Here is a 118,837-nt window from a genome sequence, read left to right on the forward strand (position 1 = left end):
TTCGACGATTTGATAATAACAGAAGAAAGAAAAAATGAAACTATTGTAATAATTTGTTTCTAATACTTTATCATGCGATTATAGGACTAGCTCCAAATAATGCCATGCATACTTAGATCATGAGAAAAAACTTTCCTTGGCATCCATTATCCTTTGTTTCTTCTGTTGTAAAATTTTCCTTTGATTTTAACAACTAAATAAAGATAATATGTACGATATATCATTTCCAATTATCATGCGGGGTCATGCATGTATTTCTTGTATAATGGGGGTAACCTCTTACGTAGAGACAGTAAATCAATAAAGTTTGAAGTTCCAACTTCTATACATCCTCGCCTTCCCTCACTTCTCTTCCTAGCCCCAAAGCCTATGGGTCCAATTCTTGTGACTACGTTGATGATGACCTAAAAAAATCACATCAGATCATGATCATCAATTCTGATGTAACTAGTTTTTCATCTCTCTCTTCTTCAAAGACAGAATGACTATTCTACCTTGCTTAGAAACTTCTCTCTTTCCATTGATTGCATTAAATTCTGAACTTTTATCATATGGATAATTTACCATCAACGCATAAGCCACCTAAAGTGAAAGCCATTGCAGATGACCGTTATGGTAGTGTGGCGATATGTTATGTGCTTAATAGAGCCTACACTGGTGTATGAACATTAAATTGAACTAGTCTAGTATATGATAGGTTAAATGACTTGATTCAACTCGTTCTATAAATTTTTGAGCTTTTAACACATTGAACAAGTAACTAACAAAAGAAAGAAGACTAAGTACAAATTCATAGATGTTTCCTTCATAATGATCGGTGAAGGAGTTTCAAATATAAGCTGTTAAATTTATTTACAACTTTATCTTGAAGAGGAGATTAAATATTAAATTGAGGAGGAGAAATGCCTTTTTTAAACGAATATTCCATAGGACAATTTCCAATGAGTTTGGAGTTTGATTTGTCTTAATTAACTTTTGACCAATGAGAGAGAAACATTGACTTGAAACATATTTTATTTTGAAATTGATTTATCAAGTGCAATTCTAGAGCATATACCATATAAAAGGCCTTCAACTCATTAGATTCCTAAAAAAATAATATTCTTATGGCACATTAAACTTGGAGGATCTATGTCCGTGCATAGATGTTTGTTTAGAACCAAATCACTTCTTATTAAACAGAAAAATACGAGTGTAAATGCTACTTCTTAAATAGAAGGGTTTGGTTTGGTCATGCAGCCAACCACTTGGCATGATAATAAATTGTTTAATTTAAAAAAATAAATAAAATAAAAGTAATATTAACTTATAAAATTAAGTTAGAAAAAGTGGTTCATTGCATAACATTAGCTCCCAAGTTGAAATGTCAATATAATGAGTTTAGATCTTTTATACGTCAGAGTACAATTTGTCTTCTCTTCATATTTTTTCACATCTTTAGAAGGGATCCATCTTTAGTTTACATTACTAGTACGTAAAAATGGACCTCCTTCATAAATATACGGTGGAGAAGTGTGAGAAGAGTATAGTTCTCAACCCTGTATAGCATGGATAGAAGATCTAGATTCCCATGCATGGTATTGAATTTATTGCATTTATGGTAATCATCAAATAAACTAAAAACTAGATGATTTATAGTTCTCTCATATATAATGTAATTTATTTAGAATATGAAAAAAAAAATTGTGTTTGAAAATAACAAAATTTCTATTGTTATAATAAATAAATATATTTTATCATTAAATAAGTTCAATTTGCAAATAACCTTAGAAAAAGAGAGAAAAAAATCTTATTTACTTTTCTGGGGATTTAGGGGGGTCATTGATAGTTGTGAAAGGTGTTTGTTTTAGTTTATTTAATAAAAAATTAAATGTTTTTTATGCCATTATAATCTATGTTTTTTTGGACTACAAGTCAATTCAATGCACATCTGTAGAAAATATGCAAGCAAAATGAAGGCCTCCCTTCATCAACTCTTAATAAATGTCGATCTACAATTCAATGCATATTCTTAATTTTTTTGATAAAGAAATACTATATAATTAGGAAAGATAGTTACATAATTTAGTTAGATATAGTGCATTCCAATCATTCTTAAGTTCTTTCGACGATCTATGTACTAAGGAAGTGAAACATAATTGGAGAGTGGGATTCTTAAAACCGTTGATATCTATATAGTTAATACAAGAAGCTAAGTTTGCCAAAAAGGGGACATGGGCAATCGGCCATTGTGTGTTCTTCGGATTTTGAAGTAGTTCAAATATTTCTTGTAAATTGCATCACATGCTAGTAAGCTTGACCAGAGAACTACTAGCATGATCTATTCCTATATGAAGTCCAACTATTGCAGCCTCCACAATATCTTCATTCCCCAAGCGTCCTGTGCTGATATAAAGGAATTGAGCCTTCCCAAAATAGACCCACACTCTATCTTGCAGAATTTAGTTGTGGGTTATGAACCCCTGCACATAATAAAATGGGTGAGTGAAACAAATTAGTGCAATGCATATTTTTGCAAAAACAAGTGGGTCTTTTCTGAACATCCATTGTATCATTTTGGGTTGTAGAAGACTTAATGGTCCTTAGAGTGGGGTAGAGGGTACCACTCCAAAGGGAGATGTAGTGCAAAACTTTTTTGGCATTAGGTGTATGTTTATTGAAAACCTTTTAATCTCGCTTTTGGCACACATAATAACATGTAATTATAAATACAAAAATCAATCATTGTTTGGAAGTTTTATCAGGGGTAGAGAGTGATAGGAAAGAGATGCATAAGTGTAGAATGGACCATTGTGTAAGTCCATCCGTTCGCAAACCTAATGGCCCTACATCCCATTTTCTTTTGGTCCAGTCACATGAAATAAAAGTATGCCAAAGTGATTCTACACCATTTACACACAAATCACATTCAACAGATGATATTGTTCATTGTGCAAGTATGGTTTTGACTGGAAGTCCTTCATTCAAGAGTCACCAAAAGAATGTTTTAAATTTAGGGTGTAAGGGCAACTTCCAGAAGAATTTCTACCATGGGTTTGGGGTGGTATCTCGCACATGAATTCTTATTTTTAACAACCCTTGTCATGCCAGCTTGATCGAGAACCTTCCATTGCTAGAAATAAGAAACTGTTAGGACTCAGAGGAAAGGTGTAAAGATGTAAAAAAAAATTAGGAAAGATAAATTATGAGTATGAAGATATTCCTTTAGCAGGTTGCTGTTTGAGGTTGCTACTTGTGTCACAGTGGCATTTCTCTTCCAGACTTCATAATTATGAGGTTCCTGAATTCGATTGTCTGTTGGACACTATTATGTTGTATTCATGGATCAAACCAGAAAGATGTTTCCCTTTTGCTGCCTACTTTCCTTGCCATCGTTTTTCCTAGTAAGGGGAGGATGATGCGAATAATATTTCATGTCCATGGCCTCTTTTTCAATTGAAACCTCAGGTCGAAAGGGGTAGCATTGGGAAAGTATCCATTCTGTTGGGCACTATTGTGTTGTATCCATGGATCGAACTAGAAAGATGTTTCCCTTCCATTGCCTACTTTCCTTGCCACCGTTTTTCCTAGTAAGGGAAGGATGATGTAAATGCTATTTCACGTCCATAACCCCTTTTTTAATTGAACCCTCATGTCAAAAGGGGTAGTATTTGGAAAGTATCTTGCTTGGAGCGTTTAGACCCACAATGCTTCAGGTTTTGTGAGCATTCTCATTCTCTATTTCAAGAGAAGTGCTAAATTGACATCTTCCATTTTTTTGAAGCCTAGACCTCCATGTTCTTTAGCGAGGCAACACTGATTCCATGGAATCAAAGTAAATTATTTCCGCTTCTCAAGGTTCTCGAGCCAGAATTTTTCACAAAGGGAATACATTTTCCTACATAAGGTGATTGGTAGCAGATGATAAAGAGATTGTGACTGGAGAACTAACTGTATTAATAATCCCATGCCAGCATATGACAAATTGGTCGCTTTCCAAGATGTCATCTTCTTCCTCATTTTGTTAAGTATGAATTGCACAGTTTTCATTTTCGCTCTTCCATGAAAAAGATTCGTTGCTAGATAGACCTCATCTTTTTTCATTTCCTTGATGCCGAGCGCATATACAATTGTTTGTTTGTCTTGCTGTGAAACATTTCTACTGAAGAAAGCTTCACTTTTGTCAAATTAATTTCATGTCCCGTAATATCAAAAAATAAATCTAAAATTGTGTTTATTGTCAGTGTATCCTCTTTTTCTGGCACGACGAACATAAAAGTGTCATCAACAAAGAAAAGATGAAAGATTTTAGGGACCCTTCTTGCTAGCTTAATACCTTTAAAGAGATTAAGGGCCCTATATTCATTCAACAATCTTGACAAAATTTCCATTATCATTAGGAAAAAGTAATGTATGAGAAGGCATCTCTAGTGTAGATCTCGAAGAACCAAGGGTAAGGGCTGCCATTGAGCATATTATGCTTTCTCCAAAAGTGTTGTTGATAGGGGTCCCAAACAAAGTTTATTTATGAATGCATGCTAGTTGGCTTTGATGCTTCCATATATACTTTGTGCTACTTGCTGAAACTCTTGCCAAAAATAAACAATTAATTTTTAAAATATGGTACGTTTGAATTTATCCACTTCATCACCTACTCTTCCAGAGTAGAATATTGCCCAAAACAACCAAGCCTCCATTATTTTTAAGAATAGGGTTATGACCTAAGTTTTGGTCTTGACCTTCATTTATTTCCTTTCTTGATCATTTTTATTTTTCTAATTTGTTTCCTTTGTTGGAGCTCAACCTTCAAAAACATCCCAAAGTGTCGCAAGGCCTAAGCCCAGGCTTCAATGTAGGTATTCTAGGGAACCCCCTCCTTGGGTTTGGGGTTATGATGTTAAGAGTGGTTGAGGGAGAAGAACAGAGACTTCAAGGGTCTCATGCAAAGCCTGAGAAGTGTGTCATGGCTGGGTATGAGTCATTGTCCATTGCCACCTACTATGAGCTTCTAGAACAGATCATATGAGCCAAAGGCAGAGGTACTAGTAAGGTTTGAAATGTCGCCGACACAAGGGATGCTAGTGGCTGTTGACACCATCGAAACCCCTAAAATGTCGGCAACATTTTGCCAACATCTAAATGGGGCAAGAGTATGAGTGTGAAATCCCCTAGAATCCTAACCCATTAACCCATTGGTTTTAGGGCTCCAAACCCAGAGCTTAAATAGATGACAACTATGGACCATTCGAATTGAGCTTGGAGATTTGAAAAATGAAGCTATGGAATTTGATGACCACGAAGAAGACTCGGCCATTCTAATGGAGTTTAGGAGAAGAGAGAAAGTCAATCCAAAAGGCATAAAAAGGAGATTTTGGCATGCCAGAAAAATTGATGCAAGAGAACTCAAATGTCAAGGTAAACTATACCATTGATTAGGCCTTGAAGTGAGCTTTCTACCCTCTAAAGCCCATCAAAATTGGCCTTCGCATGAAGAAGATAGAAGGTTGGCAGATTGGGGCCGATTGCACGGCTAAATCGACCACCTCCTACCTAGATTTGGGGCAGTTTCGAGATTTTGGGTTTAAAACTTATTTTATGTTTCTCCTACCTCATAAATCCATTGTTTACACTAGAATGGGACTAAGAGCTTGGGAGTGGTGAAGACCTTGAAGTTTGGTGGGATTCTAGCATGTGGAGAAGTGTCGAAGCATGATTCATCGTGGTAAACACATGTAGAGGTAAGACACTCATGAAACCCTCTTTTCCAACAACTTTTGAATGTATTTATGGAGATTGAATGCAATATTGTGGTGGTTGTTGATGTTGGGTAGTAATGAATACTGAATCTTGTTTCCATTTATGTCTCCTAGACACTTTGAATGTTGGTTCATGCAACCCTTTGCATTTGTGACCGATTGGACCTCTCTGAGATGCTCACAAGTAACTCTCTTAGAGCCAAATTGAGTCTTTTTGTTTGGGGACTTGTTGGGATGATTGAAGGGTGTTTTTTGGACAATACTAGTGTCCACTTGAAGTGCCAAAACCCCCCTTGAGTGCGTTGATTTTGAGAAGGGTTCGAAATCGACCAAACTTGGTCGCAGTCCTAGGGTGGGCAGTCAACCAAGGGCAGTTGACTAGCCATGGGAGGCCTTAGACTTGTAAACGGATTAGATTCAGCTCGGATACACCAATATCTGAATCCGAATTTGATTAGCAAAACCGCTATCCAAATTCGAATCCGAATCCGGCAGAAATTTAGATAAGGCATCCGAATTGGAATTCGGAACTTTATAGGATATCCGATAATAATCCAATCCAATAAACTATCCGATTATTGATTGGTAATTGTCATTTTTTTTATTTTCTATTTTTGATGTACAATTTCCAGTTACCGATTATCGGGATCCGAATCCGATTATCAACCATTTTTTGTGAAAAATGTTTAATACTTTACCCTAACTGGATAATTTTTTTATTTTTGACTATCCAATTACCGGTTTTCGAATTCGAATACCGGTTTCCAAATCCGATTATCATCCATTTTCAAAGAAAAAAATGTTGAATACTTTACTTTATCCGGATATTATCCAATCCGATAAGCAATTATTTGAATCCGAATATGGTTGCTTAACGGACGGATATGGATATTTTTCGATAAGAAAATTTTCGGATACGAACACCCTTAAACGAATATGAATGCAAATTCGGAGGCGGATTTCGGCTATCCATTTACAAGTCTAGGAGGCCTATCCAACCACCCCTTGGTCTGCGTGTGTGTTTTGGCCCCTTTAATTGTTGGTTGATCCCCGATTGATATCCATTTTGATCTTCATGTTTCCAGGGTTATTTTGGGTCATTTGCACTCTCATTTTGTGGATCTCTTTGGAAATTAGAGATCAATCTTGTCTTTTTAACAGGTAAGGAAATACATTGTCATATCTTGTATTTTATTTGCTTCTAAATTCTCATTTATATTGATATTGTATACTTATTATGAATTGCGTGAGACTTTGCGCGAATGGAAGGTAATGTGATGTTTATGTTTATTTACTATTCAAATTAGTTGAATGATGATTTTGAAAATGATGTATTTGGATTGGATGCCAGGACAATGTCCACTTTTACTTATATACCGACTAGAGTTGTGAGTTTGCCCATTATCCTGATAACTTTACATTCACTTAAACCTACTAGGTGCATTATTGATAAGTGTCTAGATGTGTTGGATAGGGAACCCTTGAGTACTACTACCCTTTCGGAAAGGGTATTGAAGATGAGTGACTCGTGATGGCAGTGGATGAGTCTTGTGAACATCAAGCAGGCCTACTTTCATCATATGATGGTAGAATATATTGCATATATTAGGGTTGGACTCATGGGGCATCCAAAAAACAACTTTAGTGTTGTGAGGAGACATGAGAGGCATCCACCTCAACCTATGTGGATGACCATGGGTTTAAGGAATAGGGTCCAATAGACGCCTCCAGTTGAGGATATCATTACTAAGTGGAGAAGGATATAGACCAAAAGGGCACTAGCATAAGGGAATGTATTTCGACCATACGTAGTACAATACTTTATGACCTTGCATTGGCCTAGGGTAATTCATAACACACTTGTTCTCAAACCAATAGTGATGTAAAAGAGTGGTGACCTAATCCCGAGCCAAGGTTTAATGTGATTTGACCCAACCACCACGGAGAACCCAAGAGACGTCTCATGTTAAAGGAGAGTAACGAGACCACCCTGAGGAGACTAGTGTGTATCTTAATGTATGTCTACCATTGAGACTTCATAGTTAGAGTAAGGAGCATACTTGCATACTCATTCATTTATTCATCATTATAAATATATACATCAATTGATTATTGATGTGTATGGACAGATGATATATGGTCATGTTGAACTCATTTCTTATATATATATATATATATATATATATATATATATATATATATATATATATATATATATATATATATATATATATATATATATATATATATATATATATATATATATATATGCTTTTTAAATCTTATAACAGGTTATGAGGACTCCATTCAAGTGGAGAGTTTGTCGCTGCCAACTATGAGGGGATCGACTAGCAAGGAGGCGGGGACACATGAAAACTTGTGCCCATGCTCGGATTGCTCCTATGGAGTCGAGTACTATTGAGGCCATAGAGATCAATTATGAGATTGTAGTGGCCCTTGTGACCATATGTTATGAACTGATAGATGGTGGCGCTACTTAATCTTTTGAGCATCTTCAAGAACATAGACTTCCGATGTTGAACAATGATTTTTCTTAGAATCTGATACTTGATTAGACTAACTTTGGATTTAAACTTAAGGATGATTGTAATAAAATTTTAAATACATGATTTGATACATCATTTTCCTTTCTTGCCCTTAGATTTTGCTATGTTGTCTTTTTGCTATGGATTGACATTGAACCCAACCCAGATCCTGTAGTATTGTCAATCCCATGGGTATTCGGGTGAGTTCAGATCCGGTTGGGTGGGGTGTGACATTGAGACGAGAAGACAGTGTAGACTGCAAAGAGCAAGAGAGAGATTAGAGGGTGTGTGTGTGTGTGTGTATATATATATATATATATATATAATATATATATATATATATATATATATATATATATATATATATATAAATATATATATATATATATAGAGAGAGAGAGAGAGAGAGAGAGAGAGAGAGAGAGAGAGAGAGAAAAGAGATCGTAGAGTGCGGTCGTGGGTGGAGAAGAGTTGCAGTGATGAGGGCTTGAGGCACATAGAAGGAGAGAGGGTTCAAGAGTAAAAATCAAGGGCTCAGGTTTTGGATTTTAGGAGCGCAAGGAGAGAACCATAGAAAGCAAGAAAGAGGGATTTTCAAACAACGATCAAGTTTCGTTACCCTCTCTATCACCAACTCGTTTCGTGATTGCCCTAGATGAATGGAGGGAAGACAAGACGATTTACTTTGCTTAAAGTTGGAAGAGCTGAGGCTTGTATTCCATTGTTTTTCCTCTCTTCCAGCATCCAACAACACCAGCAGTGGCAAAACTCATACCGCCGGTAAAGAAATCTTTGATTTTCGTCGATATTTCACCGGTTTGACAAAAATAATCGATTTTCCAGCAACATCTTGTACCTTCCATTTTGGTTGTTGTTTTTGTATCAGAGTTGGACGACATGGCAATGTGTCGCCGACATAAAGTATTGTACCACTAATTGAAAGTTGATTTGTGGTCTCTTCTTTGAGGGTGAGTGTTAAAAATTAAATAATCACATGTTTTAGCAAGGTATGAAATGTCGCCGACATAAGGGGGTGTCAGTGGCTATCAACTCCACTGAAACCCCGAAATTTTAGCAACATTTGCTGGGGTTTCGATCAAGTTTCCTTTTTCTATAAATAATAATTGTATTAGAAGGAGATACAAATATTATCTTCTTATTTGATTTCCGGTTGTAAATTTATAGATTTTGTCAACGTTATTTTATAATTTCAATTACATCTTTGTTTCCAATTAATTTCAACAACATTTGCAGGGGTTTCAATCAAGTTTCCTCTTTTATAAATAGTAATTGTATTAGAAAGAGATACAAATATTACCTAATGATTTGATTTCTGATTATAAATTTATAATTTAGTCAACCCTAATAGTTTTATAATTTCAATTACATCTTTATTTCTAATTATAATGTCAATTAATATTATCGATTTCTAATTATGCATTTCAAATTTTCAATCAACCTTGCTTTATTTTATATGTTTCGGTCAAGAAAACCTTACTTTTCATTATAATTTCATATATAAATGACAAAAAATTGCTAAAAAAATTGTTCAACAAAAGAAAAATCATTGAAAAATTGGTCACGTCCATATATGGCATATATCATATCAAAAGAACATTTTGTATCGCCTCCTTCCAAACTCAGCATATTTGGCTGAAAAATTCTACATTGGTTTTCGGATGTGTTTTTATTTTATTTTTTATCCAAACCTTTCATAGTGTTGCAATTCTCAGATGGTGAAACATGGCTTTTTAGAACTTCAATGCAAGGATTGTGATTATATTGGCAGGAGAAGACCACTGTCATCGTTGAATCTTGAAAACATCACATATTAAAATCTGAAGATTATACAGGAGATAGCTTGCATACCAGCAAACAAAAAAAACTCTGATGGTCTCATGCAGCTCAACCACACAGATCAGTTGCCCAAGTTTTAATTCTTTACAGCATTTCTTCACGTGAAGCACTACACCCAACTGCCATAATTAACTCCTTTGAATTGACCGACCCATTTCTCATGGCTGCTTTGAAACCCTCTTCCACCCTCAAAGCATTTATGGGTAGTTCAAGTTTGGCATCTATCAAGGAGTCAAGGTACCAAAAAAGGACTCAACCAAAATCTGGTCAAACTGATCCTTCAAGGATGTAACTGTTTTCGCTTTGGCTTAAAAACAAAATCTTGGTCCGTGTTTGGTACTTTTATTCTTTCAATAGATTCTTGGTCTAAAGTGCATGATGAAACCTGGTTCTTCACTTCTTTCTTGCTTTCAGAATTTTACCAGATGCAACCAAAGCAAAACCAGGTTTTATGTCTCCCATCTGTCATGAGGTTATTTGAAAGACCAATGAAAGTGGGTTTTGGCTTTTAGCACATCGTTTGCATACTGGACTTATAGACAACCCAACTTCCCAGGAATGTGAAGATCTGAGTAATAAGCCCTGCAAAAGCTTCCACGAGAGACATCTTTTGTCAAGTTGCCAAAGCTGCAATACTTCAGGAGCAGTCATTTTTCTTTCACAAAAAATGTCTCCACAAGCATTGGACTGGTTCATGTTTCGTAGCAGTCAAAAATCAAGACGAGAAAATGAATTCCCTCGAAGCAGACCATCTTCCAATAACTTTGAATTTACTAAAATGTTTCTCTTGGTACATTTCATGCTCAACCAGAAAATGGTCTCGAGGAAAGGGAAAAAATTTACCATTTGTTATATACATTGTCAGGATATTGACTAAATCATTTTCTGTTGAAGTAAATCCATCCATCCATCTTTACAAGGGGCATTCAACTGAATAAAAAAATTATCAATTAAAGATCAAAGAGCATGTGGAAGATTCTTCACACCAGTCATCAGAGATTCCTCATGGCCACTTGTCGAGCTGTACAGACCAAGGGAAATGTTAATAAAATGATGATGATGATGATGATGATGATGATGATGATGATGATGATGATGCCAAGTATACACATTGTGTTAACCACTTTTTAACTCTTCTAACTAATAGTTACTCCAGGGTAGATTGTCAGCGTACACACTAATAGACCAGTCTCACATAAGAAGTTAAACCACATCAAGAATCAGCTCTAGCAAACAATACAAGCCATATGACTTTTAGCTCCTGTATTCTTAGATTTATTTTCATGGGCCCAACCAAAAAAACGGAAGAAAAGGAAAGAAAAAGAAACGAGAAACTTCAGCAAGCTGATTTTTGTGTATACAATTTATTTGAAAAGCATACACTGGTCAGGTTTGGGGCCAGAAGGTTCCTGTTACACTAAACTAAAACTAGGCATTCATAAACATGCCAAAACGGGAGTATCTAGAAAACCTTTCTGAACAATAAACAGAAGATGTTTGATGAATACCTGAGATGGCTCAAAGCAGACATCCTGTATAGACAGGTGAACACCAAAAGATGCAATCCGATAGAATAGAAGAATACGAAAGTTCGAGCATATCTGCCAATAATATAGATGGTCATTGATTTGTCAAGCTCCTCCCAGAAAATTAATCATGCTAGTGAACAAATAATAATACAACTAAAAAATGTGGAGTTAACGGCTTCATGCTGTTTATGCTTCCATGTTCCATGAAACCACTAGATGCAATTCATCAGTCACAGACATACACATCACAAATAGGATGCATGAGTTCAGACAGAAGCTTAAATTTCCTTTTAATGGAATATTAAAGTACTTTCAATCTTTCCACCTAATAAACAACTAAATTGGCAAAATGGCAAGTATTTCCTGCCCATGTAGAAGCATGAATCTTCCAATTATATTTTCTACCGGGGTTAATGCAGAAGCATGTTAAGCAAACTATATAATCCAACCATGGCATAATAAGGGATCCTATTGCAAGTAAAAGCTAACTGAAGTCAGGGTTGTTTAGGATCTTTAAAAATAAATAAATAAAAATAAAAATAAAAATAAAAAAACAATAATAAAGATAAAAAAAGACACCATTTTACTGTAAGTAACCAGCACATCCAGCCCAGCCATTTTACTTGTATAGTAAGCCAAAATTGCAAATTTTCCATGGGATCTTGCTAGATCATTGCTATTTTGGAAGCCCCTAAAACTTAGTCACAGGATCAGGATTATAAACCAAGCAAATGCTTTGAAATCCAACTATTAAAACATTTGCTAATTGTGTCCTACATATTTGAGGGATCTTTTGCCACTCTGTTATATTTTTGCAGAAAATTAAATTCTTCACTCTAGTAAACTTAGCTAACATCTGATGTATGTAAAACAGAATGGGGTTTCTGAAAGGTAGGGGCAAGTCAATGTTTCCAGAATAAATAAAGATCCCAACACAATGGCCGAAATGGGTTATATGACTACTAGAATACCAATCATCATGGCAGAATTAATTCAAGAATAGAAGCAAGAGACCAGCATCTGGTCAACCTGAGCACCCCATCTAAAGGGTCATATCACATAGTAGTAGCAGGTTCTGGCAGTACTTAGTTAAGTATCAAAATTATATTCTAGTAAAGGAATGTCTGGTCATATCAGAAAATCACTTTGAAAGCTAAGTTATTGAGTGCTAGGTCATCAAATTTTTTCTTGCGACACATCCAGTAGGTACATTTTGTTCTCTATGCAGCATTGTTACTACTTTTAATTCTAAGTTGTAGTTTCAAGATGGATCCTTGATAAATTATAAATATCAACATAAGCCCCACACTGAGAATCATTTTGAATACGAAAAAGTGTTGACGATTTTCACAATCTGTTCACGAAATTTGACACCAAAAGTTTCTAAACGCAATCCAAGATATGGTCCTCTCTTTCTCTCTTCTTGTTACTGTTTATTTTTCTTCTCATTTCTTTTATTTGTTATCCTTAAAATTATAAGGCCCGTTCTCAGTACATGATTATATGACAGCCCTGCATGTATTTTCCACAATGCAAACATGCAATCCCCCATACCATTGTCATCCCCCCACCCCTGGGGGCTAAAAAAAATAACACCTAACCTAATGCAATCCTAGATTATAGGAGATCAACTAGGATCTAGTTGTTCCTGGATAAAATCAGAAACAAACTGGAATTTGCAAAATTAGGGGTAATCTTTGGGTTTTGCAAAATTCAGAGATTGGGGATTCAGATTCTAGTAGAAATTAAGGCTGGTAGTTTGGATCAAGTGTAGCGAAAGGGGTTGCTTGACCCAAAATTTGGGCAAAACCGATGGTTGGTTTGTGAAATTTAAACTAGGACTTCCAACAAAAAGTGGTGAAGCAAAATTCTAGGGTTTCGACTGTCCAAACTGCTACCACATTTGAAAGTTTTTATTAGGTAGCTACGGGGATGGTACAGTCCAAAGAGGATAAAGATCCAATGGCTGAATAGGTGGGTAGAATCATCTCAAAAAACACCTTACTTGCATTCTTCTTTTAGAGTGGGATAGAGGAAGTGCGAAATTTAAATTTAACTCACTGTAGTCATAGTCCTTAGATCGAAGCAGCTCCAAATAAGCAATAACTTGAACTTGAACCATATTGGACAAGATGCGTCTTCCACTGTGTTGAAGAGTAGGCTTAATGGGACCTCCTGGGCTTCTCACTGACAAGGACTCAACTGATTCCATTATCTACAGTAACTTGGTCCTCCGACAAGAAGCACCAGCAAAAGCTTGGCCTTTAGAAACCAAAGAGCTAACCAGCCTAACTTGAAACTCTAGACAATGGATCTGATGCAACCAGGATTTGCAACCATAGGGCAGCCCATAATTTGGGCCCACATTGGCGGATTGGCCCCCAGAGCTTGCGGGACCAAGGGCTGGCAAAACCACTTGAGGGGTATTTTGGTCATTTGATAACCACTCGAAAGCAAGAGTGCCCTCATTAGATTCTCCATAATTTTGGGAGTCCATAACTACTTTTGGTTTTGCATTTGAGTTAGTGGATAGAGTCCTGATGTGATTAGGAGTCCCAGTTGGAATTCTAATCCCAACTGGATTTCTTGTTAGAATAGGTAGTTTTCTTATGCAAGTCTCTTATCTTTAGGGATTCTAACTATAATTCCTCTTTTAGTTATGTGAGAGAGTCTTAGTACAACAAGGAATTCCACTTCAAACTAAATTCCTTGTTGACTCCTAGTCTTCTATTTATTGAGTCCTGAGTATAATTCTCCTTCAATCTAAGACTATAAATGTAGCCACCCCCTTTGTAACAAATTAGTTTATGAATTATCGAATAAAGCTTGCTTTGAAGGAAGAGATTCCAAGGAGGAGCTAGTTTTTTCAGTTTCCTGCAAATTTCAGATCCCTTGTCTTCTCCAAAGCCTTTGGCAGCCGTAGGAAAGCCCAATTTTCTGCAATTGATCAACAGCCCCCCCCCCCCCTTCCATCTTTTCTTGAATTTTCAGACTATCCTAGGGACCCAAAATTGAAGATCCCATCTACGCCAATCCAACCAACCTGTCCCAAACTTTTGGAAACTCATCTCCCAAACCCTAGTAACATTACACCACAGTTTGAACCCACTCTGACCATCCGATTTTAAGATATAATTATTTTCTTGAATTTTCGTATTTCCCAAGACCCTACGGAAAGAACCTTAATATCTTTCAATTTAGCCACCCAAACCCCGCCAAACTTGGAGGTTCATAACCCAATGTCATTACGTACATTCCCTCCAAGTTTCACTTACACCTACAGACCCAAGCTTCCATCTCAAGGAATTTAACCCATGTCTCCTATAGGAAGGGTTATGTATTCTTGAGATCCTTCGAATATATTTGACCACAAAAGAGTAACCTAACCTTTCTCCCAAGGAAATCATCCCTTCACAACCCATATCACAAGGAACCCCATATCCCCTAATTTCCCAAAACCCTAGAAACCCTAGAAATTACAAAATCCTAAAATTCTTACACCCTAGATTGAAGAATAACTCCACAAATTCAAAATCTTTTAAAACAGAATTATTTTCTTCTAGTTCCTGCCCTAATTAAATCTTAATGGACAGCAGCTGTATATGCTCAATTATGATTTGTGGCTGAGTATTAGACTTCCAAAACTTGGATCTAGGGTTAGGGGATCTAGGATTAAGGTGGGACAGGGAGGGGAAGTTACGGTCTGGCCAGGCTGCATTGATTGAGATTTGACCTAGAACAGCAAGGAAAAATCCTAAATCATTGCTGGTTCTCTAAAAGAAGATCCTGAAGACTGGGCCCAGATCTGGGGTTACATAAATTGATATCAGAACTAGCATGAATCAGCAGTAGCTAGAGCATGGAAGAAGCAACAAGAGACTATTTTCAATCTCATCATTGTATAAAGAGGAATAAGGCAACAACATAGGCCTCCAGAGATCTATGAATTAAGAATATATGATGATGTCAATAATCTCCAAGTCTTCTATAAGTGCTTATATGATTTAGACACTTATTTTGATTGGCATGATCTATTGGGTATAGCATTAGCAAGATGAGGATATTTTATGATCAGTTGGCGGGTTATGCCTGTGAACAATGGAACAACACAAGAAGGCGTATGAGATACAAACAACAATGAAAATGGTCAGGTGGTCAGGCCACTAATGTAACACTATCAAAATCAGTTTCTAAGCTGCTATCAGCTCAAGATCCTTCTCTTTTAACTGTAACTCCTCTGCTCAATAAAAATCAGGATGATTCAAGGAGGATTGTTTAGCCCATACAAGCTGGCTGCATCTAGGAAGGCACCCACTGAACAGCTACAGACATAGATGAAGAACGCACCCCTAGAAGAAATTCAGTGAAATTGAGATGGCAAAGGTTTTCATATTCTGGACCTCCCGTCTCCAGTAAGTTTTATTGACACGAGTTCCAAGCCTGTAAAAAAGTTGGGCCCGAAAGGTCGACAGAGAATTCCTTTTCCCATATAAATGATTCTAGAAAAGAACTTCACACTTCACATACTGTAACATAATCCAAGTACAATACAAAGAAAAACTCAAAAGCAATTACCGTATCTTTAAAAGGAAACAACTAAAAATCAGATAGCAACAGAAAAAGTGGAGTTCTATAATATCCAAACCACGGGAAGAAACACTAATAGCTTACTTGTTACCCAGAAGAAAACGGCCACTGCTCAGTGTGATTTTGTCCCTGAACCCCAATTCCTTGTACCTTTGGTCCCTTTCCTATTTTAGATAAAGAAGTTCTATGAGCTCAAAATTTCCAAGGGAAACCAACTTTCAGTGACAAAGGTACACCAGAACTGAAAATGTCAGTTCAAGCTATTATACCAAAAAGAAAAGCAGTAAAATGTCAATAGATAATTCTTGGGTTTACAGTTCTATGATTTGACAACAAAGATTACTTTCCCTTTTCTTTAAGCCAATCAAATATGGCAATCCAGTCTTAGAAATATCAATTTGGTCAGATATTCTAAAGATCACAGAGAGAATCAGGGGAAATGCCCTTGCTATGGTTTTTGCTACCATGCATATGGATTGTAGTTCTTGTTCACTACCACCTATTTTTCCAACTGTTGGATGGTCCATTAGAATTTAGACATAAAGACTACTTACTGAAGTTGCTGATGATAAAGATTACTTACTGAAGTTCCTGATGATTAATGTATTCGAGTTGATACTGCTACCTGGATGAAGTTCTCTTAGTGTTTACATGCATCTGCCACACTCAAGATTGATGTTTTATCTTTCTTTTTTATTATTTTTTTTTAAGTCAGAAGGTAGTCTAGAGTGAACATGTTATTATTTTCAAATCCCTTTTAGTGGTTTCTAATTTACTGTCCTAGATTCCATGAAGGCATTTCCACTACTTAGAGGCCCCAGATGAGCAGTTCCTCGTTGTCTTGTTTGGTATCCCTCCCCCAGGGGACACCCTGCTCTCCTAGATAGAGATACCATGACACCTATAATGTTGTCACAAGTGAACAGAGAAGAAAAATTAATGCTGACCTTTTTCGAAAATGCTGCAAAAGGATTTATGTCATCTTCATATATCTTTCTGTACTTGGATTCAACATCTGAAGCAAAGCCACTTTCGATATCTAATTGCTGAAAATGACCACATAAAAAGAATGAAGTTAGACAGTTCAATTTGAAAAAAGGAGTTATTAAAAGATGCAACTTTGAAAGCTACCTTCTTTGATCCTCTAGATACAAGTTTTTCTTGGTTGTAGTCCTGGACATAGCGTATCTTCCCATAGAGTTTCACATTGTCAGCTTTTGTTTTTTCCAGTTCTTCTGTTAGCAGCCCTATCTTCTCCTTCAACTGCCTCACTTCCTAGTACATTTCATGTTCATTGAACTCGTGGATAACAATCATCTTTCCGAAATGAGAAATATGGAAAAGAAGCCATCAGGCACAGATTCCTGTTTATTTTTTAAGCAGAATACATACCTCTTCTGTCTCTCGCAAACGTGTTCGAAACCGATCTCTCTGATTGCAGATCACTCTAAGCATTGAACTCTGATCTTGGTCTGACAAAACGTGGTTTTTATCTGTATTCTGATCCCAGGGGACAGAGGGATAATGGCTGCTTAGTAAATAAGCTAAACGCCTAGGCATACAAGAAGCATCTACTATACCACCACAACGTTCAAATCGGGCATAGTTCAAAACTTCAAATGAGATTATGATACAAAGAGTTCACCAGAATGAGAATCGTCAATAACATTGGAATATCACAACTACAAAATTCCTGAACCAATGGTTCTAATGGGTTCTGAAGTAAGAAATGCCAACTTTGGGAGATAGGAAGACAAGAGAATATGAGAGCAAGAAGATAGGAGGGGGGGGGTGAGAAAACCTTGAACTGAATTTGTACAACTAGTAAGTTCTCAGCTACGGCTACACAAAATCAGGATACAATGATGTCAGTAAAGTGAAAGGAAGATGTGAGTGTAGTTTCAAGTCAAAAGGACTCAGTTTAACATGAGATAAGAGGGCATAGTAGAGAGAAGAAACATAGAATAATATGCTCTCAAGTATCAACTGGAGGATGCAATCATGAAACAAGGTTTTTTTGGGGGTAGAAATGGAAAGAATGGAGCTTGGATTTGAATTTTGAGATGACATTGGTTGGAAGATAATAGGGTGAAAATTAAGCAGGTCATAAAATTTGGAGAGATTTTCAATGTAAGATTGGAGACTCCCAAGATCCAAGTTTACCAACAGTTTATTGTGTTCCAGAGGGCCAACAGTTTGACAGAATTTAGGTTATAAAGTGATTTTCATACTGGAATCAGGTTACAATGGATTGTAATGAGTAGCTAAGAATTTCTGATGGAGCAACAGTCTTTCTGAGTCTCAGAAAATGCAGGAGAATAAGAACAACCAACACATAAACAAAGATTACCTATGGAACTTTAAAGTATTTTCAGCCCCAAACAATAAAGCATTGGCAATAAATTGGAATTTATCAACATGAAACTTTAATAAATAATTTTTTTTTTTAAAAAGGAACAAACGAACACAATGCATAGTTACAATCTGTTTATGATGTACAAACAGATGCAATGCAAACTCCGACAGCAAGATTTATATACTAGTCCAAAAACTGCACCAAATTGAGCTCCAGAAGGAAGTAGTCACAAACATAAGCAAAAGGGTTGTGAGAGGAAAAAGAAGTAGTACCTCAGATACTTCTGTTCCCCCAATCTCATGAAGTTCCCAGTCATCAAACAGAGTTGCTTTTCTATCTATGGAGCTGTAGCCCTTTATCAGAGGAAAAAGAAAGTTAGAAAACAAAGAAACTGGAATAAATTACTAAAACATGTTTGAATTACACATGTGACATATACTGAAAAAATGAAAAGGGGCTAAGCTTACAGGTTCAATTTACTAAACTTACAGAAACTTTGAAGAAAATTTCAGAAGTTATCGGTTCAAACCTTTGAAATATCGTCTTCAAGCTTTGCTATCAACTTTTGCTGCTCATTCACCTTTGCAGTTAGTTCTGCAACCTTAGCTTCTGTTGTTTCCAACAGAGATGCTTTCTCCGAAAGTTTCATCTGAATGTAGTATAAAAATGTGTAAAGCGAAAGCAATATAACAAGAAAAGAAATAACCATTGTCTACCCAATTCCTCAGATAGGGAAAAGATGGCATCGGACATATAATATTTCCATTTCTTCCACAAATATCTCTAATAGGCTCATTCTTAAATTTTAAGCAGATACGCATTATGCCGAAGGAAATTCAAGCACTTGGACATTTCGTACCTTCAACTGTGTGAGTTCATGTTCCACTTTCCGGTTCTTATCAAGAAGCAGAGTCTCCAACTTGCTCATTTCTTCTCCAGATGTAGCTAGTTCCCAATCTTCAGCCTCAATTGAATTATAGCCGACTGCCTGAAAACAGTAAGAGAAAAAGAAGATGGTTAAGGATGCATGTCCAAACTGTATGGAACCTAAAAGATATGCTGCAAGAAAATAATACATCAAAAATCACGAAAAAAGCACTGCACGTTCATGATTGTATGTTCATTCCTGACATCTCAAAATACACCAGGAGAGGATGAGCTCTGTAATTCCCAAGCCACAAGCACAATATTATAAGATTTCAAGGATTAACTGAAAAATGGACTAAACAAGGATTGAACAAAAGACTAGGTATTGATAGAACTGAAAAGCTTCTATGGATAGCTAAGAGTTGGACACAATCAATGTCCACCTCCCCACAAAAAAAAAAAATAAAATAAATAAAATTCAACCTTTTCTCAAAAGAAAATGGTATAAATGCACAAACTGGGGGCAGGACACTATTTATGGGGTACATATAACATAAAAATTCCATTAATAATATACCTCCATCCATGGGGTATGCATTTATCTGTGACCATTTATATTAATATCCAAATCTTACATATAATTTTCATTTGGACCCCCCCTCAAGTTTGATCTAAGTCATTTTTAGTCCAGCAAAAATAATATCTTCCATTTGCCTTCCCTATGGTATCCAAAAGAACCATTTAAGGATACATTGATTTTTTATGACCAAAATGCCCTTGTATATTAGAATTTATTTTTTTTCCTTTTTCAATCACACGATTGACTGCCAGATTTGTATAACATACATAAATTCCAATCCAACAATCTCAATCAAAAAAATATGTTATATACTTACATACATACAAGGTTTTCTTAGTTTTTAATTTCCAGAATCATGCCCTTGACTGAAACTAAATGGAAACCCTTGAATATATAAGAAAAAACCCCCGCTGCTCACATTTCATTTCCGGCAAGTGGGGCGGAGGAGATTATCCAGTCATCCAAAATGGTAAAGGTGGCGGAGATATTGCAGGTTGATTACGTGGTTTGAACTGCCACTGACGGTGGCAGCCACCGACATGGTCACCAGCGAACGGAAAGAAACAAACTTAGTTCTGTGAATTTAGTGGAGCCCCTTCAAGGATAATGACATCGGTTGATGAATTTTACTTACAGGTTAAGGCTACAGGTTCCATTCATTTTGTATTAATTGCTGTTAGCACTTATGAAAGAGAATAGCCTTGGGAATTTCCCCATCGTTTGCAAAGGTGAGGTGGGAAAAATAAACATGTGACCCACATGTAATGGGGTGGGAGAACAAGAAAGGAAAGGATTTTGTAGAGAAGTTTCAAATGTGGGTCTCATTTTGCTGTTTTTCACACTTTTCCACAAAATTCCACCTATTTAGTGAGACTTTGAAAAGGGATGAGGTGGGAATATTAGCATGCCACATCAACAGATAAGTCACACTTTGGAATTTCATGGAAAAGCTTAATTTTTCAAACTTTTTTCCGCCCCTTTTTTCCCACCCCACTTCAGATTCAGCAAACAAATGGTGCCCTAATGGTAGCAGATCTAAAATAGTGCATCATGTGCATGTCATTACAAAGAGGAAAAAATTTTCAGCTAAGTTTGAACGAATATTTACAGTCAGGGAAAAACAGAACCGCCAACCAGTGATGGCAATTAAACCAATATGAAGGAAGTAACTCATGAGTCCACCAACAAAGTGTTAGGGAGGAAAAGAATCACCTGCAGTATCTTGATTTTTTTGCGCAGATCATCCACTAATTTGGTTGTAGGTCTAATCTGAAGCTCCTTCTTTAACTCCTCAAGAGCAGTGTCCTGTAAATTATTAAATAAATTTACAAGCCCACAATATGTTAACAGCCATTGAAAAATTAGGAATCTAAAAGACAAAATAGGTCGATATGTTTTAATACTAATAAAATTTCCATAGTTGTTGAGGTGCCTGGGGGAACAAGGCACTGGAGTAGGCACTGAAGAGGGTTAAAATCGAACGCAACTCCAATCAGCCTAGGGCAACCAAGGCACTCAGGTCGAGTAAAACATCTTGACAACTTTTTCTATTTCCAAAATGAATTTGTAAATGAATGACATCCCTAAATAATAATGAAAACGTTCAAGATTTTGAGCCTAATGTGTATACTCCTATGCTCTATCCATCTTCTAAATACAAATGAAATACTTTTGTTTAAGGCCTATGTTTATACACACTAAGCAATTGTATCCATCAGAAATAATCTCTAGCATACAAATTAAATGTTACATATGAGTGACCTTTAGTGAACATGGCAAATTACCGTATAATAGTATAATATGAAAGTCTCCAACAAAAAAGAACGTCAGCAGATGACAATTGTGCTTTTTTTTCTTTGGCAATAGATGACAATTGTGCTTTTTTTTCTTTGGCAATAGATGACAATTGTGCTTTAAAAAGAAATTAATGAAGCCTGCATGTAATGTTACAAACCATACAACAATCCTTGTTGGAACACCAAAAAAGATATACCATCCCAACTCAGAAGTATTAGAGTTCTTGGAACTGTAGTTCAGAAACTTGAAGAAAAATCAGAATCTTGAACATCTCAAGATGAGATGACATAAGATGATATGAGAAACAAAAAATGCACAATTTCGAGTGCCTGGACTGAATTCTCAAATAGTCAAGAATCTCGGCCTCCTTAGCAGGAAGTGACATACTTATAGTATTGCATTTTTGGACTTGGGAGTTAACTAGAGTAGAATGGGGTCCACGGCATATGCAATATTCACTGTACTTTGGTTGGGTATCAATGTAATATACATTGTGAACATATCACTTTGACTGAATCTTGCAGTTTACAATAGAAATTTTAATTCTTTAATCATTTCTTCAGGAATTATGCATATTTATATATGTTTTGCATAATTCTGTCCCATAGATAGAACCCAAAGAGGGTATATAATAGGGCAATTTCAAGGTTTGATGTTTACTACTAACCAATGATGCAAAGCCAAAACACCCAATAATATATATTTTTTTTCTTTCAATTTGTATATTAAAATAAAATTATTAAAGATCAAACAAGCTTCCCTAGAAATTTTAGAGCCTACTATGCCATTTTCCACTGAACACCATTTCAAAACGGGCAAAAAATGGATGAACTCACCAATCATGGAACTCAACCTAGTTGATATGGCTGTTCAAGACAAATTGGAACTTTGCTCGAAAGATGAATAAAAAACCATCTTTTTAAGAGATGGAAGGTTCCCTAAATAGGTTTTTGAATGATACTAAAGAAGGAAGAACAACTATCGTAAAGAAAGAGAGTTCTCTGGACAGTGTACTGAATTTTCTATCTTCCTTTTCTTACATCAACTTTTTAGGGTCACTTTAGGCATCATCACACCAAGGAAACGCTTCACTAATTGGCATTTACCAGTACATGAGTTAGTCTTTGTCATGGAAAACCTTACATATTAGGCATTTAGCCCCCCCCCCAAAAAAAAAAAGGAAAAGTGCAAAACCGAATCAGTTTTTTATTAGATCGCTAAAATGCCATCAGATGTAGATGATTATACAAAGGGCAAACAGCATCATTTGCATTTAGCTACTTTCTATTCGTATTTCAAGCTAAATCATGCCCTTAAGATACTTGCCTGGTCCTCACAAGGGTGTACATATGGACTACCATATCACAAAAACTAGCATTATACTTTTCTAGACAAAAAGGAACCCTTTTTATTAGGTAAAAGAACTGTGGGCCATTGGTGGTGAGAGATCTAGGAGGACCATGCCAAGTTCTATCACCACATTTACCATAGAGTGGCCTGCAATTATTGTAAGTCAAGCTTTAGTCTAACCATTAGTGAGTTACAGTCAATGCCAATTGACCCGACAGGTAATTGGAAAATAGGTTTTGAAGTTGATACAAGAAACAAGGACTATTGGACTAATGAAACTTGAAGAGACTGTTGAGGATGGACCACTCAAGAGGTGGTCGAGTGATGCAGGTCTGGTATAGGGCTGCAAAGGTGGGGTGTTATGGTCAAGTGATGCAGGTCTGGTATAGGGCTGCAATGGTATAGGGCTCCTAATGGAAGGAGAATTAGGAGAATAGGGAGGGGAAGAAGGGGGAAGTAGAATAAGGAGAACAAAACCTTTCAATAACAAACAAAACTCTTCAACCCATTCAACCCAGAAACTGTATCCTAATACAATCTATTCAAATGCAAATCCTAATCAAAACCCAAACAATGTCTAATATTTCACATAGGAATACCAAAACAAATAGATGACAAACTAAAATTGTAATAAAATGAGTTGGACTTATTTTAAGTCCAGCTATTTGTTGGACCAAACCCCATGGAACTAGTTCTTTTGGGGTTGGACCGGAAGCGATTGAACCAGTCTGATACTGCATCAATTCTCCTCCTCTAAAAGGAACTTGACTGTGATGAGTTCAGATAAGGTCCAAGAATGCCCTCTAAGTCAACCCATCATAGAAGTTATGTACCAGCAATCTTCATAAGTTTGATAGACGGAAGATATTTTGCTGGGAGGAATTTCATCTCTAGTCCACCATGCTAGAAGGTATGTGTTCTAACTTCTAATAACCACATAATTGGTTTTCTTGTCATACAACCATGGGCGTCCTAGAAGAATGTGGCAGACTTTTAAAAGAAGATCATCACACTGCACTTGATTAATTAGTTCATCAATAGAACACAAAAGCAAACACCTTTCATGCAGTTTGAGGTTTATGTTGTTCACTCATGCAACCTTGTAAGGGTTTGGATGTGATTCCATCTTAATGGGAGACATAATAAAAGAGAACGCAAGGATAAAGAAGATAGGGGGAAGAAAGGGAAATCTGAGAAAAATCAGACTTGAAGAGGAGGAAGAAGGATAAGAACACTCATAAGAAGAGAATAGAAGAGGGGAGAGACAGAGAGAGGGAGAGAGAGGGAGAAGAAGGGAGGGGGCTGCAAATGCTCAAAGCTAAAGCTTCAACTCATTTCTCTATTCCATCCTCAATAAGCTGATTACAAGTGTTTAAATGATAAAAGAGACATTCTTCAATACGAAAACAACTATAGTAGGACTCTAGGTAATTTTAGACTAACAAAAGAATTGATCATACTAGGACTCTTAGGAATTTAAAACTAACTAAAACTAATCCTAGATAACCTACTTGAACTAAAAAACTGATTACATGATTATCCCAATAAATAACTAAGTAACAAAATCCTAAATTATCTCTAGAACTCCCACGAAAACAATTCCTATTTTATCTCCTTGCAACTTGGACTTAGAGCTCACCAAATTTGAATATATCTCCTCACAAGCTGGACTTAGGGCCCACGAAATATGAAAATTTATCTTCTAGGTTACTGTTCACGTTACTGTAGCATGAACAGTAACTTCTGGTTGTGCTGCATCAGTTTCTTCCTCTCTTAAAAAAAACAAACTCATCCTCGAGTTTCATTAAAAGATAATATGCCTTACTTGATTTGCATTCACAAAAGCAGGCTTTGATGGGTTTTGCAACATTGTTCTGAATCATTGAGAAAAGAAATTAGGGAAAAGGGAAAAAGGAGGAAGAGTAGAAAGATCTCAAGGAGGAGAAAGAAAAAAAAGCAAGGAAGAGAGACAAGAAGGTTGAAGAGTCTGCAAGATAGAGAAGTGATTTACCCAGGTTTGGCTCTGATACCAAGCAATGGGGGCAAAATAAAGGAGAAAGAAGGATAAAGAAGATAAGGGGAAATCTGAGAAGAATCAGACTTGAAGAAGGATAAGAACACTCATAAGAAAAAGAAGAGAAGAAGGCTGAGATAGAGAAAGAGGGAGACGAAGGGGAGCTGTAAATGCCCAAAGCTAAAGTTTCAATTCATTTCTGTATTCCATACTCATAAGCTGATTACAAGTGTTTAAATAATAAAAGAAACATTCTTCAATACGAAAACAACCATAGTAGGACTCTTGGTAATTTTAAACTAACAAAAGAATTGATCATACTAGAAGTCTTAGGAATTTAAAACTAACGAGAATAATCCTAGATAACCTACCTAAATTTTTTTTTTTAAATTATTACATGATTATCCCAACAAATAAATAACAAAATCCAAAATTTTCTAAAAATCCCACGAAAACAGTTCCTATTTTATCTCCTTGTAAGCTGGATATGGGGCCCACCAAATTTGAATTACTATCCTCACAAGCTGGACTTGGAGCTCACCAAATATGAGAAATTATCTCCCAGGTTACTGTTCACGTTACTGTAGCTTGAACAGAAACTTCTGGTTGTGCTGCATCAGGTCTTCAATCCCAACTTTCGAAACTCTTAAATCAATTCAACTCAGAAACTATATCCTAATACAATCTATTTAAAGGAAATAAAATGCAAATCCTAATCAAAATTCAAAACAAAGTCTAATAACTCAAGTTGGAATACTAAAACGAATAGAAGACTAGAACTAAAATTGGTATAAAATACTTATTTAGGTCTGACTTTTTGATGGACCAGGTCCCATGGGACCAATTCTTCTGAGGTTGGACTGGAAGCAATTGAACCAGTATGGTACTGCATCATTGAGGTACGCAATTGCCAAAGAGGAGGTGAAAATTTCTGACATCAATGCAGGGAGTATGGATGAAAGATAGCTGTAAGCCTGTAAACAACTGTCACAACATGGTTTTGTTGGCTGGCAATGACGACGACAGCCAAAGCTTGAACAGACTGATAGTGGTTGATGTCAGTATGAATGGAGAAAAGAGGACTCCAACAGCAGTAACTGAAAATCATACAGAAAAAAGAAAGAAAAAAAAAGTGAGGGGCATTTTTGTCCAAAGATGTCCATCGAGAGTCTCGATGGGTCCACTGTCCCTGTTTTAAGTTAAAAGAGATTAGGACTTTAGTTGTTTGACTCCTAATCTTTGTCAGAATCAGTTTCCTAATTGTATTCAAACTATTTTCATTATGTAAATAAAACACTCAGCCTTGAGGTCTTCACAATGAAAGTGAAGCCCCAGCTCAAATCGTGGTCTCAAGTGAAGCCTCAGCTCAAATCGTGGCCTCATTCTCATCCTTCTTCTCATCTTCTTACTCCTACTCCTCTCTCTCTGTAATTTACAGAAAGAAAGCAAAAAAATAAAGAGATAAATATAGACGAAGAAATCCATCGAGGTAAGAAGGCATCCACCTTGTATCACCATACATTCCTCACAGCCTAGAGTATCATGCAGAGTTTCTGATTCATTCAATGAGCAATAAGTGTCCCTACATACATTTTTCTTGTCAACCCCTCATACTAGGATAACGCTTGATCTGTTGATCATATCTCTCTCTGCTTTTCAACCTATTTGTCAAGTAGTCATCTTCTACTACAACTTGGCCACTCTTGGATCATCCAGTAATATGGACTAAAAATGAAATCCCAATTCCCACTTAAACTGATATTAAGAGTTAATCAAAATTCTGCTGATGGTAACAGAAAAAACTGTAATAAAGTTTAAACAAAACACAGTTCTCTGTGTTCCACAAGCCAGAAAAGAAACCAAAAGTGGTAGCAACCTATGCAAAAATGCATTGGAGAGCCCACTTTGAACAATTTATAGATTTTCTCTATATCAATTCATCTACATGAACCCACACTAAACATCAATCCAACTAAATGCAAGTACAGAAAAATCTGTAACACAGACAGGAGTTATAAATTGAAAAAAAAAGAACAAAACAAAAAAAAACATATGCCATGGGTAATGTAACCTAGAAATTATTGAGCACAGCAGATTATACTTTATACATGAAGTCAAAGATGTATTAATGCAAAAAGCAGGATGTGTTATGGAAGAACCTTAGATACAGGTTCCCTCTCTACAGAAAATAACAGAAAATAACAGAACAGAACAATAACTTTGTTGGATAAATGCAGCTATTACTGAAACAATGATTCGAGTACCTTATCATTCGTTTCCAAAAAAAGGGAGAAACAAGACAGAAGGCAGTTGTCCTTCATGCAATGGAATTTGTGCATGTGTGGACGACCAAAACCACTCAACTGACTTCATGACTGGCATCCAGTTGCCACAGCGCCAGCTGGAGAGGGCAACTAGTGTTTTTCTAGGGGAATTAGTGGGCCTTATTCAGAAGGATGCAGAAGCTCAGGTTTACTTTAGAATGCAAAGGATTCTGGGTTTTTCCTATGTCTGGGTAGGTGGGAATGAGTGCCCTCCTTTGATGGAATCTCCTTCCCCAGATTAGAGTCAAGGAGATAGCCTTTGCTATAGCACACCCCCCCCCCCATGCACTTATTTAATACAAAAATGGCCATTTATTAAAAAAAAAAAAGTTACCTTTTCATTGAGTAATGCATTCAAATTCTTGATCTCATTCATGTGTTGTTCTCGCTCATTCAATAAAGTGGTTTCCATACTGTGAAGTTCCATGTTCAGTTCAGAGACTAACTTCTCTTTTGCGCTCAATGAACTTTCAAGTACGCTATTTGAATCCAAATTATCACTGAAACAGAGAAATCTATAATTAAAAGTATGCCTCCCATGTAAACCATAGAGCTCAAGTTGACAGTAATGATGGACAAACAGTACTAACATAATACCTCCTAAATACCAATAGTGAGTCCAAATTTCTTGGGTCCTCCAAACAGCTATGGGGACTCTAAATGTGAAAGATCTCAAATTTTTTGAAAATGTCAATTTTCATGAATAAGGCAAAACGATCAATGAGACTACAAGTTTGGATTATGCAGATTCAACAGTTCGAATATGATACTACGTAAAACTGCATTTCCCAGGTCTAATACTTGAAGTACATACATTTTCTTAGTCTCAGTTTCTCCATTGGTTGGCTGTAGCTGGGAGCGCAAGAGACCCTGTAATATAATCACCCAAAAGTGCAGAGCTTCAGTCCCAAAAATTCACTTAATAGAGAAAAAATAACCACAAAGTAGGATTTGCAAACTAGAATTTTCATAGCAACAAACACGCTTGTCAATCATTAGGAAAAATAAATAAACGCAGGTGGGAAAAGCAAACTATGCATGCAACAGGTAATCACATGGTTGCTTACTGTATGGTTCTAATCAAGTTTCAGGATCTCGCTCTTGAGGGCAATCTCACATTTGAGAAAAAGCGAGATCTCACTCGAGATTTGGTATTTTCCCCGTTGCTCGAGTTGGCGAGATCTCGCTCAAGATCTGATATTTTCCCTAGGCCAACTCGAGTGAACTCGAGGACCCATCTCAAGGGATTAAGGGTCAAGTTGGGCTTAAAGTTGGTACTTAGCCTATTTTAGGCCTTTAAATACACTACTAGTCTTAGACTTGTGAGAAGACAAACCTAAGTATGAGCGATATGAACCCAATTCTAGGGTTAGGGTTTAAAGACTAATTCCCTAAAGTTAAAGATTGGCCCAAAATCTTCCAGAAAATATTCTAACAAATTTAAAGGAACCTATGGGTTGTTAGGATTTTAACAAAAGGGGTATGGATTGGGATAATTAGGAAAATAGGTAAAAGTAGCATTTTATCAATCTTCATGGGAAGTGACAGAATAATGAGGAATGGATAACCAAGATGAAGATCTAAACATGAGATATTTTGGAAAACGGAATAATTAGGGAATGATCAACAAAGGATGAATCTTGAGAAATGTTCCTTGGGTCTTCCCTTCTCTCTTCTTTTCTTTCTTTTCTTTTTCTTTTCTTTTCTTTTTCTTTCTTCTTTCTTTCTTTTTTCTTCTTTTCTTTTTCTACTTTTTCTTTTCTGTTCAGGTCTACCGCAAGTCAGAGAGCGGAGGAAAAGAGAATCGGAGAGAGCAGGGAGGTGGAAGGGGTTGCCACAAGGTCTGGGGAGGATGGGGGAAGGGCTGGGTAGGGTCGCAGGGGTTAGGGAAAGGGGATAGGGGAGCGCAGGGGCTGGGGAGGCTGCTTCTGTGTTGCAGCGGCAAGGGGGAGGGCCTGCTAGGGTCTCACTCTTTGATCAGTGATTCACTGGCCACTAGATCGATGAAGAATCTCTCCAAAATCCGCTTTTTGATCAGTGATTCACCAGCCACTACATCCAGGGATCCCACCTTATTCTCAAACCTGGTGGCTCAGTTGATTGGCATTCCTGTAGGCTCATCTTGCATACAAATTCTGGGGGTCCCAGGTCCTGCCTCCACCGAATAGGGGAGGGGTTAAGGGCGGTCGTAGGGATGAGAGAAAGGCGCTGGGATGTCTAAAGGGTTTTGGGGGAGGTCGCTGCCATGTCACGGCAGCAAGCGGCAGGGGAGGGAGAGGGGTCTTCCCAGGCTTGTGATGGGGTAGGGAGGTGAGGGCACATGGTGGGGATGCTGTACTTACTTGTTAAGGCTGTTGTGGTTGTCACCAGCTGCTGGAAATTGTGGAAGGCTGTAGAAAGATGCAAGAACTTGGAGAAGCTTGAAAAAAGGTGCTGAATATTGAAGAACTTACTAAAATCCGACATAGCCCCCTCAACAGGAACCACGGTCCTCCACTCAATAATTTCTCATTTAATAACAAGACTTCATTTTACAAAGAAAGAATAGGCTGATTGATAGCCTACCAAAAGACCCCAACTCTAAGTGGGACTTCTTTATAGATTAGGATCCCACCACAAGAATCTATCTCAACCAACCAAACAATATAAGATCTATGGGACACTAATAGACATGCTGAAATAAAATCTTAATTTAACTAAAAATATAATTAGCACATGCCAAATTCTATTTAATTAAAAACTCTAATTGGCACGTGCTGGACAAAGGACTCTTGCTCAACTACTAACTCAAATTAAGACTTCTTAACAAAATTGGACTCTAATTTTAGAACTGAATATGTGGAACTAAATTCCAACAAGTAAATAGGCTGAAAATACCCTCCATAAGGGTTTGGCCAGCTGGTTTGGGGGAACCTTGGGGCCCACTCTAGGATTTGACCCAGGGGGTCAATCCATGCTCACATAAATGAGTTCTAACTTGACCCTAAGTTTGAAACCGAAATGTTGCAGGAACGAAGGTGCAAGGTCATAAAACAAGAAATATAGAAGTACTAGAATATATAAATGAAAAGCAAGTGATAAGATACATCAGATAACATAAATGAAAAGCAAGTGATAAGATACATCAGATAACTTAAATACGAATAGAATTCCATCCATATGTGTACGATGGAACATCACATTCTCCACTCTCAAGAACACAATAATACAACCATCATAAGCTTATCATATAGAAGTGTTGGGTATAGGTCATGCTTCACATTCTACTGCCGACAGCCATAGGGGGTCCTGCCTCGGATTTCCTTTGTAGTTTTTTGTTGGGCCCATGAATAGATGTTTTGGTCTTGGTTGAAGAACCCCTTCAAATGGCCTTGTTTGATCTACCTTACTTGACGTAGATGCACAAAACCTTGCTTACAGGTCAAGATCCGATACCAATCAGGCAAAAAATGAGGTAGGGATGTTATCAGCGATTTGGGAGGTGAGAGAAGGCGAGATCTCAGGTCAGACCGAGATCTTGGGTCAAACCAAGATCTCAACTCGACCAAGATCTTGGTCTAGATTTTGCACTTCATGAGACTTGCCTTTGATCTCATCTCGAGACATCACAAAAGCAAGATCTCGCGATATCTTGAACCACGGGTCTTACTTTCAAGTTCCAAACTGCCTCATGAAGGAATTTTTGGAGAAATAAACTTATTTACAATTGTCGATGATTTGAGTAAATTATATAATTCAGATCTTCAATCCATAGTTCATGGCCACCGCAAATGTTTCCAGATCTGAGTTGATACACAGTAGCATCCCCGATGCTAAGTTGGCAAAGATGTAATGGGTTGGTTTGACCAGTACCTTCCCCACTGCCACCCTACTCGGTCCTGTCTTTGTTGACTAATGTATGAAATTACTAGATTAGGGTAGTTTACAGTTCCCAACATTACCGTGGACACATTAACCACACCTCACCTCCCTTCCCTTCATCGTATGGAACCCTAGCCAATAAAAACAGTGGGACCCAAGCATGCTTCATAAATCAGGGCAGGTAAGAGGTGAGCAATTGATGGAGGACCATAGTTGCCACAGCACCTAGGCGAACCAAGACCATTAATGGAGTTTAAAAGGAGGGGGGAAATGGGAGACAAGTTGATACCAGCAAACAATGCAAGGTAAATGTGCCCATGCTCCAATCTGCAGGAGCAATATATTTATGAGATGGACATTGTTAAAAAAAAAAGGAACCCTACAACTACTAAAATTCTGGGTAAATGAACCCACTAACTATAAGAACACTAAAAGAGGAGAAAAAATAGTAATCAAGAAAAAAAGTAACAATAATAGCCAATGACCAGAAGAAAGCCCGACCACAGTGAAGAAATAAGCAAACTCCACCAGGGACAATGATTCAAAATTTCAGCATTTTGGTTTTGAGACAAAATGCACGCAGACTACACAGAATGCACTGTTTCGGCTAAAACATCTCAGCAAATGACCAAGATGTCGTATAATTTTTAGTATCTTGTTGAAACATTACGTCCACATATATAAATGCAAGATTTAACCACTTTCATGGAAAATTTATGAAGCCGCAAGCTGTAGAATTTGCTAGAAGTCTGGGTTTTTGTCCAAATCCATCAACTGTTTGCTGGATAAAGGATTTGTGATCAACTTTGGAGCATCAACCTCAAGCATTCAGTGATTTTGGGTAGTTTCCAAAATTTAAAGTAATCTCTTTAAACTAATTTTTGCAAAAAATACGGGGAAATATTCGTTGGTGTCCTACTGTTTTGATATGTCACACCATAAGCCAAGCTACAACTTCATAGAGTCTATGAAAAATTCTATTTTAAAATTTATTTTTGATTTCCTTATTTAAAAATTACTTTCAGACAATGCTGGAGTTTGGAGGTTTGAACAATTAAGTGAATACTTGGGATTAGGGATGATTCAGCTCACAATTGTTAAAGAACAACTTGAACAGCAGTTGAATGGTTGAAGATGTCCTCGAACTGTTGCAGAAAAGAGTCCACCAACTAAAATACTGTTTCAAAAGATTAAGTAGGGTAGAATTCCATTTATTTTTTCCCTTTTTTTTTTTTTTTTTGGGGGGGGGGTTTTTTTTTTTTTTTTTTAAAATTTTTTTTTTTTTTTTTTTTTTTTTTTTCGGCTCAATTAATGATATTTATAGCCACAATGGTCCTCAGAGAAACTCAAAATAAACTAGGGTTAACTACAATTCAAAATCAGAACCCAATTAGGACTAAAATTCCCTACAGGACTCGAATAAAAGACTAAGAATCAAATAACATGTTGGATTCCATTAGGAGTCTAATAAGAGTTTGTATAGGAATTAAATTAGAGTTGCATCATGTAAACTCTATTCCTGTAATAGTCTACTTCCACATTATAAATAAAGGGCTTGAGATCATGGACAATAAGCCATCTACTACAACGTTATTTCAACAGGCACGAGCCTAAATCGATTGGGAAGCGACCTACCTCTTCTCTTCTGATCAAACCCATCGCCAATCTTCAGTCTAGGCAGTTCAGTACCATCTTGGCGCCAACCGAAACAGAAAAAAAAAAAAAAAAAGAAAGAAGAAGACGATCCGTCCGCCTCGATTCAATGAATAAGAACAGAAAACAGAGGAAAGAAGAAGAGAAGAAGAGAAGAAGAAACAGCAACTCCGCGCCGCAACAACGGCTCAGCTCCCGCAACCGCGATCTTCATCCGAAGCCTGCGATTCAAGCGGTAGTCATCCGAAACCTCAATTGGGGTCGCTATTAAGGTTCTTCGACGGGGCTGCTCCTAAGCCCGTGAAAGACCATAACGGATCGTATGGTTTGAATTTGATTTTAATTCAAGTTTTGAATTCAATTTTGAATTTAAGTTTGAATTCAAGTTTTGAGGGTTATTGGTAAATTTGCTTCGAGGGAATTCAAGTTTTGAATCAATTTTGAATTTAAGTTTTGAATTCAAGTTTTGAGTTATTTGGTAAATTTGCTACAGGGACATATGTAAATTTGTATAAGTTCGAGATTTATTTGCAAATTCCTTTCAAGGACATATTTGTCATTCCGAAAAAAAAAAAAAAAGAAGAAGAAGAAGAAGAAAGAAAGAAAGAAAAGAGGTAGATCGTTGGGGTTTGGCATTGCATCGCAACACGACTGAAAGGGTGAAGACCGAAGAACGAGATAATTGTCAACATGACAACAGATGATACACACCCCACGGATCCGAATATCCACCATTCTCTTCGGTAAGATTTGACGGCACAAATACTGATCGGCTCGATCCGCTCCGACATTGCCGGAAGAGGACTAGTTGGATACATTACGGGCACACTATCAAACCCACCCGCAGGTGTTCACAGATAAATGGATATCAAACGACCTCATTATGTCATTCCGAATTCCATGCATCCAAATATTGCCCGGGTACCTATACGAACCGCAGCCCAAACCGGAAGGCACCCGAAACATATGGACAGGGGGAATGATGCACAGGTTTACGAGCCACGAAAGAAGCCACGAGACACCCAAAAGGAACTAACCGTGGCCCACTATTAGAGGCGATCTCTTGGCAAGAGTTGGATCATAGGGGATTATCACCCCACTAATCCGGATGATGTGGCGACATATAAGAAGTACAATAAGATTCGAGTATATGACTTCGGGAGGTTGAACGAGAGTACGATCGATCGAGCGCAAGCTAAGTCGTCCCCACACTAGAACAGATGCCTGTCGGGTGAGGAAAGTCGCGATAGTCATGCCATACTCCATATGGAGAAATCAAAGCGCACAAACGATCCGGCCAAGGAGATTGTCAAGTGGAACACCCACAAACCAACAACCAAGGAAAATTGTTGGAAACCGCATGGGAAACCCGCGAGAGCAAAACAGCACAAAGACAGGGAAAACAAAAGGCAACGAGACGCCCACCACACCCCGCAGAGGAGCGCACCGCAACGATATGCGGCTTCAACAGCCCGACCACCGCCCCACACCCCTACCAACTCCTACCAGCTACTCCGGATCGGGAAGGAGATTGGTCGTGGTAAATGGACTATTTGCCCGAGCCGATTGGAGGATCTACTCGCTGACTACATCTCTAATCCGATCCATCGGTAATAGACCTCATTGGTGGCACCAAGGCCCACCCCCCAAATTTGTCACCCGGATTTGTTTTCCTAATACTTATCTTACCATTATAATCTTCTCTCAAGCCCCATGGAATCTCCGTTATTATCTCCCACGGAAGCACACGTGAGGGGGAGATGAAGATGTCTACAACAAAGCCTTCATGTAGACTCCATGCAGAATTGATCTTTGTTACCTTTGAAAGTGTCCCACCTCGCAACTTCCACTTGGAGATCTAACATTGCTATAGAGCTATCTTTTGGAGCACGAACTGATCGAACCCCGGAGAGCCCCTAACGACATCCCCCAGAGATCTAACCGCAAAAGACTGTCGCTTGACCCGAACGACTCATTACCGGAGATTGTCACTATCTGACAAATCCCCACCGGAGATTGCCCCTGGCAAACCCCAAAGGATCTAACATGCTACAAATCAAAACTCACGGCACCCAGCAGTTACCCCAAAAATAACCCTCAAATGTGCAGAAATTAGTCTCTCAACATGAAGATCTACCACGGGCGCTCCGGAGACAAAAGGCGGAAAGAGAGGACAAACAAAGGAAGCAAGCGGACGTAATCAAAGGAAGACAAATGCGAGTACCCGAAGATGTTATACTTTGGTCAAGAGACAGTGGATATCCAGCCCAACCGAGGGGGAGTGTGGATTCTATTAGGAGTCTAATAAGAGTTTGTATAGGAATTAAATTAGAGTTTGCATTCATGTAAACTTCTATTCCTTGTAATAGTCTACTTTCCACTTTATTATAAATAAAGGGCTTGAGATCATGGATCAATAAGCCATTCTACTACAATCGTTTATTTCAACATAACATTTTAAAAAATTTAGTACCAGTGTAGTGGAATCTCTACACCTGCACCACTGCTGGCGGTTTTACAGGCCAATTTACATCATTAGGTTCATATATGAAATTTGGAACCTTGAGTCCAGGAAATCACTAATTTTCATCCCCAACGACTCCTAGAAAGAACCCAATTACAACTTGGCATCTCTTACAAGTTATAAGTGATTAACTCCTTGCCGAAATAAAGGATCAACTAATCAATAAACTCCTAGTAAAATCCAGATCAACTGAACTTTCTAAAAAGAAGCCCATTTCGGACTGACATTACAGCAGTTAATCAACCAAGCATTTCCAAGTACAGAATCAAAAATCATAATTGGAAATTACTCTGATCAAGTTGTTCCAACTTTCAAGAGTTTTGTGCATAAAAGCAGCAAATCATTCCACTATAAAGAAAGCCAATTTATCCAGGATAGCTGAAATAGCCAGCAAATGGCAAATCAAATGGGACCAAATTTTGTGAATGAGTAGACACCAAGGTCCCCTGCCAACTAAAGTCACAGTCCAACCAGAGGTCACTAAATGCCAAAGTAAAGCTCTGGTATCTTGGAGTATTGAGTGGAAGGACATATATGGACAGCTAAATTACAAGGATGAATGTACAAATATGGGTGGGCAATTGATTGAATTTTAACTCTGTGTTTTGACTGGCTGATTTTTAAGGTCTAAAACTTACCGAAGAGTCATTGGTTTGCTAAAACCAACTGTTCACACAGTTTATAATAGATTGTGCTTATGAATCTTTGCCTACAAAAATATGATAAATCAGAACACCCATGCATTTATACATTAAAGCAACTATTTGAAATTAACGTTATGCCCTGCATACGATGAGTATCTTTCAGTTGCTAGTCAGAAGGACACAGCAGGATTACATAATGGAGAGCATTGACTTAAAATGCACCTTTTCCCTTTCAAGGCTAAGTAGACGTGTTTGAGCTCGTTCCACTTCATCCATTAGAAGATTCACTTCTGATTGCTTAGCTGCTCTTTCCTCCTCTGAAACAGTAGATGAAAAAGCGTAGTTTAGAACTTCTTACAGAAAGAGAATGGACAAAGAATGCTAGTCAATAACAGTGTTTCAAGAGGCAATGGGAAGAAAAAGGCAAAATGATAACGAGACTGAAAGCCAACATAATAATAACAAACTAAAAAAAAAAAAAACAGCAATATACCTGACTGAGCACGAAAATCAAACAATTGGCTCTGTGCAAGTTCATGTAATTTCTGCATGTTTGAAACACTATCTTTAGCTTGCCGTAACTGGTCCTGCAACAGCCGCTCCCTGCCTCCACATGATCACAGAACATTCTCACAATTAGAAGGCATCAAAGGAATTTTCTCATCCAAAAGAAACAGAAGCACAGTTGTCAAGGGGTCGTGTTGCCTATTGTTACATAACTGCATTATTGGTTTTGCCTTGTTTTGTCCCTCTTCCAATGCCTAGGGTCTCCTAGATGCCATGACAACTATGAGTTCCCTTCCTAACTTTAGATGACATCAAAGAAAAACATACCTTTCTTTTAGAACCTCGAGTGTTTTCTGGTTCTCTTCTGCAAAGCTCCGTTGCTTAATCTCCACAATTTCCTTTACTTTCTCTTCCATCTAAACTCGTATCTATAATCCATAGATAAGAAATGATAAATGAGTTTAAGGAGGCAAGTATATATACATTTCAAAACTGTATTGCAGATGATGCATACATAAAGAGAGTGGTGAGGGAGCTACAATCGCATGATATGTGAACTTCAAACCAAAACATTATAACAAATAAAGAACTACAACCTCCTGCCAAAAGCTCAAGTTAAATGTAAGGCAAGAACAGCCTAAATGATGCAGCACCATCCCAAGCCAAACAGGCCCCTCAATAGTCCAGATGGTTAAGATAAAAGCAGGCCAAACGAAACCCATTTCTAGCATTTGACTTGGGTCATATTCAGACTCCAACTTGACCCTATATACTGATTTAACTTAAGCCTGTACATCAAAACCCATGTCCTGCCTAACAATCATGCAGCAGGAATTAAAAAGATCTTTGACAGATTTGTCAGCCCATGTGGACAGGTCACATAGAAATGATGGGAGCTACCATGATGTTTTAAATTTCTCATTATGTAGTTTTTATTCCAAATTTCCAATCAGTTTCTAGTTCTTGTATTGCAACTTAATTATTAGCTATGCATAAAGTAGGAGTTTCTATTTCCATGCACTTTCTATTATCATTGTTTAGTTTCAATCGGAGAACTTGATACGCAGACAAGCTACTCCCACGGTCCCACCCCAGAATCTTCCTATTCTTTTGATTCCTAAGTTCATTACAAATTAAGCAGAAGGGCCACTAGATCCCACGATTTTTGTTGAGTTAAAATTCCATACTCTATGTTGGACTATGGTAATTCAGTCACAGCCTAGGTAGTGTAGCTATCAGGCCCGAAAATATCCTTTCTTCCTTCTTTCTGCGGTGCTATCTTCTTTTTCAATCAATCAAAGGTTAGACTCTGCTTTATATCCGTTCCTATGTGCGTCAGTTCGCTGTTTCTATTTTGGCTTGCAGTAATCTAACTTCCCTCAGTTTTTTGGAAGAGGACCTAATGTTCTTGCTGCCAGTTTCCTCTCGCATCAATTCAACAATCTGCTGGCAATTATACCCGAGTCCTGCGGCAGCAAGATAACTTGCTTGTAACCACAATTTATGCTAGCTTCTATACAACAACAACAACAACAACAACAACAACAACAAGTCAACAACAATAAGCCTTGTCCCAACTAAATGGGGTCAGCTACATGGATTCTTGCACTCCAATCAGTTCTGTTCGAGGCCATGCTAGATACAAGGCCTAAAGCTATACATATCATTTCTCACCACTTCTCCTAAGGTTATCTTAGGTCTACCCTTAGCTCTTCTAGTTCCTTCAATATGGATTATATCACTTCACCGTACAGGGGCATTTATAGGTCTCCGTTGAACGTGGCCGTGCCTCCTCAAACGATTTTCTCGAAGCTTATCACTTATGGGAGCAACTCCCAAACCAACTCTAATATGATCATTTCTTATCTTATCCATCCTAGTTTTGCCACTCATCCATCTTAGCCTCCTCATTTCTGCTACACTGGTTTATCTATATGATTCTTTTTAACAGCCCAACACTTTGCACCGTACATCATAGCTAGTTGAACAACTGTCCTACAAAATTTTCCTTTAAGCTTTAATGGAATACGCCGATTACATAAGACCCCGGACGCACCTCACCACTTCATCCACCCTATTTTAATTCTTTGGGAAACCTCATCCTCTAAATCACCTCTTTTACTTATGATTGAACCTAGGTACCTAGAACAATCACTCTGAGGAATCTCTTTATCGTCAAGTATCACCACCTCATCATCTGTCCGATCATGACTAAAGTTACAAACTAGATATTCTATCTTCGATCTACTAAGTTTAAAGCTTTTTTATTCCAAAGCTACTCTCCATGATTCTAATTTGGTATTAATCCCCACTTGGGTCTCATTAGTCAACACAATATCATCTGCAAAAAGCATACACCAGGGGACCTCATATTGAATGTCTTTGGTTAATTCATCCATTAATAGTGCAAATAGATATGGGCTTAAAGTTGACCCTTGATGTAGCCCAACTGTTATCGGGAATTCATTACTTTGTCCCCCCACTGTTCTAACACTAGTCACCGAACCATCATCCATATCCTTAACTATATCTACATATTTACTTGCAACACTTCTTTTCTCTAGTACTTGCCAAATTAACGCTCTAGGGAGTCTAGCTTCTATACTCTTTCTCAATTGTAAATTCATTTCTTTGGTTTCTAATCTAAATCCCATGGTTTCTATTTTGGCTTCACCTTCTACTCGATGGTTCAATAGTATTTTCAGAACTTTATTCATTGGTTTCTAATTTTGGATCAGTTTCCATTTTTGTTTTCTACTACTTTGAGTACTTTCTGCTTCTGGAAGTTCTCAATCAGGTTACTGTTTTGGGAAGTTTTATTTGATAATTGCAATTTACAGTTTCTATCTTGCCATTTTCAGTTCTGCTGCTTATCTCTCTGAAGTTACAACTATGAGTTTCTGTTTTCAGCCTCTTTCTTGTTTTGGTGAATCACTGATATCTTCCAACATGGCCATTGGCCTAGCATCAAACTTTGTGGAACCATTAATGGAAGTCTTATGTATCACTAAATAACCCCAAGTAGAAGCATAATCAAAGCCAAATATAGGTAACAGTTATTACTTTAATCAAAACCAAAAAATGAAACTCAGAACTATAAACAGTAGAATATTATGGTCTTTTAACTCCCAAGCCCCCACAATACATTAAAATAACCCCAACCCAATGAGAGAATCAGCAGCTATAAAGGTGCTACTGCAGGTGGGGAAAGAAGTCCAAAAACATGATAAAAACTACTCAGATCAGAATCAGCAGCTAAAATTCTTAGTGGGCTCTATATTCCAATCAAATTTGAGCCTTCAAAGGCTGAAGAACTTCCAAGAAACTTAGATCCAAACAGTGGGTGGCTGCTGAAGCATTGCAGTTTCACAGTAATGGAAAGTTCTGAAATTAATAACTAAAAGAGAAAGACAAACCCAGACAATTAATAACCATAAGAGAAAGATGAAGCCAGCTAATAGATCTATGCCCAATGAAGGATGAGTAGAGAAGACGGTGAACAGGGATTGATACCTCCAGTACTCACATGATTATGGAGTTGGCTGCAGAGAATCAGAGATATGAAGGTTCGGAGTTGCAATGATAAATAGTTGAACAAGTCAGTTGGGTGATCTGTATGTCTCTCTGAACCGAGATCAAATCCCCCAAAAGTTGGTCGAGTGAAGCTCCTTATGAGGTGATCTGACCACAAGATATCAGCAACAAATCCTCCTTGAATTGCAAGATACAAAAGCAAATCTGAGAATATTCCGAGATCTGAAACCACGGTGTGGCCTCTGACTTCGGCAACCAGCAACCGATATCAGCACTACGGGGAGTTTTATTGACGATACCATCAGCCAAACAAGGCTAGGTTAGGTACTGTTAATTGCAGCAGTTGACATCTGACAGAGGATCAGATCTCAATAGAGAAAATAAAGGGAGAAGGGGACAGAAAAGTGGAATTGAGTGGATGAAGCCTCTCATTCTCGCTAGACATCTCACTTACTCGAAAGGCCTGTCACCTCGCTGCATGTCACAGTTTTGCATTGGGCAAAGCAAAATAATGAATTAACTTCAGTTAAAACATTGGGGAGGCTCTAAGGTCTGCATATATCATGCTCATGGCTAGAGCCAAAAAGGAAAGTAACATAAAAATAGAAGTCTCTTGATAAAGAAGTAATTAAGACTTAATTACTTAAGTAATAGCAGCACGACTTGCTCGAAAACAATAAAAGAAAATGAAGGACTAAATAATAATTAGAGCACCTATCAAAAAAGCTGTTTTGCATGAGCATATCCATTTTCTTGCTCTGCTAATTTCTTAATTCGGAATAAAACAAAAAGTAACACCTGAAGAATGGTTAACATATGATTTGTATACTTTATTGAGGCCCCTTTTTTGGATGGTAAATCTTCTCAGAACATACTCTGTGAACCAAACCCATGTTTGAACTGAAATAGAGATAGTGGTGCAAATTCTTCCCTTTCTAAATCAGATAGACTAATATCTGAAAAGGCAATAAACTAGACGCAACTATAAAAATAGAAATAAAACCAGAAAGTAGTTAGTCTGAAAAGACCAGTGAGCACACAGCAATGCTTGCATGAACATAACCAAAATATCACATGAACAGTAACTCATGCTACTGTTCATGTGAACAGTAACTACACCTGGATTATATATACATATATTTTCCTTCTCTATGCTTCTAACTACATCAGCCATTACTTAGGTCCATTTAACCCATCAGCCAGGAGTCCAGGACAGGAACCTGGTCTGAATCCTTTTAACCTGTTTTGGATGGTGCTCTTTCAGAGGATCATTAAGAGGCCTGTTGTTCTAGAAGTTGGCACGCTATTGGCATCTTTGGGTACCTAGATACTTAGCTATTAATCACTCCATCAGACCTGAGTCTTTTGACCTAATGTTTCCTCCAATGTCAAACAACCTATTGGAGGGAATTACTAGTTCAATTTAGTTGGGAGTTTAGTCCCATCCCTATACTGCTAACTAGCCTATCCTTATATGCGTGGGAGTCCCTCTACCTAGCAGTTCAAACTTTTGGGATGAAAAATTTACGAGTTAGTTTATTTTTGTGTTATTAACTTATTATTATGCATCTTTAATATGAATCATATGTTCAAAAGACATACCATCTTGATGGCAGGCAGGTAGAATGAACCCAAGTTTCAGGCTAGACATCTCTCTCACAAGATCACAAGTACATCCAGATCAGATAAGTCAACCTCATTGGTCGGCTTCAAATACTGATCAGACACTGGTTGATGTTAAATTAACAAGCTCTCGAAAGACCATAATGACTCACTGGTCAAGCTTGAACCAATTAGAGAAATAATGAAACCTGGAAAATTAAATCAGATCTTCAAATCTCAACTGACTCAGTCTAAGTCAGTCAGTTTCCGTTGTCCCAGTTTAATTTAGTTTCTAAGTCCTAATTTGAGTAGGACTTCTTATGAAATGCAAATGCTATAAATAGCCCCCCATCGAATAGATTAGAGCAAATCTGAATGAATGAAAAGAAGCTTCCCTTCAAGCACTTTCTGTGTGTTTACTTTGGTTCTGTCAATCAGTTTGAAGATCCAAACTTTAGGAAGGTTCTAGGTGAATCAAGCCTAGACACCTACAATGGTTGAAGATCAGAGTTCAACTTCCATTCTCCATCTGAGTATTCAATCCTAACAAGGCTCCATCCAGGTATCTAGCAGCCTGCACTCCAGCCCTTCTCATATTTCCCTTTTTTTCTATTTTTCTTGAGGGTCATATATATGCTAATCTGACAGTTAGATCTATCCTACAATTTAGGTACATCATCCCCAAAATCCTAGTGACTTAAGATCCTAGTTTAACCCCATCCTGACCGTTGGATTTCAAAATAAAAATATTTTCTTGAATTTTTGTACCCCCTCAAACTCCTAAAAACAGGAACCCCCATATCTTCAAACTTAATCATCCAAGCTTGAGAGATCATATCCCTATATCATTAACTACATCCCTCCAAAATTCAACCCATTCCAATGACTTTTCATCCCACATCTTAAGAACCTGTCCATCCATCTATACAGCCCATTATTCTAAATTTCTCCAAAACTAACCCCCATCGTCCTTGATATTACTCCATTCCAATTAATCCAACCAAAGAGTTCAGAGGTCACTAACCAAAATTTCAAGAAACCCTTTATCAGTCCCATATGACTTGGTTCTCTTATAAAAGATCTTGGAAACAGTGGCCCTCAGTAAACTGGGGCTGCATCAATCGTGTAAGTTCATTTCACTCTTATTGATAACAATTATGTTCCAATTTATTGTCAGCCATTCAGAATCATTTAGGATACCCTAAATGATCCTTCTGTATGAAAAAAAACTTCTACTATTAAGAGATCCAAGAAAATATAACACCATCCAAGTATTGTGGAGAAGTGATCCTTGGAATAGCATCCTTCAACCAAATTCCTTGAAGACTTGAATAGAACCCCAAGCTCTTGACTTCAGTGATGAGTGAGTATTCAGAAGATCTCCAACACACAAAAAAAATTGTAGGAATGACAGAGGACCCTTCCTAGTAACAAGCCTCTATTATTACAGGAAAATTTCCAGTACAAACATGCATCCATATTCCTCATTTCTCCACAAACATCGTACTTTCGTCACCTTCAAACTGAATCTCAACTACACATGATAACAATATTTTTTTCAAGATCAGTTCAGCACATTAAACTGAGTATTCAGAAGATCTCCAACACAACAAAAATAGTAGGAATGACAGAGGACCCTCCTAGTAACAAGCCTCTATTATTACAGGAAAATTTCCAGTAACCAATATTTCCAAGCATGCCAATGGTTCAAACATGTGTCCATATTCCTCACTTCTCCACAAATCTTGTACTTTCAACACCTTCAAACTGAATCTCAACTACACATGATAACAATATTTTTTCAAGATCAGTTCAGCATATTAAACATCCTTCCAACTCACCAAATACTTCACAATTCATGCCCTATGTCCTACCCTACTTCTGCATTATGTTGTGTTCATGTAGAGTGCTCAATTCAATATTCACTAATTTTGGTCAAACACTTTCAGTTCTATTACAAGCTTAAGCCCGTTCAGTTGTCTCAAATATGTTGACCTCTGAAACATAACCAGCATCAATGCTAAAAGGTTCATAACAGCACATATACCACAAAAACAAGTCACAGCACAATCAACCATATTTAAATATCAAAGGCAACCTGTTGTTCTAACTGGCGGTTCCGCTCTTCAAGTCTTCTTATTGTTGCTTGTTGATTCTTTAAATGAGTAGCTTCAGTCCTGTACTCTTCAAGTTCAACTTTCATCTTTCGATTCTCAGATTCAAGTTCAGACAACTTCAAATCTTTCTCCTGTGTTGAGAACAAGAACAAACCAGTGGAAAGGAGAATAAGAAAATTGCAAGACAAAGTATGGGAAACAACAATTGGGAAAAGTTATGAACAGTTAAGTATGGAAATGAATTTCAAATCCTATTAATCATTTACATACAGGGAATAAAAGTCACTTTACCAAAATTATTGTGAAAAGAAGTATAAATATTTCCATATACCAGGCACTCGCTAATGAGATAATGCTATCTAGTAAGGCTAACCTGATAGTAAACTTAAAAAAATATTCTGATTACTTTACTTTTATTCAAAAAGAAAGTCCCATTACTTTACATGCAATGCACACTTTGAGTGGATGTGGTTACATTTCATGTTCGATCAATCACAACAGCCCAAACCACAATGTTTTGGTCATTTTTAACTGCAGACGATGATGAATATGCAATATGTTGAAAGATAAGGAGAGAAAGGCAGAACAAGCAAGCATACTAGCACAGTATTTAATCCTAGATTTATTCTTAAAAAATTAAAAGGTATCCTCTATCATCTCATGTACAACGACAGAACTACTACTGATAATTTCAATACTGTTAAGTATTAAAGAGAATTATGGCTTTCCTTTAAGTAACATTAGATTGCCTGAAAGCTGATATATCAAGCTGTCTCAGAATATAAACATGGCCACTTACAAAGTGAAGCTCCTAGGGTTTGCTGCCTAGCAGCACTTCTCTGTTAGTAGTATACTAATACTTAGTTCATTCAGCATGTTAATAATTTCAGTTAGGCAGTGGCATATACATAATTCTTCCCAACACTAAGTCAGGAGCAGAAATGTCATTTCAAGCCTTTTATTCAGTCTTTCATTTCATTATGCTAAGTCATGTAATAGCACATGATTTAGGCTGCATAACTCTCTTTAGAAGTAAAAGTGTTACGTCCTCAGAGGAGTTAGTTTTCAAGTCCTACGAGGAAGACAATGAAGGGAAGCAAAGTCAAAAACAAAGAAGAGAGGAAAGTGAGGGCATGAAAGGCAAGACAGAGGAGAGAGAGGTGAAGGAAGCTAGGTGTTAGGGCTACAGCATGAGTCCCAAAAGTATTTCCTGCTCTGACACCATATAGAATGAGAGAGTTGGGAAAATAATGTATTGTGCCTTATGAGACTACAGGCAAGAGAAATAAGGTAAAAACAACTAGACCCTAGAAGGAACTGAAAATATACCCAAAGAGCTCAAAAGCTCACATTACAACAGAACGCAATACTATCATTCTTCCTTTGATGTTAAATAAAGAGGAATTATGGATCAGAAGTCAGAACCTCAACCTATAATGAGAGTACAACTTATATGCAACAACCTGGTACTTACAGCAAGTGAAGCAAGAGTTGGATATGGATCTGGAGCCTCATAAAGCTTCTGGTAGATGCTAAGGAATGAATTCTCTCCAAATTTTGCTCTCTTTGTAAGATTATCCACTTCTTCCTGATAAGCCTTAAGCAAGGAATTGAAAGAACTCAACTTTTCTTCAGTTGAAACTTTCTTGAACTCTGTTGACAGGAAGCCCCTTTTTGTCAGAAGGCAAGCCCTTAAATGTGCATTAAATTGCAACTTAATTTATAGCTCCAAAGCAATAAATGCAAAGCTTTCAAAGACAAGATTAAATTATCAGTAACTGATATAAATTCCAACAACCAAAAGCTAGTCAGTTTGACACACTTGTCAATGATATAATCATGCCAATACATCAGACATTATTGAATGACTAAATAGAATTGCGTTAATCAGAAGGGCAAATTGTACATTTAATACCTCGAGTACTCTCTGCAAGTTTACGCCTGTTTTTCTGACTATTTTCCTGATTTTCAGCAATCCGAATCCCCTGCTCATCCAACAGACTTCTTTCCTTCTCCAAATCAAATTCTGCAGCAACAAATGGCCAACACTAAATAAGCAGGCAAACTGGATTTTCCTTTGATAAATTGAGATTTAACTTCTTTAACCTTTCTGCATACCAATAACTTCTATGCTTCAAGCAAGTTTGCAGTGCAATAAGGAATTTAAATAACAAAAATTGATGAAAAAGACATGACCAAATAGAGATATAAATCCTTTCACTTTTTTACCCAACAAATAATTCTAGGATTGTATCAAGTTTGCAGTGCAACAAGTAGTTTACAAGAAATATGCTCAACATGGTAGCACATAGAGGTTCTGTTCAAAAGCACCATAAACAAAGAAATATGAGGCTCTAGATGCCGACAATGTAATTTTGGTATACTTATCACTCTAATAAAAGAGGTCACCATCAAGTACCAACGTATAAAATTTTCCAGCAACTGTAATCCTATGTCAAACTAAACTTAAAGCAACTCATAAAATAAACCAGTAAACAAATTACAATGGCAACAAAAATAACCCACACCCGAAAAGATTTGCTAGCCTTCTTTTATTTCCTCCTGAATTCTCACTTTATTTCATGTCAGAGACATATGGAATACAGGGCGTTAAAATTGAGTGCGCTCTCCAAAATGAGATCTAGAGAAGGTAATGTACACCAAATTTACCCACTGTATTCCCCCAAGATCCAATCTACAGAAAACAAAATGGGATCTCATAGCTTGCATCGGTAATCCTCCATAAAATAGACTACAAATGAAAAAACACATGCTCATCAGTCAGAACTTCACCATTCACATTCTACAGTAACTTCTTGTCTTCTTCTATCTATCCCTTCAGTATACTGCTTGGGCATCATTGAACGCAATTGGCCTAGTTATTGAGCATGTAAGCGTTTTCCGCGGTTTAAATTCCAATGATAGATTCATTTCCATCTACCTTAGAGTTTAAGCAGCAGACACTGTTCTGATAAATCCATTCGTTGTATCAAAATTTAAATTAAAAAACTGCCTGTGACTTCTTCCCTCATGCGGATTACATAATAACATCATTTGAATCGCTACGTCCGCACCCAAATTTTTTCAATTAATACATCAGCTGATTTATATCAGATAAATTGAATATCACCATACATACAAGTGATTTAAGTGACACTACCAAATGGTAACAGCACCGGACTATAAGAAATCGGTACTATTTACAGCAAAACCGTGAAATGACATTACCTTTCCAAAAATTCGAAATGACAGAAATTGGGGAAGTCGAAGAAATCCCTTTCTCTTTCTCTATTCCTCCCTGAGAATCATCCATTGATGACTACGGATCTGCTACACTTTCCTAATCGGTGCCAATTCTCGTACTTATAAGTAAAGCTCAAGGTGAGATCCGCGATGATTGCTTCACAGATCTTTGAACCTGAGATAATCGCTTGGGTTTTCAGGTTTTTCAATCTTCCTGGATTGAAGCCTTCGGAATTTGGAAGAGGAAGTACGTTTTCGTTTCTCGGCTTCCGAGATGTATACACGCACGCTAAGGGAGGTTGTTGTGCCGGCTCCTTTGTATCGTCAGTCCAGACTCTCAAGAGTCCAGAGTCACGGATTGACCTGTTTCATCAAGGAATATCTGATCGGACAATCGTGACGGTTAATTTTGCATACTTGTCAATATTTTCAAAGGAATAGCAAATGTCAGAAGGTAGCACTGGGGAGTGGACCCGTAAAACAATGTAAAACAATCGGATTGCCAACGGTGGATTAGTTGAGCCATTAAAAGCTCATATTCCCATGGGGAGGTCTTGGGTTCACACCCATCCAGCTGCATTTCATTTCCAGTATTAAAAAAGCACCAGTACCGGAAACAAAGAAAAAAAAAGGATCGGATTTTGCTCGGATCCACTAGTATCCGAATCTAAATTTGGTGGAAATTTAAATAAGGTATCTAAATTCGAATCCATAACTTTAATGGATATCGGCTAATAATCCAATCGGATAAATTATCTGATTTTTCATTGGTGACTATCACTTTTTTTATTTTTTATTTTCAATTTCCTATTACCGATTATAGGTTTTCGAATCCGATTATCTACCTTTTTTAAGAGAAAGTAATGTTTAATACTTTACTCTAACTGGATAATTTTCGATTTCTGATTATCCTATTACCGATTACCAATTTCCAAATCCGATTATCATCCCTTTTCAGGGAAAAAAATGTTAAATACTTTTACTATATCTGGATAAATTTTTATCATGATATTATCTGACCTAATACGCAATTATCTGAATTCAAATCCAGTTGCTTATCGGATGTATACAATTTTTTTCAATAAGAAAATTTTTGGATATGGACACCCTTAAACCAATACAAATGCGAATTTAGAGACGGATTTCGATTATCCATTTACAAGTCTACGGCCGAGGGAGTTAAATGCTATAATTGCTTTTAATTTTTAAAGTTCTTTTTTTATTTCTCATCAAACCAGTCATAACAATTGGGGGACCCACACACCCAGTTGGAGGGGGAATGCATGGGGTTCACATCCTTCGTAATTCCCTATAATTTATGTTTAGAATTGTGCCATGTGGCATTGAATGATCCTATGGTTACCTAATTCAAATCAAATCTGAATTTTAGCTAAAGGAGGTATTGGGTTTGAACTTTTGTCACTCCCCACAAAAGGTTAGAAGAGGACATTTGTAATAAAAATAAGCTAAAATATAATATGCGTAATAGTTTTCAGTTCTAGGGATGTATATGTAATTTGCTATATAAAGATGTATTTGATAATGCTCTTGGAAAACATTTTTCCTACAACAAATATATCCAAAATACTTTGGTAAATATAAGTTGTACACCTTTCCTAAATATCTCAAATAATTTCATTCCTCTCCAAGGAGAAATAGAACTAGAACAAGACTTGAGTGACCGTCACCCTTTTCAACAATAGCATCTTCATTTGAATTGATTACGATATGGATCAAATATTATTGAACCCGTTCGCACTAGGTGTTAGATGTAGACGTGACCCCGAAGAGTTAACATATCTTGAGTTAACCCATCATTGGGATTTGTTCTTGGTTTACACCATTAGTTGCGTGAGGACGACTAACTCTACAATTATAGATTTAGACGTGACCCCAAAGAGTTCAGGATACGTAATTAAGTTATAAACGGTTACCGCTACTATGAGGAGTGGGCAATTATGTTAACCATGGAAATTACCATTGATGCATGGGAAGATCGTGCTTTATGAGGAAAAAGCTTCCACCCCCAAGAAAATGGGTAAAACCCTACAATTGGATGGCCACCAAAGAAGATCACGAACGAATCCAACAACTGAGAACAAGAGATAAAACCTATATAAACAAGTAGCATACACAACGAGAATGTATCTAAATCGTTTCCCTTACTCTCGTATTCAATTTTTGCTCTGCAACTCGCCAAAGCTTTATGATCAGTTCCATAACTGACTTAGCCTTCGGAGGTGGCCTCCTGACCCCAAGGTTAGGCCACGTCTAACATTGTTTTACAGGTGATTCCTCAAAGACCTAAAGGTAGAGCAAATTTTGGACGCATCAGATTAACAAGTAGATATTTTTCATGAAACTGATAAGGTATCAAACTTCTAAATTAGCAAATCGCTAGATGCTTGACTGAATGACTGATTTTAGACACAAGCCATAATGCTATTGAATCACATTTTTTTTTTGGGTGACAAAGCAATTCATTGAGAAGATTTGGTTTTTTTTTTGGTCAAAAATTCAACATTTCATTCATAAACTTGAAAGAAAATACAGACAAAAACTCCAAATAAAAGAAGAACAAAAACCAAAACTAAGGGATGGAACAAGCCCAATAAACCCTTAGAATACTGGTTGTGACAACCACAAAACCAGACAAACATACTAGATATGATATACATATCCACCACCACTGCCTGCGGAGACACACCACAAAGGCGAACACTGACGCAGACAAGAACACACCACAAGGGCTTACATACCACTCGCCTCAAGGGCGAAACACGCCACAAGGGCGGATACAGAACATGCCACAAGAGCATACACACCACACGCCACAAGGGCATACATACCACACGCCACAAGGGAGGATACACAACATGCCTCATAGGCGAAAACAGGATACACCACAAGGGCACCAACTCAGCTGTTGAAGCGAAAAGCGCCGGATCTTGTTTCTGAACTGTCACATCCAGCCAGCCGGTACCCTATCTGGCATACCCGGGATGTGATCCACAGCCCCGAAGATCCATAGTTCAAGGACCACATCATCCACATCGACAATAACACAATTATGAACAATCAATATTAAACTAACAATTGATAATAATAGAATTCGGAAATGAGATACCAAAGATAATCAAAGTGCTGAAGTAAATATCCTATCAGATAAATTAAGAAGGCAGTTGGCGGAATCCACTCCTTCAATCAAGCGGAAAGTGAGGTCAAAACTGGTAAATTACAAATCCCAAGTTATGAAAATAAATTTAAAGTTATTACAATTCCTCCAAGTTTAACTGTCACAAAAAAAGGGGGTGGGCAGCTACGCATAAGTGTTGCTTATATCTCAAGATATTACGCAAGTATACGTATTGCAATCAAGTAATAAATGATAAGTAAAGTATTGATCCCACGGAGAATTATATCCTTAACTTTCAATGTAAAAGTAAAATTGATTTAAATGAAATTAACAAGGTTAATTGGTGATTGACTAACTAAATAACCAAATGACAGGTAAAGAAAACTAAGGAACTAAAATGTAGATTAAGCAATGGAAGAAACTTAATGAGTGACGAGTGTGTTAGGAATCAAGTTTCCCTTCCCCTGAATTTTATAACACAAATACTAAAGCAATACTACAACCCCAAGATAAATCAAGAACTTGGAATGAATGGCAATATGGTATTTTCCAATACACATAAGCTAGCATCCTAAATCAACATCTGCATATTCCTATTAAGAATGCAATTTAAACCCAATCCAATCAATGGTAATGTGAGGTAATTGGGTATTCCTACCCAACCTACTAATTAACACAACCTAATTAAAGATTATGCTAACTCACACAATTCAACAAACACCTAGACTTCATTAATTTTTCAATTAATGAAATCATAACATTCATTCAAAAAAGATCATTCAAGAACTGAAATTAGTCAATATAACATGCTGAATTCATTAACAATAAAGTGGATTGCAATAAAACTAAAGAACACATGATTAGTTACATATCAAAATTCAGGTTTAGGTACTACTATCATCCCAACACAGCTAAGATTTAGCCCATAACAGAATTCAAATGCATAAAACCAAGTATAGTTGACATGAGACTAGAAAGTAAGAAGATAAGAGTTATAAAAACAAGAAGAAACTAAGGCTTCAATGCTTCCGCATGAGCTCCAGCTTTCTTCTCCAAGCAATCAAGCAACTCCAAGACTCCTTGCTTCCACAAGAGCTCCAACCAAATCAGCAACTCCAGAGCTCCTTGCTTCCACAAGAGCTCCCAAGATTCGCTTTCTACCTCCTTTCCTTGCCTTCGCCGAATGTGTGTGTCAATCTCCCCTTTTGCCTCTCTTCTCTTTCTTCCATTAATGTCTTCAATCATTAGGTTAGATTCTGGCCATAGGATTAGGACTTTCCTCCTGAGATCAAGGGCTGAAAACCATCATGTATTTACAAGAATTTTGTCCACTTAAGTTAGCCCTTTCTGGTCAATTCCATTTGAATTGGATCTAAGAATATCCGCTCCGTTGTTGTAGCAATGCAGCAACAACTCTACAACAAAGTTAGAGGACAGGTTCTTCTATTATGAATCTTCACCTACATTTTCAAGAGAAAGAGAAACAGTCAAATTCATCAATAAAAAGAAGGGAAATTCATGTAATGGTGATAATAATGAACTAAACAAAATGCAACATGTTAAGACTAAATAAGACAACACCTAATGAATACTATCACTAAAACAAAGACAAAATACTCCTAAATCAAGCCATCTCAAGTATAAAAGTTATCAATCTTAACTCTATTTCATAGAGTTATCAATAAGTGTCCTCCACAATAAATAAATTTTCTTCAAAAGTGAAGACCATAGAGATCCAACATGGTTGCTCCCAAACTATCCAAGGGCTAACCCTGATATGCCGAAGGATCTGCTTCAGTATCGTCACCGAAGTCTTCATTGTAGCTAGCCTCTGGATAGTATTATGAGGTATCCGGGTCCGCCTCAGGGAACATACCATCAGAGTAATCACCTGTAGAGTAGTCTAGCAAATATTGCAACAGAAAAGGAATGACTTCAAAAGAACTCAGTAAGGTAGTTATTCCACAACACATAAGCCACAAGATAATCATAAAATGATGCAGATGATGTGAGACATATGATGTAATATGATTCTAACTCTAAGTATGCTAGTCATCTAGGGTAGACATGCTTTAAGTCGTAGCACCATACTTCTTTAAGTAGTCTCAGTCACTCATCACCATGGGGGAATTGGGTCTTGCATCCCTTTCGGACAAATCCATGGTTGGGGTTTCGGTCACCACTCTCTCACATCACCATTTGGTCCAAGTATTGGCGCATGTCAAGGTAAAGCCTAGCCCAATGCAAGTCATCTACTTAATCATATCATGTCAGTTCCAGATACGTCCATTCCTCCCCTCTCGGGATCCTTCACACTAGAGTCACGGATATTACTCACCGGACTCATCAACCCTATTGGTCATCCACAAATAGTAGACGGGAAGCTCTCACGTCCCCCTCACGGATCATTTTCACCGGTCTTGAGTGCCCGTGAGCCCAAGTCTAGCCATTTGCAACCTTACCAATAAATGGCCCCTTTCGGGTAATCGCAATGCAATTTATGTCCTCTCACGGGGTGGTTACTGGTCTTGAGCGCCCACAAATCCACACTATTACCACGGGTTGTTCGGTCTCAATGCCCTTCCGATTCGAGTCTGATATGATAGGGACATCCTAGCCAAACGCCACTAGACAAGTCCTATGTATGTCATCCAATAACCGGGGAAAGCGTCGATGGACATCTTCGGAGAACATCCCATACTATTCCCTCCGATGTCCAAGGACAGAAGCACCAGTAGGGTACTCCTCAATCCCAAGTTATACTTAAGCAATCACATGCCCAAGTTCATCATATCAATTCACAAGATACAACATGTCACACCCCACCCGTCGGTCTCGGTTACCCGCCTGACAACCCGTGGATGCGATCCGTCACAAGATCCAAGGTTTTAGTCTATCAACAATATTTAAGACAAATATAGATAATCATATAACATTCACAATTCACCAGGTAATTATGAAATCAAAGCAAACAGCAGTAGTATATTAGAAATAAATACAACTACAGCAGCATATAACAATAGAGATTAAGACTAACAACTATCAGATTAACATGTTCAAGTATATGTAGATAGATAAGATAGACTGTCCTTACTTGCATATAACTGAAACGTCCGTAAAATGGAATCCAGTAACTATTAGTAGACTTTTATTTTAAACAGTAATCACCTAAACACAGGGTTATTAGAATATATAAGTCACATGAATCAATTTGAATCGGAACCGAAATCCAATTGGTCATCGTTTACCAGATTGCCGCTTGTGCCGGTCGCTTAGGTTAAGCGACCGCCACTAGTGACCGCCCCAAAAACAGTGAGTTTCAATCCGAAACTCAGGCTTTCGATTACTCGATTTCAATCCGATTTTCGAGTAATCTCATCCTAAGTCTTGGATTAAACACTCCCTAAGCCAAAAGGTTGAAAGAAAGTTAACCATCACCATCAATAGATTACCCATAACCCTCTCCTTGATTGGATTAACCATCTCACGGAAGTAGGGTTCCGTTTACGATTATTCCATCTCAAGTAGATTAAAAAAAAAGGGTAAAATATCCAAGGGTAATCACAGAGACGAGGGAAAAAGGGTAAAACCAATCTAACGGAGAAAAAAGAGTAAAGAACGAAGGGTTAGTTCAATACCTCACGTCAGATAGTCAGAGAAGGAAAGAATTGATCTTCCAAGTCACTGTCAGTACTCCAGAGACTCTTTCGGATCTTCCCCGCAGCCGTCTAAACTCCCAAATAAGCAACCACGAATAAAGTAATCGTTAATTAGACGGAGGTTGCCTTTTATAGAAGTCTGGGGGCAAAATAGGGCAAAATCCCCAAAAACAGACCGGGAGGTCGCTTGGGCCGGTCACTTGGGTTAAGCGACCACCACTAGTAACCGCCCCCATGTAATTTGCCATACAAGGGTGCTTTTACTAGGGGGTTGATACCCAAGGCCAACCTAACCCTAAATAAGAGATGGGGGAGATCTTACCTTCATTCCGGACATCTCTGAACAACACCTGACTTCCAGAATTCCCAACTCCAGCCAAGGCAGGCTCTTCAGATAAAGGATTCAGATCCATGGGTCCTGGGTATGGATCATGGGCTTCAATCCGGATACTCCACAAGTTCACCCGACTAGACCTTCGGGTTTTCGGACCTGGAATACGGATCTCGAGTTAGAAATACGGGGGGTATTACACAACATCATAGTAAACATTCGATTCATGACATTGACATAATTCATCATATATTGAAATTGATAAATATAATATTGAATTGAAACTAATGTAAACACAAAGCTACTGTTGAAAGACATATGTAACAAGTCTAACATGATGAGAAAATGAGACAGAGACTATGTTCATTAGGTTAGGAACACCAAGTCAAAATTTCACATCCTATGTAATTATGTCGATAACTATCCTTACCTTGAATTGGAGAAGAGGATGGTCCAAGATCACAAGTAAGTGGCCCAAATAGTCTTAAAACCCTAAACAAGCATATATGAAGGGTTAGAGAAGAAATCAGAACAATCGGAGATCGAATGAATCAAAACTAGGCAAAAGTTGTTGACAGCAATTCTGTTGGTCGATACATTGGGTCGATAGTATCGACCAACAAGCATCGACCAAAAGAATCTCGGACAGCAAGCTGGCTTTTTGGGTTTTGGCCCAAATTTGGTTTTCCGGATCTCGGATCGATACGAAACTTGGGGAACAGTCTAAGCACAATATAGAGACACTAATTATCAAGGAATTTACATAATCCAATGGTCCATTTAGAAACCCCCAAATTGGCATATCAAGGTCAAGAGTTGTTAATCATGGCATTGGCTATATCTTAATGCAAATTGGGGGAAAACATAGTGGATTAGGTAGGGAATCACTTGGGAGCAATATTGAAATCATATGCAAGGTATAGATTAGGTTAATCTTAGGCTTCATCTCAGTTTTGGTAAATAAAGCAAGTTGGTGAACAATAAATCATGGAAATGCATAGTTAATGATCATGAGGTAAATAAATCATAACAATATCGGAGAAAACATCAATGTATAAGGTATAGAAGACTCATGGCAAGGTGTTTGCAAGGTTGCAACGCCTTACGCCTTGGCCATGGTCCCAATAGTAAAATAAGAGAAAAGATGAGTGAGAAAGTGACTAGGAGAGAGAGTCATACCTTGAGAGTAGAGCAAGAGAGTGAAAGTGAGTGGTTGGCAATGATTAATGGGGAAGGTGCTTCACCATTACCAAGGAGGAGTTCTTGAGAGGCTTTTCCACGTTCTCAGATGTTGCAATCGTTGGAATAGGGCTCCAGTCTCGAGGAATAAATAAATAGAGAAGAATATTCCAGAGAATCTTTAAACCTGGGTTCAGCAACATTGTTGGTCGATACATTGGGTCGATAGTATCGACCAATAGTATCTACCAATTCATGTTTCTGCAGAATTTTTCAGAATAGTTCAGCAACTTTAGGTGTGGACTTGGAGGGATATACAAGGTCAAATTGCATGGGGTTTTCTCTTATAGTTCACTCAAGAGGTCTAGTTTCACGGAGTACCCTCGGATTGTGCACAGGAGTCCGTTTGATATCTCAATTGTCTCACTCTTCATCAGTGCGTAGATTCTAACTTAACACTGATAATGTGCTCAAGGAAGGAGCATCATCATCAATGTTCATAGACTGGAGTTCTGACCCCACATCATCAACTAGTAGGGCCCATAAGTCCCTTCTACCACCACTTCGGGTCTTCGGGTCTTCGGACCTACAAACACAACAATGTCCAGGTCTGGTCAAGGATACGGAACCGAGCTATGATCCCGCATACTACCCTTCGGGTGATGGCTATGATGAGAGTCAAGATTATTGTGCCGAGGAGGATTATGGTTCGTACCAGGGTTAGCCCCACCATGGTGAGGGAGCGGCCACGCTGGGTTCACTTCATCCACACTTACGAAGAAACATTCATTAGGATAGAAGAAACCTTTGTGTAGTGCCCCATTTCCCTGAATGACTGTTAAATAATTGGATATATATTGTCCTTAACTCTTATGGATTTACTCTTGACTCTGATTGTAATTAAGTTTAATTAACCACTTTTCCGCTATTATTGAAGGAGTGACTCCTGATCACTCTATTTTGAGATTATTTTTATGTGAAGTTGGTACTTGATAATTCCGCACTCTGATTGATTATCTTTTCTTATTCATTTGATCTAGTTATTGCTTACTTTAAACATTGATTATATTGTTCATGATTATGTTATCGTGTATGTGGGAGGCATGGTCGCTCGATTTGGATCTTCGGGTTGTGGATCACATCCCGGGTATGCCAGATGGGATACCGGCTGGGTAGATGTGACACCTATGATTGAGTTGGGCTAATGCCACATAAGCCAATATCCATGTGAATCCCAAAAATGAGAAGATTCTCGAAGAGTTGAGGAGCTGACCTGGTTGGGATTTCCATGTGTTAGAATGCTTGGCTAGGGTGGTAGGGTTGATGTGGACCTCACCTAGTTTGTGCTGCGAGCAAAACGATATGTATTAGGAGGCACCATCGTTGGTATCTCAGGTTGATGATAAAGAAAGAGAGAAAGAGATTATCTAACGTCGGTTTAGGAGGGTCAATAAGATCAATGTTTACTCAATACATGTGAATGTAGACGAATTGGTGTCTGGCTTGGATGGAGTAGATTTATTTCAATCAACATTGTTTTGCCCTATAAACACAACACCTCCAAAACTGGAGGACTGACATGGCCGCCCCTTGTGTGGAGCCAATCACCAAATTGCATAGTACACATCCGGGTAATTGCTTGAGTTGAGACACATTCATATCAGGGTATATCGTCTCTATCAATTTGATTATTGCAGAAACGTTGCCTAAAATCATGCCCAAGCATACCACAATAGAAACAAATTACTGGCATTTTATTGTACGAGAGTTCTACCCAAAGCAGGCTATTATCCAATCATAGAAGTCAGATTCCAAGTCGGAAAGGTGTTTGAGTGTTGTGAGTGATACAAATTGGTAGAGGCCGCCCCAAATCCTGAAGACATTGACGAAGGTTTACCATTTGGAAAGTTCCCAGTTGGTTTCCAATAATCTCTACAATTTCTAGCTTCTGGTGATTTGTTGGTAGATTGCTTGCCTGGACCCATATGTTGAAGCTTGTGAAAACGTAATCTCCGATCGGTATGTCTAGATTATGTGGTTTGATTACAATTAGATGGCTTTTGATTAACTAAGGATTGTCCTCTATTGCAAAAGCAATCTCTTATTGATCCTGAAGTTGAATAAGGAAGAGATGGATTCTGATCTCTCCACTTCGAGTTCCCGAGCCAAATTTCAAGCAATGGTGAGAGATAGTGCTACTATAGATGCAGAAACCTTTTTTGTGGTGATTACTTTCCCCACCACTATGGTGTCCCAGTTGAAACCTGTGGCCGACTTTTGAAGGTCTTCCAAGTTGGGAAACGATGCTAGTATTATCACATCTAGGGATCCGGATCCATATAGGGACCCACTGAAGAAGAGGCCATGGGGGTTGTATTCAAGACTCTGCTCTAAATAAACAAAGAAAGGGAAAGCACCAAAACAGAGGAATTGAATTAGACTATTCAGCGCAGAAGAATATTTTGACTATATGATAAAAATAAAAAGGACAAAGCATAAATGGTGAAAAAAGCCTTAAAAAAAACCCACTAGATGGAACACTGCTAAACAATAAATAAAGAGAAAGCGGAGAATGAGCTTGTAAATCTGGCACTATTAGAAGAAGAATAAATAGAAAATGGTCAAAAGGCAGGGAACATGAACTCCTAGTAGATGTTAATGGGTCTCAACCCCTCTCGTGAGGGAAAATACCTCATTGATAACTAGCATAAATGGACTTGTACTAAGAGATCCCAGAGGACCGATTGACAGTCATTTTTGTTAGGTTTTTTATTAAAATCTATATTATCTATATATTAAGTTTCAAAATTAATTTTTATATTTCTTTTATTTAATTGTTTTGTTTGTGTGTGGGACCCTTGAGGTAAGGGTGGTAATGAGGCACCATGAGTAAAGGAGGCCCTTCATGGTGATGAGGTGGGCTAACTTGAATGGTGGAATTACTCAAATTCTAACTCTTGACCTTGATTTCTCATTTCAACTTCATGACCATTCATGGCCATTACCATGAGTGGGGGTTAATGTCTTTGAATGGGTTAAATCATATTCACCAAAGAAGTGAATATGAGAGTTACTTCCCCAAGTAGTGGGGAGGTTAGGTCAAGGGGGTTTATTCACATTAGTGGAAGAGGGACAAGCCATTGATTCTCCATTAGTGGATAATTGATTCTCCCCTTGTGAGGAGGTGTGGTTTGGGCCTATATAAACCCAACCCTTCCTTGCATATTGTGTGCTATTGTGACACTCCTCACTCACATTATTTGTTTTACAAAGGTCATTTCTTTCTTGAGTTGTCTAAGTGTTGTGCTCTAGCTTTTGGCTCCTTGAAGGGACTAGAAGAACTACCTCATCTTCTAGTTGGAGGTTGCTTTATCTTGGAGGTGGTGGTGCGAATAACCCTTGGTAGGAAGGTGCATCAATTACCTTAAAGACAACACTCAAGGTGTGACTCAACCTCATCGATCGGTGGTTCGTTCGGTTGCAACTACAAGCTCTTCGGTTTTGCTAAAGATCTTCATCTCTCAATTGTATTGCAATTTCATATTTCTATGTTTGAAGAATTTGTAATACAATTACCCCAACAATTTTACTTGATGAATAATCGTAACAAACATTCAGATGAAAGTATGGTAAAGCTCGCAAAAGGGCCGATAGAAAACCCTAGCAGCACAACACAAGGTAAATATTTGTTGGAATATAATTTACTCATGTGAAGATAGGACAATTTTGACACACTTGGCATTTATGGGCAAAATCATCCTGAGAGTGTGTAGAACATATCCTGTCCCAATGACATTCAAGACAAGAAGAAGACAACAAACCAAGGGAATTTACTCAAGATGCCTTCTCACAAGAGGACATACTCCACAAGCATAAAGGTGAAGAAAATACAAGATGCCAAGACCCTACACTTAGCCTAGGAGACATGGCATCTTTTAATTGCATAAAATGCACTTTCACATTTTTGCATTTGAACACATGGGATATAAGTAGCATTAGGTCAAACCTTATGACAATTGTGCATTTCGTAAAAAGTATTTGAATTGCCCTAAGTGACTGTGACAATGACAATGCAAGTCAATTGTCTGGCAAAATATCCTAATAGATCATTAGTGTCAAAAGTTTAATGGTTGAGACCATCATCTCTATGCATTTGGATTTAGTGCTATGCAATAACTGAGTTGCGAATGGTGAACATCAAAACTTGTAGTCGAGTTTCGATCTCAATCACCCATTTTGCTTGTATTTTTTTATTTTTTCTTCTTTTACTTCTTGAACTACACCGATTGTAACAAACAAAAATGCAAAAAGGGTGGATCTCGACCACAACTTTGAAACCCGACAATGGATAGCTCAGTGCTATGCATTAATTATGCAGCATTGAAGCACAACCCCATATGTATAGAACAACTATCAAGCTTTATAAGTCAAACACAATCTAATGATCGCTCTACAAATTGACCATTGAGGTTGCGTTTGTTTGCAAAGTTGGGGTGAGAAAAAAGGAGTGGAAAAAATAAACATGTTGGTCCATATGTAATGGGTTGAGGGAGAAGGAAATGAAGTGAAGGGATTTTGTGGAAAAATATTAAATGTAGGTCTACTTTGTTATTTTTCATATTTTTTTTCACAAAATCCCACCTATTTTGTGAGGTTTTAAAAATGAATGGGGTGGGAAAGTTAGTATGCCACCTCAACTGACAAGCTCTGCCAACTTTTCCACTTTAGTGAACCAAACAAGCAACACTTTGAAATTTCATGGAAAAGTTTGTTTTTTCAAATTTTTTTTCCACCCTACCTTTATTCCAATAAACAAATGGTGCTAGAGTGATTGTCAAACCAACTAAGCTTTCAATGGTTAGTTGATAAGGTTGACAAAAAAACAAGACCATTTTTTATATCCATAGGGATTCAAATCAATCCCACATTTTGGCTATAAATAGAGTTGTTAGTGACACTTTTAATCACAATTGTCAAGACACTAATTAGCCTCTCGTTACTACTTGTGTTTCTCAAATCTTGTCTCCCTAGAAATCCAAAGTCCCATTGAGCTCAATTGCTCCTTTGAAGAGCTTGGGGTGAATAATTTAAGTCGTCCATCCTCAAGCATCATCAAAATGCAGATTTGGAATGATAAATCACATCTAGAATCACAAATTGTCAAGCATGCTTCAAACGAGGGGTGCAAGTGTGGGTCTTACTTGTGTGATGTATTTTAAATGGTGATATTCGAGGTGCCAACCATTGGATGCATGCCACATTGATTCTATTAAATCTCAACCGCTCAAAACATGATTCGATGCATTTTAAAAAAAAACTAGTTCTGTTTCACTTAAGTTAGTTAAATGTGCACATGGTTTTTTTGAAAGATTATAATTCAATGAACTCCACGTGACCTGCAAACGGTGGACACCATAGCCACCTCCACTTCAAAAACACCACCCAAGCACAATCCTCCAAGGGTGGCTCTTAATATCTTGAACACATTCTAGCCTTAGGGTCAAAGAATGACTATTTTACTTTGAGCCAACTTGTCCTACTACCTTATGGGTTATTTTTGTAAATATAGGACAATATTATCAAAATATTTGGTAAAAAAATAATTTAAAAACAAAGATTATATTTTTAGAAAAAAATCTAAGGACACCTCAAGATGATTGGCCAAAAATCATAAAAGCATAGAATGTTGTCGAATTGACAATAATTCCTCAAAATCTTTGTTTGTTATTATTAAAAATATGTTGTCATGGTCAAGTGAGGATCTAGGTTAGGGTAGGTCCACCGCTGCCAAAAAAAATTGGGTTCATGGATCAGAACCACCCGGCGGCCGGCACCCGAAACCTTGTGGATGCCAAAATTTTATTTTGCGGCAAACAGGCCAGGCCCGGGATTTTCTTGGATCCAAACGCTCCCCTTCTGTGTGTAAACTCTTGAAGTAAAACCTTGGCCTCTGAAGAAAAACCTCAGAAAGTACAACATATAGAGTTGAATTTGATTGATTTTCCAACTAGGGATGGGTTTGGGGTTGAAGTTTAGGCCAGAGAAAATCATGTCAAGAAAAAAGTTGAAGAAGGTATCTCGTTTCAATAATTGTTTATTGTTTTTTTAGCCAAAATATATTGTCATAAATCAGATGGGTCTAGGTTCCGTTAGGTCTAACGGTTGCCAAAGCTAACTGATGGCTCATGGATACAGATAAGTCAGGGTCGGAACCTGGGCTGATGCCACAGGACCTTTATTGTATTTTGCGGTAAGCAGCAAAAAGGACCTTAACAGGCCAGGCCCGGGATTTTCTTGAATCCAAACGCTCCCCTTCTGTGTGCAAACTCTTGAAGTAAAACCTTGGCCTCTGAAGAAAAACCTCAGAAAGTACAACATATAGAGTTGAATTTGATTGATTTTCTCCATTATCGATGGGATTAGTTGAAGAAGCCAGAGAAAATCATGTCAAGAAGAAAGTTGAAGAAGGTATCTCGTTTCCTAAAATGCTATCTGGTTGACATTATTATTGTTGAATGTGCAAATTTGTAGCTTAGATCGATCAGTCAACTTATATTAATTTTAAGGTTTTAAAAGCTAACTGATGGCTCTTGATATAGAAAAGTCAGGGTCGGAACCTGGGTTGATGCTCATTTCATTTGGGTTTTCTACAATTTCCCTTGTAATGTAGCGGAAATGGCAATTACATCGAGTCCGCAGTGGAATTCTGAAATTGTAAATATTTCGTTTTTTTCTTTAAAACGTTATTGGATTCAGAGAACAAGTTCTGAATCGAAATTCTGGGGAAACACTGAAACAAGGAAGATACAACAGAAACTAGTCAAAGTACAATTTCAATCGGACTGGAAAAAGCTTTTTAACTAAAGCATTACATTGTGTGTGAGATTACATGATCGTCCCTTCAAAATTATCATAACTCACCCATTTTAAGTATGCTTTTTTCGTACGGATTCAGTTGTATTGATTCTGTCCTGCCATTCAACTGCAACTTCCCGAGTTATGAAAATATTTAGTTCTGAATTAAACTAGCATGTGGTTGGCAAAAATTTCAGCTTTACGTAGCAAAATGAAGCAGAAGGCACTTAAAGAATGTGACTATTACACAAAAAAGTATGCTGAATGCTCTTCAGGAAGAACGCTATCTGTTGTTTGGACTTGTCGCAAACAGGCAAAAGAGTTGAATGATTGCCTGCATCAGTAGTAAGTTTAATTGCTGGCACGCCATTTATTGTTTTCGTTTGAATGAACCTCCCTTTCACTTTATTCCTCTACATTCCCATTTGATTAAATCACATTTATGAACAAATTATGGATATAACAGAGCACAAGTTGTTGATAGTGTAATTACTCACCAACAATGAATTTTAACTTCTCGCTGAAAAACTTTCCCATTATGATCTATTGAATCGTTTGACATTCCTAGTGATTCACGGGTACTTACTTGAGAGCAGTTAGAAGTGGAAGCATCTAAGATTCATGGGCTACTACTGATTTCAGCATATGTGTAGTGATGTTATATTGACAATTTCTGACATTCCTCCAATTCTTTTTTAGCTCTGTGGGAGCCTTATCCAAAGTTCACTGACATAAGGCACTGAGTAAACTTTCTTATTAGATAAAGCATATTTCCTCTCTAATCCTATTATTTATCATTTTCATCCCCACTTAGGTTCAATTCTGGTTGCATTTTTTGGGGAAAATGGTCAGAGGAATCAGAGGAATTTCCAATGAGAATGTGTACTGGGTATGTTAAAATGGTGATCCCTAAGGAAGGTATTAGATGCCAGCACAACAGGGAAAATTGTAGGGCAAGCAATGAGGTCAAAATGGGAGAAATTTAATATCATTCAGTCAAGACTTTGGATCAGCCATCAGGTGAAGTCAACATTAAGGTGTGTCTAGGAGGACAACTTCCAAATATTTCTGCTTCCATCCAATGGTAAGATATAACTATATATATTGGAAGGAAACCAGAATAGAAACTATGGTGCTAGATTTAGAAACAAACTATTTCTTCACAACCACACAAAAGAATATCAAACCTTGGTCAAATTCCTCTCCCAACATCTAGAACACAAAACTAAAAATCAGCATGGTATGGTGGTCAGATTCCTCAGTACATCAATTCGTTGAAACATAAACTATATGCAGCAACAACAACAACAATAACAAGCCTTGTCCCAACTAAATGGGGTCGGCTAAATGGATTCTTGCTTTCCAATCAGCTCTGTTTGAGGCCATGCTTGATACAAGGCCTATGCTATGGATATCTGGATTTTTATTTGCAGCAGCAGCTGCAGGCGGCTGCTGAAGCTGCTGACGGTCAAGATTTTGCCAGGTAAACAAAATTGAATTAGATAGTTGTGAGAGAACCTATGGAGATACATATGTAAATATAAAATTTAGGTTTTACATTGAAAGGTTTAAAATTTTCAAATTTACAAAATGAAGTCCCTAACTCTACTGGACTTAGATTCCCCAATTTCCAAACCCTAGGTGCTCCTCCACTCCACCTTCCCCCTCCTCCTTCGGCCATCATCGTCGTTCCACTACCACCACCACCGCAGCCATTTGTGGGTTTTTAGTTCTTGCTTAGGAACTATAAGAAAAAGAGAACGGAAGAAATTGGTTTGTAGTTAAGATTACAGATTATTTGGAAAGAACGGAAGGGACGCACGGAAAACCCAAACACGACCAACACCCCCCAGCGGAGCAACAAACCCCAGCCCACGCAACAAAAGACCGAAAACGCAAGCGGGAACAAACAGCAGGGCAGAGCCACAAAAGGAGGCATAAACCCGACGCACACGCAGAGGACAACACCCAACCGCCAGGAACACGGAACAGCAAGCAAGGGCTACGATATCACAAAACACAAGGGGCAAAAGCGGAAACCACCAACAAGAAGAGCCAAAACAGAATGCTATTGTTTTACCACAGAAGTGGGAGCCACAAAGTGCACGGAACAAAATGCATTGTTTTATCATCATAACGGGGAGTCTCTACAAAGTTTGGGAGTTGAAAGCATAGTTCATGGGGAGCTATTTGAACTTCTATTTTAGGAGTAGGAGTACAAAGCTGAATTTTGTTCCTTTCGAGGACAATTACTGTCTAGTTGTATTAGATTCATTGAAGCTATAAATAAAAGGGCCGGATTTAGACTCTTTAGTTAGAATCATAGGCCTTTTCTACTGGTTCTTCATCTCTCTTATCTTCTTCTTCTTCTTCTCTCTTTTCTCTGTTCAAGTTCAACTGCTATTTTGATTATTTAAAGCTTGTTTTCTAACATGGACATTTCTAACTCGATTACTGATTCAGTTTCCAAAGTAGGGAAGAATTAACCGAGGAGTTGAGAATCCCAAGTTCTAAAAATTAGGGGTTTCAAAGAATCTAAATGGGACGGGTGATGAGGGTAGAGACGGAGCACTAGCCCAGATGCAAGAGATATTGGGTGAGAGGAAATGGAAAGGTTGAAAATCTCAAGGATTTCTGGGAGGATTGTACTTTCCACTTCGAGGATTGCATCCAGTCCCTCTATTCCACTATAAATTTGAATTTGTCTATACTTGCGTTGGCAAACAGGAACTAGTGACTGGAGAATTTAATTTGAAATATTATTTAGGGTTTGTTTAACAGTTTATGCTATTATACGGTTTGTTTTTAACTTGTTTTCAGATTTTGATTTGTAATTATAGTAGAGTTATTAGGCTTATGAGTGGAAACATAAAGTTTTGTGTTAGAAGAACATGGTAGCAAAGATGTAGAAAAGGATAATTAAGTTCCGTATTGTGTTGGAAAGGCTAAGGACTCAACAACAATAGAAGGAACCGTCAGGAAAAAAGGTTTGCCATCACTAGGAGTTGTAGGAGGAGAAGGAGAAGCGGCTGTTGATTTCTCTGCATTGGGGATTTGATTTCATTGCCACCAAACAAGCACAACAGAGCAATTTCTCCTTTTTTATGTTGCCGTTGAACATTTCACATTCATAGTAAGCCGTTGAAGTCTGTAATCTTATCTAGAAAACAATTTCTTACAATCTCCACAATATTGGTGCAAGTGGTGGTGGAACGGCAATCATGATCGGAGGAGGGGAGGTGAAGCGGAAGAGCACCTAGGGTTTGAAAATTGGGGAATCTAAGTTCGCTAGAGTTAGGGGCTTCATTTTGTAAATTTTGAAAATTTTAAACCTTTCAATGTAAAACCTAAATTTTATATTTGCATATATATCCCCATATGTTCTCTCACGATTGTCCAATTCAATTTTGTTTACCTGGCAAAATCTTGACACGCTGCTGTTGCAAATAAAATCCTGGATATCCTTTCTCACCACTTCTCTTAAGGTTATCTTAGGTCTACCCTAGCTCTTCTAGTTCCTTCAATCTGTATTATATCACTTCTCTGTAGAGGGGCATTTACAGGCCTTGGTTGAACATCGCCGTGCCCCCTCAAATGACTTTCTAGTAGCTTATCACTTATTGGAGTTACTCCTATATCAACTCTAGTATGATCATTCCATTTCTTATCCTTCCTAGTTTTGCCACTCATCCATCTTAGCATCCTCATTTTTGCTATATTGAGTTTATCTATATAATTCTTTTTAACAACCCAACACTCTGCATCGTATTTCATAGCTGGCCGAACGATGGTCCTATAGAATTTTCTTTTAAGCTTTAAAGGAATACGTCAATCACACAAGACCCCGGACGCACCTCTCTATTCATCGACCCTATTTTAATTCTTTGGGAAACATCATTCTCTATATCACCTTTTTTATTTATGATTGTGCTAAGATACCTAAAACTATCACTCTGAGGAATCTCCGTAGCATCAAGTTTCACTACCTCATTGTCTGCCCTATCATAACCCAAGTTACAAGCTAGATATTCTGTTTTTGTTCTACTTAGTTTAAAGCCTTTTGATTCCAAAGCTGCTCTCCATGATTCTAACTTCGTATTAATCCCTACTTAAGTCTCATCTATCAACTGAACATTATCAGCAAAAAGCATACACCAAGGAACTTCCTCTTGAATGTCTTTGGTTAATTCATCCATTATAAGTGCAAATAACTATGAGCTTAAAGCTGATCCTTGATGTAGCCCAATTGTAATTGGAAATTCATTCCTTTGTTCCTCCACTGTTCTTACACTTGTTAGTGAACCATTTACTTTTAACACTTCTTTCTCAATTACTTGCCAAATTAATGCTCTAGGATTCTATCATACGCTTTTTCTAGGTCAATAAATGCCATATGAGATCTTTCCTAGCTCCTCTATTTCTTTCCATAAGTCTCCTAATTAGGTAAATAGCTCCGTTGTAGATCTTCCCAGCATAATCCCAAATGGTTCTTTGTAATTGTGGTTAAGTGTCTCAAATGGGTTTTAAAACATAAACTATTGTTAGAAATCAGCCACTTAGACCCAAATTAGATACAAAGTTGATGAAGAACCAAAGGAAGAAGGTGAAGAAGAAGAGAAGACACTCGAACCAGCAAGGAGAAAGGCACCCTACAATTCTGAAACAGTGTATCCAGAATCGTAGGCTTTATCTTATTTATAACAATCAGTTTACAGCCTTGGGGGACAAGAATTCTACCCTTTAAAACTAGAAACAAATCTATAAGAAAAGACTGAATCAAACTAACAAGAGAATTTGTCCAAAAAAGAAAGATACAGAGAATAGAAAGTAAGTTGAAAATAGTAAGTAAACTGAAAAGGAAACTTCAGAACCTCAAAGCCTTTCACACCAAGTAATCATCCTTCAAGCCTTACACACTAAGCAACCCTCCAAACCAGACTTGCACAGTTGTCAACACTCCCCCTCAAGCTTGAGCATACAAAGTAAAGGCCCCGGCTTGGATAATAGAAGGAACATATACTAAAGCTCCATCATCTCAAACACAAGTAGCATAGTAGATGCCGATAAACATTGAGAGAACTTCACCCAGTAGATTACCGACATCAAAATTTTCCCCTCATAATTCTTCATGTTGAATGAACCATTCAAGAATGAGAACAATCGGCGATATCGAAGGCGAACAAAATCCATAAGTATGGTAGCATCAAAGGCACTATTTAGATAATGGCAGTAGTAAGGAGGAGTCTCCACACTAATAGATAAAAATTGTAGCTCCAGGATCCACACATAACCTCTTGCAAGAAGGCAAAGTAGAAAGCAAAGGTATGGGCAAGTAACATGCAATATTGGTTATTGTGGACTAAGCAGGTAGGTAAAGGTAGTATAGGTTGCAATAGATCAAGTAGGTATGTAAAATGTATTGTTGTAGAATATCATTTTTGGAGGACAAAGATCTTCACTAATAATATTTTTCAACTTCTAAGTAGATATAGAAAGAGTCTCCAATCCCTCCCTCATGTGTAGCATTACACGTGGACAAATATGATGAGAACCAATTGTCAACATCTCAAAGTCGGTACTGAGGAACTGTGTTACATGATGAAACCAAGTACAAGAACTTCCAATCATTACAATAGAAAATTCTGAATCATTAGCATCAACCCAAATGGGGCAGCAACAAAAGTAGTATTCATAAGAATAGTAAACCATGTATCACAAGGGAAGCACCAACCAATGTTAAGGTTGTGAATGCATCTGATGAAGAGCTGATGACTGGCAGTATGTCCCAGACATAAAAAAATATAGCAAATTAACTAAGAGAAAATTACTGAACTAGCAACACCAATGTTGTAGCAGCAGTAAGACAAGTTCCTACTTATCAAATGATGTAGGACGACAAGTAATCTATGCCCCAGTAGCACTCTATAGTTCACAAGAAGATCCAAGTAATGACAATCACAAAGCAACCCCCTTTATTTACCAGAAGAATAGAGATTGAGGTCGATTTTGGTAAATAGGGCTCCAGAACTAATGATCCTTATAATATTCCATCTACCAGAACAATATCCCAATTGAGGTTGATTCTGGTAAATAGAGTAGCTGTGTTATTCCAAAAAAAATTCCAAACGATTTTAGTACTCTAAACCAGTGATAGAAGGAATAGGAAGGCAATATGGTATCAACAGAATTTCTGTTCAGGGCAGAAAAATTCAACCAAACAGGGGCAACAATGGTATAACTTGCAACAGAATTCAATACCAGCATCAACAAAATTTTCAGAAATTTTCAAAGTAGGAAAATTCTATAAAACAGGGGAACCATTTGTATATCTTGCAGCAGAATCAATTATGGCATCGACAATATTTTTCAACACATAAAACCAATTGAAGAGCGGGAGCTGTTGAAGAAATCACATGAAACAAATTTCGTCCAGGCAATAGATGTAGTCTAGAGAAGCAAAAAAGAGTTGATTGGAAGCAAAATAGATGTTTAGGCCGACGAAGAGCTATAGCAGGTTAACAGGTCCTCCCGTGAAAAAACTTCACTAATTTCTGGATTCTGTAGTAGTGGTAATAGTAGGTACATAGATCACTTCAGGAATTGTGAAGAAAGATCTAATATATCATTAATGCAGCAAGGGTTGGCTGCACACTTGTAGGAAGAACAAAAAATACAGAATATTGAGAGAAGAAGCTGTCCCTAGGTTGATTAAACTTGCTCTGATACCACATTAGAAATCAGCCACTTTGACCCAAATCGGATACAAGGTTGATGAAGAACCAAAGGAAGAAGGTGAAGAAGAAGAGAAGATACTCGAACCAGCAAGTAGAATGGCACCCTGCAATTCTGGAACAGTGTATCCAGAATTGCAGGCTCTATGTTATTTATAGCAATCAGTTACAGCCTTGGGGGACAAGAATTCTGCCCTTTAAAAATAGAAACAAATCTATAAGAAAAGACTAAATCAAACTAACAAGAAAATCTGTCCAAAAAGGAAAGAAACAAAAAATAAAAAGTAAGTTGAAAATAGTAAGTAAACTGAAAAGGAAACTTCAGAACCTCAATGCCTTGCACACCAAGCAATTGTCCTTCAAGCCTTAAACATTGAGCAACCCTTCAAACCAGACTTGCACAATTGTCAACACTTCCCCTTAAGATGGAGCATACAGAGCAAAGGCTCTAGCTTGGAGAATAACAGGACCATATACTAAAGCTCCATCATTTTGAACACAAGTAACAATAGTAGACACCGATAAACAGTGAGAGAACTTCACCCAAGAGATAACCAACATCAATTTTTTTTTAAAGTTATTTTTTTAACCTTTAATTCTTCATATTGAATAAAGTACCCAAGAATGAGAACAATTGGCGATATTGAAGACGAACAAAATCCGTAAGTATAACAACATCAAAGGCACCTAGGTAGTCAAAGCGACAAAGTGACCAAGGCGCTTCCGAGGTGCCATGGCAACAAAGCCCCAATAAAGCTACCGACTAAGCGGTCAAAGTGTTTGTGTTAATTTTTTGATATTTGATCCAAAGATCAAAAGTTACATAAAATTCCTAGCATTTTAAGTATGAAACATTTTGCAAACTTAATGAAAAAGTTCATTCATGTAATCAGTATATAAAATTGAAAATGAATGTAGTCATTAACTTCAAACATAACCACATGAAAGTCACAAATCAAACTTCAAAGCTTAACAACCAAAATATCAAAACAACTAAACAATCCTACTTGGCTTCTTTCCCCACATATCAAAAGTTCCAATTTCCTAATATTCAAATAGTCAAATACATGTCATAACATAAAAAATCAAAGGTCATCATCAAATGATATTGGTGGCAATCCTGCTTCCTCCTGCTGTTGTCTTAGAGTAGTAGATGTTCTAACTGCATTAACTTCAAAGTCCTCTGGAACATCCATATCATCACACACATCTTCAACATCCATCTCTATATTGCCTTCTCCATTTGATGAATCCCTAACAGTAGCATCAACATCAGCTGCCCCACTATCCTAGTACTCCCATTGCCTCTTATGACAATATGTCATCATTCTGCTTGGTCGGTTGCCTTGAACACTTGGGGATGCCCCCATTGCCCTATCAACATCGCTCCATCTAAGATCTTCATTGGGATGCACTAGATCATTGCTGCTTGGATTAACCCTCCACTCACTACTCCAATCCAATTTGTCAAGCACGAGCGGATCATAATTTATGTTCTCAAGCCTCCGAAGCCTAAACCTTTCATCAATCCGCCAATTGTATTGAATATAGACTGTCATTCAAGCACCTGTGTTCCAACCTATTCCTCCTGTTGGTAAGAATTTGAATTTGTAAGCATTAACATAGTAAGTAGTATGTTGTTTCTAGTACTTAGTATTAAGGATTAAATGTTAAAGAAAGTACTTAGTACTAACTACTTACAAATTTAGACGTGCTCCAAATGTGCTCACAATTAGAAGATGAACAACATAAACTGAGTATGCGTATTGCAACCTTCTTAACCTTAAGAGAGGAACCAACATGTGATCAACCAAGAAAGTAAAAAGAAATGAAAAAACTTTAGAAAAAAAGGATAATAAGACAAAGTATTAAAAAAAAAAAGTTATATAATTTATAGGTTGTTACTTACTGGGAATCAAGATTGTCCTTTGCCTAGTTGCCATAGACGTGGAAAAGGAAAGACGACTTTCTCTATAAGCTTCAGCCTGGGTACAGATCTTGTCTTGTGTGGCTACATCAGGAACTAGCCTTAAAGTGATTTCATTGAAAGTCTTTCTGCCTTTGACAAAACAAGACTATCCTCATTGATGGGTTCACTAAACTGGAAAAATTTTCCAGGGTTAAGAAACAATGCAGCAATATATAAAGGACGGTCCATCTGAGTCTCCCAACGCTTATCCACAATGCGTATGACTTTTTTCTGCAGTCTTTCTTTGCCTCCAAAGTTATCCTTTATAGCTTGTTTTGCTTTTTTTTATAGCAACATAAACTTCAGGCAAAACAGACTTCTCATCATCATCCACAATTCTTAAGATGGTAAGAAGAGGCTTTGTAGCTTAGAAAAAATCTTGCATTCCATTCTAAAATACAGTAGCAAATATTGTTTCTTCTACTCTCTTCCCTGCCTTTATGTTTGTCAAAGGGGACTTCTTCTAATCTTCAGAAATTAATAGAGCCATTGAGGCATCCTTATGCTGGAGCAAACTTTGAACTGTCAAAAGACTCAAAACTGATGTTGCAAATCTTGTTACACCAGCCCTTATAAGATCATAGCCATTTGTTTTGGATCTCATTGCTTCAAGAAGGCGAGTGTGCCTATAGATGAACTTAGTCACATTTCTTGCCTTAGCTATCAGAACCTTATAAGATTTAATATTACCTATATCCTCCAACATTAGATCAAGGCAATGAGCTGCACAAGGAGTCCAGTAAAGCTTCTTCCTCTTCTCAATTAATATCTTTCCAGCAGTTTTGTAGTTGGTAGCATTATCAGTGACCACCTGTATGACATAATCCTCCCCAATTTCCTCCACATTGCTGTCCAATAGTTGAAATAACATATTTGCATCTTGTATATTTTTAGATGCATCAATGGAGCCTAAAAAGAAAGTCTTCTGAGGAGAATTAACAAGGAAGTTAATTAAGTGTCTACCTCTCTCATTTGTCTAACCATCAGATATGTGATTACATCCATATTACCTCCAATAATCTTCGTGTCTTCTCTTCATCTCAGTGATTCTCTCAGTCGCCAATTGCAATAAAATAACCCTTAGTTCATAATAAGAAGGGGGTATATAACCCGACCCATGCTGAGCAACAGCTTCAAGCATCACCTCAAAATCAACTGATTTAGCTGGATTGAATGGGATTCCAGATGGATAGAACCAATTTGCAATCGTATTATCCACTTTCTTTTTCTCTGCCAAAGGTTAAGTCTGGCTCTCTATTGTAGTCTAATGTTTACCCTTTATACGCCTATCAACAACTACTTCTTTAGGTGTTCTTCTCAACTTGGGCATCTATGGGACCCCTTACTTGTGGTAGGACAACTTTTCTCTTCTTAGAAGGTGACCCAGAGCTTGGCAAAGGAAGTCTAATTGAAGGTTGTGACCTACCAGATGTACCACTAGATCCAATCTCTTCACTTTGGTCTCCACCAGTTGCCTCTTCTCCTTCATTATAATGCATATCTTCTTCCTCTATTTCCTCATCCAGTAATGTAGAGACTTTCTTCTTTTGCTTGCTCAAAAGGGCTTCTAACAGCTTCTTAGAGATCTCTGGAGTCACCTTTGGGACACTTGGCTATATCACCAAATCCACCATTCAAATGATGTTTCAATCTTTTTATCCCACTGGTGGTATCTCTTTGGCATAGGTTACATCTAACCATGTTTTTGTTTGTAAGGTCTGGCCAGTAACCCATATTTCCACCCAGGGTCCTTTGACTTAGCCTTCCTCTTGGGATCTTTCATGGGATCATATGAAGCATGGGTAGTTGTATCATCCCCTTCCTTAGGCTCACTAGGTGTATTTCCAGTATTCCCTTCCATTGATGAATCTGAATAGCGAAACTAATTAATATAAAACTTGAAAAAAAAAAAGCAAATACTAATGCAAACCAACTAACCAACTAACCAACATCAAAGAATTAATACAAATCAAAGTTTTAAAGAAAAGTCGATCTATGTTTGTTTGTCATTGGAACTCAATGCAGAAATTACATTTCAAAGCTTCATGAACTAGGAAATTAAGCACTATAGATAACATCTGGAATTCTGAAAGCATAGGTCAATAGCTAATCATGTATGATGATAACCAAGGTACAACCGGAGACAAATTTTTGGATTCCCAATTGTGTTTAGACTGCTAGAAAAGGTTTTGTTGGAGATGTGACAGAGGTATAGCTGGTAAGCATCTAAAGTTGGCTTGAAATTCATCAACTCAACAAAAAGAACTCAACCAAGTACTCAGAAGTATATTCCAATGCAACCAGCAAACAAGAATTTTATAGCCTGGTTTGTTCTAGTGTTCTGTTTCAATTATAAAGGGATTGTTTAGTTCTTGTGAGGGAATCAAATTTTAAAATTTTTTATAGCTATTGTACCCAAGGAACAAATTTCGGTGGTTCGAAACTTCACCCAGGGAAAATGCAAAAGTTCTAGGTTTAGAAACATATGACTTTTTTTCTGAAGTTTTCAACTTTAGTTTTGAGCCTTATATGGACTCAAATGATCTGGATTCTTGCATCCTACCTATTTCAAGCATAATAAACACAATGGAGCTACTAGTTTACCAAAAAAATTCATTGAAAAGGTAACATTCAAGTATATAGTATATATGAGAAGAACCGAGAATATTACCAAGTACAAGTCTACCTTATACATGTCTCCCTCTTCCCTCTGCACCCTATACCAATGACAATACATGTCCCATGATGTTTGCTCCATATACTGCAGCTTTGTACATGGGCTCATCCACATGGCTAAGATATCTAGATTGTGGGAAGTTGGAAATAGCTAGATAATGAGCTGATGGAAGGGTTGGTGGTGGCTGGGGTGTAGAGTGAAAGATTTGCTCAACAAATGAGGAACCACCCTGGTCATCGACAGGGGCAGGCACACTATAAGCTTTATAACCATAGTAAGGTTCAAGTGGCTGATTTTGATAGGTGAGAGTGGGAGGGACACGATAAGCTGCATAAGCTTCATGACCATAAGGTTCTATTGGTGGTTGACTTAGAGTTTGATAGCCAGGAAGGACACCATAAGGTCTATAAGTCAACCCAGTAGAACCAACACTCTTTATAACAGTATCATATGAGGACTCTGTGGACCTATGCCATCCGGATCCTCTAGAGATGGAGTTTTTGGAATCATCTATGGTCATCGACCTCATAGAGCCTACCATGCTCTATGCATCAGCTGGACAGTAAGACCTATATGATGGCATGTCCTCCATGCCATATCTATGCTGTCTCCCCTTCCTTTTCCTCGAATATGTTGATGAAACATTTTTGCCTCGAGATGTAGATCCGTCATGGTCTAAAACCTGTGTTGCATGGGTGTACTGACTCTCACCTGTGAATCTCGGTGGTCTTCCTCCCCATCCCTGACTCTCACGTATTGCTAGTGGTGGTGGTCTATCCTTAGGATCAGCTAAATCCTGATCATGTCGTCCAACACCCTCCTCATCCCCTCCAACATCATCATCATTGTTGTCTTCATCGAGGGATTCCTGAGTTGTATGACCAGGCAATCAAATCCTCACTTTGGGTGGATGCATTAGGGTGTGGCACGAAGAGGACGGATGGACGCTGCATGTGCACTCCCACCTTGGGCTATAAAGTCCGCCACATCAGCCCCCATCTCCTTTACAATTTGTCTACTGGGACGACCTCCCTCCTCATCCAGCTAAGGGGTCTCCATTGTCCCTTATTTAGTCAACTACTGGGTTGTCATCATCATCCATCTCAAATATCTCGGCCAACTCGATCATGTTACTCTCTCTGTCCATCCCCTGTCTAATATGATCCTCCCTCAGTCTCATATTATAGTGTAAATAAACAAGGTCCTCTAGACGCTTCACACCCAATTGGTTGTGCCTCTTTGAGTGGATGAGGTTGAAGGTGCTCCAATTTCGTTTCACAACCAGTGGCAAAACATGTCTGGGGAGCACTTTGCATGCAATCGTACTCAAGTGGGGTGAGTCGTAGCCAAATTGCAACCACCATTCAGTTGCAACAAACATACCCTCCAAGTCATTTCAATACTTAAGTAACTAACATAAAGATATAATACAAGTAATTAAATAAATAATGAATTAACCTACCCCTAAGGGTAGATTCTTGTCTCGTAATGGTCACAGAACGACCAAAACTCCCAGTGGAATCACTAAATGCTTTAATCTAATATATAAAGAAAAAAAAAACTAGGCTAATACTTAATAATTTAGTATAAAACTATGAATTGTGAATATCAAATCACAATCTCACCTCCATAAGGATGATTGCTTGTTTAGATGGATCTGGTTCTAACCTCTCCACTACAATTTGGATGGCATCGATCAAATCTTGCCTCATCCCAAGCATGTCTTTGTAATGATACTTGGGATTTAGATAGTATACTGTGTTAGAAAAAGAAAAAATAAGAGGGAATAGTCAATACTCAATAGTGTGATAGTATAATGAAAATTAAATTGATTACTAGACTTAACAACTCACCAGCCTTATGTAGTGGATGTTGCAACATAGACTCCAATCTAAGTTGGATGATTTCAAGTATTTTCTTGTTGCACTCTGGGTAGACCTGAGCAATTTGCTGCTTCATCCTATCTATTGCAACCCATATGTGTGGTAGAATAGGTATTCTCTGTTGTTCTACCATCCTCAACACATACACCACAGGCACATACATCTTCACCACTATCCTCACATTATTCCATAAATTGTCATCGAGAATGGTCAATTTGCTTTCCTTCTTCCTCCTACTGATGAAGCACCCTCCTTGTTAAACTACTACTCTGATGCAAACATGCTCTTAAGGCCAGTCTTTCTACTCTCAAAGTTTTGCAATGCTACCCAATTGGGAGCAGATCTGGTTATGCCTAACCTCACTAAGTCACTTTAACACTTGTCCCTCACCATCTTTAGTGCATAGGTAATGGTTATATATGCAGGTGCTAACTTGTCAGGCTACTCCACAGTCTTCTTCACAAGCTTGACCTTTCCCATGTCCTTTAGCATTAGGTCAATGCAATAAGCAGTACATGGAGTCCAAAAGAGCCTATATCTATCTATCCATATAAGAATGTTTAAATTAGTAATGATTTACTGAACCATCAAGGCATTAATATAAAGTCATAAAGTGTATATGTAATGTAATATGTACTTAAAACCTAGAGTTAGGAGGTAAAAGCATGTTTTGATACCTGGAGTTCTCCATCATCTTCAACCCTACTTTCTTTTAGTTGGAGCCATTATCAACCACAATTTGGATCATATTCTCCACTCCAACCTCCTTCATCACTTGCTTTAATAATTTGTAAATGTATTTTGCATCTTTCTTCTCACTGGATGCATCTACTGACTTGAGGAACATTGTCCTCCCATCATAATTCAACATGAAATTGATGATGGATTGTCTAGTGAGACTAGTCCAACCATCAGCCATCACATTCACTCCATAATGAGCCTACATGGGCTTTAATCCATTAATGCACTCATTTAAGTCTTCTTTATGCTTAGGAAAATACACATAATATATCTCATGTGGGGTGGGCGCCTGTACATCACTCCCAACCCTGCTTGTCTCCTCATTCATATCCCTATAGTAGGGCCCTTGGGTTGTATATGCTGGAATACTGTGGTACATAGCCCATTTGGAGAAAGCCATCCCCACTTTCTCCTTTACACTCCCCCATAAGTGCTTCAATTTTTTTTGCTTTTGCTTTGGCCTAATAAATAGGGCCGGATCATTACGAAGAATTTAAAGATCTGGATTTGTAGCATGAGCTTATGAAGCTCGACCCCTTGTTGGGGCCCGTGGGATAGGAATCTCCTCCCTCACACTCTAGTTCCTCACTTCCTCCTCATAGGGACTTGGGAGCTGCGTGTGCCTCTAGTACTGTTGGCTCTTTAGAGGACCCACAACCCATAGCCTTCTATTGCCTCCTTATGCCATCAATCCTCGCTTGCTCCCTACTCATCATCATCGCCCCTCTCATCTGTGTGGAATCTGGGTTAAGGTCACATTCATATTCTCCTGGTTTCTTTGGATCAAAATCCTACTCTCCTAGCACTGGAAGGTCATCTAGGCATTCATTCTCGAACTCCTCCCTTTGTGCTCTCTTCTCTTTCCTCTTTTGCTTCCCCCAACCAAGTATAAGGCCATTGCCTTCTTGATCTCCAAGGACACTTTTTGGCATCCTACTGCATCCCTACTTCCCCTAGCCAAATGCACCTTCAATCTAGTGGTTCCACCTCCTCTTATCTATTTCTTGCAACATTTCCACTCACTTTTCTTCTTGTCGGTCGTTAGTGGCTTCTCGTGTTGCCTGGTTATGTTTAACATTTTTCAAAGAGAGTGCTTGATACAAAGAATATACGCTAAGTATCTTAAAAACATTACAATAAGCTCAAAAAATTACATACATGGTGTTATAAATAATCTCCTATTTTTAAATGTATAACATAAATTAATTAGTTTTTTTTAATATTTAAATAATTTAAAAAATATTTTAATATTTTTCAAACAATTAATAATTAGCAACAAAAAAATCTGATTCAACACCATCACAGCATAGATGAAGTGATGGTGTCTCACATTCTTCAATTTGAAGCTCATACATGAGTGTATACATGTGCATTTTAGGAGTATACATATTTTTGAAAATAAATTTTAAATACATAAAAATAAAAAAATAGTAGCAATGTGCAAAAATTAATTGAACTTCAAATAATTATAGATCAACACTCTAGACTAAATATACTTTAATTTGAAAGCAATCTAAGTTGTTGCAGGTTTAATGGAGATTAAGGACAGAATGGGAGTTATGGAGGAGTTAAGCCAAAGTTCAATCAAGTTCCAGTCTACAGTTGACAAAGCTATGGTAGAAATCTTAGGTTAACTGAATGACTGGTCTGCATAATCCAGAAAACACCTGGTATATGATCTTTTAGAACGGAGAGGTTTTATTTCCAAAAAAAATTCTACTTGGTATTAGCGTTTTTCCGCTGATGAAGCTTCATGTATAAAGAAGTAGTGTACAGGTAAGGCAACTTCAGAGAATCCTATCTAGCCATGTCTAAATGAAGGGGATCAGGACCCTGAAACTAGCAGGACATGCTCTTCTGGTGCTAAAACCAATAAATCGGGACGACACGCTATAGTAAATCTCCTTATTCAATTATTCCTGTCTGACAGAACCAATACTTCAAGAGCTGCATTAAACTCAGTCAGAAGCTCTGTGTTGTCTGAACCAGTGTGAGCTATCCCAGCCAATACTTCTTAGTTGTTTTGACTGAAAATAGAATGAAGAATAAAAGTACCAGCAGTGGTAGATGATCAAGAGCAGAACAACGATCTACCTGGGATTCACACTGCAAGGTGTTAGTTGGATCAAACACCCACTCGTTCAACCTTAATCATTCTCGATGCCAATCTTCAATGGAGAAGAAAAAGATGCAGAGCAACCAAGGATTGGAATCTCAGTTTTGAGGCCAGTTTCGATCAGGCCAGAAATTGAGATATGTTGGTTTCGACCGAAATTTGAAACATTGCGACCTAGTTTCAACACCAGGTTTTGATCCTTATATGATGTGTTTTTCATCTGATTTCTTGCTAAAAAAATGGAACTGGTATTTTGCTTAAAAAACCACTGAAAACTTATCATTCAAGTATACTAACACATGAGAGGCTCCATAAAATGCAAACATTGTAAAATTGAACAAGGTGTATTGCATACATGGATTATTTGATAGAAAACTACATATACAACAAAGTAAAATAACTAAAAACAAAGTCCCAGGCTTCAATTTAATTTGAGTGCTTGACTGGAATTGGTGGATCCATCCCCTATCTATAGTAGTACCTTGAATACTAAGTGAAAGCTTCCGATGACATGTTATGCCTAAAGTTGTCTGGGAATTTATTCATTGTATTTCTATAGGTGGGATAATCTACATGATGTAGATGTCCCATCTTAGGGAATGTGTCTGGAGGAAAAATACTCTGTATGACACCCGCACTAAGCAAAAATAAAAAGATGGGAAGTTTGGAACAAACCTTGCAAGACTCTTCCAAAATCCCTAAGGAAGAGCAAATGGTGTGATTGAAGGTGAGTGAGTTACTGATTTAGTGTGAAAAAGAGGTTGAAATCACAAAGAACCAACAAAAAGATGGTTAGGTGGGTCAAAACTCAAAGGACGAAATCTTGTGGATGCTGTCGAAACCTGTGAAATCTTGCAGGTTTCGAGGTGTCAACCAATCTCAGTCGAAATTTTGACCATTTTGGTCGAAAATGGTACTTTTCGATTCCACCCAAGTTTCGTCTTGCTCTTTAAAAACCGAAATTTTGGTCGAATTTTTGGTGGTTTTGACCGAAATTTATACCATGAGAGCAACAACTTCAATTTTTAAGTGCGCAGTATGAGCTGGTCTTTTTTTAGGAAGTAAATCAACTTAGAGTTGGTCTAGGACAGTCCCTAACCAATTCCGTTATATAACACAACCACCAGACAATGTCACCTTGGGAGGAATGGGGGCCCAATTACAGGGTATTTAAACAGAATCTTGTCAAACTGGGTTAATATTTGAATATGTTAGCCAAAATCAATTCGGTTATGTAGGTTTGAAAAGTAGGTATCCAAATCAGGGTTTGGAATTGTTTGATTAAGAACTGTTGGGGTTTGTCAGGATGATGTAATAAGAAAGTCTTTCAGGTTCTAGAAAAATATGGACTTGTAGAAGTAGGTCTCTTGATAAAGTAATGATTTTAGGGTAGTTAGTTGAGGTATACAAGAACTTAGGTTATGGTAACTGGGTGAAGTGAAACTAATATTTAAAGCTGTGGTGTATGGAACCTGTGGTCAAAATCTTGTAAAGATCTAATGGTTGGACTGATGTAGATGTAAATAGGAAGTTATGGGTTATTTGCAGGACTCATCTTAAGAAAGAAAGGGTTGAAGAGACTTCTCTTAACAAGAGCTAATATCATGCCGTGTATCCTGACCGGTCTGTACAAATGCCTTTTCTTGAATGACAAGCATCTTCTTCTCGGAGTCAATGCTCTTCTGTGTCGCGGGAGTAACATTTGAGGGGGCTCCCTAAAGAATCTCATTAAGTCACATTTAACACCACTTGAACATTTCTTGGGTCCTATTGACAGGATGAAAGACATTGTGCTGTTCCTTAGAAACACACATTGGTTATTCTTACACAAACCATAACATCATCATATATTGCCTCCCTTGAGTCAGACATCAGTAAGCTTGATAATAGTTGCATCAAACCACACATTCTTAGAGTATTGATGAAGCTTTAAGGGTTCTGAGGAATGTTGATTTACCTTTAAAGTATTGCCATTCAGCAGTAGCACCTTATAGGTTACATCGAGTTTTAATCACATTCTGAAGATTGCGGATGCTTCGGAAAACCTCAATTTTTTTGTTTCAAAAGATAAATCCAGGAACGAGAGTGACAATCAATAAAAGTAACAAAGTACCTATGGCCTAGTCACACAAACGTCAGAAGCGGGATTGACGCAACAGGAATTGTCAGAATGAGTATAAAAGGTATAGGTTTGCTATTCTGTAGACATACAGTTGTAAAATATGTAGGTACTCTGCCAATTTTTTCATTTGGTTTCAGCCACTAAAAGCTGTGCAGCCAGATGCATTGTGATCCTCATTTTTATTGTTCGTGAAATAAAAGTAACCGCAAGTGTAGGGTATCATGTAGCTAACGGTTCGATCTTAGGGAGATATACCACTTTAGAATGTTAACGGCTTAATGGAGATGTAGTGAAAGGATTAAAATTCTTCAACTAATTAATTAAACTAAATTGCTATGTCTAGTTTACCACGTCCAATCTCCTTCCCGTGACCGATCCTGGAATGAGAATAAAATGGGAAAAAGTAACTTAACCATTCAAATCATCTAGTAGACAAATGCATAGAGAAAAAGTTAGGAATAAAAAGATGGGAACAATAAAAAATTAAACAAAGAAAGGATGGAGAGTGCTGAATGGTCCATTTCTAGCGATGGAAGAATAGGAACCATAGGATGACTTTATCCTCTCGAGAAGTTGGAGAATATTGTAAGAAAGAGGTGGATAAACATATGATTAAAGAAAAAGAAAATCAATGATAAGTAAGTAGAAACAAATAACAAAGCAATACATGGAAAAGGGAAACCTGAAGTAAGCAAGGTAGGAGTTGGTATGGGTAGTAGATCAAGGACCGTGGATAGGAAAACAATAAATAAATACGTGAAAAGTAAACTCCTAAGTTAAGAATGAATGTTGGGGAGAGGGTGTGGAATGGAGAGGGTCGATAAAGATTAGCCTATGGCTACTTCCTTTGTTCATCCTCGAATCTTAAATACTAAAAAAATCAGAGGCTTACCCATCGATTGTCCAACCAACCTTGTATGATATGGTTTGTGACGAATGCTCACAATTGCAATCTCCTTAGACCCGGATCAGATTAATAGATCCTCTTGAAATTGATTCTCCATACTAGGAGCATGAAGCATGGCTAATCGAGACTTTCCTGAATTGAACGAAGAAAAAAATTACACTTAGCATAAAAGAACACTAAGACTTAACTCGAATAATCATTCGCATTCAAACTTGAAAAATTAAATCCTAAACATTGAATCTAAAAAATGTAGAACCCTACAAAGTCCACATCAAAGGATTAGTGGGGAGACTAAACACCCATAAAGAACCAACTGTGGAAGGCCTAAATCAAAGTAAAGAGAAAAAAGTGTAACCTAAGTCTAAGTCCGTTGGGGTACTTTATAGAAGTTGACGAAGGAGTTACAAATAAGGAAACAAAAATTAAATAACCAAAGAGTGAAATTCGAATGGAAAAAAAACAAAACAAATAAAGAATTTTTACTTCTAATTCCCTTTTTGTATCTTTGAGGGTAGATGGAAGAGAAAAAGTATTAAAAAAATAAATATGGTAATGTGCAATGGGATGTGGATGAAGAATAGATGTTGCACATGAAGAACTTGGTTCAGCGGTAATTGTTCTTATCTTCTTCTTTATTTATTTATTTATTAAGGAAATAATAAATTAAAAGGAATGGAACAGTGGGGGTGATTGTTCAAAACTAATTCTGGAATTATGGACATGAAATCTTCTAGAAGATCTATGGAAAAGAAAAGAGAAAAACCTAATCTTTGAGAACTTGATGGGTCCCATGGGATACACCAAATAGAAATATTAATTACTATTGAAGGCAAAGAAAAAAATGACTAAAATCCTATGCCTCAACTTGAGGGGAGTGTAGGATCCAACTAGGAGTCCAATTAGAGTTTGTATAGGAGTTAAATTGGAGTTTGTATTCATGTAAACTTCTATTCCTTGTAATAGTCTAGGCCCTTTCACACTTGGAAATTATAAATGGATGGCTTGATGTGTAAAATTGCATGGATCAATAAGCCATTCACCACAATCGTTTCTTTTAAGAAAATCTTAAAATATGCAAAAACAACATAAAACCCAAGGTAGCTTCACTCTAAGTGTGTAAAATGCATGCTTTATGCCCTAAGATTTCACACATAAATGTGCTCATCACTTGTCATCATCATACTCCTCCACATCAAAATCTTCATATTCCAATGGACGTGAGTACCAGTCAGGAACATAATAATCAGAAGTATCTTCCTTTCATCAAGCGCATTGATTTTGGGTGATTAGGACAAGTGGCATAATATTCAATTTCTTGATACATATTGCCATTGCTTATAGGAACCTTCCACTTGTCTTGCTGTAAAAGAGAAGTGATGTGAACCCAATTTTAGGGTTAGGGGTACTAGTGGAATTTCCCTAAAACTATGGGCTGCCCTGGAATTCCAGCAAAGAGAAAGGTTATTCTAGAGTGTATAGGATGTCGTACAACTCTAATTTCTAAAAACCCTGCTGTAATTCTTTACTCAGATCTGAATCTTAACTAAAATCCAAAAACTAGGGTTTTGGGGGGGGAGGGGGGGGGCTTGGCTAGGGTGGGAGAGGGCTGAACTTGCTGTCTTGAATGTTCAGACCTTGTTTTACTGATTCTAGAAGTTTAGGTTTCAGAAGTTTGAAAGAAAGTTGCAGGAAATTTAGAGGAAGACGATGAAGTGCAGAAATTCTTGAAGAGTTAGGGTTTTAGGGTTTAGATGAAATTGAGACTAGGGATGGGGTTAGGAGTGATTTGCAATCCAAATAGGAAGGACTGGTGAGGCAAAGGGAGTGGGAATTAGGGGTTTAACAGGGGAGGGTACTTCTGTTGCTGCAGGGAAGGAGAAGCTAAGAAGGGGAGAATGGGGGAGCTGTAGGGTAGGAGGAAGGTGGGGGGAGGGGCTTTGAGGTGTCACAGGGGTTGGGGGAGATGGACATGAAAGTCATAGGTGGGGGAGGCTGCTGTTGAGATGCAGCAGAAAGGGGGAGGGGTTACCTAGGTGCGCAGGACAGGGGAGTGGAGGGGAGGGACTGGAGATGGAGGGCAGGGTAGGGGATGCTTGCCTGGGTAGGGAAGACAAGGGGAATGGGGCTGGGGGTTCACTTACTTGTTAGGAACTTCTGTAGAGGACTAATGACTAGCTGTCAATGGAGATTAGCAGCTGATTGTAGTTAAAAATACTCTTTAAAATCTGCTGTGGCCCTCCCAAAGAGAACTATGACCATTTGTTCCAAAAAAACTTAATTTTATTCAATCAAACTTACGGAATTACAAAGAAGAATAGGCTAATTTATATCCTACTACAAGACTTTTAACAGTAAGTGGGATTCCTTAATGGACTAGGATCCCACAACATAATCTGGACTCTTGAATTGGAATCTAAAAAAGACAAATGTTGAATATAAAACTTTAAGTTATCTCATACTCTAATAGGCACATGCTTGAATTCTATTTTAATGAAAACTCTAATCAAAAGAAAACTCCTAAAGATAGGAACCCTCTTTGTAAAAGAGTCTTGTCTTATCCATAGTTTAACCAACTCATATACAATTCAAACTAGACTTCCTGACTAAGTGTGACTCTTCAAGAAATAAAGATAAAATTCTGAAAATAAAAACCACCACTAAATAAGGGCTAAAGTGACCAAATCACCCCTCCTAGAGGGTTTGGCCAGCCTGCTTGGGTGGGCCTTGGGGCCCACTTTATGGTTCGGCTGGGGGGTCACTGTGTTTAGATCAGTTCTCCCACTTGTTAAAGCATTCATTTCCTAATGAATGTGCTGAACAAATGTTCCTAGTTTAATGCTTCGAAAATCCTTGATGTGGACTCATCCTCACATCTTGTAGTGGGGAGGAAGTAGTAAATATTTGGTTGCTAGTTCCAAGATGAAACCTGGTATGACAGGAGTGGTGAGGATGAAGGATGAAGTCTTCAATCCTAGAGGCCTTGGAGTGTGTTTCATCCTTACTTGTTGGTACTCCAAATAAAATTTTGAGACCATAGGGGGTCCAGTCTTGCATGGAATAGGGGCTGGTGTGGTCCTGATGTTTGTTGGGCAGCAACTCTCTCCCTTTAGTGTCAAGAGCATAAGGAACCTCTAGTGGAGTGGGTACCTCAATGATGGAATCCTCTAGGGCTTGCCTCTAGTGGTGCCCATGGGGCCTCTATGTCAAGAGCAACTCCCCTTCTTTGATAAGACTCTCTAGCTAGGTGATCTTCCACTCATAGGGTACTTTTGTCAATTTTTCCTGGCACACTCTTTGGAGGAAGCTTCTGACTTGGCGAAGATGACCTTATGTCTAAAGAAGAGGATTCGGCTTACCCTATGTAGTCAGTCAGGTTGCTGCCCTCTATTTGTGGAACTTCCTCAATTGGATCTTCTGGCTTTAACTTCTCCTGGACTGGAAGGGATTTGACTTCAGGCTGAACTTCTGAAGTGGATCCTTCAATTTTTGAGATGTAGGGCTAGGACTTAGCTCGGCACTGGACTTTATACACCTCTGTTTCTACCTTCCTCTTGCAGATTTGAGGGAAGTAATACAATATTTTTCCTCTTATGCCTAAAGTTAACAAGTATTTTCCCACCCATGGATTTTTACATCATTATCATAAAGCCAAGGTCTATCCAAAATTACATCTATCACTTGTAGGGGAACTACATCACACCACACTTCTCCAGAATAATGGTGAAGATTAATAGGTACCAAACATCTGAACTTTACCTCAAGAATCTCATTGTTGAGAAGTCTCACTTGATATGGGTTGGGGTGTTCTACTACTGGAAGCTTGGACCTCTAAATAGAAAGCTCAGACACCATGTTAGCACTTCACCCATTGTCAATGATAACTCTACATGTGATTTTTCCAACCTTTAGTAAGTGTAGAACAAACTATTCCTTCTCCTGTCTTCATTTTCAGGTTCAATTAAAAGAAATTTGGAGAGAAAATTCATTGATGGTCCATACTTAAAAGTAACCTTCAATACTGGGACTGATTGCGAACTCTTCCATGAGATTGGCTATGATGGATATATCTAAGATGGTGTTTGGGTCGCTGGAAATTGCAGCTCTGATTCCTATTGATGTGAACCCAGTTTTAGGGTTAAGGGTAGTAGTGGAATTTCCTGTAGGCTGCACAGAATTCCAGCAAAGACAAAGGTTATTCTAGAGTGTAGAGGGGGAGAATGGGGGAGCTGTAGGGTAGGAGGAAGGTGGGGGAGGGGGTGGGAGGTGTTGCAGGGGTTAGGGGGGATGAACATGGAAGTCGTAGGGGGTGGGGGGAGGCTGCTGTTGAGATGCATCAGCAAAAGGGTGGGGATTACCCAGGTGCGCAGGACAGGAGAGGGGCTGGAGATGAAGGGCAGGGGTAGGGGATGCTTGCGTGGGTAGAGAAGAAGAGGGAATGGGGCTGGGGATTCACATACTTGTTAGGAACTTCTGTAAAAGGACTAATGGCTGCTGTAAATGGAGGTTAGCTGCTGATTGTAGTTAAAAAAATCTTTAAAGTCTGCCGTGGCCCTCCCAAAGAGAACCACGACCTTGTGTTCTACGAAGACTTAATTTTATTTAGTCAAACTTAAGGAATTTCAAAGAAGAATAGGCTTATTTATAGCCTACTAAAAGACTCTTAACACTAAGTGGGATTCCTTAACAAACTAGGATCCCATCATGTAATCTGGACTCTTGAATTGGAATCTAAAAAAGACACATGCTGAAGATAAAACTCTGTCTAAAACTCTAATAAACACAGTGCCTGAATTATATTTTAATAAAAACTCTAATGGCACATGTTCTAAAGTTCGAGATAACCAAGGACTCAATAACTAACTCAAAACAAACTCTAATCAAAAGAACACTCCTAAAAGATAGAAACCCTCTTTGTACAAGAGGTCTTACCTCATCCACAACTTAACCAACTCAAACACAACTCAAATTGGACTTCCTAACTGACTGAAACTCCTCAAAAAAAATTGAGATAAAATTCTGAAAATAAAAACTGGCCACTAAATTAGCGCTAAAGTGACCAAAATGCCTCATCTTAGAGGGTTCGGCTAAGGGGGTCACTGTGTCCACATCAAGCAGTGGTCTGACTAGAGCTGCAGAAGTAGGTTTAGGTACTGGAAGAATTTGTGTTTTCCCGGCTTGAGAGCCAAGCCTTCTAGCAGTAGGTTCTAATAACCCTCTGCATGTAGAGTTTTCTCAAGACAATCTCAAACATTTACCACGTATGTGACACCAAAAGCCTTATTGATATCAACCCATAATCCCAATCAAAATAAAGATAGTCCCATTTATGTCATTCTCTCTTATGCCTGTGTGGGAGGAGATTCAAAGTATGCCATATACTGTGCAACTGATAAACTTCCTCGATGAGAGAATTTAACTTGTGCTGTAACTGAACTATGAAAGTAGATGGCAACTACTTGTCCCCAGATTTTCTTTGATCTTCTCCCAAAAACTTGTTCTCTTCATTCATGTGCTGCACCAACTAGCCTAGTGTGTGTGAGTTATTCGTGGTCTTAGATATTCCTAACCAATCAAAGTAATCATCGGATGCTGCCAAGCAGTCATAAAACAACTGAGGTCGTTCTTACCAGTGTCCTTGAGTTCATGCTTGACCTTGATGTAGCCTCAATAGGATTTAGGGCCAATAGCCAAGATCTTGTAAGAAACAACTCAAACTTTGGAAAAATATGGGTTGCTTGAGAAATTAATTTTAGGGAAGGAGGGTTTTGCTAGGGGGTCAAACAAAAAGGGTTTTGGAAGGTTTATTTGAGTTAGGATTTGGAGGGCGTGTGAGGGATAGGGTAACACAGGAGTGTCTCAAGTTTGAAGCAATTTTGATAATCGGAGAAATGTTTCTTGGGTCACTCAGGATTTTAGGGATAAAATTTTGGTTATCAATTTTCCAAGGATCGAATTGGTTGATTGACTTGAAATTTGAAAGGATTCTAGGTAGGGTATATGGGGGTGATGATGTCTAAAGGTTCATGGGGATCCAATGCATAGATGGGGATAGTTGTGATTTCTTGGGTAGGACTTCTAAAATACTTGATCCAAGAAAGAAGGGTAAAATCTTGGCTTTTGATGGATGATGGCACTGCAACTGTGGATCAATTGAAGGGCATAATGAGAGTGAGCTGTTGGGTAAATTCTATGGTTAACTAATGGCTGGTTTAATGGGGAAAGGTATCTGCTAGTCTGGTTTTTCAAATGGAGCTTGATGGAGGATTTCTTGGATGACCAAGAAAAAGAAAAGAAATGCAAGCTAATCTCACTGTTAATGGGATCTTTGGTGCAGCAGCTTGTCTGATGAAGATGGATTGCTGATTCTGCAGTTCGTTCAGGTGCTAGACTTTAAACAACAAGCCTTAGCCTAGATTTCAAACCCTAAACAGGTTCTCATGCGGATGAGAGAGGCAGCAGCAGCTTTGCTAAGCAATTTGATATTACTTTGTTTAATTTTACTCTTCCACGATGAGGTATTAATGATTTTTTTTTGGGGATTTGTGGGTCGCTGCTGAAAGCTAATTACAACGTCCTAATCCAAAAGTAATATAAAGTCTGACTAAAACATAGCACATGGCCTCTAATGATATTTACCTTTAGTGATATGACATTTAAGTGATCTATGCTCTCTAAATAAATTAAATAAATGATGGCTTGAATTGAACCAGAACCAACCTAGTTCAACCTTTAAATGAAAATTAAACTGATTAATTGATCTATTCTAGGCCCATAGAATACACCTAGGAAAAGAGATGAGTGTAGTGGAAATGAGGATGTTGAGGAGGATGTGCGGCAATACCATGAGAGATCGGGTAAGGAATGATTGTACTAGAGCAGAATTAGGAGTTGCAATGATTCAAGACAAGCTTCGTTAGAGCGGCTTGAGGTGCCTATGGATGCATTGGAAAGGAAGAGCAACCAAATTCAATTTGATGGAGAACTAAAAAAGGTAAAGTCAGGACTAAAATGATGTTGGTTTAGTAGTTTGAAAAGGATATCATGGGCTGGGGCCCAATCCTAGAGTGGTGGGGAGGACAAGACCAATGTTTTTGATGAAAATAAATAAATTAACAAAACAAGGTTACTGTTCCATTTGCAAATATAAAAGATACCGAGTCAGAGAGGGCTTTCCGTGAACTCTATCCTAGACTCAGAACTTGAAATCCAATCTATAATAGGTAAGAATAAAGATACTAAGTGCAGAGGCCAACACCCTCTGTGTGAACAAAAATCGACCCCAAAAGCTGAAATCAGAGAAGAAACTGGACATGAAGTCCCAAAAACTGAGCAGTTCGAATTCCCTGGTACAGCTCTATGATGAGAATATCCAATTGCTCCAAAAAAGATGTTTCTCCTTTGTGTATGGCATAGCAATTTCCCCTTGAAAAAAGCCCAGATATCCATTTGCTAGGCCGATCACCAACAGCATTTACACCTGCAATAACCAGAAAAGTATTAAAATCCGTCATCCCAATGAGTTCCCTATGGTTTGGTATTGATGGATAAGATATGGTATTAGGATCGGAGTCCTTTGGGCATAATGCATGAATCTATGTGGATGATCATTAAACAATTCTATGAATTAAAGCAGTGGGATTAGGTTTATGGTGTTGGAACCGAGCTTGGTTCCTTGCTTGCCAAATTACATAGCAAGTTGTAAAAACTATATTAAAGGTCTCATGGAGCCTAGAGAGCTTCGAATGGTGTGAGTTGCATAAGTAAATACATAGAAATAGGCTATTACCAAATATGCCCATTACCTTTGTCATATGGTCAGGTAGAGGTGGAGATCTTGAACAGCCTTCCTTTGCCATCCTGTGATGCTACTTGATGGTGATACCGGATTGATGACAACTAATCTGTACCTGATAACAATTAACCAGATCTTTCATTCAAAGGGAGGTTCAGGTTTGGATGGTTTCTTATGATGGAAATTAATTGGATGGATGGGAAAATAATGATTTCTGAGTATAGTTAATGCAAGGGTGAAACTATCCTAAAGTTTTAGTCCAATTGGGTGGTGTCGTATTCTGATTTTAGTGGGTTAATCAGGCTAAAAATCAGATTGGATGTGGGGTTGAAGGTCTACTTGCAGGTTTAGTGGAAAATAGGGGCAGATTGGGAATAATGCTAATATTTTCAAATCTGACCATCACAATTAGTTTAAAATTGAATCACCTTCTACTCTAGGGTTGACAAAGGTATGCAAGAAATTTTAGCTTAATCAAATGTGGCTGGTTTTCTTTACCGAGAAAACACTCTGTTGAAGTTCCTGCTTGTTAGTTTCTACTTACTCAATTGAATACTTGATAGAATGGATTAGTGGGTTGGATTGCCTGTGAAATGATAAACTTGATCTGAGTTCATTATTCAGACCACTCAGCCATGAGCTGTTGGGTTTGAGAATGGCGCTAGGCAAGGGTGTCACTATGAGCTTTTGTAGAGCTAGGGGTAAGGATGATTCTATTTAGTTGGGTATAGGCTGACTTGAGTCATATATTGGAAGTTTGAAAATTTTTGATTATTTTTTATCCTGTAGGGTCTGTAGGGTATCTTTGGATTCTCACGGGGAGAAAAAGAAGTGCTTGGTTGTAGTTTGTTCAAGTCACATTGTTCTAATTTAACACGGTGTCCTCATTTGCTAGAGATATTTTTTGGCCCTTTTTCAGTATGGTTCATTGGATCTAATTAAAGCATTACTAGTCCACTGGATGGAGTCAAAATCATGAAAAGACCTCACACATAAGTTGATATTTTCATAAAAAAATATTGAATAACAATATTATAGTAATTTAGAGTTGCTTCCTGATGAAGTAAATCTGACTGGAAGTTGACAATACTTTTCTTTATCTTGTTCCATTTATGGATATCATTTTATAAAAACCATTTTCGAAACCCCATTTTTGATTATCTAGAATTCGATCTTACACTTTGACCCCAAATTTTTTTCCAGCTTATGCAATTTAGCTATGTAATTCTTGTAGTTGATTTATGTGGCTATCAGTAGTCTAAGGATGTAGACTCTGCTTCAAAGAAGGTCTACCAATTTAGGTGAGATAATTTGGGTGGGGGTTTGGGGTTTGGGGGGGGGGGGGGGGGGAGGGAATATATAGTATTGGAAGTTCACCTTAATTTGGTAGCTAGTCTGCACTAAAACAGTGCTTTACCCATGAATGTCCAGTCAAAGGCGGCGCGCCTAATGCTTTTTGGAGAGAGCTAGCTTCTTCTTTTTTCTTCCTTTTCTGTTGTTGGGTGGTGGGGTGGGGTGGGGGGGGATATATAGTATTCCATGTTCGCCTTAATTTGGTAGTTAGTCTGCACTAAAACAGTGCTTTACCTATTGATGTCCAGTCAAAGGTGGTGCCCTAATGTTTTTTGGAGAGAGCCAGCTCTTGGTTTGAGTGACATTTCATCCCTAACAACAAATCAATTTGCTGATTCTTTGATGTCAGTTGGTCCAACTTCCATCTAGTCAATGGAGTATGAATATATGTGTTTCCATTGAATTTATCATTTATTGATACAAGTTGTTCTATGAATTTGTTTTTCCATTTGGCAGCACCAGTGACCTTGTATTGGAAGAGATGAAGAAAGACTACACTCTTCAACAGGAAGGCAAATGATTGTGAACAATAAAGCATGTCTTTGAGATACTCAAAAGTGTTTTCTGTTTCTCCAATCACGATGTTCATTTTCTTTGCATAATTACCACCAGATGATGCCGAAGAGCCCTTGTTACATTTATTAGCTGCCTTACGGTATCAGTGGCCATTGACTATCAAGTCTATACTTGTTGTAGTGAATAATACTCCTGTTTAATTGTCTGCAAATGTTTCTATGACTTTGTATTCTTTGTAAGTTACTGTTCCAGTTTCCATTTTTTCATAGAGATAATTGAGATAGAATAAACTACAGAAAAGAAAACTTGTGGATATACAAGTGTTGGTCGTAATTCTGTCATTTTTGTGTCTGTTCTGATAATCTAGGTTCTAATGAATCTTGCTGTAATAGGCTCGATTTATCGATTGTAGGTCCACTGATAACTGTACAAACCTTTTGGAAAGGGCAGGAGTGAAATTAGAGTAATTCACTTAACAACCCTTGAATAAGTAATTAAAGTTCAGAAGCCTACATTTGTTTCCTTCATGAATAAACCGTTCAGTAAGTATACAATATCGGTGAAACCACTCAAGAGTAATGCATACAATCTCTCAAGTAACACATCAGCCAAAAACAAGTGCAATACCCATCTTACAAAACAAACATTTCCCCGAAGCATAGAGCTCAAAACCCAAAGTAGGAGTGAGGAACTAGCATGACACCCTTGTAATTCAACCAGCATGAGTTACCTTTAACAAGCAACAACAGGAAGCTAGAGCAGACCTGCGCAACAAAAGGGTTAATGTGGGTTAAAAATATATTGCAAAAACACTAAAGAGCATTAGTGTAACTGAAGATAGGGTTCTAAAACGTGGAATCAATGATGTCTCCAAGAACCTCAGAATCGGTCTTTAGATCCAAAAAGAGCAAAATTTAGGGGGGTTTCGGTGTACAGCAGCCATTCTAGTCTCAAAGGATGGTGTTGATATGGAATGCACTAGTGTTTACCGAGGCAATCAAATTTCCGATGAATTTAGAATTTGATCCCACCATTGCCCCAGTTGTTCAGTAACGATTGGGAAGCGATAACATGCTTGCAAAAAAGAAATGTTTGTTAGGAATACATTGTAAAAGACACTCAACAGCAACACTTTGGGATCTATGTGCACAAAACCCATTTCTTGGCCCAAATAACAATCCACTAGCCACACACACTGTTTCCATTCCTGGACCTTCGAACACACTCATGACAGGGTTTATAGTTAAAACCAATGGAATTAGTCTCCAAGTACCATGAAGACAATTATAAAGCATGAAATTTAGGATGTAAGTGGTTAGTGTGGACACAATTGGTCTCCAAGAACCTTGTCTTCAAATGAGCCATGCTCATTGAGATACAAAGTATGGTTGTGCATCGATTATGATAGTGTGTGAAAAGTCCAAGGCTGTCATGACAACCCAACTCATTAACTAAGACGTACATTCAAAAAGGAGTTTCATGAAGAGAGCACAAAAGCCCTGCAAGGAACACTTCCGGACTATATAATAACAAAGAATAAAGTTTTTGAGTTTCAAGTAGAGAGTATCACCATACCCTGAGCTTATGATCTGGCCCTTGGAAGAGTAATTGTAAAAAATGTTCTGCTCTAAGGGTCTTTGTAGTTTGCTGCTTCAAAAGAAAAGGAGGAAGAAGAAAAGAAGAAGACGAAGAGAAGATTATAGAGGGAGGAGTTGCGATGCAGGATTCTTGCAAAGAATTTACCGTGAGTTCCAGGATCACAATCTTCGAGTGTCAAGCTTAGAATTTCTTATTGGAGTATTGGGACCACTAGGTTGTGCTCTCTATTTACATTAGAATAGATGTCAACAGTTCATCCATAGAAGAAAAAAACACTTAACCATTTATATAGTTTACCACACAAAAGCTTACCTCTAAGACATAATGCAACAATGTCACTACATATCAATGTCCTCCTTTAGATTCATACTCATAAACAAAATATGATATCATGATTTCAACAACATCATCTATTCACCTTTGATGGAAAAGTAAAAATCACTTTATTGTTTAAAGTGGAAACTTCAATCATTCAAAACCTATAAGATGCAGAAAAGAAATGAAGATATATTCTTGAAAACTGATTGAAATTAAATACCGTAAATTGGTAGAAAGTTGACCTTGATTGCTTTTAGCTCTCAAATGAATTTCTTTAACTCCCATTAGTCGAATGACTCTTCGACATTACTCAAGTCACCTATAGTAATAGACTGAAAATGCTCCACAAATGTTGGTCGGAAAAAAAGTAGCTCTTTTGATACATGATGCATAGTTGGACGAGATTGTGGATTACTGCAAAGGCATGCAATTGCTATTCTCACAATAGAAATGAGATCCTTTGCAATATTCTGACTTGATGGAAAAGTGAGGCGTGAGTCTAATATGTCTTGTAATAGAGTCTTTTGACCAATTGGTGATGTTAATGAAGAGATAAATTCCATTGGATGACTTCCCATAATTATTTCCAATGCTACTACTCCAAAACTATATACGTCACACTTAGTAGTTAATGTCATGGTATAAGCAAGCTCTGCAAGAGAAAAAAAAAGCCTTATTGCAAATGTATAAACAAGACAACAAATAATTTTTACAATAGAAAAAACAACAAATTATCTATATATTTTAAATTTTATATATAAAAGAGAATGGTCTAGGCATCGAAATAGCCTCCCAACAACAATTTATGGGGTAAGACTATGTAGGAAAACTGCCCCCAACCTCCCGAACTCTGTTTGTGTGGAAGCCTTTGGTACCGGGTTCACCCTTTTTTAAAGAGAATAGTGTAGACTTATTAGTTGACAATTATGACTCAATTTTTTAGTTATTTACATTTTGTTAATCCATATTTAAGTAGTCCACGTATTGCTCAACATTTTTTTTTTAATTTTTTTTCTTCTTTCACAAATATATTTATTTCTTCTTAACTTTTTCTCCCTTTGTATAGAAATCCATTAAATGTAATTAGATGTATTTATTATTTATTTTTTCCTCCCACTTTTATCATAATCCATTAAACATGATAATATGATTTTTTTAAATTTTTTTAATTTCCACCAAAGGAGAAATGAAAATATGAATAAAAAATTTCATAATAAAAAATCTATACAAAAGAGGGGGAAGTAAAAAATGCACGTAATCATGTATAATATGTTCTTATAAATAGGGAGAATAGAGAGAGGGAGAGAAAAAAAAAAAACTAGTACTAGAAGAAGAAAATTGCTTTAATAGATTACAAGAGGTAAAAACAAAAGGTAATTTGGCCATTTGAAAATAATACTAAAAAGAGATGTAATAGTTTATGTTTTAGTAATTTTTTTTTGAAAAATTCTTAGGTTCATCTGGGCTAGCTTATGAGCATCTCGACTATATTCTCAGGATAACTTCTATATATAATTTAAATATACCACAAAGTAGAATTGAACCCTGACCTCTACATTAAGATGTTGATCATTGCCAATGCCTAATGGGCCAACTCTTCAATGATCAGTTAAATTTTTTTACAAAACTTTATTTTATTTATTAATTGGGGGAATCTATATATCAAATTGAAGTCAATCCAATAGGGTGTATGGCAAAAACATGTGATTTATGGCTTTGAAAGAAATTTGTTCATACTATTCAATAATTTTAATATATTATACATGATTCTAATAGGTAAAACATTGTTTCCCAACTATTCATAGTGACAAATTTTTCATTATGAATGAAAATGAAATTTCAAAAAATAGTAAAGTAGTAGTCAAATAGTCCACAAAATTAATGGCTCCATTTAGCATGCCATTTGGCAAAAATTAGAGCTTGCTTTAAACAACTCTTTTGATATGACCTAAAAATTATTATCTTTTAAAAATGATAAAAATTATGATTAAGTTGTCTATATCAATGCTTATTCTTGTGAAAATTTTTAGTTTAAATGTCTTTATCATCTCTATTAGATATAAGATTTGGATTTTTTTTTATTAATAAATTTGGTTTTATGCATGAAAGAAATTACAATGACAATAATGCATTTTGGATCAACATGGTAAAAGTCATATCTCACATGGTATGAGGATTCTACTAACCATCCAAGACTTAACTTTATTCGAATTCTATAAAATACTTTATGATATTAAGTGATTCATAAACTAAAGCTTTAGACTTTCAAAAATAATATAATTATTGTAACTTACTTATAATTCAATAAGAAAATATACTAGTTTTAGAGATAGTTATTTCTATCCAAAAGTTGAAGAGAAAAACAATTAATTATGAAGTATAATATAGTAGATTATGAAATGTGGTAGGGCATCTTTTTACTCCAAATGAGTAACTCTAATATGATAGGACTTCTTTTTACTTCCCAATCCCCCCTTTATATTTCATTTTTCTTTTAAAGTTTTCAATAAATTTTTTTACTCATTTATTTATTTATTTTTTAATTGAATTACTTAATCAAATATAACATTTGTACCCATCCTAATTTATATAGTGCATGAATTCAATAAAAAAAATGTAATTTATTTTATTTATTCAAAATGCTTTAAGAATTTATTATGTAGTATAGACTTCATAACATACAATACAAGATGACAATTCTAAAATAATTAGGATTAAAATGAACTAAATTAAATTTTTTTATAAAAAGGGCAAATTCCATATAATTGATTTTTTGGGATAATTATTGTTGCCCCCTGTAAGTTTGATTTTATTACTAAAACCCCCTCTCCATACGGAGTTGCCCCCCCCGGGTTAGTTGCCGCTAATTTGATATGTAATGTCTAATTTGCCCTTCAAAATTAGAACAAAAGAGCCCTACCAAATTAAATGTCAATTATACATTAAAATTCAAATCTAACTTCATTTATTTTGAAAATATTTGAGATGTATGACATTTAAGTTGAATTTGATTCCATCGTTTTTTAGTTCTATTTTATCCATTCTTCTTATTTGGGTTTTTTTTTTTTTAAAAAAAAAAAAAAATATTTTTCCCCCCAAAAAAACCCAACCCCACAAAAAAAAAAATTAATGTGGACAAGTACTTCAAGGGAGGGAGGAAAAAAAAAAGGCCCCGGGAAAAAAAACGGAACCCACCGGGGGGGGGCAAAAATAGCCATTAAGGTGGATTAGTAATTTTGAAAGCGGGGAAGAAAAAAAAAAAAAAAAAGGGAAAAAAATTATCCCCTTTATTCAAGATATGAAGTCACTGCAACCGGCAACTATTTGCCCTAAATTTTTAAATGATAAAACATAAAAATTCCCAAAATTCAAAAAGAATTTTTAAAATTAAAAATTTTTTTTTTTATTTTTTTCAATAAAAAAATAAAAAAAAAAAAAAAAAAAAAAAAAAAAAAAAAACCCTGTCTTAAATATCATAGTGCAAATGAAGAAAGCCTAGAAAGTTAAAATGACAATAAAAGTATAATGAAGATCAAACATAAATTAAAATACCTGGAGCAATATATCCATAAGTTCCTTTAAGTGACGTCCAATTGGATGAGTTTGGATGAAAGAGTTTGGCAATACCAAAATCGGATACACGAGCCTCAAGTTCTAAGTCAAGCAATATATTTTTGCTTGAAATATCCCGATGAATTATTGGTGGAGTACAATCATGATGCAAGTAAGACAATGCATTTATGATACTTTTAATGACATTTATTCTTTTCAGCCAATCCAACTCCATTGCCTTTGCTTCATTGCTCAAGATATATAACAAGCTTCCTTTTTCCATATACTCATAAACAAGAATCATGCATCGTGGATGTGAACAGAACCCGTAAAGTTTGATAATGTTTCGGTGTCTAATATTTGTTAATACATGCATCTCATTTTCAAAGCTTTCATCAGTTATCACCTCGTCTTCCAATGGATGGAACTTCTTTATGGCTACTACATGACCTGTAGGTAGGATTGCTTTGTAAACTCTCCCATAGGTTCCAGTTCCAACACAATATTTGTCTGCAAAATCCTCCGTTGCTTGGATTATGTTGTCATAAGCAATCTTGCCATCAAAATTCCATATTGACAATATATTGCCGTGATTTCTACTTATTGCTTCCACACTTCTTTTTTGAACTTTTTTCCTCAAGAAGAAAACGGCAACAATAATTGCAAATCCAAGGAATACAATTCCTATCAAAGAAACAATCATGGATATGAGGAGTTTGTGCCTATTTTTACTATATCCCTCATTTGTATGAGATTGATTGCAGGGAAGAAGACCTCTATAGTTACCACATAATCCTTTGTTGTTACTAAACGATTGTGGCAAAGCAGCATGTTGGAAAACCTTGTTGTTAGGAACTATCCCTTTCAACTGATTATAGGACAAATCAAGAGATACCAAGCTAACCATCTCTTCAAGAGAAGGGGGTATAGAGCCTGTGATAATATTGTGGGATAAATTCAAAACTTCCAACATTTTCAGCTTTGCAAGTTCTGTTGGTATCATTCCATCTAATGAGTTGTGGCTAAGATCCAACTAAATTTGTAAGGACACTAGATTACCAACTTGAGATGGAATACTTCCATTCAATGAATTACAACTCAAATTTATTGATAACAATTTTGAACATTGACCAAGATGTGTGGGAATTGATCCGGTTAATCTATTTGATGATAGGTCTAGATGCTCCAAGTTGACTAATTTGCCAATTTCAATCGGTACATTCCCTGAGATTTGGTTTCCAATTAAACTTAGACTTAGTAAAGCAACTAGGCTACCAATTTCCTTTGGTATTTCACCAACAATTTTGTTGAAAGAAAAGTCAAGCTGTCTTAGTTGAGTTGACCGAACTATCTTAGATGGTATCTTCCCACTAATATTGTTTCCAGAAATCTTTAGCACTAATAGATTTTTGCATTCTCCCCAATTTGGTGATAAGTCTCCAAATAGTTTGTTGTGACTCAAATCAATGTAATAAAGTTGTGGATGTACGGCAAAACTATCAGCTATATTTCCCCAAAATTGGTTATTGTCAAGTAGAACTCTCCTTAGACTTGTGCAATTTGTTAAGTCTGGAATGGGACCAACAATATTATTATCATAAACTGATAACATTTGGAGTGATCCTCCTTGACATATTTGTTGTGGTAAAGTTCCCGATAATTGATTATCGTTAAAAGAGAGGTACTCTAGTCTACTCAAATTAGCCAGAGAATGAGGAATTGAACCAATGACCTTGTTTATGGAGAGTTCCAAGTCAATCAGATTTTCCATATCTCCAAATTTTGGAGGAATTGGACCGGATAATTGATTCTCATGCAAGTAGAGCTACTCTAGTCTATTCAAATTAGCTAGAGAATGAAGAATTAGGCCAATGAGTTTGTTTACGGAGAGTTCCAAGTCAATCAAATTTTTCATATGTCCAATTTCTGGAGGAATTGGATGGGATAATTGATTCTCATGCAAGTAGAGCGTACTTTAATCTATTCAAATTACCTAGAGAATGAGGAATTGGGCCAATGAGCTTGTTTTTGGAGAGTTCCAAGTCAATCAGATTTTTCATATCTCCAATTTTTGGAGGAATTAGACCGGATAATTGATTCTCATACAAGAGGAGCTCCTCTAGTCTACTTAAATTAGCTAGAGAATGAGGGATGAAACCAATCAATTTGTTGTATTCTAGCTCCAAATGAACAAGATTTTTCATATTTCCAATTTCTGATGGAATTGGACCATTGAGTTCATTGTTATGGAGGAATAGAATTTGAAGGTTGCTCAAATTAGCAAGGACAAGGGGATGACACCAGTTAGGTTATTCCATCCTATTGAGAACTCAACCAGATTTTTCATGCTTGCCATCTCTATTGGTATTGTCCCAGTGAATTTGTTGGCATAAAGGTCTAACCATTGCATGCTACTCAAATTAGACAAGGTGGGAGGTAGAACACCAGAAAATCTATTGTTGGAGAGATCGAGGTGGGTGAGTTTGGTGAGATTACCAACACTCAAGGGTATGGGTCCAGTGAGGTAATTGGTGCTCAGATTGAGACGAAGGAGATCAAGAAAGGAAGAGAAGGTAAAGTTGTGAAGCGTACCTTGCAGCTCTGTTTGGAAAATGTTAATCTCAACCACACGTCCAAATTTGTTGCAAGTTATGCCAAACCAGTTGCATGGGGACGATGATGATGATGGTGATGAGGAAGTGAAGTTCCAAGAACCGAGAGCAGCAAGAGAGTTGTTTTGAAGGGTGGCTTCCCATTTGAGAAGAGCCTCAACCTCAACTTGGGTTGACGACTGAACAAAATAAGATGTGCTACTTCCTGCAGCAAATGCATATGAAGAGAAGAGGAGGAGAAGGCAAATAAGAAACGCTATTATGAGAGTTGGGAAGAAGAATAACAAGGATGGAGTAGTACTAGTACTGGAGTGATGAGCCATTAGTATCTTCTATTGTGGTTTGCAGTTTGGTGGTGTGGTATTAAGCAGCTTCCAATGTGTAATTTATAGAGAAATTTGAGACGGCCTCTGCTACTCACAATTGAAGAGGATGTGTTGGATTGACTTCAGCTGTCAATGGTCTTTTAGTAGTCTTGCAGTCAAAAGCAAATCAACAGAGACTTTTCAGCTGCCGTAGGAGACGGGGGAGAAGACTTTTAAGCTTGTGCGTGAGGCAGGGGAGAAGACGGGGGAGACCATCTATTTGATATAAGCAAAATAGAGGTGCTATACTTGCTGAGAATCAACTAAATGTTTCCAACAATTCAGAAATTGGAGACATTAAAAAAACAGTATTTAAAATAGATCACCTTTTATTTCTCTCCCCTTTGCTTGGTTAGATGAAATCCACCAAAAGACAACTGACCAAATCTTCATGCAAAGTCTTGTTGTTATAAAACACAAATCCCCGCCTCCCCTTCCTGGTAAGCTATAAAACACAAGTTAAAAGCATGGAAAATAAGACAAAGCCAAATTATTATTGTTGAAGTCTTCTTCCTAAACATTGCATAAAATCATTGCCAATTGAAATTTGCAATTAGAAAATTTGAAGTCTAGTCTTGCAATGAACGCATCTAAGGAAAAGATTAAAAGAAAGTTTTCTTTTTCTTTCATGGCCAGGAAACATCGAAAAAGTTTAAGACTCCACCAACAAAAAAATAGACTTCCTTGAGGAGGATAATGGGGGCTCCATTATCATGAAGCTTTAGTTGGTAGATGTGGATGCAACCATTCTTGGCCTAATATTTCTATTTTGTGAGGAAATGGACTAGGGTGGGCCCTTCTTAGCTGTTGTCGAGACAATGAAAGGTAAAGCGATCGATCATGATGGGGCCCACACACTTTATTTTTCTTCCTTGCTTTTTTTTTTTGGCAGAATTTTCTTCGTCTTCCAACTTCCATTGTTGAATTCTTTTTCAGCTCTTTCGGACCATTGATTCTGATTAATTTCCATACATGACACAGGCTTATTTGTCTTGGGAAGTGAGTGAGGTAACCCTAAACCTAAGGTTTCTCAAATCTGTTTTTTTTTAGACCTTAAACCTAAAGTGACCGAGACAGCAAGGGTAAACTCTTATTTGGTTTTTCCTAAAGCAAAAGCTACCTATTTCTCTTTTGGTTTTGAAAAATTGTTAACACATTTGTCATGATATTTATTATTTGGGTCCAATTTTGGAATCTCTAGAATCAATGTGACTTTTAGTTGAATTGATCTCTGGTGTTCAACCTTGAGGAAGACTGATTTCCCTGCCTTTCCCTGCCTTTCATTATGAAAATCCAAAGAATAGGGCTACAAAACAGCATCCGTTCAAAGGATTTTGGGACCTACATGATTAAAACCGACGTTAAGAATCTTTTGGATCAATTAAATGAATTTTGGCCGCCTAAAGTTTTGATTCTTGGATGATAGGGTTTAAGACATAGGGTTAGTTGAGGTAAAATGTCTCATTTTTCACACAAAGTAATATATCAACCAACTGAGTGATCCAGCCCTCATGTGAATATTATTGATGGTTTCAGGGCAAATCCTGGTTCTGTTATGGCCTGTTTGGTTACTTGAATCCAGAGATTTCAAATCCCTGGATACATGATTCGGAGATTTATACCTGTTTGGTTGTAAAACATCCTTGAATTTCATGAGTCTAGGGGTTTCACTTTTTTGCCTAAAAACGTGAAATAAGCCATTCTTGGGTATTTGGTGAAATCCATGGATTCCATTATAAGTATAAAATTGATGATTTTTTTTTTTGCGGATTCACGCAAAGTAACCCAACAAAACTCTATGAATTTTGATAGATTTGAGGCTAACCAAACAATTGATTTTTGGAACCATGAATCCGTAGATTCGAAATTCGTGTAACCAAACATGCCCTTAAATATTGTTGTATCATATAGCCCAACGGGGGGGGGGCCGCGGGGGGGGGGGGGGGGGGGGGGGGGGGGGGGGGGGGGGGGGGGGGGGGGGGGGGGGGGGGGGGGGGGGGGGGGGGGGGGGGGGGGGGGGGGGGGGGGGGGGGGGGGGGGGGGGGGGGGGGGGGGGGGGGGGGGGGGGGGGGGGGGGGGGGGGGGGGGGGGGGGGGGGGGGGGGGGGGGGGGGGGGGGGGGGGGGGGGGGGGGGGGGGGGGGGGGGGGGGGGGGGGGGGGGGGGGGGGGGGGGGGGGGGGGGGGGGGAGAGAGAGAGAGAGAGAGAGAGAGAGAGAGAGAGAGAGAGAGAGAGGGTACTCAATAGTAATAGACAGGAGAAATAAAGGTCTTAAGGATGCCTATATCATACCCTCACTGGTTCTCAGTTCTTGCTTTACCAGGGTTGTTGGCAAAAAGATACATTGCACGTGGTGTACTCAAAGTTAGATAGGGAAAAAAGGTCTTTAAGGATAGCACAAGTCTATTTGATTTGGAATGGGTAATGGATCAGAAGAGTACAACCATCAGACATGAGGGGATTACATTCTAAAAGAAACCAAATGACCTCTCTCTTTCTTTTTTGTTTCTGGGTGTTAATGACTAAAATGGTCACCATACACAACCCGGTCTAATTCTGTGCCTTGTTCGGTCCGACCCCTTAGTTTGGTCCGAACACACTTCATAAGTTCGGTTCGACCAGATTCAAAGAAGTCTGAACGAAGTAAACTTCTACGGAAAGGTAATCTCCTAGAAGGATAAGTCAGGTAAACAACTCTTCTTAGAGTTATATTTCTCGAATCTAATTGTGATACTTAAAACTATATAAGCACCTCAAGTAGGCATAAGAAAGTAAGTATCGATATTCGGTATGATGAGTTACTTGAGTCTCTTATTGAGTAATTGAGATCATATCTCCTTGGTATTGACTTGCTTGTCGGAGGCGTACCTCGACCCCCTAAAGGTCAAGCACCTGTTTTGCAGGAACTTGGTAGGGAAGGACGAGTAGGAATTCTTATCAACACTGGGTAATCCGAACGGTCTTTCCAAGAATGGAAACATATGCAACTGCAGGTGGGTGAAGTAGAAAAAACCAAATAGCATGTCACCAGGCAGTATCTCATCGTCCCTCTCAAACCCGTAGAAAGATCTATTGTAGACTTTTGAGAATTACCAATTAGAAAAGAGATCTAACAAACTTCTCAGGGGCCATTATGTTATCATTGAGTAGAAAAATCTCTTGAAGATAACAGGTTTAGGGTAAGGGCAGCACCACTCACAGGACCAGAACTCTCTTAATTAAATGTCATTGCCCATATATATGGTAAGAAATGTTTTCATCCCCTCCTCCATTTGGGCGCTGAACGTTTGGAATGGAACTCACAAATCCCACCAGGGGATTCTGTCCTCACCAACTTGTTTTCTGCTACCACCATTACTTTAAATGAGATCCTGGAGACTTCATTTTGACAACTCTAGTTTTCACAATATAAGGAGTAGCCAATGTGTAGCTACATGTTCACATTAGGTTCGGTTTCTAACAGCATCAACTTTTTTTTTGGTAGGATAACAACATCAACACATACTTTATGCAGGTGCCCTAATAAAAAGTACAAAACTTGTGGAATGTGGAGAGCAGTCAGATGCAACTTAAAGCAAACACCCCCATACCCCCCCCCAAAAAAAAAAAAAAAAAAAAAACCACCCAACAAAAGACAATCAGAAGTCCACACTGAAGTTTATAAAATCAATGACACCACCCAAAAACTTGAGCAATGTGAGACCCTCAAGTAGTTCATCAGTAGAAAAACAAGTGCTATGTTGATCTTGCAAAACAGATATTCACCCCAAATGCAGATCTCCAAACCCAAAACAAAAGAAAAAACTAGCTTGGCTTCTTCATGTTTCGACCAGCACGAATTACTTCATCAACAAGCGACAATTGGGAAGCGATAACAGGCCTGCACGACAAAAAGGACAATTCTTATTAGAAACAAAATGTAAAAGACACTAAAGAACAGCTATGTAAGAAGATCTATGTATACAAAAGACGAGCCCTGGTCCAAATAAGCACCCACAAGCCAAACACCTAGAAACCCATTGTTTCCATTCCCATTGGAACTTTAAATACAGAGAAAGGCAGGGTTATGTCAAACCCCAAAAAAAGGGAAAAAAAGGGCAGGATTATAAGTCTCCGAGAAACCTAAATACCCGGAAACATGAAATCGGGTATGGAATTAATCAGCATGCACCGATGGAGTTCACTCCCAAGAACCCTAAAGCTGGTCATCATATTAAAAAACAGGAACTTTCTCAGGTTTTTTAGTGGAAATATGTGTTGGATAAATTGGAATCAGGATCAATCACAATCATTTATCCCAATTCTTGAAACCGTGGTATTCAAGTACAACCTTAACATGGAATACAACAATGTTCACATAGGCGACGAGGTTCCCATTGAGATCAAAACTTGATCCCACCATCATTGGTCCAAGTGTACATTCAAAGACACATCTACAGCTCTTCAATTGAGGCACACCCATGCAAAAAGATATATGGGTTTAGCATGGATGACAACAGTCCTGGTTGGCCAACCAGGACTGTTGTCTTCAAAAGAGTGATACCCATTAAGGACAATTTGTGTAGAATAATGCAAGTCTGCCTTGGATTCAATTTCATGACTATTGAAATCACTAACCAATAAGTGACTACCACGAAGAGAGAACCAAAGCCTTGTATGGAACACAATTGAAGCACATAACAATAAAGAAACAAAGATTGAATTTCAAACAATGTTACCATACCCCGAGTTTATTATTTGGCGTTTGACACAGTATTTATCAAAAATACCCTCCATCCCTATGCTGGTTCAATCCCACAATGTTCCCATTGTCATGCTCTCCCTAAAAAAAAGGGAGGTGAGGAATCAAGGTGGTTAGGCATTCTTCTGATAAATGCCGTATACTCTCATTTCAGAAAACAAAGAAGCAGAAGAATGGGGCTGGAAGTTAGAGAAATGTGATGGAGGATTGCAAAAGCAAAATTACCGTGAGCCCAATGACGACATCTTGAGTGTCGAGGCTGGAATTTTCTGATAGAGTTTTTGGTACCACAAGAAGGGCATCAGCGAATGCTTCAGCACCAAGTTGTGCGCTGTTTGAATCACAAAGATGTTAGCACTCAGCAGTATCCAGAGAAATACCAAACAAACTCACCACCCCTCATTCCTTTTTGGGGTGTCCTTCCTTTAATTAGCCATATCTAGCTGCAACTTCAAAAGCCCCTGCACCCGATCAGTAAAAAGGTAAATGGATAAATTAGCAGATCTTTCCAAAAGAAGGGGAGGAAAAGAAAACATTTGTCAAGTATATATTTGAAAGATTGGGACAAAACTAAAGCATCATAAATAGAGGGATAAATCTCAAATTTTATATCTTCACCAAATATAAACAATTATAAAATAAAAGAAATTTTGAATAAAATTTTACAATGTGAATAACTCAACATCCTGAACTTAAGAAAGAAAAAGAAACTATGAGGAAGTAATTCATTTTTTTCTCACTTGCCATTGCATTGTCAATTACAGATATTTCTTGCCATGATTCAATTATGAACTTCCTAAAATCTTTAACAACTTCATGAGTTATGCATAGGGAAACCCCAACTTATTACCTTCCTCTGATTTCTTCAATTGATAATCAAATTTCATTCAAAATCTAAGCAAAAAGGAGGTATCTTACACAGACAAGAAGGCTCAATAGGCCACCAAACCCAAAAGAGAAGCTAGAAAACAAAACCCAGCAGAGAAAACCTTAGAAAACTACGAAGTCATGAAGTAATTGAATTTTACATATCTCACTTTATTTTATTTTTTTTGTAATTCTTTCTAGAAAACAACGACCTAATTGAAAATTTTGAATTTAGTTATTGAACTAATTGAATTAATAGTTTTTTTCTACCATTGTATATTTGTATAGTTGTATTGATCTAATTATTGAAGTAATTGTTATACTAAATATATTTTTATTGAAATACTTGAACTACTTGAAAGAATCTGGCTCTTATTCTTTTTAGAAAACCTATGTTTTCTACTTAATTTACGGTAATTGATTATTTTTCCCATACTTAGTTAATAGACTTCAAATTTATATTTTCTCCCACAATTTCTCCCTTTACAATTTTTTGGTACAGTTTATTGTACAATTTTGCCCATGCTCTTTTCAATATATTTTTATGGGTAACAACTTTAATTGTACAATTTTAGCCCCTATGCTCTATTTCAATATATTTTTAATAACTTAGGACCCACAGTGGGTCCCATCTCAGAATATATTATTATATTCTGACGTGGGGTCTACAGTAAACAATTAGGTAAATTAATAGGAAGACTAAAATACAGATAATACAATTATAAGTAAATTATAAAAAACAGATAAAAATAAAGTAGGGATTAAAATTATGGGAGAAAACCATTCCCCTCCCTTGCATGAACTCACCAATAGGCTGCAATGGAGTGAACTTACCATTGTGTCAAAATCCTTCCTCTTCAATTTTGAACTCACAAGCCAAAAGCAAAAACATAAATCATGATTCCTACATCACAAGACAAATATAGCTTTAGGCATTGAAACTTGCACAAGAAGTACATGACAAAATGCAATTTCAAATGGAAAATCGATCTTTAACTAATAAGACGAAAATTATCTTGCCTCAAGTATAGACACTTAGCGACATTATCTCAAATTCTTCTGAAATCCACCACCAACTATCATGATCCCAAGCATGGCCAAATGTTGACCGAGATGATCAAAAATTTGGTTGAATCTATACTATTTATGGGCAAAACTTTATTCTCAAGTTTGAAATTTCAATCGAGATGCCTCGAAACCAAAATCTACAAAACTCTATTCACAGGTCCCAAATCTTGGACAAAATCTGTGAAATTTTGTAGAACTTGCAGATGCTGCTAATCAATTTTTTTGGCATTTCCCCCATTTTTTTTTTCCAATTTCCAAAGTCTTGGAAGGAACACAGATGACATACATAACAAAAAGAAGAAAAAGAAAAAATAAAAAAATCATGAAATCAAGATTGAAAGTCATGTAGAGAGTGTCACATATGCTAGATTTATGATTTGGCTCATGGTAGAGTAGTTATATATTGAAAAAAAATGTCTTCTATTTGAGGGTCAATTGACTCTCCAGTATGTTGCTTCATCAACCTCGCAATCTTCCCATTGTGATCCCTTTTTAGATAAAGAGGGGGAGGAAGGGAAGGGAGGAAGAATCAAGGTGGTTAGATTTTTCTTTTGATATATCCCATTTAAGAAAGCAAAGAAATAGAAGATTGGGAGTAGGGGATAGGGGAGATGGGAAGAAGGATTATGATCAAAGGAAATTACCATGAACCTAGTGATATATAACATCTTTGTCAACGCTAGAAATCTTTTGCAAGTGTTTTGAGTACCACAAGAATGCATCAAAAAATACTTCCAACTTCATACCTTTAAATTAAAAAGATGTCAGCAATATCCAAAGAAATCAATGTTAAACATTTATCCCTAAAGGTTAGGGTAGGGTATGGCAAGTGAAAAATCATTGGATCTCCTACCTTGATGTGAGTGAAACGGTAAGTCCTAATGCAAGTTTTGGAATATGAGTCGACAGGTGAAAGGGGTATAGACTAGGAGAAAAGAAAACTACTTTTGTAGGTGTACAAATGAGAAAGCAGATTTTTTTTTCTTTCTTTTTTGTTTCCTGGTCAACAGTATGAAGAGAAGGCAGATTTACCACCTATACACAAAAGCAGAGGTGTCGGGATTCCCATCTTATGAGTCTTTCAGCTTTTAAGAAATTCTGATCATGGCTGTCACTAGAACTTTTTTAGATTTTGAAACTTTCTTTTTTGTAATTACCTAATAATGATCTATGCACCAAGGCTAGCATAAGATAACAAACAATGAAAAGAAATGTGCGTGAGAACTTATAACAAGGGGATAAGGAAAACTCATATGACAGACTAAGACAACTGTAAAACATAGAAATTTACAGAAATGTGGAATTAAAACCCAAAATTGGGAGGGAGTGGCTAGGCTTCCACATGTTTCAACCAACATGAATTACCTCTTCAACAAGTAACAATTGGGAAGCGATAACATGCTTGTTAGGAATACATTGTCAAAGACATTTGAACGACAGCTCTTTAGGATCTATGTGTAGAAACCAAATAACAAACCACTATCCAAACACCCTATTAGACCCATTGTTTCCATTCCTAGACCTATGAACACTTTATAGTCAGTATCAATGGAATCAGTCTCCAAGAACCATGAAGACAATTTTAAACCATGAAATTTAGGATGGAAGTGGTTAGTGTGGACATAATTGGTCTCCAAGAACCCTATCTTCAAGTGAGTCATGCCCATTGAAATACGAAGCATGGTTGGGCATCAATTCGACATTGTGGGTGAAAAGTCCAAGGCTACCATGACAACCCAACTCATTAATCAATACATACCTTTATTTTTGTTAAAATTAATCAATACATATATTCCCAAAGGAGTTGCATGAGGGAAGCACCAAAGCTTTGCAAGGAACACTTCCCTGCTACATAACAACAAGGAATAAAGTTTATGAGTTTCAACTAGAGAGTATCAACATACCTTGAGCTTATGATTTGGCCCTTAGAAGAGTAATTATAAAAAATTCCCTGATTTGAGGGTCATTTATCTCTAAAGGCTTCTACTTCAATTCCACAATGTTCCTCTTGCCATGCTCTCCCTAGATAAAGAGGCGGGGAAGGGGATGATAATGGTGGTTAGCATTCTTCTTATAAATACAATACATTGATATTCCCACTAGCAAAAGTGCCCCCCCCCCGGACAACGCCCCCAAAAAAAAAAAAAGAGGAAAAAAATGGGAAAAAGAAAAAGATTGATATAGAGGGAGGGAACTACGATGCAAGATTCTAGCAAGAAATTTACCATGAGTTCGAAGATCACATCTTCGAGTGTCAACCTTAGAATTTCCAACTGGAGTTTTTGAACCACCAAGTTGTGTGCTCTATTTACATTAGAATAATGTCAACAGTTCATCCACAGAAAAATACTACCATTTATCTAGCTTACCACACAAAAGCTTACCTCTAAGCCACAATGGAGCAATGTCATTATCGTGTCAATGTCCTCCTTCAATTTCATACTCATAAACAACATATATATCATGAATTCTGCTGCATCCTCTGTTCACCTTTAATGGAAAAATAAAAACCACTTCGTTATTTAAAGTGGAAACATCAATTATTCAATACTTACAAAATGCTAGAAAAAAAAATTAAAGATATATTCTTGAAAACTAGATTGAAATTAAATACTATAAATTAGTAGAAAGTTGACCTTGAGTGCTTTTAGCTAATTTTGAGAGTAGTCTCAAATGAATTTCTTTAACTCCCATTAGTCGAATGACTCTTCGATATTACTCAAGTCACCTATAGTAATAGACTGAAAATGCTCCACAAATGTTGGTCGGAAAAAAAGTAACTCTTTTGATACATGATGCATAGTTGGACGAGATCGTGGATTACTGCAAAGGCATGCAATTGCTATTCTCACAATAGAAATGAGATCCTTTGCAATATTCTGACTTGATGGAAAAGTGAGGCGTGAGTCTAATATGTCCCGTAATAGAGTCTTTTGACCAACTGGTGATGTTAATGAAGAGATAAATTCCATTGGATGACTTCCCATAATTATTTCCAATGCTACTATTCCAAAACTATATACGTCACACTTAGTAGTTAATGTCATGGTATAAGCAAGCTCTGCAAGAAAAGAAAAAAATACCTTATTGCAAATGTATAAACAAGACAATAAATAATTTTTACAATAGAAAATACAAGAAAGTACTATATATTTTAAACTTTATATATAAAAGAAAATGGTCTAGGCATTGAAATAGCCTCCCAACAAAATTGTTGGGGGTAAGACTACGTAGGAAAACTAGCCACCCTCCCCCCGAACTTCTGCTTGTGCGGAAACCTTTGGCACCGGGTTTGTTCTTTTGTAAAGAGAATAGTATAGACATACTAGTTGACAATTAACACTCAATTTTTTAGTTATTTACTCTTTGTTAATCCATATTTAAGTAGTCCATGCATTGCTCCATTTCTTTCTTCTTTCTTTCTTTTTTTTTTTAAATTTATTTTATTTAAATTTATTTCTTCTTCTTTCACAATTATATTGATTTCTTTTTAATTTTTTACCCTTCTTATGGAAACCCAATAAATGTAATTAGATGTATTTATTATTTATTTCTTCCTCCCACTTTTATCAAAATCCATTAAGCATAACAATATGAATTTTTTTATTTCCACCAAAGGAGAAATGAAAATATTAATAAAAATTTTCAAAATAAAAAATTCATAAAAAAGCGGGGGAATTAAAAAATTTACCTAATCAAAGTATGTTCCTGCAAGGCTACAAATAGGGAGAAAAGAAAGAAGAAGAAAAAAAAAAACTACCATGGATGTTGTGCACAAAGAGGTGAGGAATTGGATATTAGATTTTCAAGTGTTTTTGCATTCCATTAGCAGAGGTTTCATAATTTTTTAGTTGGTTCAGAAGGGGACATGATTGAAGTGTGGAGATGTAGCCTTTGTCGTATCTCTTCGCAAGTGGTTTGGTTTCAACATTGGTGTTTTGATTTCAATGTGAATGTCGCCCAGCCTTTGGGTTGTTAATTCGGTGTTGCTGTTTTGCAATTTATTTTTCTCTCTTTTTGAGTTCCTAGTCAATTTTCTTTAAGAAGGTGCTTGGTTGGGGGTTCTCGCTCAGACTTAGTATACCACTTGATGAGGAACTGGTGAGCGATGGATGTGGGGGCAACTATTGTTGTAGGTTTGAGCATTTTATTTTCCTTGTAATTATTTTTCCTCTCTTTTAATAAAGCTAACTTTTTATTGGAAAAACTAGAAAAAAGGAAGAAAAAAACTAGTCATAGAATAAAAAGATTGCTTTAATAAATTAAAGAGATAAAAACAAAGGGTAATTTGGCCATTTAAAAATAATAGGGAACAAGAGAGGAAATAGTTTACTTTTCATTTTTTTAAGCACGGACCAAAACAAAACAAACAAAAAAAACCCCCAAACAGCCCCCCGGCGCCAACCACCCACCGGCCTCTCTTTCCCTTTACTTTTTCATTTTTTTTTTGTTTGAGATCTAAGATTCATCCACGCTAGTTTATGCGACTATATCCTCAGAGTAGCTCTTATATATAATTTAAATATACCACAAAGGGGAATTGAACCCTGACCTTTGCGCTAAGAGGGTTCATTATTGGCAATGCCCAATGGACCAACTCTTTGGTGGTCAGTTAAATTTTTTTGCAAAGCTTTACTTCATATATTAATAGGCGACCTGGGGATCTATCTATATATCAAATTAGAGTCAATCCAATAGAGTGTATGGTAAAAACATGACTCATGGAGACACCTCTATTGCTTTAAAAGAAATTTGTTCATAATATTCAATAATTTCATAATATGGTAAAATATTGTTTCCACCTACTGCTCATGATAACAAATTTTCATTATGAATCAAAATACAATTTCAGAAAACAGTAAAGGAGTAAACAACTTGTCCAAAGAATTAATGGTTCCATTTGACAAATCATTTGGCAAAAATTAAAGCCTGCCTAAAACAACTCTTTTGATAGGACCGCCAATAAATTATTGTCTTTTAAAAAGGATAAAATTTGTAATTGAGTTATCTATATCAATGCTTATTCCTAAGAAAAAATTTAGCTTAAATGTCTGTATCTCTATCAGCGATAAGGTTTAGATTTTTTTTTTTTTTTTAATTTGATAAACTTGGTTTTATGCATGGAAGAAATTACAATGACAGTAATGCATTTTGGATCAACATGGTAAAAGTCATTCCTCATGGTATGAGACCATCTATTCTAGTAACGTAACCTACTGTCATTCAAGCAATCGCAAGCATGAGGCACACCACAAAGAACGGAACTCAAAGCCTATGAGTGAAGTACTAACACCAAAACAAAAGTCAAAAAAACAGAAGAGCCTTGCCCCAGAAAACCAAAAACATAGAGCAAGCAAAGCTTTTACTAACCATCCAAAACCTAGCTTTATTACCTAGATTTCTAAAATATACTTTATGATATTTAGTTATTCTTAAATTCTAAAGCTTTGGACTTTCAAAAACAGTATAATTATTGAAACTTTTTAAAAATTCAATAGCAACTTTAGGGATCTTTGTTTTCTATCCAAAAATTAAAGACAAAGACAATTAATTATAAATAAGAATTAATAGGGTAGATCATGAAATGTGTCTTTTTACTCCAAATACAGTAACAATAATGTGATATGACTTCTTTCTACCTCCCGACCCCTCTTCATATTTCATTTTTTTTTAAGTTTTCAATAATAATAATAATAATAATTATTATTATTTTTACATATTTAGCAAGAAACTTGAGATATCATTTTTTTCTCTCTTCCTATTGAATCGCTTAATCAAACATAACATTTGTACCCATCCTAATTTATATAATGCATAATTCATTAAAAAAGAGTTTAATAGTTATTTATTCAAAAAACTTTAAAAATTTATCATGTAGTATAAACTTCATAACATATAATACAACATCACAATTCTAAAATAATTAGGATCAAAATTTACTAAAATATACTTTTGACAAAAAAATTAATGATTATACACTAAAATTCTCAAAATTTACATAGGATGTATGAGATTTAAAAATTAATTTTCTATTTTATCCATGTTAATATACAAGTACTTCAAAAGCCCAATTCAAGATAAGGGTTATGTGTTCAATATCATAGTAAAAATGAGGAAAGCTTAAAAAGAATTGCAATAAAAGTACAATAAAAAGCAAATGTAAAGTTAAATACCTGGAGCAATATATCCATGAGTTCCTTTAAGTGACGTCCAATTGGATGAGTCCGGATTTAAGAGTTTGGCAATACCAAAATCGGATACATGAGCCTCAAGTTCCAAGTCTAGCAATATATTTTTGCTTGAAATATCCCGATGAATAATTGGTGGAGTACAATCATGATGCAAATAGGACAAAGCATTTGTGATACTTTTAATGATGTTTATTCTTTTCGGCCAATCCAACTCTACTGCCTCTGCTTCATTGCTTAAGATATGTGCCAAGCTTCCTTTTTCCATGTACTCATAAACAAGAAACATGCATCGTGGATGGGAACAAAACCCGTAAAGTTTGATAATGTTTCGGTGCCTGATGTTTGTTAATACATGCATCTCATTTTCAAAGCTTTCATCAATTATCACATTGTCTTCCAATGGGTGGAACTTCTTCAAGGCTACCACATGACCTGTAGGTAGGATTGCTCTGTAAACACTCCCATAAGTTCCAGTTCCAACACAATATTTGACGTCAAAATCCTCTGTTGCTTGAATTATGTCATCATAAGCAATTTGGCCATCAAAATTCCATATTGACAATATATTGCCATGATTTCTTCTTGTTGCTTCTACATTTCTTTTTTGGATTCTTCTTTTCAAGAAGAAAAAGACAACAATAATTGCAAATGCAAGGATTAGAATTCCTATCAAAGAATCCATGATGGATATGGGCAGTTTATGTCTATTTTTGCTATATCCTTCATGTAGATGAGATTGACGGCAATGAATAAGACCTTGATATTCACCACATAATCCTTTGTTGTTGCTAAATGCTTGTGGCGAAGCAACACGTTGGAAAACTTTAGAATTAGGAACTTCACCATTCAATTGATTGTAAGACATATCAAGAGATGCCAAGCTAACCATCTCTTCAAGAGATGGGGGAATGGAGCCTGTGATCATATTGTGAGATAGATTCATCACTACCAATGATGTAAGCTTTGCAAATTGTGTTGGTATCTTGCCATTGAATGAGTTATGACTAAGGTCCAATAGAACTTGTAGGTGTACTAGGTCACCAATTTGAGATGGAATGCTTCCACTCAATGAATTGAAGCTTAAATTCAATGACATTAGTTTGGAGCATTGATCAAGTTGTGCAGGGACTGATTCGTTTATCCGATTTGATGATAGATCTAGAACCTCTAGATTGATTAATTTGCCAATTTCAACTGGTATATGCCCTGAAATTTGATTTTCATTTAAATACAAATAGATCAAGTTGGATAAATTACCAAGTTGCTTTGGTATTTCACCATCAAGTCTATTGAAAGAAAGATCAAGTCGTCCAAGTCGAGTTAATTGACCAATCTCAGCTGGTATCTTTCCACTAATATCATTTCTAGAAATGTTTAGCACTGACAAATTCTTGCATTGACCCCAATTTGGTGATAGCTCTCCATACAATTTGTTGTGACCCATATCAATGTAGTAAAGATGTGGATGCACACCAAAACTGTTGCTTATATTCCCTAGAAATTGGTTGTCATCAAATCTAACTCTGCTTAAACTTGTGCAGTTTCTCAAGTCTGGAATAGGACCCATGAGACTATTGTTTTGAACCACTAGAAGTTGAAGTTTTTGACCTTGGCATATTTTTTGTGGTAAGTTTCTACAAGGAGGTTGCCACCCAAGGGATTGGACCGGATAATTGTTGTCACACAAGAGAGATCTCAATTGCTACAATGGAGCTTGTTTGGAGCCACCCAAGTTTTTTTTCTCCAATTTTGGGAATTGGACCGGATAATTGATTATCATACAAGTAGAGTGTTTCTAGCCTGCTTAAATTAGCTAGAGAATGAGGGATCTGACCAATGAGCTTGTTTGTGGAGAGTCCCAAGTCAATCAAATTTTTTATATCTCCAATTTTTGAAGGAATTGGACCGGATAATTGATTCTCATACAAGTAGAGTGTTTCTAGCCTGCTTAAATTAGCTAGAGAATGAGGGATCTGACCAATGAGCTTGTTTGTGGAGAGTCCCAAGTCAATCAAATTTTTTATATCTCCAATTTTTGAAGGAATTGGACCGGATAATTGATTCTCATACAAGTAGAGTGTTTCTAGCCTGCTTAAATTAGCTAGAGAATGAGGGATCTGACCAATGAGCTTGTTTTTGGAGAGTTGCAAGTCAATCAGATTTTTCATATCTCCAATTTTTGAAGGAATTGGACCGGATAATTGATTATCAAACAAGAGGGAATGTCTCAGCCTACTTAAATTAGATAGAGAATGAGGGATCCAACCAATGAGCTTGTTTGCGGAGAGTTCCAAGTCAATCAGATTTTTCATATCACCAATTTCTGAAGGAATCGAACCATTGAGTTCATTGGTGTGCAGGAATAGATAATGAAGGTTGCTCAAATTAGCCAGGAAAGGGGGGATGACACCAGTCAGGTTATTCCATCCAATTGAGAATGTAGTTAGATTTTTCATACTACCTATCTCAAATGGGATTGTCCCACTGAATTCATTGGCATGAAGGGTTAAGAATTGTAGTCTACTCAAATTGGAAAAAGTGGGAGGCAGAACACCGGAAAGGTAATTGTCGGAGAGGTCGAGGTGGGTGAGTTTGGTGAGATTACCAATATTCAAGGGTATGGGTCCAGTGAGTTGATTTTGGCTAAGATTGAGACGAAGAAGATTAGGAAAGGAAGAGAAGGTGAAGTTGTGAAGCATACCTTGCAGCTGTGTTTTGAAAAGGTTAATCTCAACGACACTCCCAACTTTGTTGCAAGTTATGCCAAACCAGCTGCACGGTGACGATGAGGATGACGATGATGACGAAGTGAAGTTCCAAGACTGGAGAGCAGAAAGAGAGTAGTTTTGAAGGGTGGCTTTCCATTTGAGGAGTGCCTCAGCCTCAGCCTCAGCCTCAACTTGGGTTGACGGCTGATAAGAATAAGATGCGTTACTTCCCACAACAAATGCAGATGAAGAGAAGAGGAGGAGAGGGCAAATAAGAAATGCTATTATGAGAGTCGGGAAGAAGAATAACAAGGATGGAGTAGTACTAGTACTGGAGTAATGAGCCATTTGTAACTTTCCACTGTGGTTTGCAATTTGGTGGTGTGGTATTAGGCAGCTTCAAGGGTGTAATTTATAGAGAAATTTGCATAGGCATTGGATTGGATTGCTCTTTATTTGTTTGGTCTTCAGTTCTTCCACGCTCCTACAATCAGAGAGAGTGGCTTGGTCATCCACCACGATCTCGTAGACAAACCAAATGTGGTGTAAGATCTATCACTGATCATTTTCGTGTTTAATTAGTTTAATATCATCGTTCACATATATGAATGTAACCTTCTAACCGATCCATGCTGATGAGTTTAGCTGCCAATCATCCTTAATTGGTGGACTTCAAGTCGTGAGCCCAAGTGAACGCCAGGAAGAGAGAGAGAGAGAGAGAGAGACATATATTTTAGCTTAGCATAAAAAAAGCGTGAAAGACAAGTCTATGGTGAGATACGTGGGATATGGACCAGATCATGTAGGTTATATTATCCTGGAGATATTTTGGGAATTGTGGTGGTGGATGATCGATCAATGACCAAGTCACTCACTCTTTTGCTTGATGGTTGCTACAGAACAAAACAACAGAAATTTAATTTTCAGCTGCCGTAGGATAGGAGATGGGGGGAGAAGACTTTTAAGCAAACAAAACCCAAAAAACAAGAACCAATTCAAGACCACTAATATCCTGTAAAATGTGGTTTGGACCATCGAGATGGTTAGGTAGGTGGAATTTTCAAGATTTGAGATGAACGTCTACAAACTCAGTTTTGAAGTAATTTTATAAAACGTGGTCAAATTGATATTGACTCCTGCCCAAGCCCAACCAAAACATGTTCTTCACTTCTTCTTTATTTTGAATCGGTGATTATTAGTAACCAAAGTAGAAACTGTGGTTCCGGATTTAAAAGCAAATTAATTAAACCATGTGATTAACACTAGGAACTACTTCATCATTCAATAGATTATAAGACAAATCAAGAGATATCAAGCTAACCACCTCCTTCTAGACAAGGGGGTATGGACCCTGTGATCATATATATATATTGTGAGATTGATCCGATTAGATGATTTGAAGATAGATCTAGAACCTTCATTTGATTAATTTGCCAATTTCAACAGATATAATGCCCTGAAATTTGATTTTCGTTTAAATACAAATTGATCAAGTTGGATAAGCTACCAAATTCCTTCGGTATTTCACCAACAAGTCTATTGAAAGAAAGGTCAAGCCGTCCAAGTCGAGTTAATCTTCCATGCTACGACAGAGTGAGTGACTTGGTCATCCGCCACGATCTTGTAGATAAACCAAATGTGGTGCAAGATGGATCACTGATCATTTTTCATGTTTAGTTTAATATTATTGTTCACATGAATGTAGCCTTCCAACCGATCCATGCGGATGAGTTTAGCTACCAATCCTCCTTGGTGGACTTCAAGTCGTCTGCCCAAGTGAGCGCCAGAGAGAGAGACATATATTTTAGCTTAGGTTAAAAAAATAAAAATAATAAAATAAGAGATTCATGGGATATGGAACAGATGTAGGATATATTATCCTAGAGATATTTTGGGAATTGTGGTGGCGAATGATCAAGGACCAAGTCACTCACTCTTGCTTGATAGTTGCCATACAACAAAACAACAGAGACTTGTCAGATGCCGTAGGAGACGGGGGGAGAAGACTTCTAAACTTGCGCGTGAGACGGGGGAAAAGAGAACCACACCACCACCAACTGAATGTCCCTAATGGAATCAGTGAATAACACAAACAAAAACCCTAGGAAAAGAAAGCCAAGATCACTTAAATTAGTAATCACTTAAACAAAAACCCCACCGAGTCAACATTCCATTCCGTTGATTTTAATTAATTTTCGTATACACAAGCTTTTTATTTGTCTTCGACACGTATCTTCGGATGCGAGTTAAGTAACCCTAAACCTAAGATAGGGAGGGAGAAAAGGCTTTCCAAAAAAATTTTTAAAAAAAATTTGAAAAAAACCCAAAAATAAAAAAAAAAAAAATAGAAATAAAAAATATTTTTTTTAAAAAAAAAAAAAAAAAAAAAAAAAAAAAAAAAGGGTTCCAATAAAATGTTATAATGTGAACAACTGAACATTCAAAACTTGAGAAAGAAAAAGAAACTACACTGTAATAGTTTAATACACCTTCACCCAACTGTCATATATATGAGTGTGTGTGCGTGAGAGAGTCTCAAGATCATAACACAAGCACATAAATAGTGTTGTATGGCAGCATGTATGATGCCATGGATCCTCTCTTCCTCATGACCAAATCTATCACAGGCTTTACAGCATCTAATTTACTTTCAGATTTCAATCCATGCTCTATGATTAAAGACCTCTTGACATACAGGGGTAGAATTTCTTGGGCTCTCAATTCTTATGATTTTTGTGAATGTGCAAATGTATAACTTTTTTGAAATCTCTGGATTTCACCCCTTACCCATAAATCTACAGATTCATGTTTTTAGTGTAAAAAGGTGAATCTCTAGATTTCATGAATCTAGAGATTTTTACAACCAAACGGGTATAATTCTCAGATTCATGAATCCAGAGATTTCTGAAATCTCTGGATTCATGTAACCAAACAGGCCCTTAGGCATTGAAAGCCTCCCAACAAAATTGTTGGAGGTAAGACTACGTAGGAAAACTAGCCACCCTCCCCCCAAACTCTGCTTTGTAGAAACCTTTGGCACTGGGTTCATCCTTTTGTAAAGAGAATAGTATAGACATACTAGTTGACAATTAACACTCAATTTTTTAGTTATTTACTCTTTGTTAATCCATATTTAAGTAGTCCATGCATTGCTTTATTTCTTTTCTTTCTTTTTTTTTTTTTTTTTTTTTTTTTTTTTTTTTTAATTTATTTCTTCTTCTTTCACAATTATATTGATTTCTTTTTAATTTTCCCCCTTCTTATGGAAACCCAATAAATGTAATTAGATGTATTTATTATATATTTCTTCCTCCCACTTTTATCAAAATCCATTAAGCATAACAATATGAATTTTTTTTATTTCCACCAGAGGGGAAATGAAAATATTAATACAAATTTTCAACATAAAAAATTCATAAAAAAGCAGGGGAATTAAAAATTTTACCTAATCAAGTATGTTCCTACAAATAGGGAGAAAAGAAAGAAGAAAAAAAAAAACCTACAATGGATGTTGTGCGCAAAGAAGTGAGGAATTGGATATTAGATTTTCAGGTGTTTTTGCATTCCATTAGTAGAGGTTTCGTCATTTTTTAGTTGGTTCAGAAGGGGACATGATTGAAGTCT

The 118,837-nt window shown here is 37.2% G+C and overlaps 3 protein-coding genes, 1 long non-coding RNA gene and 1 pseudogene across 5 annotated transcripts; 1 reads left to right on the forward strand and 4 right to left on the reverse strand.

Annotated features, from left to right (window-relative positions):
- Positions 1-10,506: 10,506 nt before the first annotated feature.
- LOC149012475 (protein CASP) lies at positions 10,507-47,539 on the reverse strand. The gene is made up of 19 exons (XM_089159690.1): positions 47,213-47,539; positions 45,900-46,010; positions 45,459-45,637; positions 43,966-44,115; positions 37,059-37,147; positions 36,718-36,827; positions 36,447-36,541; positions 28,357-28,412; positions 27,877-28,042; positions 21,270-21,362; positions 19,470-19,598; positions 19,140-19,259; positions 18,883-18,963; positions 17,647-17,754; positions 17,386-17,529; positions 17,202-17,300; positions 16,339-16,418; positions 11,647-11,739; positions 10,507-11,159 (listed from the first exon to the last, which is right to left on the reverse strand). Exons 1-19 carry the CDS (start codon positions 47,295-47,297, stop codon positions 11,096-11,098), a joined length of 2,052 nt encoding a protein of 683 aa, XP_089015816.1. The 5' UTR covers positions 47,298-47,539; the 3' UTR covers positions 10,507-11,095.
- A 14,270-nt stretch (positions 47,540-61,809) lies between these two features.
- LOC149012476 (Cytochrome c oxidase biogenesis protein Cmc1-like protein) lies at positions 61,810-91,547 on the forward strand. Its single transcript, XM_089160256.1, has 3 exons — positions 61,810-62,000; positions 62,585-62,732; positions 91,135-91,547. Exons 1-3 carry the CDS (start codon positions 61,946-61,948, stop codon positions 91,196-91,198), a joined length of 267 nt encoding a protein of 88 aa, XP_089016382.1. The 5' UTR covers positions 61,810-61,945; the 3' UTR covers positions 91,199-91,547.
- A 1,812-nt stretch (positions 91,548-93,359) lies between these two features.
- On the reverse strand, positions 93,360-100,287 carry LOC149012477 (uncharacterized; annotated as a pseudogene). The gene is made up of 2 exons (XR_016174145.1): positions 96,664-100,287; positions 93,360-93,763 (listed from the first exon to the last, which is right to left on the reverse strand). The product of XR_016174145.1 is annotated as an uncharacterized LOC149012477 (transcript).
- A 2,439-nt stretch (positions 100,288-102,726) lies between these two features.
- Positions 102,727-104,705, reverse strand: LOC149012478 (uncharacterized). The gene is made up of 3 exons (XR_016174086.1): positions 104,605-104,705; positions 104,362-104,460; positions 102,727-103,518 (listed from the first exon to the last, which is right to left on the reverse strand). It is a non-coding gene; the product is annotated as an uncharacterized LOC149012478 (long non-coding RNA).
- Positions 104,706-105,824: 1,119 nt separating this feature from the next.
- On the reverse strand, positions 105,825-115,562 carry LOC149012479 (uncharacterized). The gene is made up of 7 exons (XM_089160257.1): positions 114,335-115,562; positions 112,488-114,135; positions 108,951-109,375; positions 108,699-108,796; positions 108,540-108,618; positions 108,219-108,336; positions 105,825-106,150 (listed from the first exon to the last, which is right to left on the reverse strand). The coding sequence occupies exons 1-3, from the start codon at positions 115,559-115,561 to the stop codon at positions 109,008-109,010; spliced, it is 3,243 nt and encodes a 1,080-aa protein (XP_089016383.1). The 5' UTR covers position 115,562; the 3' UTR covers positions 105,825-106,150; positions 108,219-108,336; positions 108,540-108,618; positions 108,699-108,796; positions 108,951-109,007.
- Positions 115,563-118,837: the final 3,275 nt, after the last annotated feature.

This window comes from Hakea prostrata, chromosome 6 (genome assembly GCF_041222555.1).
Source record: "Hakea prostrata isolate BN-2017 chromosome 6, UWA_Hpros_2, whole genome shotgun sequence".
Taxonomy (NCBI): Eukaryota; Viridiplantae; Streptophyta; class Magnoliopsida; order Proteales; family Proteaceae; genus Hakea; species Hakea prostrata.

Coding starts and splice junctions, on each gene's coding strand:
- LOC149012475 (XM_089159690.1), bottom strand. CDS start 47,297: ATGGATGATTCTCAGGGAGGAATAGAGAAAGAGAAAGGGATTTCTTCG. Junction 19,599..21,269: donor AAAAAATCAAGATACTGCAG/GTGATTCTTTTC, acceptor TACTGTTTTCAG/GCAGTCGGCTATAATTCAAT. Junction 11,160..11,646: donor TCTGCTTTGAGCCATCTCAG/GTATTCATCAAA, acceptor TGGTCTGTACAG/CTCGACAAGTGGCCATGAGG.
- LOC149012476 (XM_089160256.1), top strand. CDS start 61,946: ATGGGATTAGTTGAAGAAGCCAGAGAAAATCATGTCAAGAAGAAAGTT. Junction 62,001..62,584: donor CAAGAAGAAAGTTGAAGAAG/GTATCTCGTTTC, acceptor CAAAAATTTCAG/CTTTACGTAGCAAAATGAAG. Junction 62,733..91,134: donor AATGATTGCCTGCATCAGTA/GTAAGTTTAATT, acceptor TCCATTTGGCAG/CACCAGTGACCTTGTATTGG.
- LOC149012479 (XM_089160257.1), bottom strand. CDS start 115,561: ATGGCTCATTACTCCAGTACTAGTACTACTCCATCCTTGTTATTCTTC. Junction 114,136..114,334: donor CAAACAAGCTCATTGGTCAG/ATCCCTCATTCT, acceptor CCTTGTAGAAAC/TTACCACAAAAAATATGCCA. Junction 109,376..112,487: donor TCATGGATATATTGCTCCAG/GTATTTAACTTT, acceptor CTTTTCTTGCAG/AGCTTGCTTATACCATGACA.